Source organism: Diadema antillarum, unplaced genomic scaffold (assembly GCF_040938485.1).
Source record: "Diadema antillarum isolate AM-2024a unplaced genomic scaffold, OU_Dant_1.0 seq00001472_RagTag, whole genome shotgun sequence".
NCBI classification, from domain to species: domain Eukaryota; kingdom Metazoa; phylum Echinodermata; class Echinoidea; order Diadematoida; family Diadematidae; genus Diadema; species Diadema antillarum.
The window spans coordinates 450,320-560,000 of NW_027272211.1; the positions used below are offsets into that span (position 1 = coordinate 450,320).

Sequence of the window (109,681 nt, forward strand, 5' to 3'; positions counted from 1 at the left end):
ACTAAAGACTTTCAACCTTGAGCGTGTACCCCCAAAAAGCTGATAAGCACGGCTTCGTCCTCTCATACATACTGCATTTGGATCAACAAATTCAACTATGGACGGAGGCGTAAACACACGTATACATAAACCAAAAAAGGACACTCACCATTATTCAATATTTCCCCGATGTTGTAGGTATTCATGACAGCTCTCAATTCAAGGTCTTCTTACACAATACATGTATTCTAACATGAATAGCCTTTGTTTCAAATCACTATTTTCGTGTTTAAGAAGGATCTTTTTCCAAGATGATGTGTCTCTCGTTTAACCCTTGCTCAACGAAGTATTTGGTATGCTTTTGGTTTTCTTTCCATTCTTTTCAACCTCATGTGGAAGCTTCTTTAAGACATGACCTGCCATATCCTCATTCTTATCTTTTCAACCTATTTTTTTTAATATCTTTGAATGCAACTGTGGATTGATTGAATGCATGGATAAATGAATGATTGACAGAACAAACAAACAAAAAATGAACAAATGAATGAATGGATGAATTGATGAATGAGTGGATAAACGATTGAACACATGAATGAATAAAGGGATTAAACAATCAATCAATTAATCATTTAATCAATCAATCTTCATATCTTTGAATGCAACTGTGGATGGACTGAATTACTGGATATATGAATGACTGAAAGAATAAACAACAAACGAACAAATTAATGAATGGATGGTTGAATGAGTGGATAAATGACTGAACAGATGAATTGATAAAGGGATTAATTAATCAATCAATCAATCAATGAACCAATCAATCAATCAATCAATTAATCAATCAACCAACCAATCAATCAATCAATCAACCAACCAACCAATCAATCAATCAATCAATCATTCAATCAATCAATCAATCATTCAATCAATCAATCAATTAATAATCAATCAGTGTCGTCCCAGTCTATATCCGCTTGCCACACTACAGTGTTTTTCGGTGATGTGACATTTGCTCCCGCGACAATTGCTCCAGTCTCATTTGGGATCGTGCTAGGGTGTTAGGTATCATAGGCGCCGGAAGTGGGGGGGGGGGGGGGGGCAAAACGCATTTTTGCCCCCCCAAAAAGCCCCCCCCCCCCCCCAAAAAAAAAAAATAATAATAATAATAATAATAAGAAGAAGAAGAAGAAGAATAAATGAATAAACAAAGAAAACAAAATAAATATGTATATATATGAATAAAAGGGGAAAAATATGGCTACAAACGGCAGCTTTTGGACTGTAAAATGTCAAAATTTTCAAGCTCGCTCGCTTCGCTCGCTCGCATCCAGCAGTTGAGCCCGGTGCGCCTCCCCCGTAATTTCTAAAGCGAAAAACATAGCTACGACGGCAGTTGTTGGACTCTAGAATGTCAAAATTTTCAAGCTCGCTCGCTTCGCTCGCTCGCATTGAATCGTTATGCCATTCTCCTAATGTTGCTGACAGTAATTGCCAGTAGTTGCGCCCGATGCTCCCACCCCTTAACTGCCAAAGCGAAAGATAAATATAGCTACAAACGGGAGTTTTGGGACTGTAAAATGTCAAAATTTTCAAGCTCGCTCGCTTCGCTCGCTCGCATTGAATCGTTATGCCACTCTCCTAACGTTGCTGCCAGTAATTGCCAGCAGTTGCGCCCGATGGCCCCCCCCCTTAATTTCCCAAGCGAAAGATATAGCTACAAACGGGAGTTTTTGGACTGTAAATGTCAAAATTCTCAAGCTCGCTCGCTTTGCTCGCTCGCATTGAATCATTATGCCATTCTCGTAATGTTGCGGCCAGTGATTGCCAGCAGTTGCGCCCGATGCGCCGCCCATTAATTTCCAAAGTGAAAGATATAGCTACAAACCCCAGTTTTGGGACTGTAGAATGTCAAAATTTTCAAGCTTGCTCGCTTCGCTCGCTCGCATTGAATCGTTATGCCATTCTCCTAATGTTGCTGCCAATGATTGCCAGTAGTTGCGCCCGATGCGCCCCCATTTATTTCCAAAGCGAAATATATAGCTACAATTAAAACACCAGTTTTGGAACTGTAGAATATCAAAATTTTCAAGCTCGCTCGCTTCGCTCGCTCGCATTTTATTGTTATGCCATTCACCTTATGTTGCTGACAGTATATAATTTGTCGATCGTTTCACACCGTCATTCCATAATCCATGTAAGGAAAACTTACAATGTTCCTCAATGACTGCGTTGTTGAATGTATCACATTCCGTAATGTATTGTAGTCCCATTATTGCTCTCGCACACACGCACAAGCATACAGACCGTCAAAATTACTTTATGGCTTCCCCCCCCCCCCCCATGTTTCGACCCACCGTACGCCACTTTACATATATATATATATATATATATATATATATATATATATAATAGATATGTGTGCGTGCGTGTGTGTGTGTGTGTGTGTGTATGTGTATATTGTGTAACATATGCATGGTCTAATCTTGAGCCCCCTCCAATGTTTGCCCCCCCCCCCCCCAATCCAAAACTGCTTCCGGCGCGCCTGTTAGGTATAGTTTGATGGTTTGGGTTACACGGTGTATTTGTGAGTAGAATTTACATTTGGCTTTAGCATGCAGGTAGGGAGCAATTGTCGCAGGAGCAGATGTCACGGAACCGTGCCTTTCACACTATTCCTCTGCGTGTGGCTAATCACAATCCATTAGTTGAATCTTTCAATACATTATCTGACTTTATAATACATACACGTGTATTCTTTGAATGCTGCATTGCTTTTGCATAATACTACATGTACATCTACTTCTACTTTTTCCCCCAGTATCAGTGTGTACATGATTTAGCGACCCTCCCGATCCGATTTCAAAGGGGAAGAATATCTCCAAGAAGAGGTTTGTCAAAGTTTGGCCTTGGTTTGACTATTAAAGTGTGTTGAAAGACAAAGTGGTATTCGATGTATTTATGTACCCATGTTTTCCAGGACTAATAATTTACGTACACTGTATTATATCTATGAAAATTGTACTAGGAATACCGGCTAACTATGCTTTGCTTTATCAAAATGTTCCTCCCTCAATAGGATGAAAGTTATACACCCTATAAACTTTTTATTATTCATCAATGTGTCCCATTTTAATATCTGATATCTAGTCTCAGCTAACAGTACAAATGAAATATAATAAAGAGTAGTATAGCAGTCAGAATTGTCTTTAAAGGGATCGTATAGTTTTGGTTGAGACCTAGTTTCAGGTTTCTAACATTTCTTAGTGAGATAATGAGAAACCTCTTATGTAATATGAAACAGCACGAAATTCCATCAGGAATTCAATGTTTATTTGAAGAAAATTGGTTTTCAAATGGCCGAGATATCCAGAACAGAGCGATTCTAATAAGTGTGGGACCCACACTTCATTACAATTGCTTCGTTTTACTTTGTTTTTAGATATTTCAGTCAAACCCGATTTTCATCAAATAAACTTTCAGGTATACTTGGGACTGGTCCTCAGCGAGTTAAATGTGATACCTTTCCTTTGCAAGAGAGGAAATCTAAATAACATCAGCTGAGAATCAGAAAGGTACTATCCCATTCTAAGATTTCAGCATAAATAATAAAGAAACTATCAATTTTCCAGAAGCAAAGACTTTATAATCAAACATAAAGAGATTTATAATCATTGTTACAAATATCGCAAAAAATGTACCCATGTTTTAATTTCTAACATTTTACTGAAACTGAAAATGATTTGGAATTAAAACCATAGACATTAGTGTAGAGGGGCAAGCTTTACAATTTAATATTTGAATAACTCAACAGCCCCCCCCCCAAAAAAAAAAAAAAAAAATTAATAAAGAAATAAAGAAATAAACTAATAAATAAATAAATAAAGAAATAAAATATTTAAATAAATAAATAGATAAATAATTGAAATAAAATAAAGTAATAGTGCCTTTCTGGTTCTCTACTGATGATAAGCAGATAGACGTACAAAATCACGCTACAAAAGCTTCCGAATAGAAATAACTCATTCAACAAGAATTTATTGTCAATAATAATGAATACCAAACTCACGTTGTACGTGGTCGGACAAAAAGTACACACAAAAAAAAAGTGTACTCCATGACACCCATTATGTTCGCTTTCCCTTTTAAGATCCCTTTCAGGGACTTGGGAACATTTGATGGGGTGGGGCTCCAGGGCAGTGGAGGGGGGGGGGGGGAGGGGGGGAGGAGGTGAAGCCATTTGCATCTATCTCACAGACATGGGATTAGTGGGGATTTCTGAGTACGCTTTTCCACATACATGTGTTTTCCCCCCTTGAGGCCATAACTTTTCAAAGAAACTAAATTCGACTGGAATGCAATAACAATGACACGTGAAATAACCATTATCATTATCATGATTCTTCTTACAACTTCATGTACAGATGAAAATCAATGTTAAAATAATCTTCAGTTAACCCCTTCCAACATTCCGAGTTTGCAACAAAAAAAAAACATGACCCGTTAAAAGAATGCTAACTTCCTTAAACTGCAAGCTTTGAAAGGATAACTCCTACCAACTTGCCCCAATGAGTAACAAAAGATAGCTTGAGGATACATGTATTCATGTCAATTCTAAGTGCTCGCGAGTGAGTTTTATCATAGTCACATAAAAGAAATAGAGTGTTTGTCAATTATTCACAATAATCTACATTCTCATCTGCATTTTTATTTGCATTCATATTTTCATTCTGATTTGTATTATAATATGGATTCTAAGAAACCTCATTTGCATTTTCATTTGCATTCACATTGAGGTTACTCTTGTGCGGTTGTGCTGTGCAAGGGTCCCATGAGGCGTCACAGCACAATTCTCCATGTACAAAGTATAAACAGTTTATGTCCTGGAATGGTTCTAGTCCTCATAGGGACTCAGTCATGGACACTCCAATAGGAGCTCTTTCTTTCTTCATGTTGAACCATTGCTCACACAGGAACCTGGTCTGCAATGCAGGATCTGCAAAGCAGGCAGAGCTTTGTTGGTATAACAGTACCTTGGAGATCACACATGTGGCTCCCTTCGACAGATTTTGGCATACATTTCCATTAGAACCACTCTGTTGAGGTCCCTGTTACAGAGAAGCATTCCACACAGTGCTTTCAAAAGCTGCATGTCAGTATAGCCGTCTCCACAATATATTTCATTCATTTTATCTGCGAGCGCCCCCATCCGGGTCATTTCTTGCCGCTCTGTGCCTGCTGCTGGGTCGTCGTTGTCAGCGGCGACGTCGACGACGGCTGCTGCGGATGCTGCTTCTGCTGCTCGCTGTCCAGAGTCTTCAGCAGGCGGAACAGGCCGGCTGCCTCCCGGATGTGACTGAACTCGATGCAGAAGGCCTGCATCTCTATAAAGAGATCCTGTGATACACATGAAGGAGACACACAGACTCATTATAACGAGGAACTAAAATCCACATACCTCCCAACCTTTCCGACTGAAAAATAGGGATGATTTGGCTCAAAAGTAGGAAAGAAAGAGCAATTCTCATAGGAGTGTGTAAGTAAAATTATCCAAAAAAATAGGAAATTCCTGTTGAAACAAGAACTGAGAATGGTCAAAATTTAGATTCTTTCCTCCAAATTCAGTATGGTTGGGAGGTCTGAATACATTACTGGTATCTCCGGTTTCTATCTACATCTGGGTACAAAAAAAGAATAATAAAAAAAAGTTGGGACCTGCAATTTCATTTCTTACAAAGTTCACTCCCGTTATAACGATCATGGTTATAATAAAATTCCGGTTACAACAAAGTAAAAATTTAGGCTGTAACATCATCCACTCTATGCATTTCTATTGTTTATTCGTTTAGTTATAATGAAATTTCAATATAACGAAAGAAAACTGCCGGTCCCGAGGACTTCGTTATAACGGGAGTCCATTGTAAGAGGGTGTATATCCAATCTCTTTACAAGAGGTTCAAATGTAAGGGAAGAAGTAGAACTTCAATTCAATGTAGAAAGAAGAAAGAGGTCCAGAGACATACGTATATAGAGAAGATGACACACAGACAGGCTTAACCCTAACTTACCTGGGGGGGGGGGGCATAATGGCCCCCCCTCGACAAATTCCGCGACCATTCCGGCGCGCAAAATTTTTTGACCGCGTCGCTCGCTGACTTTTTACTTTCAAGTCTCGCGCAACTTTTGAGACCAAATTTGTTGCGCCCGGGCATACTGTTCTGAAGCCACGCCCCTTCAAAAAATTTTCGTCAACCCCAAAATTGCTCAAAAATGTGATTTTGTGTACAAAGTCAATACAAATTGTATTTTTTCAATTAATTCATATAAAGATTCATATTTTTAACTTTAATGGCTGAACTCAATTTATTTTAGTATAATTATGCTTCAAAAAATGTGTATGACAAATTCTGTTGAAAAAACAACAAAAACAAAAGTTCGAAAAAACAGAGAAATACATAAAAAATTGATAAAACAATAAAAAACATAAGAAATTAATTTTGATACTGAATTTTTTTTTACACACAAATGTTTGGAATGTCACTAGGAATATTTACACCAAAAATCAGCATTCCATAAGCTTGTATAAGCCAATTACAGACGAAAATGAGGTTTTTTGCATATATTTGCATAATTAATTGATTTAAAATAGAAAATGCAAATTTTTTGAAAATTTAACAGGCAGTCTTGTAGATTACATCCGGCTTTATGTTCATGCAAAATTTTGCCGAGATCGCGCTATCAACGACCGAGATCTGAAGGGGGGGCCATAATGGCCCCCCCCCCCCCCCCCCCCTCAGGAATTCAAGCTCGCTAGGGCGTAGTCCAGGTAAGTTAGGGTTAAAGGGATGGTATAGTATTGGTGGAGATGAGAATTGGGCTTTTCACTTTTTGCGAGATACCAAGAAACCACTTATGAAATGGTACAGAGCATGATATTCAAAGAGGAATTCCAAGTTTATTTGATAAAAATCAGTTATGGAATGGCTGAGACATCCAAAAACAGAGTCGAACAAAGTGATGGTAATAAAAGGTGGGTCCCACCTTTCATTATGATTGCTCTGTTTTGAATATCTCTGTCATTTCAAAACCAATTTTCATCAAATAAACATTGAATTCCTCTTGGAATTACATACAGGTACTCTTTCACATTTCATAAGAGGTTTCTCATTATCTCAACAAAAAATGTTGGAAACCTGAAGTTTGGTCTCAAACAAAACTATACAATCCCTTTATGGAGTAGACAGAGAAACATGCACATAGTACAGGGGAACCTTCTTATAAATGAGGACCTAAAATCCATGCCAATTTGCTCATTATATTGGGTTTCTCACTATTTCTGGTTGCAAAAACAAAGACATATAGAAAGTTGGGACCTGCAATCAAACTGTTATAAAAGGGTTTTGGTACTGTATACCCAATCTCTTTATGATGAGGTTGCACTTTAACGGGAGAAAGAATAATAAAAAGAATAGACGAAGACACACACCAGCCACATCCCACCCTTTTTACAAAAAAAAAAAAAAAAAAAAAAAAAGTTTCTTCAATTTTTAAGCTTTAAATGACTAGCAAAATATCACTAGATGTACTGACACAACTTTCAATCTGCTCTCATTTAATTCATTATGGCTTATATCACAGTGGTACTGATACAGGCCACTTAACATTCCACCACAAATGGGAGTTTGTCACACTGCTCTAATACAATAATGCGGGTGCACTGATAAAGAAATAGTGGAGGAAATGAAGAAAAGAGAAAAAAAAATGACAAAGAATATCCTTGTCTAAGTGTGTGTATGCGTGTGTGTATGAGTGTTCATGTGTATGCGTGTGTGTGTGAGTGTTTATGTGTGTTGTGTATTTGTTTTGTGTGCTACATGTAGTTTATCCACACCCATAATACTGATACTCCAATACTGCATTATAAAGTAACCATACCTTCACATTTATGATCTTGTTCCTTATCAAGGACTGCAAAAAGACACAAACCTGCATAAAGACGAAATATAAACAGCAGCAAAATATGAATATTTCACAACGAAAATACGCTGTTCAATATCACTCATGCACATGAGAGACTAACAACAGTCCTGAAATACGAAAGGCAGTGATGAAGGTAGAACATGTGTATTCCAAAAAGCTCAATTTAAGGGGCAAGTCCACCTTCATATACATAAGGATTGAGAGAATGCAGCAATATTAGTAGAACACATGAGTGAAAGTTTGAGGAAAATCGGACAATCCGTTCAAAAGTTATGAATTCTTAAAGTATCTGCACAGTCACTGCTGGACAAGAAGACTACTACAGTGTATGATGTCACATGCGTACAACGATATAAGGAAAATAGAAAGAGAATTTCACAATTTAACTTTACTTTTTTAATAAAGTGCACATTTCTTCGACTTCTTCGTACGTTACGGGTAATACCATCCCCCCTGCCTTCTGATATAGAGAAGTCGAGTGTTCTTTTGCTATGTGAGAAAAACGGAAATATGTTGAATTTTCTTTATTCTTTCTTTATATGGTTGTACACATGTGTCATCACAAGCTATAGTAGTCTTTTCATCCCGCCATGACTAAGTAGAAACTTCAAAAATTCGTAACTTTCGAACAGATTGTCAAATTTTCCTCAAACTCTCACTGATGTGTTCTACTAATATTGCTGCATTCACTCAACCCACATGTCTATAAAGGTGAACTTGTCCTTTAAATCTGGCAAACAATATGACGTTCACACACGGGAAAGGGTAAGTAACTTTCAGCAGATGGTGCTGACAAATTCAAAGTCAAACATACAAATACTCACTCAAATGTAAATGCTTTGTGAGAAAAAGAATTTAGTCAAATACACTAATTATTCCCAAATATGAGCTGGCTGCAGCTGTTCAAATCTTATTGATTCTAAAGAGGGAGAACATATTTACTCAATCTTTCCCATCTGGTGAGATGTTAACAAAAAATAAATAAGTAAATCATGACAAAATGTCTCCAAACAAGACTAGCCAGAACATCAGTTTGTATTGACAAATTTAGATATACACAGCTGCCGGTATTCCACCCAAGCAATCACAGAAATCGTTCAATAAGAGAGAGGCAAATCAAAGTGATGTATGACGGCAAATCTTTTTTCTTTTTTATTTGTTTTTTGGAGTCTATGGTGTCCTTGAGTCAACATTCCATTGTCCTCACAAGAGCTGATTATCATGTCATGCTAATGTGGATGAAAGATTTTGTCTTTTTTTTCTTTCTTTTGGTTCTGTTTTTATTTTTGTGTTTTCAACACAGATATCAGGCCCATAACTAGGGGAGGTTCAGGGGGGTATTTCATGAAGCATTTTGGTCGGATATTTTTCTGACAGACAGTTACAAGCTACTGAAATCCTTGCATCTGATTGGCTGAGAGCAACTTTGTCCGACAACTTTGTCGGACAAAATGCTTCATGAAATGCTCCTCTGGAGATTCCATGGAACCCCCCCCCCCCCTTTGCCAGCAGTAGAAGGACAAAGAAACAAACAAAGAAACAAAAAACAGTGGCAGATCCAAGAAACCATCTTTGTTAGCCAATTGTATTGCCACCAGAAAATTGCACGAAAACCTTTTTTTTTTTTTTTTGCTTGTCAGCTAATGAAACCTGGAAGTGGCACCAGAAAAAAAATTGTTTGTGCACCTAATACGTAAAATAATAGAACTGAACATGAACTTGAGCTAAAAAGGTTCACTTTTTCTACTTCTGAACCTCCTCCCCCATCCACCCCCCCCCCCCCAGAAAAAATAATAATAATGAAAATAAAAATTCTAGTTACGGACCTTGATATGTCAACTCTGAAAATGGATATTTCCGAAAAATGCACTCTATCTTTGGTGAAACGATCGCATACATAAAATTTTATGAGCTCTTCATAAACAAAATAATTATTATGGTTGACATCCATGTATTATTTCTTCCATCTTTCCCTTGAGACAAGTGGTACACACCCTGCAATCAGAACACCAATACACAATATAGAACATATATATTGCACATGCACGTATGCACATGCATATCAAAATTAATTATATCTTTGCTAAAACGCTCACATAATTATATGTATTTTCATCATCCTTGATGAAATGCAATGTACATATAAACCATCATCTACATATATGTATATATATTTTGTCTTTTTCTTATAGAAAATTCTCTGCAAATGAAATCTGACATACTAGTTACAGTAGATATGAATATCATGTACTAGAAGATAAAACTATCACTTTGACACATGAGTGAAATCAATGTTCATAACTAAAAGTGCAAATAGAGAACTGCTATTTAGGTGCACACGATGCTATTGTGGAAGGGTAAAGATGTGTTTACGCACCAGTCTGACGAGTCTGTTCTGCATTGACTTATCCTTAATGGTCTCACAGGTGGTTATGCAGTTGGAGATGTAGAGGTGAACGAACTCTTGTGGAAGTTCAACGGCCTGTATGGACAAAAATTCACTACAGTCACACTCCAGGGTTAAATGGATGTACAGTAGTCTCTGCTTAATTGAGTAGTGTCTGGCAGAGCATTTCTTATACCCGATTAAGCGGAGTACCCGATTAAGCAGTACCCAATTAAGCAGAGACAACTATACTGTACACTAAATGAATCTTTACTGAATAAGCTATTTCTGTAATGTACTAAAAACAAATTGATATGCATGTTATTTTCACAAAAAGGTTGCTTTAACAACTGCAAGGCTTGCCGGAGGTTGCCCCAACTTAGAACAATTGATGAATGCCAGCTGAATACCTGCCTACAAAAAATTGGATTGGAGAGAGCACGGTGAACATCATTACTTGTTACTAGGCTGTAGGACAAGAAACATTCGTGAATTTCAAAACATCACAGAAATGATCTAGTGAACTGCACTGAAATTAGTTGATTTGACAGGACTTATCTGTATTGTATGACAAAGAGAGTCCCTGCTATGGACTGATAAGAATAGAATATTCAACATATGAGATAATCAATAAAAAAAATTGATAGTACAATGTATAACAATGAGAAAATAATTCATTTGAATTGCTGTTCGATAAGGATGGTTTATCAAGTATGTGTGCAAATTATCCAACTGTTTAATTTTTCTGGGGGAGGATCATGTTGATCTTGTAAATGGTTTTATTCTCATTTTTTTTTCATTACTACTCTTGTCATTACTATAGTGAGTAGTAGCAATTTCAGTATTGCAACCAATAAGCGTCAATGTAGGACAAATTGTTAATCAACTGCAATAAAAACAACTCGACAGAAGAATTTCATGAATTTGAATAATTTCACTATTATCATTTATTTCAAAATTTATCATATTTATCATCTTTACTATTGCTGCTGCTACTACTACTACAACTACTACTACTTCTACCACTACTAAAACTTACACTAGTGTCGATACAAAAATAACATTATCATTACTTGTAGATATCAAGTTGACTGACGTTACGGACATAAACCATTCATTTCAAGTCTTCATCCCGACATGTGTGCAAGTGAACTACAACAATAGCACTCAAACTAGATATATCGCTACGGCTACTGATATGCCTCCGCCATAATGCATGGTTCTCCTAATAGGTCTATAGTACAATGTCTTGACAATGTGTGATGACAGTTTCACACAATTGGCAAAATATTAAAATGACAGGTTTGACACAAATGTGCTGAATGTTCACTTTTTCTAGAACTAGGTTCAATTGGATGAATGATTAAAATGTCAGAGTGCAGGTATTTGGGGAACTGATGATTTTTACTTGACTTTTGACCCTTTTATAAGTCTATGCATTGAGTAATTTTCAAGGTATTGAGAAAAAGCATAATTTCAGTATCAAATGGGAAAATAGCATTATCTAAACCTGGCCTTTGACCTTTGATCTCACAGTTCCAAAGAGAATCACTGTTAGGTTGAACATGCATAAATATGTAAGTTTCATGACGATACCTTGAGTTACTTTCGAGATATGGAGGAAAAAGTGCAATTTAGCACTTTCACTTGACCTTTTACCTTTTGACCTTTGACCTTTTGGCAAGAAACTTCCCCAAAAATATATATTGGGTAATACATGCCATACATCAAGTTTGAAAAAAAAAAACCCTTCAGGCATATTGCATTTTAAGGAAAGTAGTGATACTTTGAGGAGTTGACCTTGACCTTTGACCCCTGACCTTTGACCCATGACCCCAACTTCCCTAGATAATCACTGCCCATCGGTACAAGCATATATACTAAGTTCCATGAAGATACCTTGAACCATTTGCGAGATATGGAGAAAAACATGAAATTTCAATTTTTTTTTCACAAAATAACCTGTGACCTTTGACCTTTGACCCTGTGACCTTAAAATCCACACAAAGTATCATCCCCCAAGGATATACCCTCATACCAAGTTTGATGTAAAACCACCACACGGTTCTTGAGATATCGACAAAAACAAAACGGGACGGACGGACGTACGGACGGACGGACGTACGGACGGACGTACAGACGTACGGACGTACGGACGTACGGACGGACGGACGGACGACCCGAAAACATAATGCCTCCGGCCACTTCGTTGCGGAGGCATAAAAAGCACGAAAATAGTGTTACACTGGACAAAATTCCTTATCCTTTCACACTGACCGTTGTGAGCCGGTTGACCACTTCCATCGAGTGAAGCGACATCTCCATGTTGACAAGGACAGCAAAGTACTCCGTGATCTGATTGGACTGAATCAGGCGCAGTAGTAACTCTATGGCAACCAGGGGGTTGCTCTCCACCAATCCCGGCAGCTGTTTCATATCATGGTGGGAAAAAAAAAGAAATTCAGGACAAATTTTGATTTAAATCAGTTCATAAAGAGGTTGCACAATACATTGATAAATTACTGTATGCACAATATATTTTGCATGGTATTAGCTTTTGCGAATTTCGGCTGTCACATGCTATTCATGAATTTCACAACTTGTGGAAATATTGACTCTTATCCCTACATGAACGTGACGGGCACACATACATTTCTCCATTCAGTACTATACTCCACAATCGTGAACATAACCACTTGAGAAATTTGTTGTTAAATTCTGATTCGCGAAGAGTGAGACTCGTTAAGTATATGAAAAATACAGCACTCCATACCCATAAATTTAAGTACCACCTAGGATCTTGCAAGCAAATTTCCCTATCATTCCAAAGACCCACGAAAGGGCTGGCGATGGTTCTTTCTCGTACATTGCCCCTCTTACTTTGGAATTCATTATCCTCCTCATTAGCAAATAAACCATCCAGTTCATTGTTCAAGAAGTTTAAAATCAAATTTATCTCACTACAGTGAAACAACATTTCATACTGTTATTTTCGCTTGTTTGTATACTGTGAGTTAATATTGTTTGCCATGTATAAAGTGCTTTACACCCTTTAGAACAGTTTAACTTCTTTTTGTTCATTTGTTAGTTTGGGTTGTTTTTAATAGAAGGCAAATAGCGCCCTCTAGTGGGAGGGTCACCTTAGCCGGGGTCAGCCCAATGTGGTAGACCAGCTTGGGGTCCTTCTCCAGCTCACTGAGCAGCTATTGCTCTGTTTGTTTATATGGTTTTTATGAAGCATTGAATAAATAAATAAATCCAAACAGCGCCCTCTAGTGGCAGGGTCACCTTGGCTGGGGTCAGCCCAATGTGGTAGACCAGCTTGGGGTCCTTCTCCAGCTCACTGAGCAGCTGCTGCTGCTGCTGTAGCATCAGGGTCTCCTTGAAGGCCTTGGCCATCAGTCGCTTAACCTCCTGCCCAGCGCTGTTGCTCAGGCACATGGTGGTGTCCCAGGCGATGGTGTGGTTGCTGTCAGACGGGTTCATCCACACCAACTGGGGAAGAGGTTGACATGTAATTGGTGCCAGTGAGAATCATTGCTGCAAACCACAGAACTATACAGATCGAATGCTCAAGCGGGGTCTCAAAGTATAGCCAGGGAACGCTCATGATCTCCGCCATCTTGGCGAGTCCTGTGCTTGTTTTTTTTCTTTTCTTTTTTTTTTGGTTTGTAATTGTGGATCAAACTACTCTTTTCATTTCGAAGCATGGCCTTTCAGAGTAACTAAAACATGGAAATAGAGATTTGCAGATGCCTGTGAAGGCCCTGCCTAAGGTCAAGTCTCTTTGAGCAGGACTCACCAAAATGGCAGCCTTCGTACGCATGTGGCTATAAAGCTACACGTGGGTTGTGAATGGGCTTGCGCATTCTATCTGTATAGTTCTGTGCTGCAAACGTAGTAGGAGCAGTTTTAGTACAACTAGTTGTTGTACTGATAAGTGGCAATGACAATGGTGATTGTTATAATAATGACAATAATACTACTTGTATGTGTACCATTAATCAAGATGACAATGATGAAAATAATAAGATTAAATTATTATACTGTTGTAATCACTATCTATAATCAATTGTCAAAGCACAAATACATACTAGAAATGTCGCTACAGCGACTGGTTATACCCCCGCCAAACAACATTTCATTAGCTTTGGTCAAAACAACATTTGATAAGCTTTGGTAAAAAAACTGAGGAAGTAGTTAAATCCGCAAGATCTTTCCTTGATCTTCTGCCATTAATATGCCGTTACCATGGCAACGTACTTTCGGGTACTGTCGAAAAATGCGTCTTGCACATCTACAACCAAAGGCACACATCTGTACCAAGTTTCATGGAAATTGGGCAAAAACTGAGGAAGTAGTTTGCAACACAAAATTTTCCATCATTTTGGCTCATAATATGTGAGCTGTTACCATGGCAACATACTTTTTGTCACTGTCAAGAAATGTGTCATGCTGACCTATATCCTAAGACAAACATTCAATATGAATTCCATGAGAATTGGAAGAACACTGATGAAGCAGTTTTACCATGAAGCATTTTGCCCTATATTTTACCAATAACATGCCGTTACCATGGCAACGCACTTTTTGCCACTGCGGAAATATGTGTCTTGCACATTAACATATTCAGATGAACATCTGTACCTAATTTCATAAAAATTGATCAAAAACTGTGGGAGGAGTTCGCGACGCAAGATTTTTACCCATTTTTGCCCATAATATGCCGTTACCATGGCAACGTACTTTTGGGTACTGTCAAAAAATACGTCTTGCACATCTACAACCCAAGGCACACATCTGTGCCAAGTTTTATGGGAATCGGTTGAAAACTGAGGAAGTAGTTCGCGACGCAAGATTTGCAACGGACCGCCCGACCGACCGCCCGACCGCCCGACCGCCCGACCGACCGTCCGCTGATTCCTATATACCCCCTTCAAACTTTGTTTGGCGGGGGTATAATAATATAGCAAGAACTCTGCTCATTAGCCTTAGTATTGATTTTTTTTTTTAAATCAAAAGGTTTTTTCATTCTTTAGACCTCTTCATTGAAAAATAACATCAAACCACATTTAATCTAAAAGTCTTATGCCTCAAATTTGGAAAGGGGCAACTGCAGACGCTCCAACCCGAAGCACCTTCTGATCTGGAGATTCTCCCGCCTAAAACCCCTTGCAAACGGGAGACTTCAACTTGATGAGAATGAAGCGCGAAGTTCCCTACAGCCGGGGTCCAGCTGTAGGGATTCTAGATGCTCTCTCGTGCTATCTACTGCTTATATTTCAACATATGATGACACTACATATTAAGAAATCATTTCAAGCAGGAGACACTGAGCCAGGGCAGGAGAAATTAAATCTCAAGCGGGAGAATGGGAGATTTTGCAAAAGTGGGCTTTCGGCAGACCTCCCGTCAAAAGTGGAAGAGTAATTGGAGTCTCTGCAACTGAAGGTGTGGGTATGGTGAGCTCCTAATCTATTCTTTCTTTCAGAAACTTGAATGTTAGGAATAGTGTGCAATACACTGGGAATAGCAGAGTGGAGGTATTAAAAGCAGTTCATAACAAGAAGCTTATGCGGACACTCCCCAAATTGTCCTTCTTTATTATCATCCAGGTGAGGAACATCACTTGTTTTTACAGGTTCCTAAAGCATAAGCTTACCCAACCTATAAACCATAATATGGAATTCACATTTAAGCACAGAATGAACTTGTGTGACCAGGTGATCAGAATGGCCAGTCAGTTAACATGTGGGAAAGCATCCATTTCATTGTTTTGCATGAAATGCTTAAAAGGGGAAATCGAGTCCAAATATAAGTTGGTCTGATGAGAAAGAGTAAATATTACGAGTTCAATGGTAAAATTTTCATAGAAATCGGGTGAAAAATATGGCAATTATGACATTTTGAAGTTTTGCTAATTTGTCAGAAAACAGTTCTTGAACGGTCAATATGAATATATGCAAATGGCAAAGTGAGCATGTCATCCCCTCACAACTTGCCATATAGTTTGTACACAAAATTTTGAAATTTCCAGTTTTTCACTACAGCGCAATTATGTCCGAGGCTCAAATCCTGGTATATCAAATCGATTACTACTCTGAAGTTATTCAACCAGGAATAACATCATGTTTCACACTTCAATGACAGAAACATAGAATTTTCATCATTCTTTGTACACGATCAATTGAAAATTGTGAGGTTATGATATGGTCAGCTCACTCATCATATTCATATCCACTGTACAAGAACTGTTTTGCAGAAATCAGAAAACTTCAAAATTTCATAACTTCCTTCTTTATCATCTGTTTTCAGTCAAATTCTTACCGTTGAACTAGTATGATTTTACTCTTTTTTATCAGAGTAACATATTTTTGGACTGGATTTCCCTTTAAAAAAGCATTGTCTATTAGTCTGGTAAATTACTAGACTTTGATAAACACTTTGTTGCTGTCAGGTTGATGTGCTGGCAAGCACTATTTATAAGGATTGCACAAATAGTGATTACATCATCTGAAAGGCTTACCTCAAAAGAATTTATATTAAAATCAACAAGCATGTCATCGCATATGAGCCTCTTCTGCTCATGCACATAGTGGAACAACAAATTGGCTAATAGAGCAAGGCTACGTAGACTGCATCAAGCCTGTGCAGAGGATGAAAGAAGAGCTTCCTTAACCCTAACCAGGCCGGGCTTTTTTGGCTGTTCTGTGGCCGGGGGAGGGTAGAATCAACCTCCCCCGAGATCTCAGCCAACAATCGCGCAATTGCCATGAAAATTGGCACATACTGTACATTACCTGTGGCATAATCTACCAAACTAAAAAAAAAAAAAAGAAAGTGAAATTTTCACAAAATTACTAAATTATGCTACTATATGCATAAATTCACACATTTTGCTCTAAATCAGAAAATAAAGCTCCTAGAATCCTAATTTTTGGTGATAACATTCTTTGTAGCTTCCCAACAATGTACTTGGAAAAAAAATCTGGTATCAAAATTGATTTCTTATGTATGGTAGGCCATATTGTTTTATTAATTTCAAATGTATTTCTTTTTTTTCGACCTTTTGTTTTATGATTTTTTTTCGCCAAATTTATGACAGAACCTATGTCAAGCATTATTATGCTAAAATCAATTGATTTCAGCCAATGAACATGAAAATAATCATATCTTTTGAATAAGGTGAGAAAACTTTATTTGTATATACTTGTACACAAAATCAAGTTTCTGAGCAATTTTCGGTCTGACAAGCATGTACAATAGGTCATGCAGCATTGTAACGGAATGCCCGATTTTCACGACAATGGTGTCAAAAGATGTGCGAGACTTAAAAGTACAAAAGTCAGTGAGCGGTGTAGTCAAAAAATTCAGCACGGCGGAATAGTCATGGAAAATATCAAGGGGGGGTTGATTCAAACGCCCCTCCCCCCCCCCCCCCCCCCCCCTCGGCCGTTTTAGGGTTAAAGAGGAGAGGAGGGGGTCAGATGGGATACAAAAAAGAGAGATGAAGGGCCTTACCTCGTCCTCACAGATATGCAGAGGGGGCGGGAGTCGGATGAACTCAGGGGTAAAGGTCGTATCCATGGGCGGCCTGGAGCCACAGATGAGGGCCTCGACAACTGGCTGGGCGACCTGGGAATCAAACTGTGTCCTGCAGACATGCAAATAGAGAGTAAGAAATATATAAGACTCTTACTCCACTTGGGACCACAATTTATAACCTTCCACACAGTAGATTGTTATAAACCTACGTAATTATCACTACCCCCCGGCAACTATCCCCCAGATAACTACTGTAAAACGACAAAATGTTTGCGTGCATTTTAATTTCGCGAATTTCGCGAGTGCGAAGATTCGCAGTTCTTGTCTACACTATATGAATTGAATACCAGTTCCAGTTCGCGAAAATTTCATGCCGCAAAAAAGGCCGTCGGCTCCATTTTGCGAAAAATTCATGCCGCGAATATATCATGTTTTACAGTAACCCATTCGGATGACTACCCCTCATCACAATTGACCCACAGGAAAACTACCCACAGGGATAATCATTCCCAAGGACTAATTACCTTTCCCTCTGAACAACTTGTCCTCAGGAGTAGTTGTTGGGTAGGGGATGGGGAAAGAATTTGTAAAGAGGGTAATTTTCTTTTATAGAATCCATGGTCCTATTTCTAAGAGTAGTCATTCAGGTAGTCACCCGCATGGGGTAGTTGTTTGGGGGATAGTTGCCTGGGGGGTAGTGATAGTTGTCCAGGGGATAGTTGTCCAGATATCAGGATTGTGAAAGTACAGTCTATCAGGATTGGGTGAAAACCAGCGTGGCAAAGTTTGAGGGTGGGGTGGAGTGGGGCGGGAGACTTACCCCGCGTCTGGGTCCGGGTCGTTCATAATACAGGAGAGGCCCGCCTTGCTGAGGGAAGGGAGCTCGGACTGGCGCTCGGCCAGGGCCAGCTGCAGGCCGGTCAGGTCGATGTGGGGGGCATTGGGGCCAGGGTCCATAGCAACGATCTGGCGGGGCGACTTCTTGAAGAGCTGCAAGCACAGGGAGCGACAAGGGGACAACAGGTTTGGTGAGAAGCCAGGCAAATTTGGCAACATGCATGGCACTGAAATCAGCACTGTACAAGATGTGAAGTAATCAAACACTCAAAACTTGACCCCCAAACAAACAAACAAACAATTGCTCTTCTGCATAAGTTGGATCCATGTGAAGAGTTTGATCATCAACACTTGTGTTCACAATAATTTGCAAGTGAGATGTAGGACAATACAAAGCTTGACTAATAAAGAACAATTATCACAAATGGTTGCGTGATCAACAAAATAGAGAATGCCAGTAAGTGAAAAGTAAAGAGAAAGGGGAACCTGCCAACCACAACATCTCTGTCTGACCTTAACCTGATTTATGCACAAAGTTTTGAATTGATAGCAATGTGGTGATAGTCAGCATATATTTCTTTTAAAATGTAAATTACATTTTATACAAATGAGTCTGAAAAACTGGTTATACAAGAATGTCACTTTTATTATTACCACTTAGTGGCTCAGGCATGAAAAGAAAATCATAGACCACTTTCAAGCCTACTGGATGAACTCTGAACTTTGACCTCACCTCTCGCGGAGGATTGGTGGTGGTAATCAGCTGCGACAGGAAGTACTTCTCTGACTTGCCGATGGGGGCGACGAGGCTTGGACCGGTGACCTTGTCATCTTCTGTTCTGGTCTGTACGATGGACATTGGGATATCAATGAGAAATGGTTATCCACCATTCTCACAGATGGCATCAAGTAGAGATCACAGGTTTCATAATGGGTGTTGCTCATTCCAACAAGAGTTCTGGCAAAAGTGACTGATGCCTATTTAAAAGTACTGTAGTTCATCAGTCTGACAACAGCCCGTAACTTACCCACCACACACAGCTTTCATCTTTTCCCGACCATTCACAAACATCTATAACCTACCATACAGTAGCAGTATTTTTTACTTGCAAATGTTTTCACAAATCTGTAATATGTACATACTGTATGTATAGTAATACGGATAAATGAGATACCAGTGATGGTGAAGATGATTTTATACTCATAATAACAAATGATATCAATTATTAGTATCATTAATGATAATAACAATACTGCTACTTCTACTACTCCTGCTACTACTCTCACTACTTACAATAATGATAATAATAACAAGAAGAACAAAAAAAAATCATGATTTTTTTATAACCAAAATGATAACATTTAATATAACAGACATGATGCCCTGTAAGATATGAGCAGGGAAAAAAAGACACTAACAATAATATACCACATACTTCCCCAACATATACTGTATACGCCATATATTTAGTGAGTCTAAATTTTCGTGAATCGGGACTTCCTGACGATTTCGCGAGTGGTTGAATTCGCAATCATGGAGTACTGTACTCAACGAAGAAATGTATACGTGTGCGTCACGTTCATATGGGGATCAGAGTCATTATTTTTGTGTGTCTATAATTTCGTGAATAGCACCTTACTCGCAAAATTCGTGAAAATAAAAACCTCACAAAATATTCGGCGTATACAGTAACAGCCAAGGCTTTATCAACTCGTGGCAAGCTCAGAATTCAATGGAGTGTAGACATGTATAATGCATTTTTATTTTTACCAGGACCAGAGAGAAGAGAGGGGCGAAGGGGTTGTTTCCAATGGGCTCCGAGCGGTACATCTCCCAGAGGAGGAATAGGGCAGCCAGCCGCTGAGGTGGAGTGGGCAGGAGGTCCGGGCTACTTAGTAGGAGTACCTGTTAATGACAAAAACAATAAGAGGGCATAGTTGTGTCAGGGAGTTTGGACACTGTGTGCAATGCAGTGGAAATTTTCTGGGCCAAGCAGCACTCACAACACACAAAAAAGTGAAAGGGTACGAGAAAGAGTAGACTTAGAGGGTTTTTTTTCTTTCTCTCTAGAGTTTTTTTTTTTTCAAATCTTATGCTATCATGAAGCAGAGATATTGCTGACAATCTACAGAATGCAATTTAAAAGATATTAAAAGATGTTAGGACGTCAACACCTGAAAAGCCTCCAATTCATTTTCTCATAAGTCCTCTTCACCTAACTTCTGCATTTGCAATGAAATCATACAAAACAAGAAAAAAGAAACTTCATCCTTTGTAGCAAACCATGGAAGAGTTGATATTAATGAATGATATCTAGCTTTAATGGTGACTTTACCAGGATGCAAGGAGTCATGAGGACATTTTGCTTAATACTTTGTAGAACAAAACAATGAACATGCCATGAGAAGATGTAATAATAATGATAATATTTCACAACATTTATATAGCGCATTATCACATGAAATGTCTCACAGCCTTATTCATCTACATGTTTGTTACCACTATCGCTGTCGTGTAAGACACCATCCACGACTTTCTTTCCCCACTTTTTGTCAAATTTCAAAGTCACTCAACTATTTCATTCATTTTGAGTTCTCATCCAGATGGTAACTTAGTATAGCAATCTACAAAACATGTACCGGTACAGGAAATCTTAAAACATGACTGAAAACACCCTGACCAATCAGCACATTTCTGTTTTAAGCTCCACTGACTCAATGGAATGATTCTCGCGTTGAGTTGTTTCTATCGCAAATGGTTGACAAATTGCCCTTCATCAACCTTTATGAATACTGATTATTGTTTTAATAATTAACAATAATTAACGATATTTACACGTGTACATAGTGCATTATCACATGAAATGTCTCTCAGCACTACAGTCTCTATATAATGTCTCTGAGTTCTAAGCATTCTGAGTTACAGCCGTGATTAAAGATAAATAAATAAAACAAAATCTCATCTCAGAATGTATGACCATGATTTTTACCACAGCTATACCAGTAGTTCAAAATGCTGAATAATTGGTGTTTATTTACTGTAAAACATGATATATTCGCGGCATGAAATTTTCGCGAATTGGAGCCGACGACCTTTTTTGTGGCAAGAAATTTTTGCGAATTGCCACTTGTGTTCAATGCATATAGTGTACATAAAAAATTGTGCATGCATTTTAATTTCGCAAATCTTGGCGCTCGCGAAATTCGTGAAATTAAAATGCACGCGAACATTTCTCGTTTTACAGTATGTCGACGAAGGCAGCTTGTCATCATTTGATTCCACATTGTTTGTATTCAATAACTCACCAGAGATGAACCAACTTTAAAGTGTTCCTGTTTGTTGAAGCTGCCATGGAAGGCCTGGGCCAAAGACTCAAAGGATCTATTCGTCACCGCCTCATCCCACAGCATCCTGACATGTAGACAGACAGACAGACAGAAAGAAATGTGAAACAGGTTGAGACTGACCACACAGTGGCACAGAGATACTTGTTAGAACAATTAACCTTTAGCAATTCACTTAAACAGTTACTGTAGAAGTTAGCACAAGCTGAAGGTGAAAGTTCACGTGTGAGTTACTTTTTGCACACCCGCTCCATCAAGTAAAAAATGAATTTTGCATGTGTTTTTTTTTTTTTGGTCTGCAGAATCAAGAGATATAAATTATTAATAAATATTAATCATCTCATCTCATCACCTGATCACTGTCACTGCGTGTTGGTGCCAAGAAAGAAAGCAAAGGGTGATTGCAAATTTCTCATTTTAAATTTAAAAATAATGTAAAATAAGCATTATGTGTGAGCACACCAACGGCAAAAGACATAATAGCTGGAATAGAGTCTACCTGAATCATATAAACAACGGTGTGTGATACACCAATCTACTAAACCCCTCGAACATGGCCACACAACAGCAAAACTGTTGAAAATTTCTACATTCTTATCACAAATTTTACAAGTCACTCACGTGAATTGAAATGCTTGGACTACAGGCATGGTCAATTTATATCAGTTCATAGTGAGTCCTCACCTCACCCAACATACTGTACACTGAGCAAATAAGTCCCATTTTAAAGCCCGAATGCTGATCATCGCTAGGCGATTCAAAATAAATCTTTCCCAGCTTTGAACAATGCAAATTACACTGCTAACTGTTAGAGTTTGTACGCCCGCACGGTCGACAGCGCCCCCTTTGCCCATCATTTTGCAGTGCTGAGCCAACATTTCAAATCATTTCTGCGATTTCTATGATTTTTGCGGTGTACAGCACAGGATTAAAAAGGTGTCATTTTTGGCAAGTTGTGAAATATGTAGGCCTATGTCAATATAGATAGCTGAAGATGGTAGCTAAATAGATAAAGTTTTCATCTTATCAACCTAACGTTAGTGGTCTAGGACAACTACAAGGCCTTGATACCTTGATACCTTGGTGTACATGTAGTAATCCCTTGAAGCAGCTTGTACATGAAGCTATACTGGGATGAACTCGAACTGTGTGTCATGAGGGGGTGTCAATCAGTGTATGTACAGTTGTCTCACTATCATACAATAAAATGTGAGTATAGGTGCTCAGTGCGAGTAAAAACAGCGTCGATCCTCTTACACAGTGGCAGATCCAGCAGGAGGCTGCATTGCCCTGAGGATGGGCAAAGCAGCTCCTTGGAATAATGTTGGGTTGGCGGTGCTTACTACAGGTCCCAGCAGGTGGTTCCATAGTCTTATGGCTCTTGGGTAGAATGAATACTTGTGGGAGTCAATGGTGGATCTAGGGATTGTGCATTTGAGCTGGTGATCTTGTCTTCCAATGTAGTTAGCTGGGGTGATATCGGGTGGGAAGGGCATGGCAACCAGGTGATGTTGGATTTTGTGAAAAAGTGTGCATTGTGCAGGAAGGTGAGAGTGAAGGCTATCCCATCCGAGTGCTGTTACTAGGGCTGTGGAAGATGATGTTGGGCTGTAATCACATAGGACAAAGCGGGCTGCAGACTTTTGTACTTGCTCGAGTGAGTTGATATTAATAAAAGTATAAGGATTCCCCACTGCAGAGGCGTATTCTAGTTGTGGACGGACTAGTGCAGTGTAGGCTCTGGCCTTTACATCTTTCATGGAGACAAGGTTCTGCGGTATACATGTAGATATCTAGTCTAGATCCTAATTCCTAGTCTGTATGTACTCTGACTCTGAGTAACAAATATGGTGCAGTCAGCAACACGTTAGGCCCTATCTAACGTTAGAGGCCTAACGTTAAATTACATTTTAAATAGTAAAAAGGCAAAATTTAAAATAGAATCGACGCCCCGGAATTCATGGCCATAACTTTATTAGACTAGTGTCCAGATGGCAGCGGTACAGCCCTGTATGGCGCGACTTACTTGTGTACAGCGACAGGGCTGTGTATGGTTGGGGCACCACCTATCGGCAGGGCACCTTCCCATCGGCACCCTGCGTATCATGGCTGTTTGCGTATAGAACGAAAAGGTACACTACGCACAGGATTAAGTGTCATTAGCTATAAAGACAATAAAAACGAAGAAACGAAAATCAAACTCAAACAAACCAAGCTAAAAATTACACATCTGCTCAGTAACAACGCATGGCTGTGAAATTCACGTGTACTATTAGCTATGGCCTGTGAAATTCACGTGTATTACCTATGCTGTGAAATTCACGTGTATACCTATGGAGGGGAGGGGGTGCCAATCGCAAGGTTCCCTTTTTAGCTGCCGCCGCCCGCTTACCGTTTGGGCGCTTTCTCTGGAATCATCCCGCGACGCGATGTACGTCGCATCACATCACGCATCCAGCACATACCAGTCTGGTATGTGCTGGATGCGTGATGTGATGCGACGTACGTCGCGTCGCGGGATGATTCCAGAAAAAGCGCCCAAACGGCGGAATCGTGGGCGGAATTGACGAAGAAAGTGAACTCGTCATACCTACAAAGTGATTATTTTGCTAACAAACTGGAGTATGTCATCTACCCACCTACTCTATCAGTGTGGAATAGTAATTTGGAATATATGGACAAGATCAGGTTAGTACTGATTTAATTTTTCTCGTTACGAATTTGTGTACAAAGATGTCAGACTTCAGCTTCACGAGGCTGATTCGTGCGCGGAGAGGTGAGAGCCGCAGAAAAAAGCATCGAAAATATTTAGTCGGATCAGGCCGCTAGGTGCGGCAGTCTTGCATTGTGCGAACGCTCTGGCGCCCGTGTTTTGATGGGCGCTCTGCATCGGTTGATTAAAACTCGATTTTTGAAAAAAAAAACAGACAGGATTTTTTCTTCTTTTCATCATGGATAGTGGACATGTGTGTGTAACAAAAAATCACCGTGCAAAGTTGCGACAATTTGTACGTCAGATGTGAGATGAATAAGAAGTGAATGGGGGGCCTCATGAGGCGGGGGGAGGTCCTCATGAGGAGGGACCATCCTCGTACGCGGGGGAGGTCCTTATGCCATGAGCGGGTTTCCCGGACTGATACGTGGTACCCCCAACCCTACAGATATAGTTAAGTAGGCCTACTATATACGTGATATAGTAAAACATTTAGGCCCTAGTAGAATCTATGTGGTAGGCCTAAACTATTTATCACCAATGGCAATGCAATGCATAATGGCAATGCAATGCAATGCACGCTCTTGTGTAGTAGGCTCTACAGAATTTCCGTAGTCCCATTCCTAATATTTCGCGTTGGCTTTTACAGTGACCTATGCAACCATCTGTTTTCACGAAAACAAAGATATTATTGGTATTGCAGATGGATAGAATTTAAAGAAAATAAATATCATCAGAAATAATAGCCAGACTCAAACTCACCCTGTAAGATTAACGCTGTCTTTCTTTGATAAACCTTGCTCCATTGTGGCAGGCGACTATTCTTGCGGTCGGCTACACGTCACTTCCGGTCGACTGGAGTGAAAACAAACAGCTTGCAAGCGCTAAGCCTGCATAATGCGCATACTGCATGCTGTGCATGTGCGACGCGTATAATAATGTGCAACTCTACGCAGCTCAGACATGGGGACTGTTTTTCATTATTCATTTTGTCATTTGTGCCATCATTAATGAGATACATGCATCATATGTCTTGCCAGCAATATTCTAAAAATCTGGATCCTGTCGATCGATCGGTCCCGGTATTTTGCCAAGTTTAAGGCGGCCGGACTGGACCTGTGCCCGTATGAAATCGCGGCAGGACTCTGGATCAACGACCCGACAAAATGGCCAGATGTGCAGTAGAACCTCTTTGAGTAGGCCCTACCCCGATATCTACGCTTACTTAGTACCTCATAGAAACTTCAGGTAGGTACTGCGTTAGTACTGTAGTACTTAGGGTAGGGCCTAATTTAGAGTAGGCCTAGGGCCTAATCCTGCCGCCCGCACAGCTACAGTACCACTACCAGCTTGCGCTAGCGCTATGCTCGCGGGGCGCCCCGGCAGAAAACACGTACAGCGTTCACTCCAGGCTCACGCGAGTGGTTTGTTTTCACTCCAACGCTATCCATGACCCCGTGACACGCAAAATACCCGGATGTCCGACCATGAGAATAATTATAGATCTACTTCGTGCCGAGCACTGTAAAAAGTCTACTGCCCTCTTTCGGTAGCATCCGTTGTCACTGCATGCATGCTGAAGGCGTGAAACTAGACCAGTTTCGCAAGAAAAACCTGAGATTACCCTAGATATTGAAGATTGTAGCAGTCAGATATGAAGAAGAAAGGGCTTTCGTTGTCAGAGCAAATTTCTGATTTGAGTAACCCTACTCCGATCGAAGCTGTTGATGACTTCTTAGATGATGGTAAGTTTGTTTACGTGTGGAGTTTGTCATTACGTAGTTCCCAGTCATGCATTTCTACGTAGGGATCGCAGCACTCGAGCGTTATCCATCATGCCAATGGACTCAGTAAATTTATGCTTTTGCTTTTCCCTCGTTGAGTTGCAATCACGACTTGAAGTGAAAACATAGTTTTGGTAAGGGTTTGAGAACCCACCTGGCATCATTCCATATTTGGTTGCAATAGGTAGACTATATCGAAAGAGTCTACCAAGAAACTTACCTGTCTGACGCGATTTGCCGGGATCAAACTTGGGGATGAGGAGTTGTTGTGTAAAGCAAGTGCAAGTGGCCCTTGATTCGACAGAGTTCCATGAATAGACCACTCTTACAAATAGAAATTCATGAATGAAAAATGGCGCATATCAAGTGCGAAATTCAAACTATGTTACTACCTACACACACACGTGTTCCGAAAAGCACAACAGTGCCAATGGGCCACGTCGCCGGACCCCTGAAATCATTGTAAATTTACCTCCTGGGTAGGCTCATTCAATAGAAATAAAAAAATGTTCTACGTTCTTCAAAAGAACTGTCATTGCAAAGTAAAAAACCACAAAATCATACCTTGTGTCTTGGAACTTCAAAAATATGATTTTAATCAGTAAAACTGACCCCGAAATTTCATTACAGTATGCAAGAAATTACGTGTTGATTTTTTGACCACAAACCACTGCCGATATCGCGCGATAGCTAGCTAGCTGTGATCGAACCTTGTCCGTGTCCGTATTTTTAAATGTGCGCTCTGAAATCTACGTCGTCTGCTACGTCACCGCTCAGCGCCTGCTAGTGACGGGTGCGCGTCCACGGCATCATGGAGTCCCGTTTCGCACAAGGCATCGCCTGAAGTACCGGCTGGCAGACTATGCTGTACTCGTTTATTTGCAGGGTGGCCTAGCGGCGCGGCGTTTGGCGTCATGTGATGCGTATGCCAAAGTCAAATCGCTCGTTACCAATACGCGTGCATGTGTCAACGGCTGCCCACGGAGGTGGAAGGAATTTCTGAATAACTAACGTTAGACTAAGTTAGGTTTTTTTTTTGGGGTGGAATTCAACAAATTTAAATTAATGATGATGAAAAGGAGGCAAGTTTGTTGCATGGCATTTGTACGTTTGTATGCAAACTTCAATGTATACAACTCCTATAGACGCATGCATGGGTTTGATCCCGCGCGCGCGGAGAAAATGCAACCACACGCAAACTTTGACTCAAGATCGACTGAAAATTGTCTTGCAGTGCCCTACTTCCAGCTGCAACACACCCGTTGTGCTGGCTAGCGCAGCTTAGGTTGTGCATTGAAGAAATCGTACATCACCTAAGCTTTCGAAAAATGTCAAACAAAATAATGAAGTTTGCATTTAATATAGGTAAATAGACAAACAAAGACAAAACTTAACGAACTTTCGCTGCAAATTTGGTACGACACGTCACGAATCATCGCAATTTGCGCTGAAATTCCGGCTTTCCGAAGGCAACTGTCACCTTCGCTGGTAAGTGAAAATCCTGTATTTTCGATATGTACCGAAAAATGCCTGTTCACACAAAGTGAAAACTAATATCCTTCCACTTTTCCATTGACACATGCACTAAAAATTTGCAGCGATAGCACAACGATCATCCCGCATACAACACGTATGCCTATGGGGATACAGTGACGCACAGCGCACATTGAATTTCGGTGCATACGTGTATACGCGGCAGTGGCAGCTAGGGCCATTGGCGGTGCCTATCCTGGGTCAACTCGCATAAGCAGTTCAACAGGTATTGTAACGGGTAAGTAAAATTGCATAGCAGCACATATAGACTCATTTCATTCCAAGTTTCGAAGTTACTAGACCTAGTCCGTCTATCAGCATTGAATCTGTACAGCATGTAAATTTACACCTACACTACACGATGGCAGCCGTTTCTGAGTCCATACCTCGAGATAACTTGAGCGTTTACGCGATATTTATATTTTGCATGCCACCCGTGCCAGAATTTGCGGTATCACCATGGTTCGATCGCAACATGTTGTGTATGCGTTGAATCTCTCGCACAGCGTGGAGTACATGGAGTACCGAGCTCTCGTAGTGCGATATACTATGTATACAATTTCGCCTGCGCATGGCACGCGCGCTAATACATTCACATAGGCAGGGCAAGCGCACGGCGTGGTACGTCCCGAATGTCGAACCACGGACACCCGGTGCCAAACAATAGTGCAGGCGTTCGAACAATGATTGCAGCGCAAGCGTTCGGATCATGCACGCTATTTTGCTTCCGCAATTTAGGATGTCAAACATTGGATAACTTGCTTTATGTGGAGTATTTCGAGATCAAAAATAAGACTAAGAGTCGGTATATACCGACTTTTATTCCAGAAGGATCCAGACTTACTCAGTCTCGGGGAAAACTCGACCCTATTTCAGACAATTTACACGCAGTTCGTGATCGCCATACTGAAAAGACAATCAAACATGCTTGATAAACAACAACTTCAAAGACAGTGCGTCTCAGGTGATGTGCACAATACGCTTAGCTTGAGGACCGCGTGCTGTCCATTTGTTTTGTACAGTTGACTACAGGATTAGCGCACACTTTCCTGTCTTTTCAGTTAAAGTACAAGTTCACCTTCATAAACATGTGGAATGAGTGAATGCAGCAATATTATTAGAACACATCAGTGAAAATTTGGGGAAAATCGGACAATCCATTGACAAGTTATGAATTCTTAAAGTGTCTGCGCAGTCACTGCTGGATAAGAACACTACTACAGTGTATGATGTCACATGCGTACAACGATATAAGGAAAATCTAAAGAGACTTTTACAAATTTGTATTTTTTGAAAAAAGTGAACATTTCCTCGACTTGTCACCGACGTATGTTAAGGGTAATATTATTCCCCCTGCCTTCTGAAAATTCCCAGTGCTACCATTCACCAGTCTACATCCCAAATAATGCATGGGCCATGGCTAACGTTACATCACTGAAAATAAAATGTCTATTTCTAATTATTATTGTAATAATGATTTACAAAATGTACTTTTGTATTCACCTAGATTCTAGATAAGATTAGATTTCGCATTCCTGGTAAGACTAAATTGCATCAAAAAACACAAGGAATGTAAATGGCTCTGAAGTTAATTTTTTTTTCTTTAATTCACATAAATTTGAATTCAAACCAGATTTGTTATCGATTGTCATTGATGATATCAATGTCAACTTGTTGAGTGGTATCTCATAATTCATATGGCTTGAAACAACTCACTTTTTGCGAGCGTCGCGGCAGTGTACTTTAAATGCTGCTGCTTATGTGCCTGCCTACCCATTCTGAAACTAAACTAAAGTTAGCCATCTAGATTTCTACATCTTGGAACTCTCTTCAAAGATGTACATTTACACTACCCACACAATCTGAAAATGAAGTTAGCCATTTGATCCGAGGGTACAAGAATAGATGTCTGACTTGTAGTTTCATACTGTGCATAGGCATAGGCAGCGACCCCACCAACTAACTGAGAGGGATAGGCTATAAGGTTTGGTCGAAGTTAGGTTTGAATGTAGTCATTGAAGTGGTGGGGAGTCTGAAGAACTCCATCCCCAGTACACACACTGCTTTTTGCCCGTTACTGAACAAGAGGCCTCAAATATTCTGCCCGTCTGATTTGACACAGATACATCGGCACGTGTGGAAGATTACAACTCAGAAGAGGAAGACGGGGAAAGCGCCCTCGCTGCTCTGTCTCAGCCCAGTGCTCTTCGGAAGAAAAACGCCCTCGCTGGTCTCGAGGACGACTCCCGATACAAGGGGTCGAAGACTTCTCGCCGCAACTGGCTGGATCAGGAATGTATGTGATGTGTGGATGCAGGCAAAATGAAAGGACATTATGTTTTGTCATAATTGTCTTAAAAACCTGTTTTATCAGACTGAAAATTCATCTCATCAAAATGTCTAATTAAAAACAAAAACCAAAGCTATACAAGGAAGTGTAGAACTGATGCTAAGATCAATTACCTGGGTATTTGTGTAGCACAGGTGGCAAAGTGTAATTTCAACAAGAATGACATGCAAAATTATTCTTTATGTGAATCAGATTGTGAAGAGTTTTGGAAGCAAATAAGTACCTATTTTACAATGCGAAAGTGCAAAGTTCTGACTGGAGATGGAAGAAAGAAAGAACCAAAAAATCTTCATCATTATGTCATTCATTTGTCCATTGTACAAGTATCTTATTCTAGTGCACTATGGACAGACATCTTATTTCATTGCAATAAATACATTCTGTCTCTAAAACTTAGAATGTAATGTTAAAGTAAACCATCTTGGAAGAGAACAAGTAACTGTTCAGTTTTAAAGTAATTTTGTTTTTACAACTTTACATTTTGTTGTCTGAGTATCACACAAGTTCTTTACAGAGCCATTACTACTTAAGAGACTAGTAAGTCATCAGTCCCATTCAACAAGGAACCTTGATATGTTTATAATAACATTTGCAGCATCTTTATTCTGGCACGCACAAATTATGCATATATCTCTGAATCTCATATGCAGGGGGCCATGGAGATGATGTTGGAGAAGATGATGGTGATGATGATGAGAAGGAGGAGGAGGAGGAAGAAGAGGAAAGTGAAGATGACGATATTGCAGAGCAGCAGAAAGAGATGAGCCAGAAATTTCAGCAGATAGCCAAGAAACTCGCAAAAGATGATGAAGATGGTAAGATGTCTATGAATTCGGTCTCCAAACTGTATTTGTAGCAGATATTTCACAGTTCACCATAATGAATTAGAAACCATACTTTTTTACTTTTTAATCATACAATTTTGATTCATGATGTGTCACTTCCTTTTAACGTCCTGAGAACTCAAAAGCTAATGAGTGAAAATTTGTACTTTGCTCAATCAAATGGATGCAAACAAAACTTCTTTGAGCAATTATTTCTTACCAGTGGCAATATGGTCTCAGCTGTGGCTGGTTTTGTTTAAGAGCAAATGTCTACACTGTAGGTACTTGCCTTGGAGCAAAACTAGTTCATGACCTTTCTGATATAATAACTACCAGTAAATGTTTCAAAGATATTTCTCACAAAGGAAAATATGAACATTTGTTACCGTTACTTTTTTTTTCTGTATTTGTATTCCTAGATTCATTAGTTGATTCAGATGATGATGGAGAGATGAATGATGAGGATGACGGCGATAATGATGATGACGATGACGAAGATGATGATGATGATACTGATGAGGATGAGGATGTGGAGGAGGAGGAAGAATCAGATGATGAGGATGAGACGGAGGATTCGGGTGTGGCCGGTTTCTCCCAAGGAAGTCTGACTGATGAGGTTGATAAAGGGAAGGCGGTGAAGTCCCAACTGGGTAAGAAATAAAATAATTTTAAAAAGTCTCTTCATCCTTTTCTCTTTCTTCTCATTCAATTCATCCCTTTCCCTCTGGCATAATGATTGAAGATATCGTGATTATTAGAACTCATCTAGGGTTGAAGCCATTATGTAGCTTTTGAGATACACCTCTAGTATCAACTAAACAGATGCAGATATGTAGATAGATAGAGTCAGACCTATCAATAGCGGTCACTCAACAGAGATCTATGAAAAACAAGGCTGTTATAGACAGGTGGCTGCTATAGACAGGGTCATTAAATTTAAAATGGCTTCTCCTATCAGAGAGAATTGTTTTTAGTGGTTATATATATGGCAGGAGACCTCTGACAGAGATTTGACTGTAGATAGATAGATAGATTGCTATATAGATATAAATAGATATACACAAAATTCATGAATGAATGGATATAGAAATACTGTGCATGTATATTAGATATATGTATAAGAAATGATGAATTCCATTTTGATAATAGGAAGACATTCTCTTGAAGATTTGTGTGTAGCTCAATGGAAGAGTTGTGAGGTGATATCTAAAATTGCAGATCACACCACTGTGATAATAATTTTTTTTAAACCTATGAATATTCAAAATCCAATAATACATATTTGTACCTCATGCACAAAGTGTATGGAACTTTCACAGTTCCATTTAATTCATTTCATGGTATAAGGTGTAGAAATTTCCATGTTCCTTTACCTGACTTATGTTAGCCTGCATTCTTCCTGCACTGCCATTTCATCACCACTAAAAGTGTGAAATGTATCCTTCCTTGAATGAGGAGAGAGATTAGCAAGGTGCTTGAGTGTTAAAGTTGAACTTTTCCTGGATTGAGACTAGTGCCTGAGTACAGTACAGGCCTCGATTATCCGGCCACGTCGGGACCGGTGGGCGTCCGGATAATAGATTTGGCCAGATAAGGGAGATACAAGTGTATGCTCAAATACAGCACTTCTTGCATATCATGCTTGGGGTGTAAACATGTTTTTACCAATTTACTAGTATTATGATTATCTGCATGGTATCGTCATGTTTCATGCTTCAGAAATTGATACATTATAAAACGAAATATTAGTAAAATATCCCTTCATGTATTGTTGTTTTTTTAATTGATGTTGACTGACAATGAGATCAATTTTGTGACTCGTCGAATACTGCCACTGCTTTGTACAGTAACCACTGCTGTGCACTCAGTGCCATGCAGTGACAAGACTTAGTGCTTCACCAGTCTTTGACATCGTCTAGGTCACGAACTGACTAAAAAGTTACAGTCCTCTACTGCGATAATTGGAATATATGTCCCGTCATGTATTTGCATGATAATATAGTTGAACATATGTTACTGTTTGGGGTTTTTTAATGAGATTTGGCACTTAGAATACATGAAAATATCAAAGAAATGTCAGCCATTCAACATCCGGAAAACAGAGAATCCGGATAATCGATGGCCGGATAATCGAGGTCCTACTGTACATGTTTTCATTTCTCAGGTCTATGGGACAGTTTCATGGAGGCACGGATCAAGCTGCAGAAGGCGCTGGGTCTGGCCAACCAGCTTCCCCAGCATGACACCATGGAGGCCTTTCAGCAGGAGGGTGGGGCAGAGGTCAATGCACTTATAAAGAGCAGTGAGTTCATGGTTACTACATTGTACATGTGTCCAAGCTTCACCTCTGTGTTACAATAAATGGACACATTTTTCTTGTATTGTTTTTTTTTTTTATAGAGATGTAAAACAAAAAACAGGTAAATATTTCTGAGATTCTAGTTGTGTAGTTCATTCTCTGTCTTGGTATCAGCCAATAGTAGTACTTAAATGTACTAGAAGTAGATGCTCAAAGGACATTCCAAATATTTTCCACACAGCTTTATAACAATGGGAAAATAAAAGGCCAAGAGTGACAATGGCAAATTGTCACCTCTAAAACCAACAGTGACTCGTCTTTGCCAAGTTGTTTGTAAAAGTACAAGAGTAATGAGCCCTATCCTCCCATACCTCTAACTTCTAGTTTCTGGTCTTTCCCCCGTTGTTATATTTCTTTCCTGTTTGAACTCATATTATCCAGGTCAGAAGGAGCTGTGTAGACTCCTCACCTCCCTCACCAGTCTCCAGGACATTCTCCTGGAGCAGAATCCAGAGACGCAGCACATAGTGACCGGTGAAGTGCCTGGCAAAGAGACTACACCGTGAGTCACATTTACCCATTTATTTGTCTTTACTGTGTTGTTCTGAAAACATAATCACTTATGAAATAACAACTTTATCACCAAATCCACTGTGAAGATTTAGCTTTTAATATCAGTATAATAAACCACTTTTATCAGAGAATAATAAACAAATAAACACATGAAGTATGGTTCTTGTTTATCTGCACACCTGCAAAATGAAAGCAGTATGTCATGCCAACAGGGTATTCGTGATGATGGCAATGTGAGGCTATTGTCACACTATAAAGCAAATTAGATATGCATCAGTAAATGCAGGTGTCCCTGATTTAATAGCAAGATGCTCCATGGGGAAAAAAAAACCAAAACAAAGCAAAACACACAAAAAACCCTCATTTCTTGGCAAAAAAAAATGTGAAAACCTTTAAAACCTCTCTGAATATTATGCCTGAGTGTTGGCAGTGCGCTTTCTCTGGTAAGGTAAATGGTGAAAGTGTGGAAGCAGACGTGGAATGGCCCCTTACAAACACACCAGCATTCAGTGTTCTAATACAGTATCATACGCCAGATTTACAGGAATACAACAGAGAAAACTATAGGAAAACAAATTGCCCCTTCCTGACCCCCTCATTACCTCTCTGTGTTCTTCCGTCCTCGTCTCCATAGCAACAACAAAAGTGATGATGAGGACGAGGATGAGGAGATACTGAGCGACACGGATGAGGAAGATGAGGACAGCAGTGACCAACCCAAAGGTCAAAGCGTCAATGGACATGACCAGGGGTCAAAGGTCAGTGACCCAACCCAGGGGACGTCCAAGAAGAGGAAGCTTGACGCTGGGGGAGCTGTGGGGGAGCAGCTGGCGAAGCGTCACAAAAGCTTCACCCCCTACCGGAACTCAACTATTCAGAAGTGGTACGAAAAGACTCGTCTCTCTACCGGCAAGATGAGCAAGAAGGTATGATACTCTGGCTTCCATGGACAGCCGTTAACCCTCAACATGATATATTTGTTCTAGCTCACCTTTGCCAGGGTAGTTCATGTTCCCATGCAGTCCAAATATAATTATTGTCTGAGCCCATTCATCTTAGCGGATAGTATTGCACATACGACAGATTCCATTCTTCATGTAATTATCTCCTCAGTCCCACCTGTTTATTCTAGTGTTTGTTGATAAGTCTTTCGCCAGTGTTAACTTCTGTAACATCACTGTAGTGTTAAGGTCTGTTACATGTCTGGCATGTATGGTCTGAAATGAACCAGACCCTGAAGGATTGGCACCTTCGTGTTTGGCTGAGCATTTATTTGGCACATTACCCTATGACATGGTTCAGATGTGGTTTTGATGGGTGACAAAATGTCTATGGTTGAATATGGTACATCAAGTTTAGAGCTGAAAAATTAATCTAAAAGGAGGAACACAGGCCCATAACAAGTGCTTGTCAATAAATGTCTTAACATTATCATTTTTGATATCCCTCAGACAGTTGCAGATTGTCAAACAGGTTGACATAAGAGTCTGCAGTAGGCACTTCAGGATTTTATTTATTTATTTATTCATTCATTTTTAAGTGAGGAAAACATTCCCACAAGTTAAGATACAGTCCCACACAATTTTACCTGACTGGATTACTGAGATTAGAGGATTTCAGGATTATGTGTGATTCTCACATATTTGAACACTCAATGTTGCCAACCATAATGTCTGCAAACATTTGTGAAGAGTAAGGAATCGCAACGCATAGACTCTTTCTCCAGTCTTTTAGCGGGTTTGAGAGGTCAGCCCTGGTGCAGATCCAGCAAATTCTGCAGGACGAGAGTCGGCTGATACAGCGCACTCAGCTGAGGCGATCAGAGTACACAGTGCTGGGCCAGCAGCGGAGGGAAGAAGAGAAGGATGAGAAGGAGAAGGAAGAGGGAGAGCAGGAAACAAATCGGGTGAGTTTTCTTTGAACCAAATTAATTACAGAGTCATGTTTTGCAAGGTATTAGGGAATGTTTCTGCCTCTTTTCATCATGTTTTCAGTTTATTTGTCTTTGAACTTGAGATTTCATCATCATCGATGAAAAAGAAAAAACAACAACAATGCTGTGATGGATTTTCCTGACATGCGACCCAGGTATGCTACTTGAGGTGTAGATGCACTGATGAGATTTGGGGTGAAGTCCCTTGTTGTCGGTCCATTCGTAGATTTGGGATCACTTGGGCACAGAAGTAGCTTGAAGTTCTCAAGCATCAGAGCATGCATTGGTGCTTCATGTCCAACTCAGGTTTGCAAATTACAGCAACTGCAAAATGGGTGATCGAGACTCATTCGTTGATGTCCCAAATTTCATCACATTTATCACCTTCCCTTTGATTGTGGCTACCAGGTTTAGCATACCATTTATTTGAAGGATGTTGTGTTGTTTTTTCCCATAACCTATGGCATTAGTCGCACCATAACACCCTTATCATTCTCAGCAGACAATATTATGGTGTAAGTTGAAATATGTAACATTATAAAGCAGATATAAGAACCTACTATACAAAAATGTAACATTGATACATATTTCATCCTTACGCTTCGTAGTGAAATTACATTATTGTCTTTATCTCTGCAATATGTTACTTTATTTGTGATCACGATGTCTCCTTACAGGATTTACCCACCTCAGCCAACCAGCACCTCAAACACTACGACGAGGAGATATTTGACGACGACGACTTCTACCATCAGGTAAAGTGACAGGCAAATTGATAAAACACCAAAACTTTGTTGTTTTGCATACTGTGACTGTTGCGAGTGGATAATGTTGAAGACGTTGAGGTGCATAAATTCTTTATAACAGCAGTGTTTCCTTGCCTGTCATGCAGGAGTGAAGTACATGTGTATGTATGTTGTATCCTATTTAACCCTTACTGTACTTTCTTTGCCATTCCCCTCATGAGCTGGAGTGTGTGGAGTGGATTTGTAATGCAAGTCTTGCTCGTATGGCCACAACTGCTGTGCATAAGATGATAAACTGGTAATCAGTGTTCCTTGATATTTTTCTTTGTTTTGTTTGATTCTTTCACTTTACAGCTACTGAGAGAACTGATTGAGAAGAGAACCAGCTCCACCACAGACCCAATCCAACTCACAAGGTAGGAATAGGACTTGTATGATTTTTTTTTTTTTTTTTTTTTTTTTGGGGGGGGGGGGTGCAGGAGAGGGGGCTTAATCCAGTATACTCCACTTCAATGGGACAGCTGAGTGGTCTAGTACCAGTACAGTCGCTTCCATGATATTGGGACAGAGAATTAAACAATGTAGTGTATAGTCTTCCAACTCTGCATGACAGTTATTCCCAGATAAGTGTTACACTCAATAATTTCTTGTATTACAGTCTTTCACAGTTGTGGCTTTATCAGTAGCAAATATATGAATACCATTGTGTTGGTATGAGTACACTGTACCAAGGTGGCATGGTACAGGGCTGTTGCTACAGTGACTTTTTTACAACTTTTGAGAAATATGCTGCCCCATGTCTTTTGATAAGTCGTGGCCATTTGTTTCAACCTCTCTTCTTCTTTTTTTTACACTTTTCTTTCTGTGAGTGTTCTGTGTTATGTGTAAGCAGTGCAGTATTTTTTTCTCTCTCTCTCTATCTCTCTCTGCTCTTAGTCTCATTTTCCTCCACTACACTCCCTTTACTGTTCTGTGTTTCATGTCAAGCGTACAGATATGTGTTGATGTGGTGCCTGCTTTTTCCTACTCTAAATATGTAAAGGATGCTCAGTATACTGTGTCCAGTGTAACCCTTTGTCTCTCAGTGTGAGGCCTCATATTTGTACACTGTACTTACATTGAACATTTGATGTATCATGTTTAATCGTTGCATGGGCGACAAGACCTCGTATCTGAAATTTTGGGGAAATGACTTTTTTTGATTAATGGTCAGATAATCATTTAAGTGATGTCCTGTCCAAATTCTAGCTGTCTTACCCCAAAAAAGAAGCCACCATGGCATGTCAAAGGAAAGGTGATCCCATTTGATATCGTGCTTTGGCTGCCATGTGTTTTTGCTCTCCTAAGCATTTGACATTTTGTAGATGGCCAGGTCTTGTCGCCCCAGCAGCGTTATGTATCTATTTGTTAATCTGTTTCACTTATTTTCATGTGTTACATGTGTAGACAATGGTCATGTCCAGTATATGTGTTACACATGTAGATAATGGTTATGTCCAGTGTAACCATTTGTCTCAGTTTTAGGTCTCAAATTTATACACTGTACTTCGCGACATTTAGTGTATCTACAGTATTTGTTAAACTGTTTCATTTATTTACCTGTGTTTACACATGTAGACAATGGTTACAGGTACAAAAGCTGAGAAGCAAAGTGAAGAGGCAGGTGGACACGAAGGCAAGCAAAGGACGAAAGATTAGGTATTAAACATTGCACATCCTGTGTGCAAAGCACTTGATTTCTTTGTCCATTGGAGACTGCATGTAATGTCATGAAAACATTATTCGTAGCAATGATTGCAATAGTAATATGAGGTAGTAGTTGTAGTAGCAGTAGGATGATAATGAAAATAATAATGTTGATGATAATGATCATGATAATGAGTCTAGTAAGGATAATGATAATTAAAATAATATTAATAATGATAGTAATAACAATGATTTATAATCATCATCATAATAGTAAACATAATGATAATAATGAGAAGAAGAAAAAATAATTATGATGACATAATGATAAAAGCTAGTAGTTAGAGTGCAACTCAAAACTGTTTCAAAATTATTTTTGTTATTCTGTCATTGCAACAGTAACCATTACATACTTTCACTGTTCAGATTTTTTATCTTATTTTTAAAAAAAGAGAAAGAAATCAGGAGTAGTCCCTAGTAATTGTAGTAATCATGTAACTGCTTGAATCATTTCTATTGCAATAGCTGTTCTAATGTTGTAATTTTGTTATGAAGAATGAAAGCTTGTGCAAAGTGTGGATGTACTTCTAGACTTAACCAAGTCTCCATGTCCCTATCCCCACATAGGTATGATGTCCATCAGAAGTTGGTCAGTTTTATGGCACCCCGAGAGGATTCCATCATGTCCACTGAGGCAAGGTAAGACCGGGACTTCTTCCATCCAAGAGGCATTGTGCTTATTGTGCTTTTTACCCCAAAAGTTAAACTTGAGAGAGAACAGAACATCTACAGTAAGGCCAAAATAATTTAATCTTTGGTCGTGTAAGGATTCTTCAAGTTCATAAGAAAATAAATTGAATTCACATTCTATGACCTTGATGGGGCTTCGAGATCTATTTGGTTTCTGTGTGTAAGCCATACGTTTCCAGCATGTGCGTGCATATTTGGCAATACATCAATGCCGGTATGATTGCTAAATATCGTACATGTCAGTGAGCACTTGAGAACCGAACATCAAATTTGACATTTTCATTAATTATTGCCTGTTGTTTAGTTGTCCCCGCCGAACGAGTTCGAGCAGGGGACTATGAAACGGGCTCCGTACGTGTGTGTGTCCGTGTGTCCGTCTGTCCGTCCGTGCGTCCGTGTGTGATCAAAATGTTCAAAATGCTACTCCTTCGCCATTTCTAACCCGATTTTTATTCTGTTTGCTTTATATGATAGCACTACATGGGAGCTTTGAAACTTCTATACAGAATTTCAGTTGTGACCTTTGACCTTGACCTTTGACTTATATTGTACATTTTGCTTCAAAATGCTACTCCTTCGCCATTTCTAACCCGATTTTGATTCCGTTTGCTTTATATCATGGCACTAGGTGAGGGCTTCAAAACTTCTACACAGAATTTTGACCTTTGACTTCTTTGACCTTTGACCTTGATTTTTGACCTATATTGTACATTGCCTACAAAATGCTACTCCTTCGCCATTTCTAACCCGATTTCGATTCCGTTTGCTTTATGTGATGGCACTAGGTGAGGGCTTCAAAACTTCTACACAGAATTTTGACCTTTGACTTCTTTGACCTTTGACCTTGATTTTTGACCTATATTGTACATTTTGCTACAAAATGCTACTCCTTCGCCATTTGTAACCCGATTTCAATTCCGTTTGCTTTAAGTGATGGCACTAGGTGAGGGCTTCAAAACTTCTACACAGAATTTTGACCTTTGACTTCTTTGACCTTTGACCTTGATTTTTGACCTGTATTGTACATTTTGCTACCAAATGCTACTCCTTCGCCATTTCTAACCCGATTTCGATTCCGTTTCCTTTATGTGATGGCACTAGGTGAGGGCTTCAAAACTTCTACATAGAATTTTGACCTTTGACTTCTTTGACCTTTGACCTTGATTTTTTTACCTATATTGTACATTGGCTACAAAATGCTACTCCTTCGCCATTACTAACCCGATTTCGATTCCGTTTGCTTTATGTGATGGCACTAGGTAAGGGCTTCAAAACTTCTACATAGAATTTTGACCTTTGACTTCTTTGACCTTTGACCTTGATTTTTTTACCTATTGATTGTACATTGGCTACAAAATGCTACTCCTTCGCCATTTCTAACCCGATTTCGATTCCGTTTGCTTTATGTGATGGCACTAGGTGAGGGCTTCAAAACTTCTACATAGAATTTTGACCTTTGACTTCTTTGACCTTTGACCTTGATCTTTTTACCTATATTGTACATTTTGTCACTAAATGCTACTTCCGGCGGGGACATATATTACGCACCGCGTGATTTCTACTTTTCCTTGTTACTGTAGCAAAGGCACTAGAATACTCATAGTAAATATTTCTCACAAAATAGTATCCAAATATTTCTCGTAGAAGTTAATCGTGCTGCACTGCAAATTTATGTCATTTTTCTTTTTTCGGTCACACAGTTAAGAATTGTCAACATCTCCTTGTAACATGCAATTATTGGACTTCACCATTTACATTAGCTTCTTGTTGAAATAAAAAGAAAAGAAAGATAAAGGTGCATGTGAAAATTGTTGTCTTTCTGTGCAGGAGTGAGCTGTTCAAATCACTGTTTGGTCAGAATGCATTTGAATCCAGCCCAGAGGTAACCAGATGACAGAAACCACACCCACAATGTCAATCATAGAAGGGAAACCACACCCACAGTGTTAGATCATGGAAGAGAAACCACACCCACAGTGTCAAATCATGGAAGAGAAACCACACCCACAGTGTCAGTCATGGAAGAGAAACCACGCCCTTTAAATGAGGCAGCCACAGACCCTGGACCACACCTCGAAATGCATGCATCCCTGTACCATGCCAGAGACCACTCCCACAAAGGAAATGATATGCTGGAGACCATTAGACCACACCTCCAGAGGCAACCATATGACACAGGCCACACCCCTGAAAGCATCCACACTCCAGAGACCTGCAGACCACACCCCCCAGGGGAAATTAAATGCCAAAGGCTACACCCCAATGGAAGCAGCCACACACTGGAAACAAGCACATGTGTGAATCTTTACCTGAACGATAGCAGAACACTTGGTTCAGACGTAATAGCAAATTCAAATATATGTGAATATTACCAGCCCCAAAACTAAATTTGTAAATTGCCTGTTAGAGTTCTGAAGTTGTGAAGTTCTGCAGTTGTGGGACAAGACCATGTTGAGGCCATCAGAATCAACTTCCACAGGACAGTGATGCCTTTTGCTGAGCCTTTTTCATGACATTACCAGTGGTGTCTGCCTTTGCATAAAATTGTATCATTAAAGGAGCAAATATACGGACAAAAGTGAAAAATAATGCCTTGTATCCAGATTGTTGTCCCTTCAGCATTCATTAATCCTCAGTAGATGATCCTGGTTCTCTTGAAAACATAGAGGGCATTTCATAAAAGTGGTTAACCTTTTTGTCGTGAATGTGTATGGTGTGTGTCTGTGTGCGTGTGTGTTCTTGCGTACGGCCTCAATCGGGATATTGTAGTGTTTTACTCAAGGCAACCAGGGATACATTTCACACTAGGCATATGCCCGCTTATTTAAAACAAAGAGTATTTAAAACAAATGAAAACGCGCCCTCGTACACATCCACTGCAAATAAATCCCGTCCCTAGATAACTAGGGATCACTAGGGATAACTAATATCAAGCACTCCACACCTTGTGGCTCTTAGTGCAAGCTGCAGTATACGTATGAAATGTTTAGAGAATACGACTTAGGCGTACACTAAGCATACTGGACGTGCATACATTGTACACTACATGAGGGACAGAAGCAACACAAAGAGGTTGGCAGGAAACGTTTTCTGATAAAACTTTTGAGTTTATTCATCATTTCATGACATCCATTAACATATCATCACAGTCAATTACGTTCACACTCAGATGGCACGACTACATTGTACAGTTAAGATTTCCAAGATTTTTCGTGTTTAAAACAGCTGCAACCACCCACCATTGGTAGCAATCAATTACATTCCCCTCATATTCTATTCTGATTGGTCAGTCAAGATAATTATTACCAATACAGTGGAAGCTTGCTACACAGATGTCCAGGGGGTTATTTTCAATATACTGTACACCTAACAGATATTTTGGTATGTTTTGTAGTTTTATGCATTCACAACCAAAAAAAGCTTTTGTAGTCAAAACAGAAAAGTTTGTTGTACAGTGGACTTCTGTTAAACGAAGTCCTTGGGACCAGCAGTTTTCTTTCATTATATCTAAATTTCGTTATAATATAAGCGAACAAATAAACAATTAAAAAACATAGAGCAGATAATGTTGCGGCCTGAATTCTTTCTTTGCTGTAACCAGAATTTCATTATAACCGTGTGCGTTATAACAGGTGTGCACTGTATCAGGTAGTTTGTTATATCGGAGGTCTCTCTTTATACCCAAGTTTCCCGTGTGGATTCTCTACCTTCACTTCGATGTATGTATACTGTATACATTTCTGCATCATGTGATCTTGCTGGATGGAGGCATAAGCGATACACCAACTCATCAAATGAAGCAATGAGATGCCCACATTTCACTGAAAAGTAATTCATCATTGATTTTTCATGCGATCTTTCAAAGAAGGTGAAGGTCAGAATGCACACTTGATAAGATAGAACGAGAACAATGCATACATTTTTACAATAAGATACACACCACATGATAAGTAAAACTGGCCATAGTTTTCCAACTCTTGCAGGTACAATGTAATTGCTTTGGGTGTGTTCAAGCTCTCTAAAGCGAACCAAAGCGTACTGTACCCAACTGTGCCACATTTGAAGCATACGAGAGCTCTGTTGAGAAAGCCTATCTCATGAGTTATTTTTAGAGGGGGTCACATATGTTATAGTAAGAGGGTCATTCACCTGACGTACTTGAACTACTTACAGCTGTCCCGAACAAAGAAAATGAACTCTTGCATTATGACGTATATGCATGATACGCGCATTCTCACATGCGAACTTTTGGTACGCTTTTGGTGCGCTATTGGAGCACATCGGGAAGTGATCCACTTTTGGCTCGGTGCAGTACGGTACGGTTCACTTTAGGAGCGTTCAAGCGCTCCTCTGGCACAGGTACGGTACGGTACGGTACGGTTCTTTTTAGGAGAGCGCTCGAACGTACCCTTTGATTTTTTTTTTTGCCACACATTTCTGGGCTCTGACAGTAGAGACCCTCATCACATCAGCTGACTTACCCATAGGAGCAACTTCGTGATTACCGCTTGTAGGCGCTATTATCATAGCAACCCCCGAAGGCTGCTGCTCACAAATACACACACAATGGGATGAAAGCATGGGAGTGAATGGGTTCACCGGTTAAACTGATGGTAGCAATACACAGTGTGAAAGTGTCTTGGGATTTTAAAACACTTTCGACCTTGGGGCTTTACAAGTACTTTGTCCATAGAGTGGGGTTCAGGAAGGAAAAATTGGCAAAATAAGAATGTACAGTCAACCTCATCTACAGGTAAAGTCAACCTTTGACAAGCCAAAAAATCTGCCAAGACAAAAAATTGGGTAAGTCAAAGAAAATTTCTACCCAACATGGATATTAACTTGTTTCATTTTAAATTGAGTACAGGGTTAGTTAAAATTCACATTAACTGAAGGATTTTTAACTGTCTCCTTGATTTCTACCTAGATGAAGTTGACTGTATACTAAAATCAATGGATATGATATAATACATAACACTAATTGCTTTGAATAAGCATTCATATTTTTTGGCATTGAAAAAAAAAGAAACAAAAACCACCAGTTTACACAATTATGTAGCACATGTTACAACCTCCACTCCATTTTCATTTAAAGATCACCAGTTGCAACAACAGTATTCACAGCCTGAGGTCATGTGTTCCTTGAACTACATGTACTTTATCTGCAAATACACATGCACTATCAACTACATTGTCAGACATAAGATTCTAAATTCATAACACATTTGCAAAGAAAAATAGATCATATATTTCATAAATTCATATTTCATATTTGCATACTTCTAAATCACACATGAAATGCAGATTAACTCTAATGAAAAAAAGAAGTTACATGTCAATATTTGGTTATAACATGACTAGATACAAAGTAATGAATGATATGCCTGATTACAAAGAATGGATTAAAATATTGTTGTATCCTTCGGATATTGAGACAGGAATCATAGTCACTTAGACATTTCATTGCTTCAGATGCGGAAACGACATTTATTCAGGTGTTCACTTCAAGACAGTAAAACTCGGACTCTCCCCTCTCAGTCACTCGCCTCCAATATCCTCCTCTCTTGCCCGCAATATTCGCCGACTCCCCATTTCTCACTAATTTTGGGCTGGTCAGCAACATTCATGCATACTGACCATAAAGCAATAAGTCTATCAACATGCCCATTCCCAAGATCCAGCAATGGGCTGGCCAGACAGTGAATAATCCACTTGGCCTCCCCTGTCTGGTCCGCTCAATCCATCGCTAGACCCGGGGAAATGTGCATGTTGAATGATGATACATTTTTGCCTAACTCTGGGCATAACACTATTCCCCCCTTAAAAAAAGGTATTGTCCGCAATACAGAATAAAAAGAGGACCGCAATATTGGAAGAGAGATCGTGAGTTGGAAACTGTACATCAATCAAATACATATAAACCATAAAACAAAGTTAAAAAGAAAAAAAAATAATAGAGAACAATTACTCAACCGACAACTCGCTAATCACATTACAAGAAGTATGCACACCTGGATGTGAAGGCAGTTAAGAGCTAGTGTAAATGGAGTGAACAAAACATGAGTTATAGCATTCATTCAAAATGCTCGTTTGTACAGCTACATGAAGCTGGTAGACGGACCACTAGACCGAAAAGACAAAGAGAGTTGATGAGTGAGAAAAGGAGGGACAAGCGATTAGAGGGAGGGGGAGAGAGGGGGAAAAAAGAAAAAGAGGGGATCGAGGGAAGTGAGAGACAGCGAGAAATAGCTGAGAGGAAACTGGAATGGTCCTGGGCAAATCAGCAGCTAGACTATGAAACTACGCACTAAAATCCTCTAAGCGAAATGTAAGCCTAAGTATCTAAACATGTGTCCCAGAGGGATCAAAATTTAATCGAACATCAAAACATAACAAATTCCATGACACATGTTGTGGGTAGATTCACGTGACCATGTGAGTGTAGTTGCAAACAGTTAACATTACTTATAACTTCGTCGGAGCTCGCATGCATGGATACACTCGATACTTTCAGTCAAAATACTAGTATCCTTTTCAAACCCACACACCCAACAGAAAAATGTCATAAGAAATCATACAGAAAAGATATCATTATGGTCAACACAAAGCATGTTCAAAAACAAATTAACTCAGAATCATGAGTAAGCAGGTACTGACTCAAACGTTCTTAGAAATGAAAGCAAATCAACACAACTACTGAAATATCTATCAAGCATACAGTGTAACTGAACATAACTATACCGCATAACACGTCACAGTAAAAAAATAAAAAACAAAGCATAACATTATCATGAAGTAGTGACCAATGTAGACGCGCATTGATCAAAGGCTGACAACTTTAGAGAGATTATAGTAAGAAAGACAGGAGAGAAAAAAAAAAATGTACAGCCAAGGAAGAAAAACCATTGGTATATATATATATATTTTTTTTTTTTTTTTTGAGATGAAGTGCGAAATGCAACTGTCAGGACAAATCTCATAGTGCATTCTTTACAGCACCACCGCACCCTCAAAGAGAACTCATGAGTTTGCATTGAGTAACTTTTAAGATAGGCATGTCCCAAAAATCATCCTGGAATAAAACTATGTCAGAGTTATCCCAGACACTGTTCCCAGTAAAAGAATGAGTGGGATACAAGTGAGCTTGAAGAGATGAATAGAAGGGCCAGAGTTAGGAAGAATAGGATCAGACATATACACATGGAGCTGCAGTTCCATGGTGGGGGCGAAAATTTATGTCCCCTTCCCCCAGAGCCAGACTATAGACCCATAGTCCAACAGCATAACAAAATTGCAAGGCATTCATTTTCTTTTCGCCCTGAATGGTTGGAGACCTAGCCAATCAGAAAGTGGAGTTCAGTACTCCAAAATATTGGTCACGCCCACAATTCCCAGGTAAGCTCATAGTGGCAGGGGAAGAAATGACCCAAGCGAGTCAACAATCATGAATCTCAAAATCTTTAAGTAATGCCAAATGAAGGAAACAGTGCCTATTAAACAAAATGAACACAATCATGTCAAGCTTTAGAATATATACACATGTTGTACAAAATAATATCGATATCAATGCATTAAAAATGATAAGTGTAAGTAAAGTAACAGAAGAAGGAAAAGATCGCCACGTGAGACGCCAAGAAAGAGAACTGAGGAGAATGATCACAGAGGAGATATAGAGGTCTGAAAGATAAAGCAGCAGAACAGATGTAGGCATAGATGTGGAGAGAAAGGTAGATGAATAGATATAGAGACAGATAGATGGATAGATAGATTGCTCGATAGAAAGAGATAAAAAGAACATTTACAAATTAGTGCTTGCATTTGAATTCCTAGATATTTGCTCCTATGCACAATCAAAAGAGCTACAATCAAATATGTACTATTTTCGATAACTTGTTTACCGGTGACAGAATTAACCGTGAATCAAACCGAAAGAAAAAAAAATATTTGAGTTTCAATGCCATTCTCTCTCTTTTGTCAAGCCATCATCCAGCAAATTTTGATGTCCTAGGAATATAAATGCGGCCTGGAATTACATCCAGCTAGGCGTCTGTTTCTATAAGGCGCAGGGCAATTACATCCTTTTCCATAATATTTGCTGAAAGATGGGATACTTTTTTTTTTCATTATGCATGTTTAAAATTTTGCAACACTTCAATCAAATAACTCTTAATTCCCAACGTATTATACACTCGCAGTATCCAAGTTTCATGCCCTGCTCATGTTATGTCTTTGATATACTGTATAGCTTCACTCCCATATGTACGCCGTTATAATTTGAAGCATTGCTGCCTGAAAATTTCAGCTATGGCGACTTTATGCAGCCGCAGGGCAATTCCTCAATAACGCCATTCATATTAGGACAACAATGTGCATCATAATTTCATCATCACTACAATTTCACAATTCTTGACACTTTTCCGAATTTCTCGAATTGACAACCTGGCCAGGGTTTTCAATTTCATTTAGGCCTATCTTCCTCGTGTCAATATTTATTCCGTATCATCATGTTTCTCTCTTTTTTTTTTTTTCTAATACTTCTGCGCACATTTTCCTCTTAGTTTCTACAGTATATCAAAACATAACACTATGCCGGTGATATTAAACTTAGAGATTTGAATCAAATTTCAAAATGTGAAAAGTCCCCTACCAATGGAGATGACCACTGTCATCTTTATTATTGTTATTATTATTATTTTTTTTTTGGCACGCATACAAAAAACATCTAAAAAAATAATAAATGCTTGACTGTCGATTAAAGACAGCCCCCTCAATGAGATGAACATTGTGTCAAATACTTTCTCTATACTCCAAGAACTCATGTGAAAGCATGCGCATTAATACTGGTTCATAATAGTACGAACATTTGGCATGTCATTCATATATACAGCGATAACTCAAAAGGACACACATTCTTATTTTTTTTTCTTTTGGATGTACCTTCATCCACAACCTTATTTACAAGTCTCTGCACACCTAGTGCAATTATAGATCAGTTTGAACCGCACGCGACCGGGACGATGTGTGTCTGCCTGACAGAACTTTGTCTTGTAATTTTGAAACCCAATCAGGCAAATCTGTACTTAAACAAGGTTTAATCCTGTCATGATGGATAACCTTCGATCTTGATCTATTTTGCTGAATTTCAAACAATAGATCATTCAATTTTCGTACCACTACAAACGGTCCTTGCCACTTCTCAGGGTTTAATTTTGGGCTGATACCCTTCTTTCTTGTTGTATCAAGACAATACACCAAATCCCCTACTTGAAATGTATTGTGGGACATTCGAACATCATGGTCCCTCTTTTGTCTTTCTGCTGTCTTTCCAATGTGATCCCTGGCAAGCTGATATGCCTCATCAAGCTGTTTTTGCATTTCTACAGCATATTCACCACTGCTATGATAGGTAGGGTTAGCTCGCAGACCTAATTTAACTTCGAGTGGAGTTTTCACTTCCCTACCTAGCATAAGGTAGTTGGGCGAGAACCCAGTGGTATCGTGCACAGTGCTGCGATATGCAGCGGTCAACAAATTCAAATTGACATCCCAGTCACGTTGGTGCTTACTGACATATGCAGAAATCATGTTTACTAATGTTTGATTGAATCTTTCAATGAAGCCATTTGACTGGGGATGGTAACTTGAAGTTCTTGTTTTGTGGACCTCAAGAGTCTTACACACCTCTTGAAATAATGACGATTCAAATGATCTACCCTGGTCCGTATGGATTTCAAATGGCGCTCCATATCGGGATACAAATTCATGAACCAATTTGTTTGCAACTGTATTGGAACATTGGTCAGGGATTGCGTAAGCTTCCAGCCACTTTGTAAATGTATCCCCAATTACCAGTATGTATTTGTTGCCTTGGTCAGACTCAGGAAAGGGACCAAGAATATCCAAAGCTATCCTATCAAGTGGGGCACCTTGTTGGTAATTTTTGAGGGGGGCACGAGGGGATCTGTGTGGTCTCTTGCGAGCCCCGCAAACACTGCAAGCCCTTACATAATTCCTGACCGTGTCTTTCATTTGATACCAGTAGTAATTTTGGCGTATGCGGCTCAGAGATTTCTTAAAGCCCAGGTGACCAGACAGTACAGCATCATGGTTTGCCTCCAGGATGGTTTTTATCAGTACTTTTGGCACGACTAATGTCAGGTGGGAGCATGAAGAATTCTCTTCCCACTTCTTATACAAAACGCCATCAATTAGGACAAGCTGTTCCCATAGCAGCCAGTAATGCCGTACTGTCGGGCTTTTATCATGTACTCTTTCCCTATCTGGCCTAGTGCTCGACTCTGATAACCATGCAACAATGGTACATAGGTCCCTATCTTGTCTCTGCAGAGAAGAAATATTATTCGAGGTTGAGCCTAGTGTATTCAAAATATGCTGTTCTGTATTTTCACCAGATTTGCCAGATCTACCACTATGACTATCATTCACATTATCTTCTCTTCTCCGGGATTGCCGTCGTGTAGTAACCTGCCTGACTTGTGTAGTGTATCCAATACTCCTTAATGACTGGCCTATTGTTTTACAAACACCATTAAATACTCCAACAATGGTAGCAAATAGTATTTGAAAGGGAATAAGCACATACCAAATCACGAGTCCAATGTCTGGCATATATTGCTTGCGTGTATCAGTCCGGGCATTAGACTTTTCGTCACAGTCATTGCGTGATACCGATGATGTGGCCACGTTGTCATCGTGATGTGTACTGGGGCATTCCGACGACTCATCTGGGCTATTCGAACTCAGAATTCTCCTTGCTGGCAGTGGTGCTACATCTTCCAATTCGATGAACTTCGACCATGCGGCGTGTTGTTTCGTGCAGCGCAAGCATCCCTTACATGGCAGCGAGCTCAGGATGGCATCCCCGTCATAGTAGTCGCACTGCTCCGGGCTGCATGGCACGCGTGACAGTGCGTCGGCATTTGAATGGCGTCTTCCCGCCCTATGCTCCAACTTGAAATTGAATTGTGATAATATTTCCAGCCACCTTGCCATTTGTTGTGTTGGCTCACGAAACGACATAATCCATCGTAATGCGCTGTGGTCACTTCTTATCACAAATTCACGACCGAGCAGGTAGTGACGAAACTGGTTGACGAATGTTACAACGGCGAGCAATTCTCGCCGGGTGACGCAATAACGCCGCTGCGTTTTTGTGAGCGATTTGCTAGCAAATGAAATAGGTCGTTCTTCAAAGCATTTTGTTGTTTCATTCCACTGCATTTGGGACAGTGTTGCCCCAATACCGTAGTTGGACGCGTCAGTGTCGAGAATGAAAAGCCCAGTGTCGAGGGGATAGGCCATGATATTGTCGCTAATGAGGGCACATTTAAGCTCATTAAAGGCATGTTCGCACTCGTCGGTCCATTCAAATTTCACGCCCGATTCTAGGAGACGGTTAAGGGGACGTGCGATTCGGGAAAACCCCTTAATGAATCGTCTGTAATATGAACATAGCCCCATGAATGATCTTACATCCTTCACGTTGGTTGGGGTTGCCCATTCATTTACCGCTGCGAGCTTTTCTGGGTTGGCTTTCACACCGTCCGCTGTAATGACATGTCCAAGATAAAGCACCTCGTGCTGAAGTAAGTCACATTTACTGGGTTTCAGTTTGAGTCCGGCCTTACTCAAACGAAAGAAAACTTCGTCCAGTCTCGAGATGTGCTCCTCGAATGTTCGGCTAAAAATTATGACATCGTCCAAGTAAATTAGTACAGTTTTCCATTGGAGCCCTTTGAATACTAATTCCATGCAGCGTTCAAATGTACTTGGGGCGTTTGACAGGCCAAATGGCATCACGTTATATTCATAAAGCCCACTTCGTGTGCGGAATGCCGTCTTCTCGCGATCACTCTCTTTGACCTCCACCTGCCAATAGCCCGACTGCAAGTCCAAGGTCGAAAAATAACTGCAATCACCCAAACAGTCTAAGCAGTCGTCGATTCGGGGGAGGGGAAAACTATCGAAATGGGTAACAGCATTCAATTTGCGATAATCGACACATGGGCGTATCGTTCCATCCTTCTTTTTCACATATACAAGGGGGGAAGCCCATGGAGATGAAGATGGTCGGATAATCCCAGCTCTTAACTGTTCCTCCAGAATCTTCTCCTCCTCTCCCTCGAATGAGCGGGGTGGACGTCGGGCGGGTTGTCGGATCGGTTTTGCCTGTTCCGTTCTTATTTCATGCTGCAGCACAGATGTACGGCCTAACTCGGACGATGAGTATGCAAAATTAGCTTGATGTTTAACGAGTAGGTTGCATAGTTGTTTGCTTTGATCCTCGTTAAGTCCTTTGCTGCTCCTTTCATATAGTTCATGTAACATAGGGTGCATTTCCTCTGCAGTGACATTTTGCTCATCAGTGGAAGGAGTACTTGAATTTCCATGAACATGTGTATTACATACCCTTCTACATGTTGAGGCACGACATGCTCCAGGGTTACAGTTATTCTCCTTTTCGTCAACCAGTGTGATTTCCATTATCTCCTGCGCGGTTCCAACAACTGTGTTTGCACGTAATGTTATTTCCTCAGATGATGTGTTCAATATTCGTACAGGTAGGCCAGCAGGGGCTTGAGCGCTTTGTACTGCTACAGCACCGACCAAAAGCGATTCATTTCTCATTCCGTTTGGGAGGGGCTCCACTATAAAGTCATCTCCGATGTAATGACAACCCTCAATTTGACCCTTTGCAATTATTTCGGAGCGAGCTGGGACAGTTGTGTCATGCATCAATTTCACCCGAGAAATGGGTGGAATTTCTCCCACAAATTCGCACTCAACAAAGCGTCCATCGATCGTCAGGCCCCTCCTTGCTTCCAAAACGCAATTGAAATGGTACAAAAAGTCATATCCGATCAATACATCATCTGTGATTGGTGCCACAAATGCGTTCCACGTATAGATTGATCCGTTTATTTCAAATTCGAATGAAATCAGGCCGTCAGTATTAAGTTCCCCATTATCGGCAGTTTTGAGGACAATGTTATCGCACTGATTTCGTGTTAAATTATTTCTGTGAGGTATTTTATTTAGCATTTTGGATGACACTAGGGTAACCGCAGCCCCTGAGTCTACCAGCAACTTAGCCTCAACTCCTTCCACTTTTCCAGGAATGAACACTGATATTCCATTGTCACCATTGTTGTGACGCACATGAATATGGACCGGCGTCTGGCCGGATGACCCGGTCCCAGTTAGTTTTCCTGCTGGGAAGCTGTTTGCTGATGAGAATTGGGCTGCTCATTTGGACATTCGCGCCAGAAATGTCCCGCCTCACCGCAGTTGTAGCATCTACGTGGGCCATCGCCTCGTCCGTAGCCACGACCACGACCACGACCACGGGCACGGCCACGCCCACGACCTCGTCCGTATCCTCCATACCCCCACCAGGCTGGCTGAGGAGCGAGTTGCAAACTATGTTGTAATCGATTTGCCATTACGTCGAGCTGCTGGCTTAATGACGATGTCATCTTATCTTCAAATTCCTTGAGCCGTGATTCTGTCACGACATCATCTACGGTCGTTGACGACACCTGTCTCACCCGAGGAGAGCCGTTTTCCTCCTTCAAACTGAGGTATGTTTCCACCAAGTCCCGGGCTTCCTCCAGCGTTGCCGGTTCTTTCATACCAACGGTCATTGCTAACTGTTGGTCGCCGAGACCCCTGACAAAATGGCGGATGGCGATGACCTCCCTCGTCGTCGCATCGGCCGTTGGGTACCCCTTAGTTGTTAAAGTTCTTATGTCCGCCACATAGTCCGCGATGTCCTCTGTTCGTGCAAGTTTCCTGGACTCGAGCTGGGCGAGGTAAGTGTTTGCTTTTCTGCGATCCCCAAACCGCCGTTCGAGGTTTCCGAGTAGCTGACCGAATGACAAATCGGCGAAGTCCGGTAGCTGGAAAATATAGGCAGCTGCCTCCCCTTGCAGAGCGGCCAGCAACCGCAATCTCCTCTCCTCCTCGCTCCATCCACTGCATGTAGCCAATCCTTCAAATTGATTTTTAAATGCACAGAAGGGTGCTGTCCCATCGTATGGTGCTTGATGAGGGAGGGGGACATTCCCAGTAATTGGAGGGACCCTCTTCTGACTCTCTTTCAATTGCCTGATTTCCTCCTTCAGAGCTTCAACCTCGCCCTCGCTGACATAGGATGCGTCCATGTGGGCACCTGCCTGATGTTTCCCTTTACGAGAATTTGGCATTTTGAAATCAAAATTGCAGAAAAGCGAACCAAAATCAAAATCTGGAGTGGTTCGTCACCGCTGCCACCAGTGTTGTATCCTTCGGATATTGAGACAGGAATCATAGTCACTTAGACATTTCATTGCTTCAGATGCGGAAACGACATTTATTCAGGTGTTCACTTCAAGACAGTAAAACTCGGACTCTCCCCTCTCAGTCACTCGCCTCCAATATCCTCCTCTCTTGCCCGCAATATTCGCCGACTCCCCATTTCTCACTAATTTTGGGCTGGTCAGCAACATTCATGCATACTGACCATAAAGCAATAAGTCTATCAACATGCCCATTCCCAAGATCCAGCAATGGGCTGGCCAGACAGTGAATAATCCACTTGGCCTCCCCTGTCTGGTCCGCTCAATCCATCGCTAGACCCGGGGAAATGTGCATGTTGAATGATGATACATTTTTGCCTAACTCTGGGCATAACAATATATTCATGGACTGAGCACGCACCTGCATAATACATACATGTACACACACAAAAATACCTCTTCATTCATCTTTGCTACGTCATTTTCCATCCAAACATTGTTCTGGGCTATTACACATTTTTCCACTGCCTAAACAGACTTTGTGAATGCTGTACAAAGTCTACAATACAAGGATTGAAGAATCCACAGGGTGAAGGTTACCAGTTTGAAAATACTTGAAATTTGCATGCCTCGATCTACACTGTACCTTCCCTAATAGTGATGATAAAACATACATTACATTCGATTTCACCCACATATTTTTCAAGTACATTAATCATCAAATGGTAGGGCCTACAAAATGAAAGATTACAATTGATTGTAAAAATCTAGCCCAATTTTCTCTTCTCTCTCTCCCTCTCTCTTTAGGCCCTACATGGAATTCTTCACACCTATTCATCTCACATGTCTGCTGCGGTTCCTATGTTCATTTCTCTGAAAGCATGCTCACAATCTGATGTCTTAGCCTAAATTGCTACATGGTCCCTTCAGGCAGTGATTAATGATGCTGATGCATGTAAAAATAATCCCACTTGTGAATAGAGAGACAATTTACAGAGAATTTTGCACATGTGTCTAGATAATTTCAACCCAAGACAGAAATCAACCTCATCACATATTCTGTACAGTCATCCCTTGCAAGTGCAGAGTATGATTAAGTATTGTATTCCTAACCCATTCCCCAGGAAAAGAAAGAACAAGTAAATACCACTTAAAAGGATCAGGTACAGTAGATACACCATGGATTGTGAGAACCCGAGCCAATCTAATGTTCTTTAGCCTGGACAGAGACCATTCTGGATGGCATTTGAACCATAGACCTAGTAGTCGAGAGTCATGCACTTGGAAACCACAGGACCACCAATACCTCTTACAAGCATTGGTCACTGTACAGTGACAGGTCAACTGCCAATCAACTCGCAAGAAATCAGTTTCTACTGTAATAGTGGAAATTTTAGCAGTGTTGAAATTTTCGCACAACCAGAAACTAGCGCGAAAATAAAAGCAAATGAATATTTTTGCATGCCATATGTTCCAGTGGTTGATGACTTGATTCCTCGGAATTAAAAACACGCGAAACTCTTCTCACCCGGGCAAGCGCGAAAAATTAGTCGCGCAAAAATATCCACTTTTACAGTACTTGGTCTGCATTAAGCTAAATATGAGCATGACATGACGGATATGATCAAGTACGTAATATCTATCTAACACAGACAGAAACTAACATAATTGCATGGTTCAATTCACACAGAGAATCCACCGGCATTTATTCTTTCTTTTAGGACATAGTTTGCATAACGATGCTCTTTTTTCCTTCTTCTTCTGTTTTTTGCAAGACTGAATTATTCCTTCAGTATGCACTACTACAGAAGCAGTGTCGATCAATATCATGAACAACATAAAAAAAAACACACATACACATTTACATGTAGCCTTATTAAGTACAATTGTAAATCAAATCTTATCATATGAGACTAAAGCCAGTAGTTTCTCTCTTTTGCTTCATCAAGAGATGAAATGGAAAGATTCTTGGAAGAAATTTGATTACACACATTGATCATCAAAATAACTATTAGGCCTACTTACATGCATGACTCCACCACACATACTTTGAGAGCCAAAATTAAACCTAAATTTGGCATGACATCGAAGAAAGGGGTTTACTCAAAGGAAAAAGTTGTCTTGAATTCCAGGTGGGGCCATTCATAACTATAATAGTAAAATACATGTACTTTTTAACATGACTTTCAAGCTATGGAAAGCTTTGCTGGGACCTTTCCCAACATGGAAACGAAAATGTATACGATACACTGGGAGCCAAAGGTATCCTGCATTGTTTGTTTTACAACTGCCAAGTTGTCGAGTGTGATTTTTTTTTTTTTTGGGGGGGGGGGGATGGACTGGAAGTTTGTGTGCAGTTCTTACTGTGTGAAATCTGATACATATTGTTGGGTTGTGTAACCTGCATCTAGAGGGAAACATATAGCCACCCATTGGTTAAAACCCGAGGTCTTCTTTCCAATCAAGCCGAGGGGAATATATTCAATTTTGATCTGCAGAGATGCTCAAGCTCTACAACCCACCATACTTTGAGGTATAAGTGTGCTTGGTTTGGGTGCTGGTCTTTTTTTATGTTGACGTCCATTTCAGCCATAGCTGGTAAAGGGGACTTCAGTATGTCTAACAATAGTATATTCATGCACTGGCATAGCAATGCACTCGACTCATTGCATAAACTACTTGAATGATCTAGTTTCTTTTTATTTTGAAAGCCCCCTGTTACGGCCAACATAGATTACAGTGTTTTAAACCAAATACTAGGTTGAAACACATCCTTACTATTATAAGACAGATTGCTAAACAATTATATTATTTCTTTATTTGAGACATCATGAATTCAAGACAACATCTTCCATGGAGTAAATCCTCCTTTGATGTACAGGTAGCAGAAAAACCTTTGAAATTTCAGTAAATCATCAATCCATGCAACAGATTGCACTAAAGAACACAAATGGAATGCTAAGAGTATGGTAACCATAGGGCCTACACATGTACAGCCCTGTCGCTGTCCAAGATCAGAACAAAAAGTGCACCTGCTATACAAAAAGTTGTGCAATGTTCATCCCCTACATATTTAGTACAAAGTACAACCTGTATATCATGTCCTCTTCCCAGAGTCCGATCGTGAAAACGCAAAGTGTGACATCTGTTCTTTTCTACCAGTCCTCGCAGAGAATCAACTCTTGCAAGTTGTTACCTGATGATGCAACTTACATATGTTATTACCAGAAAATGCGAGAGAGTAGTCTAAATTCATGCACAGTGAAAAGTGTCCCCTTGTCAAGAAGTGGATTAGTCCAGGATTGGCAGTTTGTGTAGATGTGCTATGCTGTTGTGTATGTATGATTATGAGAGCTGGAACTTTCATTCTGTTGTTTTCCTTGCTTTAAGATTTGCTTCACATAATAACTGGTAAAGAAATTTGATGCCTATAAGCAAGTTACTGTGCACCCTCTGAATGTCTCAGCAATGTGGATAGAGAGCCTGGCCGAAGGGTACTAATAAAAGCTGCTGCATGCAGTCTTGAACCACAGACCCTCAAGAAGGAGTGACCAAGGCTTGATCCACTGAGCCAAATCTATAAAAAAAAAGTTTATATATTATTTCTGACAAAGCATGGAATGTTTCAAACAGGGTTGCTGAATCACGCCATCGAAAAGCAAAAACGAATTTGTGATTATCACTTCAATAGTGAGTTATTCATGTAGAAAATAATACAGTATGCAGACTGCAACCAAAAACACACACCAAAAAAGGTGCCCCAGGTTGGAACAATCTTCCGAGGTCCTACCTCATTTGTAAAAATCTCTCACATTCACATATACTGTCCTGAGGAATGCAAAAAAAATAGAACAATTAACTAAAATGATAGCACAACAGGCTTCATGCAGCAGAAATTGATAATGCCAGCTGTTATACACGTAATTCACACCAACACATTTCTTCCTAAGGTAGTATAATTGTCACGCTTTGACGTCAAAATCAGATTACAGTGTACTCTCTGAAATCATAAGGCAAAGTGGAAGACACATGGAGAAAAGCTAACTAAAAAAAGAAATGAGGATTTCCACAGAGAATATTGTGCGACCTTCTGACCTGACCCTAGGGACTCTGAATGAAACACCCGACGCCATCTTTGAAATGTTCTTCTTTTTTTTCTCTGTTTCTATGTTGTTTTTTAACACAAGTGCTATTGATTGGGCACCACAGCATTAAATGCAATGTAGATTTCACATATTGATTCATTTGGTTGGAGGAAAGGCCAATAAAAGAAATTCACGACGACCAATCAGCCCCCTCTCAAAATGAAAAGAAGATAAAGTCATCAATTTTTTTTTTTTTTTGGCCTTTCTTTCTTTTTTCGTCCAGTATATTCCAGTTTTCTAGACATGTCAGGAGCTGTCTAACGATAACAGTTTTTCCCTATTCTGTATACACCATATATCAATAGCGAGTCTAATTTTTTGCAAAACTGGACTTACAGACAATTTTGCAAGTGGTTAAATTCGTGATTGTGGAGTACAGTGCTGAAAAAAAAAACAGTCTTCAAAGTTCATATCGGTCAAACATGGTGGTGACTGGACATTCAGTAACAATTCAATACTGGGTCATGATATGCTTCAGAAAAATATGGGATTTCTGTATTTCAAAATATTCCTTTACTTTCAGGTCCAGACATGAGGGAAGTGAATATATAGTGCACAATTTGATATGTAAAGGAACCCCACATCTCTCCCCTTTTCAATCAAATCATCATTTCCTGCCATTACAGTAGCTTAACCCTTTATGTGCTTTGAGTACCATTTGGCAAAGAAAACCTCCGTAGCATTGTACACACTGTCCAAAGTCCATGGCACTGAAGGGGTTTAACAGCTGCATCACTACCATGCTAAGTTGAATCGGAGTCACATTGTCCAAGGAGCATTCATATTACACACACATTTTCTCCATTAGGATGTTTTATATATTACACACATGTTTCATAGTTAGCAACATCCTATGCCAGGAACATCATATAATAAAATTCAACATGCAAAGATTAGCACAATGACTTTCTATAACTTGTTCTGAATCTGTTTTTCCCTTCAGACACACACACTATAATTCTTCAATGAAGTAGTTTACCACACAGTTACATGTATCACAAATTGACAGTGAAAATTGATAGGTGTGAAAAGTCTGGGTGACTCCTGTTACAAAGTCCTCGGGACTGGCAGTTGCCTTTCGTTGTATTGAAATTTTGTTATAGCCGAGTACTAAAGTATAGCGTCGCTGGGGCGACAAGACCTCGTATCTACAAAATGTCAAATGTTCAGGGGAGCCAAAAAACATGGCGGCCAAAGCACTATAGCAAATGGGATAACCTTTCCTTTGACATGCTGTGGTGGCTTCATTTTTGGGTTAAGACACTTAGGATTTGGACAGAACATCACTTAACTGATTATTTGACCATTAATCAAAAAAGTAATTTTCACCAAAATTGCAGATACAAGATATTGTCACCCCAGCGACGATATGAAGATATATGGATGATAATTAAGGGACCTAAATTTTACTTTGTTGTAACAAAAATTTCATTATAACCATGCTGGTTTGAAAGGGAGTGCATTGTTAGTTGTTAAACCAATCCAAACAAGAGACAGAGCAAAGAATCTATGTACCAGTTAAAGGTGTAATGGGCATAATTTTTAAACAAATAATATGAAAATATTGATATGAGCCTTGGGTTCATACACAAATTTTAAATCAAATAAAAATTGCATTACTAACTTTAATACAGCATTAAGAAATTAATATAGATCATTCACTTTCGGGAGGGCTGAACTCATGATTCTTACGATGATTGCTAATGACGTTCTGCAACTGAGGAGGAAATTATTGTTTCTACATGAGCTATAAATGCATTTCAGAATCAAGACAAAGATAAATTCATTCAAAAAGAATCACTAATGTCATCACTTCAAATTGAGAGAAGCATTTCATACACATAAGTATCCCGACTCAGAAGATACAGAAATGAGTCGAGAGATATAGTTTGTTTAAATGTACAGTAAAGCTATCTAGGTACAGTGTATTTGTCGAGACTAAAATTGGAATATAAAAAGAGGCATAGGAGTATACATTATACACGACACTAAAAGAATGATTGACCTGGGGAAGGGGTTACGACAAACTCGTTACACTGATGTCACTCAACTGTCGCTGGAACAGCTTTCGTTGCCGGTACCCGTCGATTAGGCTTCTCACGTACGTGGGCTTCTCGAAGAATTTGACCAGCGGCTCTTCGTTAAGCATCGAGGCCAGGAACTGCTCGAAAGTGATCGCCCACTCAGTGTCCACTAGCTTGGGCAGGTCTCCGGGGAGGGATGCCGGTCTGGGCGGCCCGTCGGTCTCCGTCGCCTCGTCGTTCTCATGTCCAGCACTAGCCTCCATTTCAGGATTTTTGTCCGACTCATTTCCAGCGAGCATCTCCACTGGAGCAGCAGATTCCACCGTGTCTGTGCTAGACTCTTTCCCAGGCTCTGCTATGGATACACTCTTGACAGCTTCCACAGCTGCAGACACTTCAATGTCTTTGTCCGCCCCGCTTTCGACTTCACTCTTGTCAACACCAAGGCTAGCATATGCCACTTCAGGACTAGCCTCACTCCCAGGTGTTTTGTTCCCATCACCCTGAGGCAATTCACTCTTAGACTCATCCCCAGTCACTTCCTCCGATCCTGGCAAGGGAGAAACGTCCTCCGCCTTCTCCACACCATGGACGTCGACGACTTCCCCAACTGAAGGGCTCGACGAGGAGATCTCGCTCCAGCTCTTTGCCGGTGACGTCTGCTTCATGCGGTAGAATTTCTTGCCGACCTCGCCGAGTTCAAAGAGCAGGGTCCCCACTGTGGCTAGGGACCGGTAGAGCTCCTGCTCCTCTGGGTGATCCACAAACATGTCATACATGGACTTGAGCAACTGGATGAACTGCTCCTAAAATTAAAAAGACATCAACAATTTCGAATCAGTGACAGGGTCATCATTGTTTTGCTGGGATAAGCTTTTTGTTTTCTTTTGTGTTGTCTTGCTTTGATTTCTGTCTTATATTTCTTCCACGTGTGGATTCAGCTTTGTTAACACTACTGATACATCATAGCGGAAACTGAGCCAAGGAAAGCTTGTTGTAACAAAGGCCTAAAAATCATAGCAATCACCTTCAAGTGATATCAGGCTCCTCCCTATGTCAGGGTAAAAAAAAAAATTAAATATACAGATTTTGGGGGCTGCAAAATCATCTGTATGGTATAAGTTTTGTCAAATCTGGCATATTCACAAACAAAGTTCCAATGCAAGCGCATTTACATAAAGATAAAATGTCAATTCCTATTAAATACATTGGGAAGGTCATCTGATACGGACCTGGTTCATCCTGGGGAGATGTTTGAAACTCTTCCGCCTCTCCTCCTCCTCCTTCTCCTGCTGCCATTTCTTGAGGTAGTACTGGTAGCCTTGTGCCGGTTCAGGACCTGCAGGGGTCAAAGGTCATTTGTTGTAAGTTGTTGTTGTTGCTAATGTCGAGCCCTGTCATCCTCACTATCATTATTATCGTCATCGTCGTCATCGTCATCATCATTGTCATCATCATCATTGTCATCATCATTATCATCTGCATCATCATCGTCACCATCGTCATCATCGTCATCATCATGGTCATCATCATCATCATTATCACCATCATCATCATCGTCGTCATTAAACACTACCATTACCCCAGGCATTGTTGCCTTTCTAATCATCATCAATTTTCTAACATTAATCTTCATCATTATGCAGGGTTCGGTTGTTTGGGTGTTTGGGTTTTTTTTTTTCCACCAGAGTACACCATTACCATCATGTATTTGCCTTGGTCAAATCATTGGCAGTTTTTTACATTCTTATCATCATGCAGAAGTTTGTTTGTCAACATCTGTAGCCTTGGGCAAATCAATAGCCATTTTTTTCTTCCCAAGTACACGACTACTATTATTAAACATCTATGCCTTTAATAGTCAAATCATCCATCGCTCATTTTCAACCCGTTGAAAACTAGTCCCGAGAGTACTTGGGCAGGACTGGCGTCTGTGGAAAATAGGTGTCATAGCAGAATCAGCCCATCCTCAACGGGTTAACAAACACAGCTGTAACATGCAGGGGCCAGAACTGACCTCTCATCTCGTTCTTCTCCACCGCCGTGCTTGCCTCCTCACCCAGCTTGACCGCGCCCTCGCTCTGGAAGTTAAAGATACCTTCCTGGTCCGGCGGGGGCAGGGTGGGGTCGGGGTTGGTCAGGAACGGGTTGGATCTCTTTGAGGGCGAGAGGGCAGATGGAGACCTGGGGCTGGAACCGAGACTAGCATGCCTGGGGGACTCCTGACCAAACAACAACAACAGAATGTGTTAATTGTTATTTTAGTATTTTGTTTGCTTCACTATTATTCTTACTAATACAACTACTGCTATATTAACACTTCTCCTTCTTCGTCATCTACAACAGCTTTTACTATTGTTGCTATTACTACTTCTTCTCCAACTTATACTATTACTACTGCTTCTAATGATATAACTATCACAATAAACATGGTTATTTTCACACAAGTATTAGTTTTCACCCAGGGCCAGGTATAATGATTTTTGCATTTTTAATTCCACACTATCACAACAGTGGACAGTGTAACATATCACAACCCAAAATATTTGCGTTCTTTTATTTTTGTGCTAGTTTCTGGTAGCTCGAAATGCACAAAAATTTCTACACCACAAAAATCTCCACTTTTACAGTACTGCTAATTCTACAATTATTTGAGTACTAAATACTTCTATGACTACTAGTACTACTATACCTGTTTACGCAGTTACTAATAAAACTGCTAACACTACTATGTTCTGCTACTACTGCTACTACTACTACCACTACTACTACTACTACTACTACTACTACTATTACTACTACTAATACAGAGACTCCAACTCTCCCGTTTTCGAAGGGAGATCTCCCACCGAAAACCCATTTTTGCAAAATCTCCCTTTCTCCCGTTTGAGATTTAATTTCTCCCGCCCTGGCTCAATGTCTCCCGTTGGAAAGGATTTCTTACTTATTGCTATCGTATGTTGCAAAAATAAGCCTTAGATAGCACCAGAGAGCATCTATAACCCTAGGAATTTCGCGCTTCGCACACATCAACTTGGAGTCTCCTGTTTGCTAGGGGTTTCAGGCGGGAGAATCTCCAGACCAGAAGGTGCTTGGGGTTGGAGTCTCGGCTAATGATAAAAAATAGGATGAAGTTTGCCCGATCTGGGCCCCATTTCATAAAAGATATTAGGATAGCAACTCTTGCGAGAATGGCAACTTCCCACAGCAACAGCCAATAAGGAAGCAGGATTCTTGTCATTACCATGACAACTGCACTCCAGTAAGAGTTGCTATCTGATCATTAGATAAACTTTTTTTTTCTGAAATGGAGCCCTGGTTGATAAGACAATCGCAAGTGCAAATAATTTTGTAAATCATGAGGAATTATCACTTTAAATAATGCATATGTTGGTATTCCCAACCTGCACAGTGGGGGAAGACGTTATCTCTGTCGGGGCAGTAGAGGGCGCTGGTGTTGGCGTTGTTGCATCAGAGTCAAAGAACTCGGCTGCATCCAAGGCTTCCTCAGCGTCTGTGGCATCGGGCGGATCGACGAGAACATCGCAGTCCCGAGGTGAGGGTACGTCTACCGTACTACACTCTGTTGGAAGACCGGGACGGACAGAGAAATACTACTACGATAATGATAATGACTTCTTCATCCAGGGTAGCCTCTTCAGTGTTGCCACTGCTCTACTAGACGGCCCTGCTGTTATCATTACCCTAGTGTTGCCAGGCACCCATTTATACATCTGGATTGAGAGGGACATGGTGGGTAAAAACATCTTGGCCAAGGACATAAGCACTGAGCGGGAATCAAACTCGGGTCTTTCGATTGGGAGTTTGGAGTCTTATCTACTATGCCACAGTGCCCCCCCCCCCCCCCCCCCACAGATAAAGAGAGATTGTGTAAAATGAAGGGAGAGAGAGGGAGATAATGGGGGATAGACGGAGAGAGATATAAAGAGATTGAGAGAGAGATTGAAAAATAGAGATATTGAGATATTGAGGGAGAGATATTGCAAGATAGAGGGGGAGAGACAGAGAGAGAGATGCAAATAAATGAGAGATAGATTGATTGAAAGATGGGGAGATTGTAAAAGAGAAAAGAGAGATTGAGAGATGAAGAGATTAATAAGAAAGATGGGGAGATTGTAAAAGAGAAAAGAGAGATTGAGAGATGAAGAGATTAAGAAGAAAGATTGAGAGAAAGAGGGGAGATTTTGGGGGAGAGAAGGAGAGATGTAAATAGATTGAGAGAAAAAGAGACTGAAAGATAGAGAGAGTAAAAAGGGTGAGAGAAAGGGAGAGAGAAGGAGATATTGAGATATACATGAGGAAAGATGTAAAAGAATTGGAGAAAAGAGTTGGAGAAAGTGACATAAAGTTGAATACACATAAGGAGTCAATAGGTAAGACTTTACACATGACTTTTATCTTGTTCTTTTTTTTTCATGTTTTTTTCTATGAGGGAAACACAAAAATCACAACAACAACATGCAATGCAAGGGGGATTTCCCCATTGTCTTCAGCATGTTCTCTTTTAACCAGGACAGGAAAAAGTGCCAAACACAATGATATTACATTATCAAGAGTCAGGGCTGTTGAACCCACTGAACTCCCTCCTCCCCCACCTGTGTGCGTGTCTGAGGGGCTCTCCAGGTCGGCGGGCGTCAGCGCGGGGGGTTGGTGCATCTCATACAAGAGCCGGAGGCGGTGGGGCATCTCCCCCCGGCACATGATCCCCATGCCCCAGGAGAAGTCCCGGAAGTTGATCAGGGAATCCCGGTCTGAGTCCAGCACCTACAGGGAGGGAGAGAGAGAAGAGAAAGAGATGAATTCTAAACATGCAACTGCTTGTGTGCGGGGTAGTCTTTTCTGACATAAATAACATCTAACAAGCACAAACAGGAGGAAACTGACCAGAAATGAATATAATTTATTAGTGGAAAAATGAGCAAAGAAAATGGGATTCCATCGGGATTCGAACCTGAGACCTCCGGATTGCTAACCCGGTGCTCTACCGACTGAGCTATAGAAAGCCCTAGTAGAGTGTTCATCCCAGAAACCTTCAATTCTCAGTGCTTGAATGGTCAGAAGCTGAAATGTCTAACAAATGCTCGTTTTTGTTGAGTAGGGGCAAACCTACCATCTTATTATAGGAAAATCAAAAAAAGAAAAAAATGAAGAATTACCTCAAGGATATTCAAACATTTGTACAAAAACTTCGGATGTGACATCCCATTTAAAAAGGGCATTTAGAGCACTCCAAACTCTGTATGATCAGACAATCAGGCCCTGAAGTGCTCTCAAGTAATACTCCTCCCACAGCTAGGTTCAGAAGTCCTTCGGAAGTCACATGCAGCACACACTGTGCATACGGTTTACATGTTCAAATCTCCTGCACTCCCCAATGTTACCATGACAGTTACAGTGGACCTCTCACAGCCATTTCGTACATGAGTCTATTAAGCGGGCAGTGACCCTCTGTATAAACAGACTGAAAGAGGACCTGTGCCAAACTTTGTGTATAAACAGGGTATAAGATGTCTTGAGGATTCAATTAAGACTATTCATAGAAACACATCTTACAATCTCTCAGTTGTGATATGATAATCATCTTCATTGTAACTCTGATCATCAATATCACTCTCATCTTTCCCCTTCCATGTCGTTGCAAGGAACACTGTTCAACTCACCCTGAAGGCGCGGACACCAAGTACCTCGGCCCTGGAACCGTTGGCCCAGGGGGATAGGGCCAGGAACAGGGTGAGGAACTTGTCCTGGTCCAACTTGACTAGAGAGAGGAAGTGCTGGGAGTGGTCCATGATGGGAGTACTAAAGGACAGGTTACCGCTGAGGTATTCCTCCTGGAACGGACACAGAGATATACACTCATAAAAGGCATTATTCTGTCAGGAAAGGCATATTTCTAACTTATAGGGCAATAGGCGGATAGAGATATAAAAAGATAGACATAATATAAACAACAATATAGAGCAATATATACGTAGAGAGATAGAGAAATGAATAGATCTTAAAGTAGAGATATAGAAAAATAGACAGATACACATACAAGTAAGCACACAGAGAAAAAGATAAAAAGATAGATGGTAAGTGGAGAGAGAAAATATACATAACGGTAGAGAAATAGAGAAAAAGACAGATAGAATAATACAGATATAGAGAAATAGATAAACATATAAACAGGTACATCCACCCAAACGTACTACATAAAGTTGTGTTTCACTCATGCATACACAAAGGCATACACAAAGGCATATACACATATTTGTAACAGGAAGCATACATGACGGAAATAGCAGACCCAAAATTAACACTGAAAATTTGCAATCATTTATATCACTAAAAATTCAGCAAATATTTGCTTAAGTATTAGTATTTAAAAAAAAGTATGTGAAAATAAGTGAAAGATTTTGCGTAGAAACAGAAGATAGTAACATATGTCTCCAAATATTCAATCACAGCCAATATTTGAGATGTTGAAATATATATCAATTGTACAAAATTCAACATTAAACTTAAAAACACCTTGTCTGTAGTGAAAAGTTGTTTTGTGACTGTTTCTGAACAAGAAACAGACGGATAAAACAAGTTTTTTATCATATAAAGAGATAGATTACACAAAGAAATGATGAGTTCCGAGAAAGTCTGACTCACTCACCTTAAAGAGGTATTTGAGATGTTGTTTTAGTAGGAATATAGGTACTTTGTATTCATTCATTGTACAAAATTCAACATTAAAACTTTAAATACTGTGTCTATAATATCATTGAAAAGTTGTTTTGTGACTGTTTCTGAACATATAACAAATAGATAAAACAAGTTTCTGAATATATAAACAAATAGATAAAACAAGTTTCTGAATATATAGACAAATAAATAAAACAAGTTTCTGAATATATAGACAAATAGATAAAATAAGTTTCTGAATATATAGACAAATAAATAAAACAAGTTTCTGAATATATAGACAAATAGATAAAACAAGTTACTGAATATATAGACAAATAGATAAAACAAGTTTCTGAATATATAAACAAATAGATAAAACAAGTTTCTGAATATATAGACAAATAGATAAAACAAGTTTCTGAATATATAAACACATAATTATACAAACAAGTTTCTGAACATATAAACATACAAAGTTTCTGAACACAAAAATAGATAGATTACACAGTCAAGTTTTTGAACATATAAAGAGATAGATTAAAGAAAGGAATAATGAGTTCCAAGGAAGTCTGACTCACTCACCTTAAAGAGGTGGTAGAGATCTTCCAGCTCTTTGGTCTCAAAGGCAGTCTCCGAGGCTAACGTCCGGATGACGCTGCGTCTCGCGGTGTCCTCCAACCCCTGGACGACCCTCAGGCGCTGGTTCAGCCGCAGCTTCTCAATCTGCTCGTTGGAGGTCCCGCCAAATTTGGAGTAGGAGTTCTGGATCAATTCTGACACCTCAACGGAAACCTACATCGTATGACAGCACGTGTATCAATCGGTGAACAAAGCACAGTATAGGTTTAAGGAGTTCTTTCTACAATAGGTGTAGTTTGTCCAAAATCTCTTTGGAATTATACCCACATGTACTCTGGACACCTTAAAGCAGTCCCTTTCTAGGACTACCGTCATTGTGTAAACATAAGATTTTTAAGACTTTCATTTTCAATCTAATAAATGTCTGTATCTATTTTTCGGTCATATTGAATTGCCATTTGAGTATTCATATATCTATTCACCAATCTACACAGAGTTCTATCTATCTTTCTATCTATTCATCTATGAATGAATCAATCAATCTATCCCACCATCTATTCATCAGCCTACCTGTTCGGCATGGGGTCCATGCATCTTTGAATCTGGTGCTCATTAATAAGTAGCTGGATTATATCACACTTGCACATTTATAATAGTCACCATGATCTTTGAAAGAGTAAAGATTTAGGTTGTGTTCAACGGACAGCAAATTACGGTCTTCACAATGGACCACAGCACACTATAGAGGGCAGGCTTCGGCTACAAAAAGCACAGCTACAGGAAGATGTAATGAGAGATTGATCATGAGCGATTTTTTTTACCGGCGCCGCCTCCTTGCCGACGTTCCCGACAATGACGGAGGAGTGTGGGACCAGGGGCACAGGTGCATCCCGGTTGCCAACGTTCTCCAGGTAGCGGCTGAGGACGACCATGGCCTGGCCATCATCCTCGCACTCGAGCAGGGCCTCGTAGTTGGCATCGAGCACGGCCAGGGCAATCTGGAAGATGACCTTGGCCCCGTCGTAGAAGAAGCAGTCCATGATGTTGACGGCACTCTCAAAGGGCATCACACTGTGGGGGAGGATAATGGTTACTCCGCGTAGTTTATTGTGGCTTTAGGTAGGAGGAGTGTAGGAGGGGTATATTGCACCATGTCCAATCATCCACCAGTGCTGTCAGAAGTTACTCCTCAATGTTGGATAATTCTGAATAAAGCACTGTTTCACTGTTTTGGTGCCACGTTCACACGTTCGACTCAGTCGACAGCGTGCCAACTTCGCATATTCTGCTCAAACGCACAAACCTGCCCAAACCGAATCTATAATTCACTAAATGCCACAGTGCATTGAAAGCGTTTCTCGGGATTCCAATCCAGTCACATGTAGCTTGCATTTTAAGTGGTGATTGACAATATAAATCAAGCGGTATTCCTTAGTCAGGGCTCGACATTAACGGTGGCCCGGTGGCCCGGGGCCACCAAAAATGAAAGTCCGGCCACCAAATTTCAAAAAAGGGCAAATTTGGTGGCCCGCCTCGGGCCACCAAAATTATTTGAAAAGTGTGTCAATAAATTCGTAACTTTTTGCGCCGAAAATTAGCAGTTAAATTTGTTCAAAGGATGGATGAAAAGGACTGAATGAATGCCTGAGAGTGAGTGTTGCAAGTTTGTTGAAGTTTATTTATGAGTAGATATGTCCAACTTCTAATTCTTACTATCATAAATCTTAAATATTTGACTCATTTTAAAAAAAGGACGTATAACGTTTTTTATTGGGGGTTTTTTCGGGACACCACATTTTTCTCTCGGGCCACCAAAAATTTGAAATTTAGGATTTTGGTGGCCCCATTTGGCCACCAAACAAAAAAGTTAGTGTTGAGCCATGCCTTAGTGGATTAGCTGGTAAATTCTACGTTTCTGTCACTGTTTTGTGTGCAAAAGTCATGGCTCTATGTTGTAGCTACTGATAATTTGAAAGAAGAACAGTAATAGATTTGTCATACAATTTACATCTAAGGAAAGCTTGGTAGTTTCTCTACAACTTCACCCATTACATGTACATAGTAACAAAAATCTATTTAAATGTTACATAGATTTGAAAAAAACAGAATGTTTTCCCAAAGCATGGTTATGTTCCTCTCTCAGAATAATGTAGCACACTGGAGGTTTACACCGTGGCACATAAAGAGTTATGGGCATTATAACAATATGCAATTAAATCAAATGGAACATGAGAGTGGTACACAATGCACGAAAGCCCCCTTAAAGGGTATGGAAAGCCATGCATGCAAGAATCTTTAATTGTGATTTACCTGAGAAAGACTGTGAGGAACCATGAGAGAGAGATCATACTCAGCATGCCCAACTCTTCCATCTTCATGTACAGCTCTGGCATTGTGTCCTTGGTGAGTGCCTCAAACACACCTGTGTGATTAAATAAAGTAATAATTTGCATATCTCATGAATTATTCATCAGCTTCATCCAATGAATATCCATTTTAACAACTGGTATGCATGAATGACAGTAATTACGTTCAGAAGGTGATACTTAACCTTGAGGATAAGTTCTATGGGGTGGCAAGCGTTGCACTGTCCATTTCATCACAAAATCAATCATGCCATGCTTGGCACCCCATAAAACTTATCCTCGAGGTTAGCTATCCTTGAGCTTTAGGGATCACCGTCTGAACGTAATTAAAGCTACTCATTGGCAAAAATTAAAAGCTAAAATTCTACAAAGTCTTCCCTGAATGAAATCATACAAACACACACACATATGAATATGCATGCCAGTTCCTACAAATAATATACATCTCGGCTTCAGCAGGGAAAGTCTGGAAAAAGAGAAGATCGATCCCATTCTATTAAATGACTAACCTTGGTCCACGAGGGCGCCGATCACCCTGGTGTTGTAGTAGTCAGGCAGTAGACGCTCACAGACGGCCGTTAGGAGCCAGAAGGCCTCCTCCTCATTGGCGTAGAGAAGGAGAACCGACGTGACAATATTCATGGCCTGGCAGTAACCTGCAGAGAGAGGGCAGTATAGGTTAACAGAAATCTTCTCGCCAACAAGAAGTTATAATATCAGTGTATGCTGAGAAGGAGAAGACATGTGACTACCTACCTGAAACTACAACTGTAAATTCTAACTTTCCATCAACATACTAACAATCTGAAGATACTGATTCTAAAAACTGTATATCAATTGAATGCTGCTCATGAATAATTCATTGGATATATGCAAATATTTTAATATATGGCTTGATTTAATCCACCTCCAACCTGCCTCACTCTCTTTCTAGCACTCAAAAAGCCAGGAAGCCAGAATGGACTGTGACGGTAGATCAAGCCTACAGCCACATGAAGCATGCCTAGAAATGCTGGGAGGATCAAGGTTGTCCTCGAAACCACGAGCTCAAAGTGAGGCAGAACTATACAAGCAGGCAAAGAAAGCATTCAGACGCTGTCTACATCAGGAAAGGCAGCTTATACAAAACAAGATCTGCCATGTTCAGTCGCGGTAGGGGTGCCTCGTATAGGCACATGGTCAGTCTTCACCATGAGGGAAGCTGATGTTTTGGGACTAGGTTCCATATATTGCGCTTCTCATGATGCTGGATTTGGGGAGACCAGTCTAGGACGTCTGAGGGCCATCTAGTAAAGGTACTACTTCTCTAGTGATCCTAGCCCCCTTAAGAGGTGCTGGAGGAAGTAGAATCTTCAAGGGTACATGATCCTCAACTGTTCTGCAAGCTAGTCAGGCAGCACAAAGTCGCCTCCAACATCAATGGCAACAAGACTGATTCCATTGTGGTACAGGAAATTTTAAATTCTTGCAGGCTGGGAGGAGAACTTCTCTCAGCTCTCAACACTTAACTCTTTATGCGCCACATTATTCTGAGAGTGCAACACAGGCATGCTTTGGGAAAACATTCTGTTTTTCATCTCTATGTAACTATTTAATATCAAATTTTGTTTTGCTAGACATGTAATGAGCAAAGGTTAGAGAAAATTCCAAGAGTTGCTTTGATATATAATTTTATGACAAATCTATGGTTACTTTTCTTTCAGAGGACCAGCCGCTACATTATTGTCCAGACATGACTTTTGCACACAAAGCAGTGACAGAAACTGGAAATTTAATCGAAAATCCAAAAGGGAACACAGCTTGATATTCAATCACCACACAATGCAAGATACATGTGAGAGGAGTGGAATCGTGAATGAAGCTTTCTTTGTACTGTGACATTTGGCAATTTATTGATTGGTTTGGGCAATTTTGTGCGTTTGAGCAAAATATGCTAACTTTGCACGCCGTCGACTGAGTTGGGCATGGGAACATGGCACATAATGAGTTAAATGCCTTCCTCTCTGATCAGTGGACCGGGAAGCTGGTACATGTACTGCAATACAAATCCTACAGAGGACTCAACTATATACCACAACATCACACTTGGACAAAACTATCACTAAGGTTGAAAGTGGGACAAGCAGGTGGTGAAGACCGAATCAGCTCAGAGCACACCAAATTGGCCTTATCCTCATCAGCTTTATCCTACCAGCGCACAAAGGAATAAGAAAACCCATGAACAGGACTAGGTACCTTTTACATGGGATTTACACCAAAGGTCATGGCATCTTTGTGGGAGCAATTCTGCCTACCACGTATATGCTGTATGAATCCAATGTAGTATACCTCACAAAGGCTGCTTTGAATCGCATAGACAAGGCTCAGGCCACTCTATTCAAAGCCCTGCTATGACTTCCCTGCTCCACAGCCAACAAGTTTGTCCACATCCTCACTAAGCTTCCAAATGTTTCAGACAAGATAGCCATGCTACATCTCAGACTACAAGGGAAACTAATGATGCTCACACCTAGCAGGGTCAAGTACCATCTCTTCCAGCATCTAGAACCCTAGACCGCAAGGAACTTCACGCTCATGATGTGCCCTTTGCGCACATCAAGTTGCAGTCTCCCGTTTGCTAGGGGTTTCGGGCGGGAGAATCTCCAGATCAGAAGGTGCTTGGGGTTGGAGTCTCTGAAGATATACATCTCACACCTGTCAGAAAATATACAGAAACTGCTCTCCCAGACACTCCTAGACAAGAGAGCCAACTCACTGCCAATCTCATACTCTTAGGAACAGATGACCCTAACACTCACCATGGAAGAATCTGTGGATCTCTACTCTCCATTGGCTTTCTTGCAGACATTCACCTTACACGTTCTTCTCTGGTGATGTAAATTGTTCATACTTCCTGTATGATAGCTCTAAATGTGTTGTGGAGTGACATTAAAAATGTTGACTTTTTTTTCTGCTAGTCAACCGCAGTTCTCCTGGACTGGAGGAACTCAACAAATGAAGAAGAAGACATGATATCTTTAATATATACAGTCAAACCTGTCGAAGCGACCACCTGTCTATAGCAGCCACCTGTCATATACGACCACTAAAAACAATACCCTCTAAGAGAAAAAGCATGTTAAAGAACCTGCCTATCTATAGCAGCCACCAGTCGATAAAACCCAACTTTTCTTCCTTGGGGTGGCCGCTATAGACAGGTTTTACTGTAGGGCTGCAGTCAAACCTGTCTTAATGACCACCTGTCTATAGCGACCACCTGCCATATACGACCACAAAAAACCAATTCCCTCAAAGAGAAAAAGCATGCTAAAGAACCTGTCTATAGTGGTCACCTGTCTGTAACAGCCATTTTTTTTTTTTCGTCTCCCCTGGGTGGCCGCTATACACAGGTTTGACTGTATCATTATTGGAACCAGCTGGAGGACGATAAGACAACATACACCCCTATTCTCCCACGCCCCCTTGTCTTCTCACCAATGGTAGGGTTGCGGTAGGCGTAGGCAGTAAGAACCCTCCTCAAGGCAGCTATGCCAAGCTCTGACTGGAAGGCAGGGTGCTCAGGCAGGGACCTGTGAGAGGAATAACAGCAGTTACACACACTTATACAAAAACAAAATATACCCTGATCAAAAAGTGTAACATCCAGTGATGACAGTTGTGTGATGACCTATTGGAGAAAAATGTATTGCTGCAAATTAAAGTTTTTGCGATTAAACATTCAGATCTCGGTGATATCAAAAGCTAACAAAGATACATCACAGCATGACAAGTAGAATTGGAAATCAATTCTGAAGAAAGTTAAGGTACATGTACAGTATACACAGGTATAGTTAAGGTACAGGTAAAAGAAAAGAAACTTTTTCTGTGAGTGGTGTTCCCTCACACAAAGGGCCTCCATCTAATGTCCTATCTGAGGGGCAGAGTGTTTTGCCTCTTACTAGAAGGGCCAGTATGATTACACAAAACATTGCTCAGTTAGACTCCATGGGACTCAAAACATTTAATAGCAAGGCAGACATGCTACTACCTGAGCCACATCACTGTCATATCTAATCTTTGTCTCACTATATCTACTCACCTGTGGAGGTCCCGCTCTATTTCGTCTGTGGCGATAGTCTCCCTCCCCAGGCTCTGTTCCACTAGAGACTGGTAATAACCTGGCTGGGTGGCCATCTGGGGAAGAACACACAGCACCATTATGTGTAAGATTTGAGTACCAGTCCAATGACAAACGTGGGACCCACCTTTTATCAGGACGACTTTGTTTTTGGATATCTCAGTCATACCAGAGCTGATTTTCACTGAAAAAAAAAACTTTGAATTCCTCTTCGAATTGTATGCTCTTTCATAGTTCATAAGTAGTTTTTAATTATCTTACACAAAAGTGAATCCCCATCTCAACCAAAACCCATACTATTAAAGCAGTTTTTGCCATTTTAACAATTCTAAACCACCCCTTTATCCCACCAAAGCAGAAAGGAAGCCAAGCTATGCCGTTGCCATGGTTTCCATTTACCTCATTGATGGCACCCGAGAAGAGCATCCACATCTCGCCCCGGAGGCTGTCAGGCAAACCTTTGATGATGAGGTGCTGAGTCTCCACCGTGCGGTACATACACACACCCCTATTGGAGAGGATAAGGAGGGGAGATGGGGAGGATAGAAATGTCCCCACATCACTTTCAATCAACATTCCTACACTGTGTGTAGTCACACAAAGTTCATAGTAGGCTGATACACACAATACCTTAGTCAATTAGTAAAGTGGAACAATTGGCATATAAATGTCAAAAACCTATTTTGGAAGAGTCACTAATCAATGATGAACAGCAATGGGGGTTTAATCGTTCATTGAAATTGGTTCAGTGCAATACTATTAACATGCCCATTGGAATATTTCTACTACTAGTACTACACACAGTGTATGGAAACTGAAATTATGGAAAGAGAGCAAGTAATATTTCAACCTTTTCACCCTATCTTTGGGAATCTACCCTCATTCTGAGTGTCACAATTCTATTCTCATTTTTTGATAATACACACATGTCTTTTGAGGTGTATTTTCGAGTAAAAATTGTGTATTTGGTTATAAACATTAATTGTGAGTGCCTTGAGCCCCTTTGAGTGGATATGTTGTGCATTATGTCTGTATTATTATTATTATTATTATTATCATCATTATCATTATCATTATCATTATCATTATTATCATTATCATTATCATTATTATCATTATCATTATCATTATCATTATTACTATTATTATCATTATTATTATTATTATTATTATTATTATTATTATCATCATTATTATTATCATAATTATTATTATTATTAAAATAACTTTGACTAAACACATTCCTGTGGCTGAAGTTAATTATCTTGTCAATTTCATCACATAAACAAACAATAATGCTGAAGAAGTAATTCCGTCCTCACCTGCCGTACTCCTTGAAGTGCATGTTCCACAGGTGTTCCTTCACGCTCTCCCGCGCCGAGATGTCGTCTGACCCCCGTCGGTTGAAGACCTTCACCAGGGCAGGCTGTAGCTGGAAGGCTACGCTGTGGATGGCTGAATCGCTGCTGGCATCCCCAGCTGCATTGTGGGTAATATTTAACCAACATATTTTTATTTTTCAATAAAACATTTGACACACATTAAACAACACATTTTTTTTTTCATTAAAACATTTGACAGACAGCACCCTGAAGCAGAACATGTTGTGCATGGTCACAAAGATTCTTTACAAATTGTTGATGCCTTGGACAAATCAATGCTGGCATCTCCAGCTGCATTGTGGGTAATATTTGACCATTACATATCTTTTTTTCATAAAACATTTGACACACATCACCTCGGGTAGAGCATGTTCACTGTTTTGCATGGTCACACAGATTCGCTACATACATGTATCTACATTGTAGGGTTGCCTTGGCCGAATCACTGCTGCCATCTCCAGCTGCATTGTGGGTAATAATCAACCATCACATATCTTTTTTCATAAAACATTTGACACATATCATCTCCTGCAGAGCACATGGAATATGGTTGTACAGATTTTTGACAAATCTTTGGTCACCTTGGGCAATTCTTGTGACAACTGGGTTTAAAAAAGATATTAGAATATTTTGTGGCAGTCAAATGTCTAGTCATTTCAAGATGAAAAGATGTTTACGTTTGAGGGTGGGAGAAAGGGAGAGATGAAGGAACTTTTTTTTTTTTTTCAAAACTCTTGTGGAACTGAGGAGCAGAAGAAATCACTTTGAAGAGCGCCCTCATGCAGTCATAGAGCAAGCACTCACATCTAGGAGCTTGAAAGCTGCTACTGTACAGTACCTATATTCATGGTTCACATTTAGCCACTGCCAGACAATATATAGTCCGTATAAACATTAGTTGGAGTATATGTGGAAAAAAAGGGGCGGGCCACTTAGATTTTCAAGTAATGCAAACAAAGAATGCATGTACAAGCCCGTAAATGGCAACAAGCACATAAGGAGACAGCATGCATACCATGCATAAACAGAAATAAGACAGTAAATGCTTATATCAATGAAGTGTAACTTTCATATATTGTTAACCATTTTTTTTTTTTAGTTTTTGTCTAGAGAAATCAATTGCTATGCCACATGGTAATTTAGCTCTCTAGTTTGAGGAATAATATCCTCTGTCAATATGTTAATACATTCTTAATACTGCTTTGTCTCATAATGCTAGCAGTCCTGCCGAAAAAGAGACAAGACAAGGCCATTGGCTAACTCCCTACTTCCTAATATCACACAATCTATATCTGTGAATGGCCCAGAGCTCTCCAAATCATAAATGGCTAAACACTCTCCAGTATTCACAGGGAGGGCAGGTGATTCTCCCATGTCGGCAAGTCACTCGCCAGAGATACATTTTTTTAAATGCCCATTATAGACTTTAGGAGTATGCAGGCCACCAGGTTCCCATACGGAACAGGTTAATTACATTTCAGAATTCAGTAAATGGGTTTTAAAAAAAGCACTAGATATACCCTGCAGCCTCCCCTCCCCCCCCCCCCCATGGTGAACATTTACCAGAAGTTTGATAAAAGAATTGTACTGTGCATATTCAAACATGCTATTTTTCACCAACACTCTTGTCTGACCCTGATCAAGTTGTGTCTTGATCTGAAGTTCCAGCTTCCCTCCTCCCAAAGCGTAAATTTCTAATCGGGGTATATTCTCATTTATAAAACCCAACAACATGTACACTTACACCTGTCCTAATGGCCACCTGTTTATAACAGCCACCAGCTCTACATAGTCGTTACTATCAACTACCCTGGAGAGACAAGCGAAATTATGTGTAGCCACCCTCTTTCACTCAGGCAGTGACAACAAATTTGTCTCCAAGATGCATTGAAGGATGCATTCGAGCACTCTCCTAAAGTGTACGGTACTGTACTGTACCGAGCCAAAAGTGGACCACTTCCCAATGGGCTCCAAAAGCGTACCAAAAGCGTACCAAAAGTTCGCTGTAAAGCACGCACGTATCATGCGCATACGTCACGATGCAAAAACATCATTCTCTTTGTTCGGGACAGCTGTAAGTAGTTCAAGCGCCAGGTGGATGCGTGACCTTTTCTAAAAATAACTTGTGAGGTACACTTTCTCGACAAAGTGCTCGAACGCTTCAAATCTGGCATAGTTCGGTACGGTACGCTTTGGTTCAGTTCGCTTTGATTCGTTTTAGAGTGCTCGAACGCACCCTAACATTAATTACTGATGACATGCAACCCTGCCTATAATGGCCACCTCTCTGCAGCTGAGGCCACCCTTGCTTTCCTTTAGGGGTTGCTACCCATAGGCTTGCATGCACAATCTCATTGTGTAGGATACCTATGTGTAGTGTTGAAAAAGTCACCTTGATCATAACATACATGGGGGATAACGGTGTTGAGTGTCAAGTGTTAAGTGTCAAACTCACATGCACAGCTATCAAAATCGTTCAGGTCGGTTAATGCGGTGGAATAGTACATCATGGAGGAAAAGTTAGTCGATGAAGGGGTGGGATCTGAAAATCAAACAGGTTAGGGAATGAGAGAAAAATAGAAAACACAACAAAGTATAAAAAAAATGCAATCACAGACTGCGACATTTGTGACCCGCTACAACAAAATGGTCCTAAAGTCGCGCACAATCGAAGCTGTGAAAATTGAGTTTGAAGTCGGAGCATCAAAATTGGTCAAAACTTAAGATTTTCTGAATTTGACATATTATTAGAGTCTGACATGTCTTCTATCATCTGTCGAAATTTTGAAGCAAAATGATGAAAGGAAAGACAAAAAAATAGCGTTTTTCTGGGCCATGTTTTTTGGCGTTTCAACGAAGCAGAAACTGGTTCGAACATTTGGATTGAGCGCCACAGATAGGCTCCGCTCCTAACAACGACCAGAGTGATCTCATTGGTCAGTTTGCTGCTTGCCGCTAACCGAAGCGTGAAGCTCGCACACTCCCCAGTCGACTGATTCGTGGTGGCGGGGTGCGCTATGCCCAGTTGCTTCTCCTGGCATCCTGGCCACTAATTGGTCGGTGAGGAGACCACCGACGCTGTGTTTGAATGAGCATTTCGGGGGTTGCTAGGGCTTACCTTCTATTGTCCGGAGGTGAATACTGACTTACGTGTCCCTTGATCGTGACTGCATCGCAAGGAGAACTTTTAGGGCACTTTTCTCGAAACAGTGATTTCCCAGACGTCTCGACATGCTCTCTTTTAAACATCGATATCTCCACAGCCGATTATTTTCATAAGATGTGTTATATATCAATTTAAAGCAGAAAGATTAGGGAATTGTGTCATGCAATTTTCAAATAATCGACCTCACCCGACTTTAGGATCATTTTGTTGTAGCGGGTCACATTTGTTTAGCTTGAATCTAACACCAGATCAAAATCGGGACCGGTCCCACACATAAGATTTATGTATATCAGGTAACACATGCAATAGCAAATTGCTTAGTACAGAAATTGTACATCCTTTAGTTGATTACAGAGACCAATGGAGAACATTTAATAATATATTTTGTATTAATCATACGCAGCAAACACATACACTGCAAATTTCAGCTAAAGCATGAACAGTAAAATTAATTCACAGCTTCGAAAGTGTGAACAAGTTCTATGTTAGCCAACTAAGAAATTTCACGCCATTCACACACGTATATTGCTTTGCAAGCGATATGCATGCTTTAATTATAATCAGATTATATAGCATGTATGTTATGACTACAACATAACATTCAAATGATTTTTCAGTTAACTTAGACATAGACTTGCAAGCAATATGCATGCATTAATTATAATCAGATTATATAACATGTATATCATGACTACAACATAACATTCAAGTGATTTTTCAGTTTACTTTTAGACGGTGACTTGAAAAAGAGAAATGGAGCTCCCATAAATCAAGGGATGGTCGCACAAGTTTACAAAATGACTATTGTACGACTAATATAGTTAACATTGTGTATGAGCAACCATCATAGAAACACACTCATTAACCATCTCAACCTTACTATCTCAAGGTGTCACTGTCATCGCACACGAGCTTGGTAAATGACAGTAATCACAATCATTAAGTTAAAGTTTATATTGGGATGGTGTGCAATTGTAATCAGCATAATGTATGCAGTACCCTTAGTTCAATTAATATGGCACTGAATCCTGAATCTGATATAGGAAATGTCTTTGGCAAAACCTGATAGCCAATATTCCTGACATGCACTAAGTAACAGATATATGCTGTTAGTGAAGCAATGAGAAGTCTGTTGAACAAATACAAACTGTACCTAGGTTAAGACAAAATTTGAACAAGAATTTACTGTTTAGATGTAATCTATCTAATCCCATTTCAAGCACAATATCTCATCAATTGTTTCCACCAATGACAGCCTAAATAATACTGTATATGATGTCTCTTGGGCTTAGTCTACAAACTTTTAAATTTAAAAGTTTGCGACATGAAATGATCATTAAACAGATAACAGGTCTTTAACCTGGTTTCCACATGGTTTTAGGGGAGGATAATATATTTTTGTGGTTATGTGTTTTATAAACATATCGGGGCAATTACCCCCCGGCTAAATACTGGTTAGTGGTAAGGTTAGAGTAAAGATTAGGGTTAGGGTAAGGTTTTAGGGTTAGGAGTTTGGGTTAGGGTTAGGATTAGGTTCAGGATTAGGATCAGGATTAGGGCCAGGGGAAGGGTCCGGGGTAATTGCCCAGGGGGTAATTGCCCTAGACCCATGTATAAACACATGGTGTGCTATCAAACAGGTATTGGCATTAAAAACACACAGGATCAAACAAACCCAAAAAAAAGGGGGTAAATATGTAGTATATACATGTATATGATGTATATATAGTAAAGATATAGTCTACAATTTTGGAAAGATGAAAAGGGGGAGGTGATAGCAGACTGGAAAAGGGGTACTGGTAGGGCATGGATGGGGGTGCAAAAGTTTCACACAAGTAACAACATCATTGTATTATTAACAAGTTTGTGCATCACAGACGAGAAGGGACAATAAAGACAATGCAAGACAGCAATTCTGTTCATTATGATATTGAAACACATACAGGGAGGCTGTAGTGCTTGAAGGTCAATAGTTGTACTTTAGAAATGTGGTACTGGTCTGACAAACAAACAAAAAACATCCTTTTTAAAAAAGAATGCGTATTTGTTTTTTCTTGCTGAGACTGTTGAATACCTCTATATTGAAAACAGATTTCTGTAATGTAAAGGGACTGCCAGGTTAAAGACATCTTTTATGGATCTGTTTTCTCTTTAAAAAACACATGGAAATGCGGAGGGCAGGGGTAAAGGGATTGGAGGAGGGGGCAGGAATGGAGTGAAAGGGAAGGGTTGGAAAGGGGTGTGGTCATGGACAGAGTTTCAGAGACGAGTCATGAAACCCTAAAAAAAAAAAACCACACACACACACACACACAAAATAGGAGCAACAACCTTGCACACAGTGGAGGGCCACAAGCATTGACAATAATTCACATACAATCACATGTGGCACTGCATTCATCATCCAGAGTATTTTCATTTCTCTTTCAAATGGAAATGTTTGGGAGTTCACTTGTACCTGTGAGACACGTGTCTGCAGCAAGAAAGCTCATCTCAAAACAAGCATGGGATTATGGGAACAGTTACACAGACGGACGGCACCATACATCATCCCTTGACATATGGCCCAGGAATATCCACAAGAAATGACTACAATAGGAGCAAAGCTTATTTCCTTGTCATAGTGATTAAATGCAACATTAACGATAAAAAATGCAAAAGGAAAAGCAGAGATTTCATTAAATCTTTCTGTACCAGGGACATTGGACGGTGTGTACAATGCTATGGGGATTTTTGTGTTAATCAGCACTCAAAACACACAGAGGGTTAAAGGTCATCATCAACCCACCACTGTTGTTGCTCCCCACGCTGCTACTGAGCACGGCCGCAGCGAGGTCAGAGGTCGCGTTGAAGCTGGACGACAGGCTCCCTTCGTTGGAGGATGCCAGCGAGGACGTGTCGCCTGTTGGCCTGGGAGGAGAACGAAGCAAAAATCCAATTCAGGTTCATGTGAAATCAAATCAAACAAACAATACAATAAGAATATACTAAGTGTCAGATCGTACCTTAACTCTTTATGTGCCATGGTGTAAGCCCCCCATGTGCCACATTATTCTGAGATAGCAACGTTGTCATGCTTTTGGAAAACTCTTTGTCTTTAAACTCTATGTAACTTTTATAGATTTATGTTAACCTTGACATATAATGAGGAAAGTTATGAGGAAAATGTCAAGCTTTGCTTTGATGTATTGTACCACAAATCTATGTTGCTTTTCTTTCAAATCACCAGTAGCTACATTGTTGCTTAAGAAGCATAGCTTTTACACACAAGACAGTGACGGAAACATAGAATTTTACTCGCAGTTCCAGTGAGGAACACCCCTTGATAGTCAATCCCCACAAAAAATACAAGCTAAATGTGACAGGAATGGCATCGCGAGAAACGCTTTAATTGGACTGCGGCATTTGGCGACTTTAAACATGTAGATCGGTTTGGGTGGTTTGTGCGTTTGAGCAGAATATGCGAAGTTGGCATGTCGTCGACTGAGTTGGGGGTGCGAATGTGGCACATAAAGAGTTAAAGAGCAAATTGTCTGTCTAGCAAGGTACCCCTCTTTGTACAAAGACAACTGACATTTGACAAAGAATAAAACTGATAGTACAGTATGTAGATGATAAACACAACACAGAAAAAAAAAAACATAAAAGAATCACACTTGCTATCATTGTTTTCACTTTGAAGTAAATGACACAAGGAAAATAACACAAAATAACACAAAACACAATATAACCATTCACGGTAAAGAAATCTAAAATCAGGCAATACATAGTTATTTGGCCCTAAAAATAGAATATTTGTCTCTAAAGAAGGTCCTGATAGATCTTCATGTACCTACAAATCACAAAGATCATTAGTAATTCACTTCATGAAATATTGTATATGCATAAATACAGTGTGTACATTGTGTGTTATGAAAGTCATTATCACTTGAAATTATCTGATGAAGTTGCAGATATTGAAACTGCAAGCTGATAATGTTTTACTTCTGCTTTTAAAGTCAAACACTGCTTAAAATGTGGCTCTGGTCTGGCAAAATGAAAGAAGCATTCTTCCAAATAGTTTTGATGAGGCTTTGAAATGCTTTCACCTCCACAATACATTTCTCTTGTTAATAAAAAAAATTCAGTATGCGAGCAACAACATGTACATTGTAAATTGAAACAAATATTCACCAACATGGCAAACTCCTGATACTCTCATGATTATGTTGTAGGTATCTATCACTTCCGGTGTAGCCGGAATGAAAACAAACAGCTCGCCTGAACAATACATGTGTGAAGCTGGAGTGTGAACCGGGGTGAGTGCTGCTGTGCATGCACAAAGCATACAGTGTATGAATCTATGTATGTTGTACATGGTGATACAGACAACAAGGTGTTGGCATTCAGATCTCCCATTCTTTTATGTAATTTCTCAATAACATTTCTTGTGGCTATCAGAAATGTTAAGATGTACCCTTTCTGATAATTTCAAGGAATTCCAAAGCCAATTATGGAAGAAAAGTAGATAATTTCATCTTAAAAATTCACAGACTCTGCACTGATTGTGGGTTTGTTTTCATTCCAGCCCTGGATGTTCAACCATGAGATTATATATATATATATATATATATATATCTTTTTAATCCATCAATTCCATTTAATTCACTTCAATTCAATTCAATTCAATTCAGTAGTTTATTTATTTCCATCAAAGAAAAAAAAGAAAACATGACTTATTAAGCGATACAAATTATCAATTTGACTTTTATTCATCTGATGATACACTGCCTTGAATACAATATAAAGTACAGCTGTATATGCATGAATGATCAACCAATCAAATTCCTCTCTGTCTTGAATACTGGCAAATGCAGCATAACCATACTAACCTCGAATTCTCTGTTGTCTTGGCCAAGAAGTCTGAGATGTGTTGAACTAAGAAATCTCTGTCAACCAGTTGAGCGAAAAGGAAGGTCATCTAGAAAGCAGAGAACAGGTTACAAAAAAAAAAAGAACAAAAATTTTTAAAGGTACAGATCACATTTTGTTTGCATGTATTTGTTGCTGTTCTCAAGCTTCATGATTGACAGAATTGAGAAATAACACTTTTCAGGATCAGAGTAGAAAGCGATTTCATAATTTATTTTTTTTCACAGGTTTCTTCTTCTTCATCTGTTTTCTCATGCACAAAAAGGAAATTCCACCACACATATTATTTCTTGTTTTGACATCAAATGGAGTACACAATTTTTTTTTTCAAATACTTACACAGCAAAGTTTGGTCCCAGCCCACGCATTCCATGAAATTACAAATGGACACCGATCTATTACAACCTGTACACACATTTATAAAACTTGATTTTTACAGGAAATTTACATGCACACAACAGTACCCTACAATTTCATTGACCAACAATGTAAAATACGAAATTTTGGCATAATTTTTCACATTTTGTTGGGTTAAATAGATTTTGCATGTCCTTGATTCTGCAAAATCAAAATATACAGTAGTATAACATACAGTGTATAGTAAGCACAAAATTTTATGTGTTTTTATTATCTTCGCGCTAGTTCAGTATCGAAAATTTCCCTTTTACAGTAAATACATCCAGAGGTGAACATTTCAGTACAGCTTGAGACCTTAAACATGACCACAGCTGTCTAAACACTTCTTACACCTTACACCAGTCAGGTGTTTTGTGTGTTTACTGTTTTATTACCTTGGCCCGTGTTGAGATGTGTAGCCCCTGCGTGATGACCGATGAATTCTCCACCTTCTCGACAACAGTCACTTCCCTCATCGGGATGACCACTTGCACAAGGTTCTTGACCTTAAGAAACATAATGGTGAAAGCAAATTCCAATGCACATCAGAAACATGAATTACATCATCACAGAAAATAATTCAGAAAAAAACTGATCTACCACTCTGACCAATAAGATCACTCCCTTGTTGATACCGGCAGAGTCTAGCTGCAGCGCTAAATCCAAATCTTCGGAAATGCTTCTGTTCTGTTGATAGTCGGGAAATCATGGCCCAGAAAAACATGAATTTCTTGCCTTTCCTTTGATCATTTCGCTTTGAAATTTTGGCACATGATAGATGAAACACTAGACTACAACATTATGCCAAAAACAGAAATTCAACGGTTTTGACCAATTTTGATGAGCTTACTTCAAACTCGATTTTTTTTTTTTTTTTTTTTTTGGGGGGGGGGGGGGGGGGGGCTTAGCCTTCAGATCCTTTTGTTCGGATCCTTTTGTCGTGGCGGGTCACATACACTGTATGGTGTAAACCAAAGGTGAAATGTAAGATTACTGTAAAGGCTTTTATTTTCAAAAGGATTTAATTTTCACGAATTTCGCAAATCACTGATGGGTGGTAAATGTAACAAGACACAAAATTATTGTGGACAGACAGGCATTAGCACACTTACGATAACCTCAGGTTCAAATAAAAAAAAAACTTCTCACAAAAACGTCTGTGACCTCTTCGTGTGCAAAAATATCTGTAAGTACAAATAACAGCTTTTACAGTAGTAAAGTAAACCAGCACACTTTTCTTGTTTTTTGTTTCTTTTGAGGAAAGTCTCTGTCGTCCTCATGAATGGCTCACCCGACTTGCAAAACAGATGTAGTTCCTGGAGAGGTACATGATTCCAGAGATCTGGGTCTTGTTGTAAGGAGCCCAGAGAGAGCAGGGAATGTTTCCATCCAACTTCTCTTGGACTGGAAGCCTGAACACCCTCCTGTAGAAATATTAATCATAATTCAGTGAATCAATCCTTGAGTATATCAATTACACTTAATGAATTAATTCGTTAATAGGGACACCAATTACAGTAAATGAATTAATCCTGGCCTATCACTACTCATCATTAACAGCCATGGTTACACTGGCTGATTTTAAGATCTCGAAGTTTTGCTAGTGATTAATTCAGTAGTAATTTATTTTGATTTGCAATTTGTCAATCAGTTGCAATAAGAACTCGACACAAGAATTTCATTAACTAGAATGGACAAATGGGTGCTACCTGCCTGCATCAAAATACCCAGGAAAAGGAATCTACATGCCTTTACATACCTTATATGCTATCACCAGGGATGCTACATACCTTATTATATGGCATATTTTGTTATTGTACCAAGAACAATTCCCTAAATAGCATTTTGAACAAATTCTTCCTATACTGGTTGGAAAAGCAAAGCAAAATGACACTTTCCTGAACATGTACAACACAGAATTCAGTTCTACAGATGTCATTTTTTATTGCATCTTTATCTACAACACAACATGAATATTGATTGTTGAAAACCTATAATATTGCAGTGTGGGACTCCTAAATAGCGATAGAAAGGGAAAAACATCCCTTTTTAGGGAAAAGATTGTCAATGCCTTGTGTTTACAAACGAATTCTTTTTTACTTTTTTTTTGGACGCAGCTTTCCATAGACATGATGAAGGTCAAAAGGTCAATGCACTCACTCACCTGTAAGCTTCACTGCGTGCCCTGGCATCCAGGTCTCTCTTGAGGGAGGATACTTTTCTTGGTGCTTTCTTCCTGTACTCACAATTAGACGTCGATAAACACCAAGGTGTTAAAAGCATACATGTTTTCTATACACTTTTGTATTAGGTCATCAAGTCTATACACCTACATGTACGTACACCTAGCACATCTATTACACCATGTGCTTTCTTTGGTGCTTTCTTTCTGCAGTCACAGTTAGAGACAAATAAACACCTTGGCTGTTAAACACTGCATTTTTGTCAAAGTCATCAAGTCTACACACTCATGTACCAAATTCTTCACACCACGTGCAACACCAACGATCATTTAGCTTGCAGTATACTACACATAACACTAACACAGTAAAAGCAAAGAGGCTCATTGATACTTGGAACACTGACACAGTGTTACCACTGGACACCACGGCTACAGATATGAGTGTACAAATGTACACAGCATGACTGTTGAAGGTTACAGTAGGTGCACCGTCTTTCAGCCTACCTAGGCCTGCACGTTACAATCAAAAGTAGAGTGCATAAAATTTAAAAACAAAAAAACAAAAAAACAAAGAGGCTGTTTGCCTTTTCAAATTTTCTGTGTTTAACTGAAGTGAAGATTAAATATATGAAAAGCAAAGCAACATAAACATCTAGTGTTATAGTGAAAGCAGGCATTTACCCCCATACAGGAAAAAAACTCACTATACTCTTCAATCTCCCGTCATGACTGCATCACTAGAGTTTGGTTCATTTCATGGAGGTGTTTAATATTACCGCCACTTGCATAACTGCAGTTACCATGACAACCACTAAAGAAATCACAATCAATTCACTGTTTCTTAGCTGCTACCAATGCCATAAGACATACAATCATCACAAAACCTCTCCGAAAATAGAGCCCCCGATTTACTAAGAACCAGAACTATCAAGCATAACCCAGCAGAGAAGACCTCATGTTTAGTATGGGTCTACAGCAACTGCCCCCTGGGCAATTACCCCAGACCTTTCCCTGGCCCTAATCCTCATCCTAATCCTAATCCTAATCCTGCACCTGATCCTAACCCTAACACAAACTCTGAACCCTAAACCTAACCCTAACCCTAATCTTTGTTCTAACCCTATATAAACCCTAATCTTTCCTCTAATGTTACCACTAGCCAGTATTTAGCTGGAGGGGGTAATTGCTTGGATACGGTTTAGTTATGCAATACAAACACTAGAGGGTGGTGTTCCTCACTTGATCTTGGCCCGGTCGGGAAAGTTGAAGTCCTCGGCAAAGCCTTCCTCTGAGAGGAGCTGCCTCATGGCCATGTTAGCCAGCTGCTGCATCAGCCGGAAGGTGTCCTCCGGGTGGACGAACATGGAGAAGTAGAACTTGCCCTCCCGCGTCGTCACCCGGATGCTCTCCGGAAACAGGACCGAGTTGCTCCTCTCCAGGTGCTGGGGAGGGGTGAAGGTGGAGAGGGGAGGGGAATGAGAGGATGGGATCAGGTTGTCATAGCAACCATGCATCACTACATCTTCGAGCATTTAAACATTTTAGCACATGCTCTGTGATTATTGTGATGCTGCTGCTTTGATGATGCAAATAGTAGCAGTGATGATGACTATCAATAATTATTAAACCTGACTTGTGCTTAGACAATTTTATCATTTCTTCAAAATCTTAGTATGAGAAGTTGGGAGATTTGGAATACTTAATACCTCTTCTTCTTCTTTCACCTCGTAATCACCATCATCATCATCATCATCATCATCATTATCATCATCACATCATCATCATCATCATCAATATCATTATTTACATTGATGTCCCCTGGTGTCCACCTGATGATGTACACCTATGTTTGAAGAAAATGAATCATGGATGGATACAACACACAAAACTATATCAAAGCCTGTCCTTTCCAATAGGATATATAGCTCTATGCACACATAGTGGTTGACATTTTATTTGAATCTAAAAGAAAAAAAAGAAAACCTACGAAGAATTTAAGGGGAAAGTAAATTTACCGTGACATCTGTCCATCGGATCTGGAGGCGGGATTCCGTTCCCATGAGAAAGGAGTAGAAGGACAGGTGGTTGACGCTGAGGTACAACCAGCCCTGACGTGGGACCCGCCCCTTCCAGTAGCTACAGGAATAGTCTATGGGTGAAGGGAGGAATGGAATGATCAAAAACCCTGCATAAAAATGTACAGCTGGGACCAACTTCTCACAGGATATTTATTGCCATAACAAAGCAGATAAGACATCTTCTTTTTCTTCTTTTTCTTTTTAAATTTGGACTCAAGTAAGCAAGCACAAAGAGAATAGACAATAAATGCTGGCATGGACTGTTCCCCAAAAATAACATGAGAAAAAGGATACATTGTAGTGGTATAGTGAAATGTATGAGGTGTAAGTTGCAGTACAACAAGGTGCAAACATTGTTTACTGTGATTGTCACCACTGCCCTTTCCCATAGTCACAAAGATATTATCTGGAGTTAGGGCTGAAAGAATGTCAAAGCCTACATCAACACGATAACTTATAGATGGGACAGAGTATTACCCCTTTGAGGACGAGTGCTGAGTATACTTGAGCAAGCGTCTATGGGAAATGCATGTTGTACATGTAGCAAAATCAAACCGTCCTCAACGGGTTAAGGAAGGAGTCATCAGTGAAATAAACAGGGATAAGGAGGTCGTTAATTTTCATTTGACAATTTTATTCCTTCTGTACAATTCTGCATGTCTCTGCTACAGACACCTTTAATGCCACTTGCAATGAGTAGCACAGGGTAGTTTCCATAGATTCCTCCTTTAAACTATCGCCATGGTAACCCCTCCAATTGGCTCTCTGACACTCAGGGAATACTCACAGTTGACAAGTTTCTCATCTTCTGGCACCGTGAAGAGTCTCCTCCACTTGTCTGAGGCAGCCTTGAATTTCTTGCTCTCCTCATCTGCACACATGACAAGATTACATATGACATCACAGAATTGCCAATTTGTGTTTAATATCTCACAAGTTCAAGAAAAAGAAAATCATAACTTTCTTAGTTTTGATCTTAACTTGCTAAAACTTTTACTGCCTTAATTCTCTAACATTTCTGCTTCTTTTCTCATAAACTAATGTTAAGGGTGGAATTCATTCATCCCTAGGGACATACACCATTCCTGCATTGTTGTTTTGGTTTATATCAGGTGACATTACTCCACAGGGTCAAATGTGATTAATATTTACAGTCATATGCATGTAAAACTATACGTGAATGGCCCCAAGAAATCTACATCTTTTTTTTTTATCTTTAAAGGGATCGTATAGTTTTGGTTGAGACTTAATTTCAGGTTTCTAACATTTTTTGGTGAGATAATGAGAAACCTCTATGAAATATGAAAGAGCATGTAATTCTATGAGGAATTAAACATTTATTTGATGAAAATTGGTTTTGAAATGGCTGAGATATCTAAAAAAGAGCGATTCTAATAAAGTGTGGGACCCACATTTTATTACGATTGCTTTGCTTTACTTTGTTTTTGGATGTTTCAGTCATTCCAAATGCGATTTTCATCAAATAAACTTTGAATTCCTTCTAAAATGGTATGTTCTGTACTACATCATTAGTGTTTTCTTGGTATCTTGCAAAAAGTGAAAAGCCCAATTCTCATCTCCACCAATACTGTACCATCCCTTTAAAACAAATCCACCAGATCTGCCATTTTTTTTTTCAACAGACAAGCATCAACACGAGTACACACACAAACATGCCCAAATAAAAACTGCCTTGAGAAGGATACAATATCGCCGTAGGGGTGACAAAACCTTGTACCTCAAAAAAGTCAAATGTTCGAAGCACTATATCAAAAAGGATTGCCTTTCCTTTGAAATGCCATGGTAGCTTCATGGGGGGGGGGGGGGGGGGTAAGACAACTAGGATTTGGATGGGACATCACTCAATTCATTATCTGACAATGAATCCAAAATCGTTTTTAAAAAAGTGATTTTCACAAAAATTTGAGATGATAGGTTTTATCACCCCACGGACGACATAGGAGTTTCATTTTGGTCAACCTGGAGACAAAAAGACGCACAGACAAACACAAAGACAAACAAACAAATAAACAACATAGGAGGAAAGCTCACCTTGCTTGCTCTCTGCCACTGCCGTTTCCACATTAGCCACCAGACTCTCAATCTTACACTTGACAAACTCTGTGATGTCATCCTCGGCTTCAAAGTGATCTGAAACGTATGATACCAATTCATAGAGATGATGCTATGGTAAAAGTCCAAATTTGTGTGCATCTCGTGTAGCATTAAAGTAGCACAAAATTAAAAGGAACCACATTTTTTGCCTGTTTTGTTTTATGCACAAACCCTAAACCAAAACCACATAGATTCTAAAATATAGAAATAAACCCCTTGTTTAGACATGAAGTTTACAGAGAAGTGACTACAAATGTATTATATTTATATTCATACAAATGTAATAAACAAAAAACACGGCGGAAATCAAACTATGTTCCACTATACCACTTTTAACAATGTACTATGTTCTATTTCACACAAGGATACATTGATAAGATTCATCAGGTCCCAGAAAATGTGTTCTGTGTGGTTTCTCACTTCATTTATTTTTCATAATTTTCATCATTCATTGCTAACATTTAGTACTACCCTGACCATACACCAGTATTTATTTTGGTTGAAAAATATAAAAAGCTCAATCGCTAAATTTTGTAACATCCTTAAATTGGCAATGTATTTCAAAAGCTTGAAGTTGTTATTTCTGTATAAGTGTTTCCTTCTGAATTTGTTCGTATTTGATGAACTTAACCAATTCCATCTATTCTTTCTCCAATATGAAATATGGAGTGAAATTCAGAGTCGCCAATTTGATGAGCACATGAGGATAATTTCTGCATCAAACTTTCCCCAGGATTCAGTGAGTTGATACATTACCTAGAGTCTGCATCAAATTCTGTTCGATCCATTCCCAGTTCTTCAAAATGTCCTTCTTGTGAAGAGCAGTTGCCACAGCTACGAGAGAAGACAGAGAATTACAAGAGATATGAATTAAAGCCAAAACATAGTTCTGGTACGTCTGCAAAAGCTGTCAAATTTCGCTCCAAAATGCGAATGTAGGCCTAAGAAATGTGCGGAATAACGCTGTATTAAAAGATATTCGATGGGTAACGACGAAAATGCAAAAAATTAACTAAAAAGGTTAAGTCTCAGAACTTACCCGAACGGGGTCAGGCTATACTCGGACTCGGGGATAACTCGGCCTCACTTTGACGGCTGGCTGAGTTGCCTTGGTTGTCCCTCTACTGGATTGTACAGTGTTGTACTATGGGAGCGGCCTGTATAGCACTTCACGTTCTGGCTACTCGCAGTAACGGTCCGAGTTGTTACAACGCGCATCAAAAAACCTTTTGGCGCGCATGCAAAATTAGTGTGCGCCTATCAAGCACCTCTGAAAACAATAAAAAATGCTTGATAAACAACAACAAAAACTTCAAAGACAGTGCGTCTCAGCAACTGATCTGAGGTGATGTGCGTATACGTTGGAGGAGCACGCTGTCCATTTGTTTTGTACAGGTTTAGCACGCACTTTTCTGTCTGTTCAGTTTATAGGCCTCATTTGGTATTGATACAGTAGAATACTAGTACATGGTGATCACGAACTGCGTGTAAATTGTCTGAAATAGGGTCGAGTTTTCCCTGAGACCGAGTTAGTCTGGAGCCTTCTGGAATACTTGCATTGCACATCACAACATACACACACACACACAAAAAAAAAAACTAGTCAATCAGGGGGAAAAATAATCAATTCTAAAAACTGAAATACCTCTAGGTTTATCTACATGAGGTACATGTACTCGCACAATGCCTTGATTACAAGGATGATAAGATTTGAATGAAATGAAGAAACCATATGTACATTTAAAGGCAAGAAAGTGGTTATTTGCAAACTGTCCCAGAGAAACTATACAAATGTAAGAGAATGCCCAGATCGATGTTGCACTTCAATAATCATGGGTCTCCATGGAGATTAGATCGCGTGAACAAGTGAAGTGTCCAAGGACAGTCAAGAAGGAAGGCCTTAGTCTTCACACAAGCCTAAAAATAAGGGCTTTCAAAAATTGATTTTCTCATTTTGAGGAGTAAATGGATAAATCCTGTTTGTGAGGACAAATATCATCAGCAACTCATTGCAACCTGCATCAGATGCAAAAGTCAATTCATCCTGATTTTGTTTGCTTTTGTTTTTTTTTCAACCCTCAGAACAATTTGCCTGAATTGCACAAAGAGCAAAATTATCCAGCTCTTTGCCTTCTTGAAGTTCTACATAGTTTTTGAGAATACATCTTAAAAGAAGATGCTGTCTCCATGCAGTACAAATACTAAATAAACACTGTAACTCAATTCACTCTGTGTTAAAGTCCTCCCCTTTAATACACAACAGATGAAGCTGTAGCTGTTTATAAGCTTTAAATTTTACAAGGAAAACAAAGCAAGCTCTCTTCATACTTACAATACAATAAGTACATGTTTCAAAAATGGTTGCAGGAAGAAGTAACACTCTCAGTTCAATCTGAGGAGAGAAGTTTTCAGTAACACTAGAAAAGGACTCAAGAGTGCAGACCTCCACCAAGCAGCTCACTTCCATCAATGTACACAAGTGCTAATATTGGCCATATTTTTCTCATTATATTTCCACATCAAATCCTTTCTAGTGTCTCTATCTTAAGTTTCTTGCTGCCCCTAAAGCGCATACTTAGTGCGCATATGTGCACCTCAAATACGCGCAGCTGGAATTCCCTCATTTGTTGATCCTATATTTCTCAATGATAATCCTTCAGAAAATTCATAACAAAAATACAAGTCCTGGCACTAGACTGCCATCAGAACACTACCACAATTTAATCATTTCTTCCTTGTGTCATTATCAACTTTTCCTGAAAATGTCATCCAATTCAATTCATAATTTTTTTAGTTATTCTGTGAACAAACAGACAAACAAACAGACAAACCAACACCAACAAATATATAGTCTCCTTGGCAGCCCTAGGTTAAAAATCATTTTTTCAAAGAATGACAAAAGCACCGAAGCACAACTCACTGTGGTAGAGTTCTGAGCTTGGCGTCTGGTGGAGGATGCGATACGGGGCAGACTTGTTGTCGAGAACCGAGTCCAGCGTCCCGATGACCAGCGACGTCAGGCCGCCCCCGCCATGACCTTTGCGCCGCTGGAGGGCAAAGTAGGGGTTGGCTCGCTCCGTAATCCTAGAGTGAGAAGGCATGGATGTCAAAAAGATTACTGGGAGGGTGGTGGGGTTGCATTGCCCGGGCATTATACTACAGTTGTAGATATTACACAAAGAAATCATACTTTTGATCTTCAATAACTCAAAAAATATGTATCAGACAATACTGAAATTGATATGATGTACATAGCTGAAATGTCTAATGCCTCTGTTATAATCATAATGATTCTTCAGAGGGGGGCAGAGTTGAATTGTCTGGGCATTATGCTAGGTGCTTCAAAAATCACACTTTTGATCTTAAAATTAATAGCTCAAAAACTATTCACTAGCTAATATGGAAATAGATATGGTGTACGGTTGAAATATCTAGAACCTCTGGAATTATCATAATGATAGTGTAGTACATGTAGTAGTAGTTGTAATAATAGTAGCAGTAGTAGTAGATGTAGTAGTAGAAGTAGTAGTAGAAGTAATAGTAGTAGTACAGTTCGGAGTTAGTGTAGCTCATGGGCACATTGGTCTGAATGACCTTTCTTTTTTTCTCAGTCAGTTGGGGCACTTCACTCTTTTTAGAGCAACATTGTGCGTAAGCTTTATAAATGTGATAATTTATGGAATTCACTGATCCTGTTCAAACAAAGAATGAACTAGCGTAGACCAGATGACCAGCTAGATTGATCCATTGATTAACACAGTTTGGGAAAGCACCCATTTCATTATTTTGCATTGAATGTATTGACAAGTTCTATTGATATTGCTAAATAATACTTTTGCTGTCAGGTGGATGTGCTGGCAAGCAGCGTTTATAAGGATAACATGAATAATCAATACAATGTACATCACAGATGCTTATCAAATCCAAGTGAATTAAAAAACTAACATGCCTGTCAGTACAAATGACCTTTCTCCTGCTCATGCGCAAAGTGGAACTGCGAACTGGCTTATTGGTAGCAACACTCTACAATGGACACTCGTTAAATCACAGATTATAAATACAGCACATGACATCACAACTGGAAGTTACAGACTAGTATTCCCATGTCCCCTTCACTTGCCATATTGGCCATTATGAATTATACTGATGTCTTCATTTCCCACGTATGACCAAGGAGGTAAAAAAGTTGGAGTTCCAACTGGCTGTAATTCTTCTTCTTCTTCTTCTTCTGATTAAGTCTGCCTCCTTCAATAGACTGAAGATTCTTGCAGACTGGTGCTATTTACATTATAATACAATTTATTTACAGTTTATTTATTCAAACAGTTGTCAGATTTCTATTGATGTACAAAATAATTTCACAGACTGTGCATTTGTGCCTTTGACGATCGATGTTCAATGCCCCTGTCTTGCTGAGCAATCTCAAGATTCATTTTGAATAATATTGGCCATATTTTGCTTATTTATTCATTAAATGAAATGAAATTTCACTTCAAAGCATGTAAAACAAAAGTCAATCCCATGCAGAAATTTGTGCAAAAGTGTAAATCAGAGCTGTATCATGGGAAAATGTCTAGAACTGTACCATCCTGGAAAGCTGTTTTATCACTTTTCCACTTAATTCCGACAAATAAAACTGATATGGAATAATCTTCAAGTATAATTCTTTATTGATAGATACATCAGATTAGTGCCCGGGTATGCCCAGTCGAGTAGTTTTCATCTTTATTTCAGCATTTTTTGCGTAATTTCTATTCGCACATCCTCGTGTCTGTACCACCTACCTTTTATGAGAAGGGATAGCGAAAAGTAATTACCATCACAAAGACATATCTTCCTTAGAAAGTAGCTAGTGATTATGCAATCAGACACGAGTCAATTATCTTTCCATCTGCATGGCAGATCCTGTTTGGCACACACTTCAAATATTTTTGAGCTGCGGCATCGAACATCTAGCAAAGGAAACAAGATGGTTGTGACTCCATTCTCTTGAACCTCCTTAGTGACCAATATGTCTATGACCAATATGTCTAGGCTACATTCAGTGGGAGTTACAGTACCTTGTACAGGGCCAATCCACAGCTGGCAAGACTGCATTACCTGACATTATACAGTGACGAAGCAGATCCTAATCACATGATTAGTTGAGAAGCATACACGACCATGCATTTATTGTATTGTTGTTGTTGTTGTCCTAATTATTATTTTCATTTTCATTATTATTATCATTATATATTATTATTATTATTATTATCATTATTATTATTATTATTATTATTATTATTATTATTAGTAGTAGTAGTAGTAGTAGTAGTAGTAGTAGTAGTAGTAGTAGTAGTAGTAGTAGTAGTATTAATATCATTATCATTATTATTGTCTCTATCGTCACAAGATATCTCTTGGAGATCAATATCACATGGAGTTCCATCCTGGAACCTTAGACTTCTAGTAGGCCTACTTTTCTGAGGATTCCTGCCGTCCCCAGCAGTGCTGCTTTTTTGGAGCATTATTATTATTTAAGTATATTATTATCATAATATTGGGGAAATTTATTTGAAAACTATTTGTTGCAATTTTTTACTTGCAGTTCCCACAAGTGGGTCAGAAAGCTTTGATTTTGATATAGATAGCATCACTTTTGGATATGATTTTTATTTCATTACTGCACAATACAATGAACACTAAGATGATAATTATATTAAAAACTACACTTTGTCATTCGTTGAGCCAAAATGGTTAAACCCATTGTTCTATCAGGGGTCGCACTTAACTTTTTTTTTTAACTAGCCATGCGGACTACTTAGAATCAATTTTGACACTGAAGCAATATTTTGGCTAGCCAGACGGACTAGTAACTTCAGAATTTCATGATTTTTAGCTAGTCCGACGTGATTTTGGGTGGCCAATGGCCAGCGGACCATCGCCAATTTCGAACCCTGTCTATGGATTTCATGCTGAAGTGCTAGTCAAAGACTGATCATCATTCATAAATGCAGAAATGGCAGTCAGTGAAAAAGTCTGTAAAAACTGGACAAATCTATAATTTTTCATTTGTTTGTTTTCACGGGGGTACCAATTGCATACTTCAATGACTTCCAGAAGTTCTCATAAAATAAATAGACAACAATAAAACTTTATCAAAAGAATACGGCTAGGAACATTTACTTTTTAATTAAACCATCAACCAACTGTTAGTTGTACACCTCCAAATTTCTAATAAATTCAATGCTTTTTTTCTAGATTCTACTAGTTTACCATATTTACATCTAAATTTACTCATCAGTACCATGTGTTAGTTGCAGTGTAGAAAACATCTAGAAATCATAGAGTGAATTGAAAGTAGCGTGTCTGAAAAGAAATGGCTATGTTTCTAGTAATAGTGGTGGACGTCGTGGAAGGTTATTCTCTGGTTTCATTATGTATAAGCGCCCGACACAGTTACCCTGAATCAATCAAGGAAGAGGCCTTTAAACTGGCAAGGACGCAAGGTCAAAACAAAGTCATTAATCACCCAAAGCAAACAAAGGAACTGGGTTGAGGTAGAACGGAAATTGCTATCTAAAATCACATATGAGCATAAACCTAATGATGCCGTTGTGAATAGTGGATGGCACTTGATGTTTCGTCATACCCAATGTAAAAAGTAAACGAACAACCGACACATAGTCGGAGGCTTGATTACAACGTAATGCAGCAAATTACAATACAAAGTGTGGACTCAAGTGCGCAAATGTATGAAACTGTGTACTGCAAACGACAGTCTACTATAACACTAATATTTTCGTGTGGGACTAAAGTATGTCTTCCGTTATCAGTTCCCTATCATATGAACTGAACTACGTTTCAATCAGCGTCTCGACCATATATGGGTATTTTACTCACCAGAGAGCATTTGCTATAAGCACTTCTTCTGGGCGCACCCACATGCTGTCAAAATAATGACATCTGAGACGAAAACGAAGGGAACATTTGGTGAGGGTCCAAAGTATTGATGTGGAAAGTGGCACCAAAACATCGACGTCACTTCCAACGCACTAGCCTTGTCGCGATAATGTGATCTTCATCAAGGCGGAAACTATTTATTCTCTCACACTGTCGGTTAGAACTCTTACTAGTATTCTCCTAAAAAAAAAATGTTTATACACATATTAACGACTAACTAATAGTAGATACATATTGTAATGAGAACGTATGACTGTAAAATATGACCAGATTTCGCATAAATGCTTGATTATTTTGCATTGATACGAGGCTAAGAAAAAGTTTTGCAGGACACTGACGTGAATGTCATGGTACCAAGTGTCATTTGGAGGAGAGGCTGCAATCCATTCGTGTTTTCCCTGTTTTTATCTAGCGCCACCACTCGCTTGTTTTTATGGTTCATTCATTGTTGAGCTGATCAATGTGTAATTTTCATACCTTATTTTGATATTTCCTCATTCATACAGGATTTTATGGTATATTCGTAAGTACATCATTTGTGTTTGCATCATTACGTATTCAACTTAGCTAGGGAACTAAAACTACATACTTAGGATTGACAATCCGTTTTGTTTTCCATTGTGATACAAAGCTCCCCTATGATTTATGTATCAATCCATCGATCCTTTTGTATGTTCTTGTCATCGTATTTCTCTTCATTTTCCTACTTTGAAATTCCCTACCTTTCGATAGTTTCTAATAGTCCTTCACTCCTTCCTTTCTCTTCTCTGTATTATAATATTGTGTGCTTTGTTCTTGTTGTTTGTTTGTTTTCTATTTGGTCAAGAAACTTTGATGAGTTTGTGTTAAATAGTGTGATTTGTGTCAAAGTCACGTGACTGTGTAGAAATCGTGTTTTATTTTTAGTTGTAAAAAATCTGCCAAAAGGCAGACATCCAGTCGTTGTTTCATATCATCATTTTTTTTCACTTATGTTGGCAGTGTTTATCTTTTGCAATTTTGTTATTTCCAAATATATGTTTTTCATTCTTAATGTCACTACAATTATTTACTGTTACTTGTTCGTCTTTTCAAGGACAGTAGCCGGTAACTCATTATCATCACCATCATCATTGTCGTCGTCGTCATCATCATCATCCTCATCCTCATCTTCTTCTTCATTACTATCATCACCATGGCTACCATCATCAGTGTTATACATGGCTCATCTGCATTCGACGTCATTCTCATTATGATCGATGTCATGATCGCGATACTTTTCATCAGCATTTAATTGCCATTATGTTTATCGCAATACTTTCCTTGCATCAGCAACATCGTCACACCCGCCTTCTTTCACCGGTCTCTTGCTGAAAATGTTTCTTAAGTCATCTTAAGATCAATTATGGGGTTTTTTCAGTATTATCATCATCACCATCATCATCATCGTCCTCATTGCCGTCGTCGTCGTCACTATCATTATAACTTTCTTATATATCACCATCATCTTCACCATCACCATAATCAATACATTGTAAAACAATATCATTCACTATTGTTACCTCGTTAGCGTAACAGACATTGAAGTAAGCGATTTCATTCTCATCTTAATAACTCTGCTGTAATTGATAATCCTACCCAAGTATGATACACCTGCAATATTTGTAAATTAGCCCAAGATCACACGAACTAAAGCTAACTGATAGCTCTCATACCCCTCCATGCACCCATGTCAATATTTTCTACAGCACTGTTAACCTTTTTATTATTATTATCACAAAGAGGCACTCTGCCTAGAATAATGTGCACACTCCAGAATATATACTGCAACTCTCACTAGTACCGATTGAATCGGCCAAACTATGTCTTGAGTATGAGGTTCAAGCTTTGTGTCCATTTTACGTGACGGCCAATGAAGTATTCCATGCGTACAAGTAACCTACCAACCAATTACAAGCTGATCATTAAAGCACCTTGCCAAGCGATAGATCACTATGAGCAATGTACTGACCTGGCAACCTTTATGTTTAGGATTCTGTGATGTTTGATAAGCTATGTACTTTACATTAAAACCACGGCCTATAGCCCCATCCATGATTTCCTTCGATATTAGATATAATGTTATGATTAGCTCTCTCTTTTATTTTTCATTTTTTGTTAACTAGGATTTTCTCTCTGCCTTATTTACGATGATGTTTGTTTGAAAAGAAGGATGATAACTGGCTTTTCGCCAAACGGTTTTGGTTTTGTTTACGCATTACGATATATGTCTGTACCATGAGCGCTATCGGTGTCGTATGTCATAATTGTTGTGATATCTCTGCCAAAACGATGCATGCAGTATATACCGTGCCAAAATCATAATGTAATGCTATGCGTTGAGACTTTACTTTGCCATTATTATATCTGACATTCAATGTAAACGTCTGTATTGATTTCAGAGTTTGGTTATTATGATGATCGATATAATGCCTAATTGTTCTTGTTCCGTTGTTTTTATATTCCTATGATGGACCTGTGTAGACCTATGCCAAATTTTAATGACAATCTGATTTAGTGTCTGGGCTGAACGTTGTGTCGTCCGTAAATGGGAAGAAATGAATGAAGTAAGGAATAAAGAAGTAGAGGAATCAATGAATAAAGTGTAGGAATAGATAGATGGATGGATAGATGGAAAGTATGGACGAATAGAGTGATGAACGAATGACTATACAGATAATAATGAAATTAGTTTCTGTTTGTTTGCTTGTTTGTTTGTTTATTTATTTGTTCGTTTCTTTCTTTCTTTCTTTCTTTCTTTCTTTCTTTCTTTCTTTGTCTCCCATTTTCGTTACCCAATCAACTTGATCGTGGAGTTCACTAAGTGAAGATGGTGCACATATTCTTCCACCGCAAAGACAACAATAAAAGAAGGCAGCCAATATAGATGGAGATACTGCCCATCAAGAAAAGCGTCCAAAAAAACGTAATCCACTCACTTGCACTTCGTCGTATAGCTTGCCAAAAGTAAACACTTAGAGGAAGAATCTTGAAATTGGGGAAAGCACACCCATTTATTCATATATGAAAATTTATTAATTTCAAAACGCTGTACGGGATTTTTTTTTCAGGAATTACATTAGATACGATAACTTTCTTTGGTCAGTGTTTGTGGTGCATATACTTACTTTTCGTCGCCATTACAAAATGAATAGTACTTGTATTCAGTATTTGTATTCAGCCTCTATGGTTACTCTTTATCAAAATGAATACTCTGTATGTGTATTATTTTTATTTGAAGAACACAAAGGCATGATTGAATTGAATTACATTGAATTGAATTGTATTGAATTAAATCAAACTGAATTGATTTGAAATGAATTGAATTTAATGATTCGAAAGTAATTGCACATACCGTAACCGACTGGCACTTCTGTACGAGAGAGCCCAGTTTCTAAGTTTGGATATCAATTTTCGCGGTTTTGTCTGAATGTGACAGCGATTGTGCGACATGACGCGAGTTCTGCTTGTAAGAGTACCCTTTAATCAGGACATGTAGCAGTCTTAACGAACTCGTGTCTCGGTAAAGATTTGGCCACGATCTGTTTTGTTATCGCAAACGGAAGTGAGACTGTCGGCTCCTCCGACGCGACGCAACAAGGAAACACATGGAACAGCGAAAAGTGCCTGAAGGTCACGGCATGTATAACAAGAGTGGTAACATGGATATGCAGACAAATTAATCTGCGATGATTGCTTTGATATTATGCAACACGCCACAAGGTCAGAACGAAATCAGCCAAGCCAAATCACGTGGCACGGAAAAGGGAGAGTCATTCCTATCGGCCTCTGCATGACATTTCCTGCCGTGGACTCATTCTGGGGTATACTTCCCCCTCAGATTAAAAACATTACGAAAAGAATGTTAAAAAGATTTTGCTTATAGGCCTCTATCGTTCACTACGATATTTATAGTCAATAATCCACTCATTCCAACCGCCTCATGAGACGCTGCGATTCATGCGTGCTCTGTCTCATACGGGTCGACTGCGTTGAAATGTGATTTCATTGTACCATGTCGTTTTAATATACAACTGACAAAAATGCGATAATTACCCCTACTGGTGAATGGAAGCATCCCGCACGGTACGAGGGCAGCCCATGGTTTAGCTATAGGAACAATGCAATGGGGTTGTACTCCTTGAATCGAATGCGCACGCGCAACAGACAGGTGTCCGGTCCCACTTGCCGTAAAAGGTAAAATAATAGGCGTTCAGCGAGAGCGGTTGTTTCACCGTCGAATACGCTGGAATACGCACGTTTGCTGCGGAAAAATCTCTCGCTTCGGACCGCGCCCAACTCAACTCGCTAGCTCGCGTACACAGGCAAGGCATTTAGAGCGCTCTGTTCGCACCACACTCGTAAAGGACGCGTGGAATCCGAATCACCGGCAGATTGGAATATAATTTCGTGCAAATAAGCCCTCAACGCTTCCCAATTCCCCCTCAAATCCGTTGGAATAACTGTAAACTAGCAACCAAGATGGCAGATACGGAACAACAGCCGACAACCGAAGAGCAAACAGCCACCAAGGAGGAGGCCAAGGCGGAGGAGCCCGCTCCGGCAGTGGTAGAGAACGGCGAGGCAGAGAAGAAAGAGGAGGCGAAGGAGGATGAAAAGAAGGAGGAAGGAGGGGAGGAGAAGAAAGAGGAAGGAGGAGAAGCTAATGGAAAGACGGAGGGTGAGGGAGAAGAGAAAGCAGAGGGGGCTGAGAAGGAGGACGCCAACGGTGATGCCAAGCCAGCCGAACCCGCAACGCCCGAGGTGTGCCTCGACGCACCCACGGAGAACCCCCTGACCGACGAAGATTACCAGGAGATGATAAAATTAGATGCTGCCGAGTCGGAGGAGGGATGGGAGAAGATCAAGAAGCACAAGGAGGCCATCGTGTTCAGGAAGGCGGAGAAGAACGGAGCGCCAGTTATCAAGGTAGGCGTGGTCGAAAGTGTCTTCCCCACCAACCCAACCATGCCCCCCTCCCCTCCCCTTACCAAGCACTTTTGCCCACACGCCAGATAACCCTATCGTCCCATTTTGGTTTTGATTGTTCGTATTGTTTTTTTCGACGTGCCTGTTTTCTGTGTGCATATTGATATCTGCAAACAATGTGCAAATGCGCGTCTGCATCCAGACACTGCCGAATACATTCTGCTGTTTCTATGATATTAAAGGGACTCGATAAACTGTGATTGTTTGAACTCAATGCATCGCCCCTCTCCTAAGATCTGACAATCCGTTCGCGGACCGATTGTCCAATCTGAAAGGCACTGCACTGACAGGTCGCAAAGGTCAGAGAGAGCGTGCGTAAAATTGTCCTTTTATCGCTTTCACTTTAAGTCTCTACATATTGGTATCGGCTTTCAAGGGTCTCTCGGCCTTATTGGCTCAAAATCGTAGCAGAAGTGAAAGTTTGTTTGGAGAGCATAATAATGACGTACATTGTCAAATGGGGCACTTCTTTTTGACAACGCATTTTAAGCAGTGTGTTTAAATCAATGCATGCTAAAGTGGTTTGAGAAAATGACACCGTGTTTCATGAAAATGCAGTTATGATGTACTAGTAGTTATAGCTCGCGCGTTGAGTGCGTCGTAGTAAGTTGGACGAAAATAGCCTCGCGACCAGACTTACTGATTAAGCCTCCTAACTACCTATCTTGTTAAGATTGCGAAATACCGGTTTGGTTAAGTTTACGCGAATTATTTGCCGAAAAACTGTCTTTTGCTATCATCTAAGTTTGTGGTTGTTTTGTTTTTAATTGCTATGCTTAGAGAAATTAAGTATCGGAATTTCATAAGAAACAGACAACCTGGCTGGAAGCCAGACTAAATGAACGCGAAATGCGCGCACGAACCTCTCGATGCGTTGCTTCACTAGACGCAACCTACAACGGTATGCAACAGGTTTTCCAATGGGAAATCAGCGCTTCATTTATGTACGAAATTAGCATCGATTCCAATACATACAGTGCTTGGATGCTAACTCGCCTGTGATGTATAAGAACGTTATATAACGTGCACGTCTTCCTCGCTCTCTCTCTCTCTCTCTCTCTCTCTCTCTCTTTCTCTCCCCCATCTATCTTTCTATCTATCTATCTAGCTCTGTATGATATGTAGCTCTATGATGATATATATATCTCTTCGTCTCTATCTGTCTGTGTATCTATCTAACTCTCCATCTGTGTATATATCTCTATGATGATATCTCTTCGTCCCTATCAATCTATCTATCTATCTATCTATCTATCTAACTATCTAACTAACTAACTCTCCATCTGTGTAGCTCTGTGGTATCTTCGTCTCTATCTATCTATCTATCTATCTGTCTGTCTGTCTATCTATCTATCTATCTATCTATCTATCTATTTATCCATCTATCTATCTATCTATCTATCTATCTATCTAACTCTCCATTTGTGTACCTCTATGATAATATACCTCTTCGTCTCTATCACATTGATTATCTATCTATCTATCTCTCACTAAGTGCGCGTATACATGTGCATCTATCGTGTGAGAGATATAATTGAGTGATATTGCGTTGATTGCGTCATCCACAATTCTTTTCCACCCGATCCACGACAGCCACGTTGGAGTGATGTCTTCTTAACTGGGAGTGTCAGCGTTAGGGTAGATGCAGTCATCAGGGGAGATTGCGCATCATCCGGTAGCTTTAGTGTAATTGACGTTGGATGCGTGGATATTCTCGTTTCACTTTCTCGTGTTCCTCTTAACCCGTTCTTTCCGAGACTGCGAAATCTGTGCACATTACAGGTTCCACACGATTTACGTATAGGCGATGGGATTGCCTTATCTTTGTACAATCATTAAATTCAAGGTGAATAGCTTACTGCGTAATGATTACGGACAAATTAACGGGTTATACTCTCGCGAGTTGATGAACCCCTCCCAACGCACAGGCACACACAGAGACATTGATTAATGTGTGTGTGTCTGTTTTCGTGTAAATGTGCGAGTGTGTGCGCGTTTGTATCTGCCTGTGTGTGTAAGAACTTAGGATTTAGGCATTAAGGATTTTTGTTATTCCCATGATTACCCAGTTGTAAATTACCATGTGACAGTCACCACTAGCAACACATTTCTGCAAGTATATAGACTCATATAATAAGATCTATTCAAAAAACCCTCCCGAAATAGTCATATACGGTACACTATCCTCCGGTCCATTTTGCCCTAGATCTTCCATCCTAGTATATTACTCACGACATTTTTCCCTGAAACAGATTAATCACCATACAAGCTTCTTTTATGACTCAACAGTCTCCATCCCACTGACCCCGCATCACCATGTTCTCCAACTGCACTTTCCGCATCTTTTCCTGCATCGATCAAGTTTCCCTTTCCTCCTCCTCCTCCTCCTCCTCACTCTTTCCCTTCTTCCATTGCTCCCTTCATCTATCCCTCCTTTACAGCATCAATCCGTTATCCTTCTCCTCCTCCTCCTCTTTTCCCTCCCCTGTCTCTGCATTATACCATTGTCTTTCCTGCTAATCTTTTATTATCATTCATTTGATCTCCCCTCTTATCTCTCTCTATCTCTTTCAATCAATCTGTCTATTTTTCTGTCTATCTGTCTTTCTATTCATCTATCTATCTATCTTTACATCTCTCTATCTATCTATCTTTCTATCTATCTATCTATCTATTCTTCTATCTATCTATCTTTCTGTCTCTCTCAATCAATATGTCTATCTATCTTTCTATCTCTCTGTTTATCTTTCCATCTGTCTATCTTTGTGTCTTTAAATCTCTCTTTATTTCTATTTTTCTTTCTTTCTTTCCATCTATCCGTCTATATATCTCTATCTGTATTACTAAAGTTATCGACTTTTTTGCTTCCTTATTTCTTTCTCTCTTTCTCTCCCTCTCTCCATCTTTGCACCACTCCATCACTTTTAATCTCTTCTTACCTCTGTCTCTCTCTCTCTGTCTGTTTGACTCTCATAACTCAATGATATCCATCTCAATTTATTTCACACCTTTCTTCCCTTCTCTCACTTCCTCCGTCACTCTGTCACTCCATATCTGTTTCTTCTCCTTCTTCCTCTTTTCACTGCATCTCTCCATCATTGTTCCTTCTTTTTTTGTCTCCCTTGTAAATCAGTTCACTTCTGTGTCCTACCCTCTCCTTCAGTCTCTCCCTCTCTCTCTCTCTCTCTCTCTCTCTCTCTCCCTTTTCATTTGGTGCAATCTCCATCCAGTTTCCTTCATTCTATCACCCGGTCTTCTTACACCAAGTCCTCTTTCCCTCTCTCTGCAGAGCATCATATTCAATTCAATTCAATTCAATTCAATTCAATTCAATTCATTTCATTTCAAGTCGATTCAATTCAGTTCAATTCAATTCAATTAATTTCAAGTTCTTTATTTCCATCAAACAAAAGGCGATACATTGCACACAGTACACCAGCAAAAAGTAAGGAGTATATAGTACACTCTATAAAGAGTAGTAGGGCCTATATACACTAAATGTAAATGCAATTGATGCAAGCAACAATTCAATTCATTGCAATTCAATTCAATTCAATTCAATCCAATTCAATTCAATGCAATGCAATTCAATTCAATTCATATTCTTTATCTTTTCCGTTCTACTTTTATCTTTCTCTCCATCATCATCATTATCGTCTTATTCAATTCAATTATTCAATAATTATTCAATTCAAATAAGAAGTAGGAATGTATTTCCATTGGCACATTTTTTTTTTGTTGTTGATACAAGTTCAAAGAGAGAAAAAAAGTACGATGTATCACACCAATATACATGTGAAACTCATGTTCAAAATAATTGTGTTATTGGAAAAGAATTCTCCATTTCTTCCTCCTCCATCTCTTCCTCTCTGTGTCATCCCATCATCTTTTTTCCTGATTACATCATTCTTCCTCATCCTCCTCATCCTCCTCATCCCTTTCTCCTCTCCCTCTCCCTCTCTCTCTCTCTCCCTGCATCCCGGCCCGTCTCTATCCACCTCGCACCATTCTCGCCTCCCATACTGACTGTACTATGAGTCAAAAGTGGCCGGCGTACTGATAATCCACGCCATTGATTATCATAATGGATGCATGGTCCCCAACCCCCCCCCCCCCCCCCCCCCCCCCCCACCTCTTCATCCCTCTCCTGTGCCTCTTGCCTACCCCCATACGCTCGCCTCCACGCTGCTTTCCAGCGGATGACACTGCCTAAAAACATGAATTCTTTATTCAACGAGATATCCGCACACGCATTTCGGGATTTCTCACTCACTGCGCTTTATTGTGTTTATCCGCCCGCGTGTTGTATAGTGGTTGCACTCATTCGTATCTGAATAGATTTAATGCCGTCTACCATATTCCTGTTTTATTCAACGGGTGTGTATCGACGTTATTATTACGTAATAAAGTAGAGTCTTTAGCTTGCCCAGGTCTTTGAACCTCTTCGTTCGTATGTTAATGTTGTCTCTTGCGGTGTTGTTGCTGGTTTGTTTGTTTGTTTGTTTTTGGCAACGGTAAAAAAAGAAAAAATATATTCTGCATCGCTTGGATACCGCAGTCAGTTGATTATAAAGTGTTTTATCGCAAAACAAGCAAACTCCATTCGTGTTGAGGTGATATATTTGCGATTTAAGCTGCTGTTAAAAAAGAGACGATAATAAGAAATACGGGATATTTTAACCAAATTTCAAGAATATTCCTTGTTGTGTTACAAGTGAGAAATCACTGGAAAGGTTTCATTTTGCTCTATCTGATGATGGACTTCCTTTAAAGTGTCAAAATGGCGCTTAGCCCAGTTTGCAATGGGACTTGTCATATGAAGAGTCATGTTTCACTGTGGTATTATATGACAGATGATCCGGAGACTTCCTAACTGCAGATTCAAGTTAATTCAATTCAATCATTTTTTTTTATTCCTTCAGTAAAGGAAATACATAAAACAAAGCGATCAATTCAATTATTAAACAACTTGGAAAGACAAATCATTGATTATGATACAAAATATATGGACGAATGATATTGTGAAAAAAAGAAGAAGATCAGTGCACTGCTTGCCATTGTAACAAAAGAAAAGTTAAATTTAGCGATGGAGAAGAGTATTTCACGAAAAGCAAGGCTTGAAGAACGTAGATCACGCGTCACGGATAGTTAGGTCTAAATGTTGGGGAAGATCTCCTGGTATATGAAGAGTTTCATCGCGAAATGGTCTAAACGCCATTAAAAAATATGAAAGTAAGTCCATCACTATAGAGCAAAGTGAAACCCTTCCAATGGATCCCTCACTTGGGAACATAACAAGGAATATTTTTGAAATTATGATTACAAATATCCTGTTTTTTGTATTTTCCTTGTTTTTAGCAGCTTTAATCGCAGATATCTCAATTTAAGCAGAATGGAGTTAGCTCGTTTTTGCGATAAAACTCTTCATGTTCTGGTGCCGATAGTGATGGAAGCATCATGGGCCCACGCCCAAACCGGATATCCGGGAGACCAGTATGTGGTCTATTTCCTCCTATCTTAATTGACGTACGGTATATCATAACAAAATTAATTATCCATTACATATCATTTTCCATTATGTCCAATAAGGAAATATAATGTAAGGTGGATAAAACTAGACGCTGAGACATGAAAACGCACGTATGCACACATACACACATACACGCACACACATGACAGTCACAGCCCTCTACAGAAAAGTACAAGCACTCTAGCGAGCTAGCGGAACTTCATATGGTTAACCCTTTCTGTGCCAGGGACGTAGGACAGTGTGTCCAACGGTAATGGGATTTCTGTACCAGTCGTCGCCCCAAAGCACCCAAAGGGTTATTAGCGCTGAAACGCTACACCTTTAGAAGTGTCTTCTATAAGCGGAAGAAGTGTTGTTATCATTAAAATCTGTACATCCCTTTATAACAACATACATGCTCACATACATTATGTATCCAACTGTTTTTCTGCTCGGAGCTTTTGAAAGAGCACGAAGTGTATGATACTATGTGAGAATTTGATTTCTGAGACGTTCATTTCTTCCCACCGGTTTCAGGGAGTTGTCCAGCATAATAAAAATGATAACAGGGTCACGTGACATTCAATTAGGTCGTCTGCTCACCACTCATGCCGAACGTACCACGTGACAGCTCATGCGCCGTGTTCGTTGTGGTAATGACAGAGTTCATGCAGGCTCTGTATCAAGATCTGCTGATTTAAATGAGAAAACCAAATCATGTAATCACAGTTGGACTTATATCCCACCCCATTCCAACCCAACACAACTCAAACCAAACCAAACAAACCAAATCAATGCAAATCAAATCAAACCAAATTTAAAAAAAAAACAAATAAACGGTACCAAATCAGAGCAAAGTAAAGCAAAGCAAACCAAAGCAGAGCAAACCAAATCAAGCCAGACCAATCCAAATCAAACCGTCTCCAACCAAACCAAATCTAATTAAATCAAATCAAACCAAACCAAACCAAATCAAACCAAGTTAATTCAGGCCGACTCAAACTTATACACCCGTTGACTGCACTGCTCTATACTTCGGCTCAAGTCAAGTTCGCAAGCAGGTTATTGTACCATTTCTGTTCCAACTTCCTCTTTCCACGTTACCTTTTGAACATGAGATGTAAGGAAGATTCAGATGTCATTTTTTTTTCTATTTTAAGACAACATGATTATCAATGTCAGAGACAGTTGTCTACATAAATATTAGTCTTTTCTTCCTCACTATATATTGTCATACGACCAAGCGCTGAAATGAATATGAGGAGTGTAAGGGGATTCTAGTATAAACAGTCACAGCATATTTTACGAATACAATATCGTAAACATCGGAGATATAATTAGAATTAGTTATTTTCATTATATATTCTTAGCGTCAAACGATATTTATCGAAAACACAATCTGGCGTCTAAGGTGCCGTGTTTGCTTTGATAAGTAGGAGTTATGCACACTAGAATTATGACACTTCCAGGGCCCTTAATATGACTGACAGGAATATAAACAACAACAGCAACAACAACAAAAACAACAACAACAAAACCTTCTGATCTTTGCACGCCTAACATGTTACTCACTTGTCTTCATATAGTCGACAATCAGTTATTACTCTATTAGAATGTACGTTGTTTGATATTGCAAGCTTGAGATCGATGCCAGTTTTTCTGACTGTGAGTCTCACTCTCGTCTCTGACGTACACTAACCTCTGCATTGTACAGAGCCTCCGACCCTGAATGACCTACAAAATGTTCAAGTTCAAGTCCAAGTAAATCTTACTTTCTCCATCTCAACATCATTAATAACATATATACGCACAATGTACATGAAAGTAAATGAATATTAGCGTACATTATACTTTTGATGAAGATTGCAGTAATGTCAAATGGTCAAACAAACGGTTTGCCTATATGGAAATGTAAACACTCACTGGGCTCAGAAAGAGGAATACGTCAACAGTAATTTTCCCTGTATAGACCACATAGCTGCCATTCTGTTAAATGTGTTAGACGAGGAACCTGACTCGTCCATAGTTTCAAATACTTATTTGTTTATTTATCTATTTACTTAGCTATCTGTTTTTCTCTCCCTTTTTTGAGGCTGTAATCGGGAAATTGTGAATTCACAAACCATTAAGGTTACTTGCTATACTCACTCTTTAACAATGATTAGTGCAGAATTGATTTTCACGAACAAAGACTGCGTCAATAAAAAAAAAATGATGAAGGTAAAATACAAAATTAATGACATTTTAACTACTTTAATTTTCCCCACTTTGTACGACTGTATTACGGACAGTACATCTTAAAAACTCATCACAAAGTACATTAAGTTTGTGACATCTGTAAACTCAAATTGTATGATGTCAATTTACGTATAGTCATGTGCGGTTAAAAATATGCAGGCGCCCCGCTTGTGCTGCAACACACTTATGAAAAGTTCACGGTCCTAATCCAAGGAAAACTTTAAGGATCTCGAATAATACGTGCGGATCATTTGCCAGCGACTTCAAGGAATGCTAGTTATCACGAGCA

General features: G+C 39.7%; 5 protein-coding genes across 5 annotated transcripts in view; 3 read left to right on the forward strand and 2 right to left on the reverse strand.

Annotated features, from left to right (window-relative positions):
• Positions 1 to 4,872: 4,872 nt before the first annotated feature.
• LOC139709813 (CCR4-NOT transcription complex subunit 11-like) lies at positions 4,873 to 25,588 on the reverse strand. Its single transcript, XM_071621775.1, has 11 exons — positions 25,545 to 25,588; positions 22,031 to 22,136; positions 20,496 to 20,630; positions 19,458 to 19,568; positions 18,708 to 18,877; positions 17,864 to 17,996; positions 13,631 to 13,837; positions 12,620 to 12,769; positions 10,334 to 10,438; positions 7,912 to 7,962; positions 4,873 to 5,373 (listed from the first exon to the last, which is right to left on the reverse strand). Exons 1-11 carry the CDS (start codon positions 25,586 to 25,588, stop codon positions 5,191 to 5,193), a joined length of 1,395 nt encoding a protein of 464 aa, XP_071477876.1. The 3' UTR covers positions 4,873 to 5,190.
• Positions 25,589 to 26,387: 799 nt separating this feature from the next.
• LOC139709820 (uncharacterized) lies at positions 26,388 to 31,934 on the forward strand. Its single transcript, XM_071621782.1, has 4 exons — positions 26,388 to 26,527; positions 30,222 to 30,395; positions 31,100 to 31,264; positions 31,693 to 31,934. Exons 1-4 carry the CDS (start codon positions 26,437 to 26,439, stop codon positions 31,932 to 31,934), a joined length of 672 nt encoding a protein of 223 aa, XP_071477883.1. The 5' UTR covers positions 26,388 to 26,436.
• Positions 31,935 to 33,328: 1,394 nt separating this feature from the next.
• LOC139709821 (protein AATF-like) lies at positions 33,329 to 41,154 on the forward strand. Its single transcript, XM_071621783.1, has 9 exons — positions 33,329 to 33,575; positions 34,014 to 34,134; positions 34,780 to 35,071; positions 35,872 to 36,051; positions 36,756 to 36,833; positions 37,179 to 37,240; positions 38,442 to 38,522; positions 39,138 to 39,209; positions 41,088 to 41,154. Exons 1-9 carry the CDS (start codon positions 33,455 to 33,457, stop codon positions 41,152 to 41,154), a joined length of 1,074 nt encoding a protein of 357 aa, XP_071477884.1. The 5' UTR covers positions 33,329 to 33,454.
• Positions 41,155 to 59,359: 18,205 nt separating this feature from the next.
• On the reverse strand, positions 59,360 to 96,710 carry LOC139709814 (TBC1 domain family member 9-like). The gene is made up of 27 exons (XM_071621776.1): positions 96,579 to 96,710; positions 92,617 to 92,780; positions 90,453 to 90,530; positions 89,634 to 89,732; positions 88,369 to 88,452; positions 87,519 to 87,652; positions 86,743 to 86,945; positions 85,486 to 85,557; positions 84,613 to 84,745; positions 83,717 to 83,827; positions 82,886 to 82,974; positions 80,803 to 80,924; positions 77,304 to 77,390; positions 74,789 to 74,945; positions 73,866 to 73,974; positions 73,428 to 73,522; positions 72,824 to 72,918; positions 69,859 to 70,005; positions 69,294 to 69,405; positions 67,805 to 68,054; positions 66,987 to 67,196; positions 65,408 to 65,578; positions 64,343 to 64,511; positions 63,137 to 63,309; positions 61,744 to 61,948; positions 60,959 to 61,065; positions 59,360 to 60,532 (listed from the first exon to the last, which is right to left on the reverse strand). The coding sequence occupies exons 1-27, from the start codon at positions 96,620 to 96,622 to the stop codon at positions 59,720 to 59,722; spliced, it is 4,233 nt and encodes a 1,410-aa protein (XP_071477877.1). The 5' UTR covers positions 96,623 to 96,710; the 3' UTR covers positions 59,360 to 59,719.
• Positions 96,711 to 100,880: 4,170 nt separating this feature from the next.
• The window catches only part of LOC139709823 (uncharacterized), a 94,188-nt gene continuing 85,387 nt past the window's right edge, over positions 100,881 to 109,681 (forward strand). Inside the window, exon 1 of the mRNA XM_071621784.1 lies at positions 100,881 to 101,585. Coding sequence (XP_071477885.1) covers positions 101,139 to 101,585 — 447 coding nt within the window. The 5' untranslated portion in view covers positions 100,881 to 101,138. The remainder of the gene's footprint in view (positions 101,586 to 109,681) is intronic.

What these genes read in the sequence shown, in the direction of transcription:
- LOC139709813 (XM_071621775.1), bottom strand. Translation starts at nt 25,588, where the DNA reads ATGGAGCAAGGTTTATCAAAGAAAGACAGCGTTAATCTTACAGG. An exon ending in CCACCAATCCTCCGCGAGAG is followed by an intron (nt 18,878 to 19,457) that starts GTGAGGTCAAAG and finishes CTGTGCTTGCAG; the next exon opens with CTCTTCAAGAAGTCGCCCCG. An exon ending in TGCATATCTGTGAGGACGAG is followed by an intron (nt 13,838 to 17,863) that starts GTAAGGCCCTTC and finishes CCTCTTCCCCAG; the next exon opens with TTGGTGTGGATGAACCCGTC.
- LOC139709821 (XM_071621783.1), top strand. Translation starts at nt 33,455, where the DNA reads ATGGAGGCACGGATCAAGCTGCAGAAGGCGCTGGGTCTGGCCAACCAG. An exon ending in CAATGCACTTATAAAGAGCA is followed by an intron (nt 33,576 to 34,013) that starts GTGAGTTCATGG and finishes CATATTATCCAG; the next exon opens with GTCAGAAGGAGCTGTGTAGA. An exon ending in CCGGCAAGATGAGCAAGAAG is followed by an intron (nt 35,072 to 35,871) that starts GTATGATACTCT and finishes CTCTTTCTCCAG; the next exon opens with TCTTTTAGCGGGTTTGAGAG.
- LOC139709820 (XM_071621782.1), top strand. Translation starts at nt 26,437, where the DNA reads ATGAAGAAGAAAGGGCTTTCGTTGTCAGAGCAAATTTCTGATTTGAGT. An exon ending in CAACTGGCTGGATCAGGAAT is followed by an intron (nt 30,396 to 31,099) that starts GTATGTGATGTG and finishes TCTCATATGCAG; the next exon opens with GGGGCCATGGAGATGATGTT. An exon ending in CGCAAAAGATGATGAAGATG is followed by an intron (nt 31,265 to 31,692) that starts GTAAGATGTCTA and finishes TTGTATTCCTAG; the next exon opens with ATTCATTAGTTGATTCAGAT.
- LOC139709814 (XM_071621776.1), bottom strand. Translation starts at nt 96,622, where the DNA reads ATGTGGGTGCGCCCAGAAGAAGTGCTTATAGCAAATGCTCTCTG. An exon ending in CCCGACCGGGCCAAGATCAA is followed by an intron (nt 85,558 to 86,742) that starts GTGAGGAACACC and finishes TTGTGAGTACAG; the next exon opens with GAAGAAAGCACCAAGAAAAG. An exon ending in GCACGCAGTGAAGCTTACAG is followed by an intron (nt 84,746 to 85,485) that starts GTGAGTGAGTGC and finishes ATATTTCTACAG; the next exon opens with GAGGGTGTTCAGGCTTCCAG.